Source organism: Opisthocomus hoazin, chromosome 18 (assembly GCF_030867145.1).
Source record: "Opisthocomus hoazin isolate bOpiHoa1 chromosome 18, bOpiHoa1.hap1, whole genome shotgun sequence".
NCBI lineage: Eukaryota > Metazoa > Chordata > Aves > Opisthocomiformes > Opisthocomidae > Opisthocomus > Opisthocomus hoazin.
Genome location: NC_134431.1, coordinates 14,427,041 through 14,560,560, shown reverse-complemented (window position 1 = coordinate 14,560,560; position 133,520 = coordinate 14,427,041). Strand labels below are relative to the sequence as shown.

At 38.7% G+C, this 133,520-nt stretch overlaps 3 protein-coding genes and 1 long non-coding RNA gene across 9 annotated transcripts in view; 2 read left to right on the top strand and 2 right to left on the bottom strand.

Annotated features, from left to right (window-relative positions):
- LOC142363553 (uncharacterized) overlaps positions 1–4,584 on the top strand; it is an 8,203-nt gene extending 3,619 nt beyond the window's left edge. Inside the window, exons 2-4 of the long non-coding RNA XR_012765806.1 lie at positions 1,599–1,642; positions 2,930–2,997; positions 4,514–4,584. This is a non-coding gene — a long non-coding RNA (uncharacterized LOC142363553). The remainder of the gene's footprint in view (positions 1–1,598; positions 1,643–2,929; positions 2,998–4,513) is intronic.
- Positions 4,585–57,640: 53,056 nt separating this feature from the next.
- Positions 57,641–72,800, bottom strand: EDN3 (endothelin 3). 2 transcript variants are annotated; one of them, XM_075438891.1, is made up of 5 exons: positions 72,437–72,800; positions 71,783–72,023; positions 59,263–59,427; positions 58,634–58,738; positions 57,641–57,773 (listed from the first exon to the last, which is right to left on the bottom strand). In XM_075438891.1, exons 1-4 carry the CDS (start codon positions 72,486–72,488, stop codon positions 58,666–58,668), a joined length of 531 nt encoding a protein of 176 aa, XP_075295006.1. In that variant the 5' UTR covers positions 72,489–72,800; the 3' UTR covers positions 57,641–57,773; positions 58,634–58,665. The 2 variants fall into 2 exon arrangements, with proteins under 2 accessions (XP_075295006.1, XP_075295007.1); XM_075438892.1 differs by lacking the exon at positions 57,641–57,773 and adding an exon at positions 57,781–58,343.
- Positions 72,801–75,878: 3,078 nt separating this feature from the next.
- LOC142363521 (androgen-induced gene 1 protein-like) lies at positions 75,879–131,953 on the top strand. Its single transcript, XM_075438476.1, has 5 exons — positions 75,879–75,886; positions 78,432–78,538; positions 129,066–129,148; positions 130,661–130,768; positions 131,849–131,953. The coding sequence occupies exons 1-5, from the start codon at positions 75,879–75,881 to the stop codon at positions 131,858–131,860; spliced, it is 318 nt and encodes a 105-aa protein (XP_075294591.1). The 3' UTR covers positions 131,861–131,953.
- On the bottom strand, positions 100,680–120,524 carry ZNF831 (zinc finger protein 831). Of its 5 annotated transcripts, none has more exons than XM_075438875.1 (8): positions 120,317–120,524; positions 119,088–119,177; positions 115,909–116,145; positions 107,334–111,603; positions 106,330–106,472; positions 104,523–104,692; positions 103,684–103,835; positions 100,680–102,426 (listed from the first exon to the last, which is right to left on the bottom strand). In XM_075438875.1, the coding sequence occupies exons 4-8, from the start codon at positions 111,597–111,599 to the stop codon at positions 101,572–101,574; spliced, it is 5,586 nt and encodes a 1,861-aa protein (XP_075294990.1). In that variant the 5' UTR covers positions 111,600–111,603; positions 115,909–116,145; positions 119,088–119,177; positions 120,317–120,524; the 3' UTR covers positions 100,680–101,571. The 5 variants fall into 5 exon arrangements, with proteins under 5 accessions (XP_075294990.1, XP_075294991.1, XP_075294993.1 ...); XM_075438876.1 differs by having other exon boundaries at positions 115,909–116,059; XM_075438878.1 differs by lacking the exon at positions 119,088–119,177 and having other exon boundaries at positions 115,909–116,059.
- Positions 131,954–133,520: the final 1,567 nt, after the last annotated feature.

The window sequence follows — 133,520 nt, the reverse complement described above, 5'->3', positions numbered from 1 at the left end:
TTAGAAATTAAAAATACCTTGTTTCCAGTTTGCTCAAATAAAAGGCCCTTATATTTTTTCCCCATAAATTGCTGTGCTAATTAACTCGTGAAGGTAATTTAAGAAAAAAAAATTTTGATAGCAATTTTAAAAATATTTTTTCACTTACATAGTTTCTTCAAATGAACGCAGAATCTTCAATAATTTTGTGAACCTAACTTTATTTCATTCTATTCTATGTAATTTGTGAGTGTGCACCCTGCATGAGAAAAAATGGTTTTGATGAAAAATTTCACCCCAAAAGTGGTTCCACTTCAGCTTTTATGAGAAAGCTATTTTAGTAATCAGGAAGCACTGAAGCGATCCTGATGCTGCTCTTGCCCTTTTCCTTCTGCAGGTGAAGGTGGTGTTGATGTCCGTAGCCAGTTCAGGGAATTCAGCTGAAAGCAGGGGGTTTTGCAGGGTTGTTTTTCTGGTGTAGCTCCCTATACTATCTTGCTGTATTACGAGTAAGACTCATATTCCATACAAGAGAAATGGCTAGACTGGAGCTTGCAGGAAAGCGAAGAGTTTTGACTGAAACCAGGTATTCAGTTGAGAAAGCAATTGTCATGGAACTGCACCTTCAGTTTCTCCATTTGAGAGAAAAAACGCATTATTTAAAATCTGAGATTTCTTTTATGAAGCATATTTGTAGACTAAATACTTTTTGCACATTCTAACCCAAGCATAGACACTATTTACAAATAAGAGTGTACAGATGTAAACTATGACCTAAGCATTTGGGGTTCTAATTCAGTATGAAAGCTGAATATTAAAGGCTTTTTATGTAATTTGGTGCCTAGTTCTCCAACTGCTAAAATGCCAGGCTGACTTACAAAACTCTATATGCAAAACGTCATGGTGCAGACAATTAGTACAGCCACATACATCCAACTAGCTAGCTCTTTCTGTGTCTTTATTGGTGTTTGCTTTATTTATGTTCTCCATGAGCCTTTGTTGCTGCCATTTGGTTGAATTGCTAGAGAAAATTTTAATGAAAGATACTAGAAGTCATCCCCATTTATATCAAGGGGAAGGAATGGCTAGAATTCATTGCCCTGTGGTGTCGCTAGCCTTGAACGCAGCATAGCTCTACAGCCTTTAGGTCTGAGTGTTAATGCATAGTAGGACTAGTCATGTGCCTGATCCATGGAGATGAAGATGTCTTTTGAGCACAAATTCTATGCCTGGCACTTTCAAATTTTACTGCTGCATTAAAATAGCCTTCTGCACTGAGTACACATTTTGCATATATGTAAATGTAAGATAAAATGTAAAGTAAAATAACTTGATAATGTTTGGATACCACTGAAATTTATGGGCTGCAGAGTCCCTCCAGAAGACGTTACCTTTTCCTCCCTGGGTGAAATAATGCATTTAAGCTTCTAGCTAGTCATTTTTAATCCTTTCAGAGTCCGTGTAGTAAGGGAAGAAAATATTTTCAGTGATGTAAAGCTGTTAACCAGCTCGGATTTCATGTTACTCCTGACCACCGATTGCTTGGGAAAAGGGGCATGCGTAACATGTCTTAGCTTGCTGGCCTTCTCAGCTTTCTCCCTCTTCCCTCCATTTTCCAGGGAGAAGAGGGTTATGTTCCTGAGGAGACCAGTGGAAGAGCCTGGTCAGTATTCTGCACAATCTTAACTGGTTATTTTTCACAAAAGAGAGAGACCACAAAGCAGAAAATCAGTCAGTGGAAACTTCTAAGACAGTGCTAAAAGCACAAACCTTCCTTGATTGCCTGGCTTGCTTTTAAAGAAATGTAAATTTTCACTGGTATAGACTGATGTGGCTTACCCAGGGATCTTACAGGAAACCTAGTTCCTGAAGTTTCTTTTCTCTTCCAGTTTTTTCATCCACATCCTACATATGAAGTAGATTAAGTAATATCCTTTGCGAGCATTATGGACAAACAGTGACTGTGTTGTTTGTGCTCATTCTATTGTAGTACCAAGAAAACAACTTCAGCTGTGCAGGCAAAAGGGAATTTTGCAATCCAAAACCTGAGGGTGAGGCTTGCTTGGGTAGCATGAGTAAATTGTGCTGCTGAAAGAAAATGAAACAAAAAAAAAAGGGGGCTACTTCTGTTTCTTCCTCCCTCTCATCCCCAGTCCCTGCCACCCAGTAGGATGTGCTCCCTTCCTCAGGGGCAAAAGGTGACATGCAGGTTCTGCAAGAATCTAGTACAGGTGAAGTGGGACACAGCCCCTTCCAAAGCCTTTTTTCCTCGTGGCAGGGGGATCATATGTACATTGTAAATGGTGAGAAACTGGCAAGCCTATGGCAGCAAAACAAGTTGGCAGGGAGAGGTTTTGCTTGAGCCTGCCATGGCAAGGCTGCTTCTAATTCTCAAGGCAGGTAGGGGAAGAACAAGCAATTTCTTAGTAATGCAGTCTTACAGCAGTGATTCCATGTCAAGCTGGAAACTGTTCTCACAATGTAGAGGGTTTGGGGTGATTTTTGTGAAAACAGAAGTATGAGTGTCATCATTTCATCTAAACACTTCACCAAATGCTAAAAATTTTGAAATCTTAAATTTTAGGTAGGGTTGGGAGTCTTTGTCAGTGTGATTTTAAATGAGGATCCCCCTGATTTTTAGCTCCACTGTGTGACCAGCTGTATCTCTCCCTGTAATCAGCTCTCTGATTTGGTTCAAGTGGCACTTGCATCCAGCAATTAAGCCTTCATGCCATGCCCCTGGGCAAATGATATACCTGTAAAGAAAAAACAGGAGGAGGAAATGGAAAGAGTGTCCTGCAAAGTGAACTTGAAAATATGTTGAAAAGGAACTCTAGGAAGAGCTAGTGAAAAGCAACAGACAAACATGCAGAGCCAGAAAGTGTGATGCATAGCGTAGGGCTCTTGCGTGGCTGCCCTGCTGCGTGCCATCAAGTGTTCTTTCTTACAGCTAAGCTTCAGGGTGAGTTTGTGTGAGGGCCAGCTAAGCTGCACACAAAGCCTGGAAAAGAATTTGAGGTATGATAATTTTTTTTAATGTGTTTTGTCTTCATTATGGTTGATGTTTTTGCTCTTGTCTTTTGATTATGTGCATGATTAAGCGTCTAAATGCTTGATGACTTTGTGGGGGTTTTCTTCCATTTTAAGTTTATTTTATGTTTGTTTGGGTTTGGTTTCTCTTTGGACCAAGTGAAAATTAATAATTATATGTTGTAAATAACTTAGTTAAGATATAAAACGAACAAAGGAGGGGGTTTCATTTTGTTTCTATGTATCCAGCTTATTTAAGAAACCTTATTCTCATAAATTCTCAGCACTTTCTTGTAATCTAGAAGTTTTAATATGGTAAAGTTGACTGCCCAGAAACAAACCTACCTGTGCAGAAGCACAATCTGGCGGAATGAGTCTTTTCCAGTCATTGTTAGAGGGTGTATCTTTGTAGAAGTGTGAAACTGCGGTAATTTCTGTTAAATTTGAAGAGAGACATGGGATGAACTGTGTAGTTTGATTGCTTGCTTTGATCTAGCCTTGTTATATATGTTCCTGTCTTCATTGCAGTGACTGAAAGAGCAAAGACAGCAGAAATCATGGCTAGATCAGATTGTTTTACTAGGGCAGCTAATAATTAAATCTGCTGTGTCTTCTTAAAGTGAGTGCTTGCAACTAACCCCTGTTGTTGGGTTAGAATTACTTAAACCAATCTGTTCCGTTCTTGACTCTTCATGTATTTACTGTCACAAAAGTAGAGGTCATTCTGTCTAGCTGGACTTTCTTCTGTGTAAGATGAAAGGCTATTTAAAATTTGTATTATTATGTTTCCACTTTTCAATGGATATTTTTGATTTTTCCTACTAAATATTAAAGAGCAGGAATGACATACTTTGTTTTAATAAAATCTTAAGGTTTTTTTTAATATATATACTTGGCACCTTTGACAAGAACTCTCATGGAAGTGGCTATTTTGAAACTTCTTACTGTTTCCCTGGGAGACTGAAAAGAATCTCATGTGCATGGCTCATGCATGCCAAGATTGCTTGCTGTCTGTAAGCACGCCATGAAGTGAACCTGCTCCCTGATCTTACAAAAGGGGCAGTACCTGGGCTCAAGATGATGATTCAGTAGTACTAGAGAACAGGTTAAATACTAGAGTTTTAGGACTAAAATAAGGAAAATCTGAGAGTTTAACCTTGGAATTGGAGGGTGAATCTTCTGCATTTCACAAATAGTTGTGCTTTTTTGTACCTAGAGAAGTGGATAAGCCCATGACAGCATCAGATTGTAGAATTCATGCTTCAGCTGTGTTTGCATGTATTGTCTTGAAAAATGCAGGCTTTTCTCCTGTAAAGACTGTGCAGTTGAGTAACTACTGACCATTAGTCTTTCTTACTGTATTTTTCAGACTGGGAGTCTTAAAAGAATAAATTTGTCACTCTTACGTGGTCTTTCTATTTATAAGTATTTCAAAATATGGTCCGTTGGTGTCTAAAGTTAAGCTGTTTCTCTTTTTTTTTTTTTTCTTTCCCCAACTGTATAGTGCCTTGAACTATTTGTTGTGAGAGGGACTGCAACATGAAATACAGAATCTGAACGTTCACTTGATGGCAGTGAAAACTGAATTTACTTCAACTGCATTAAACAAGTTGCCCATATTCTACTTAGCTGCTTGTTGACTAGGAAAGTTTTATGAAATCCAGGACTTTTTATCTGAAGGCTTTTATATGAAGGTGACCCAATAACGCAATGTGATTTAGAGTGGAATAGCTCACCAAGGCCTTGGTTTATTTTGTTGAAGGGGCTGTTCTTATTAAATGGCAAAAGCAAAACAGAAAAAATATGTATTATATCTCAATATTTCAGAATAATGATGCATGGCGCTAGGTTTCTGAGACCATCTTCAGGCAACTAAATGAGTGGTCTGGTTTTCAAATGTTTTGAACACTGTAGACACCATACAGAAATGTGATTGTTTAAAAATAATTTCTGGGAATAATTTTTAAGTTTATACAGAGTCTTAGAATGAGTTAGTTTGGAAGGGACCTCTGGAGGCCCCAAACCCCTGCTCCAAGCTGTTTAGAAGTTAGATTCAACTTCAGATTTAGCTTAGGTATCTCGGGGCCTTGTCCTGTCACATAGTCTTATCAAAACTGTTTTTATTTTTTACATATCTTGATACTTACATGAGCTTCCCGAGTACTTGTTTTGTAGGCAGCTGCATATAGCAATTGTTGAGATCAGAAAAGGATTTTTAAAATTACCGTCATGGTCTGGAAATTGGATATTACCCAGGTTTACCATTGGTTTAAGGAATGTTACAAGCTGTTTGTCGTAGGCTGACTCTAGAAGTTGTTTATCTTTTCAGAATATAAAACAAGTGCTATTAATTGTTTTGCAAATGAGAATAGTATCTTATGGAGCTTCATGTCCACATGTTTTTTTTTTTTTTTAATTTTGTGCTGATTATTTTTTTCATATCTTGGCTTTCCTGCTTTCTGCACGCTAGTATATTGATGCTAGTATAGTGTCAGCATTTTAAGCCAATTGTGTCTATAGAATTTCACTTTTTTTGTTTCCTTCCGTTTTGCAGTTAAGAGATTTGGATTAGAAAGACTGTCAACCTGACAGCAAAGGAAAGGATTTCACTCAGAAATGTTCAGAGAAATCCTGAAACAGTAACACAATTTCTTATTGGTTTCTGTTGTGGACGGTTTCACTGTTTGGGGGCAGGGAGGAGGAGGAGAGCACTTTTTTGGTATGCTGTCAGAGAATTAAATTGCCGCCTGTGCTGTTTGTAGGCATCAGAAGTAATTATTAGGGTTGAAAGAAATATGCTGATTTAAGTGTTTGAAAATGTCTCAAATATGATGGAGATATAAGCCAACAAGAGAATATTGTTCTAGTCAGCATAGCCATGGCATTTCAGTTTATTTCACAAACTCTTTATATTATTGTCTGAGGAAAGCTTCTGTTCAGAATTTTTAAATATGATTTTACCATAAAATAAAACTGGCAATTTAGATTGATTTTTTTTTTTTTAATTGCTATTGGCAAGGTTATTAACTTGGTTACAACCATTATTTTAAGTGTAAATATTTTTAGAAAAAATGATTATCAACGGTCTTCCTTCCCTTGGTGTCTGTAACTGGTTGATTCTATCCTCTGACACACATGTAATTTTTCCTTCTCTGTATTTTTCCTTGAGTTATGTCTTCTGGCTTGTTCCATAAGAGTTCCTTACTTGACTGGTGGTCTAGTTGTTCACAGTTCTCATCTGTCTGTATCTGTTCTTCCTAACACAAAATTCTAACTGATTTTTTTTTTTTTTTTTTTTTTTTTTTTTGAAGTGGGGTGGCAGCATTCCTTTTTAATGTCTGTTCTCCCTGTCCCAACACAGCTTGCCTCTGGCTGGAGTTCTTACTTGTCTCCAAGTTTATTACTAAACCACTTTGGAAGCGAATGGAAAATCTGTTTTACGAAGGTTTTAAGTCTTTTAAACTGATTTTGTTCCAAAGTGAGTCTACTCCTTCCAAATTTAAATTCTTTTCTTGAAAGAAAATTTTTTTGGGTTTCACTCTTTTAGGGAACAAAACTACAAATATAAATCAGTGTCAACATTAATGGTGAAGTTCTTAATTGTTTTTGAATGAAACAAGATTTTTTTTTTTTGCGTCGTAGTGGAATTAGTAGTAAGATTATTTTTTCTCCAGTTGGAAAAGAGGTGAGAAAAGTCAGTAACATTTTTGTCTAATACTTTAAATTTAGCAAAATTACAGCAAGTACTAAAAAATTAATCCACATGGGTTATTTAACCTTGGTCCATTTATGCAACCCGTTTTTATTATCCAGTTATATACTTGCTATGTTATTCTACTTCCTTCCAACCCAGTCTAAGCCTACTTTATTGTATCTTTTTTTATACAATTTTTCGTATGTGTTCCAGTATACCTAAAATTTCTAGCCTTTTTCTATTTGGTTAAGAAACACTCCTCTTTTTTTCTGGCTATGAAAGCCTTGTAGGTTGGATCTTAACCCTGAATGAAAATATTCCAGATACTTCCTCCCAGGTATGCCTGTCACTGGTTCGTCTGCTTTATCTTAGAAATAAATGCCTTGGAGGATAAAAAAAAGTGTCAAAATTATTCTTGAATTGTGAAACTACAGTAATATGTATTGGTTAATGATCTGCTTCCGAATGTGTTATGTGAATCTGCCCTTTGCCTTTCAATCTTGGAATATTAAACTCACTTTTCTTTGGGGCAGTTGATGCACATTCTTCTTATTTAAATGCCCATATGTATCAGTGCACTGACAAGTATTTCTTTTTCATAATGTCAGTACTTCGTTCTTCCAAAAGAATGTTCCCTCTTCACCTTTAAGTAGAGATAGAGATCTCTTTATTTACAGTAACTCTCTGTTGAGTGGTCTTAATTACTCTTTGAAATTATTCCCATGAATCACCGAGGTGCAGATTTTTGCAAAGACTATCCCAGCAGACTCTGCACAGAGAGCAGAAGTGTTCAGACTGTTTGCGCTTTCTTATTCCTTCCACTGAGCAAACACGAAGCTTGGGGGAGAGGGACTGTTAGATGCACAAGTTCTTGGGTTTTCTTCCCTATAGTAACTATACAGGGATTCCTGTAATTCGGTGTGATGTTGGAGTGAAGCATACTTCCATTATCTTCTCTACATGAATAAGAAGGAGGTAGAGACTGAGCTGCTGAAAACAGAGCACAGGAATCCTGACCCTGCTGGAGCCAATACCAAAAGTTCCTCCTGATTTCAGTATGGCAAGGATTTCGCCATGTCTTAAGGGAACACCTTGCAGGTTACATACTGGTACATGTTCTGCAAAGTTCGTGCTTTGTAGCTGAGCCTGGATGTGCTGCCTGTCCCTAATTAATCTAGGAAATATGAGCAGCTGATCTTAAAAGTTTGTCTTGAATGTGTACACTATATACACATAATAAATCTCTTGTAATATTTAAACATTTAGGTATTTGCCAGGAGTAGTACTGTCTGAAATTATTTGAAGAATATATTCTCCTCTTAGGACCGTGGACTTTCTTTTCTTTCTTTTTTATAGTTCTTTTTTGACAAAATGGAAACTATTGCACATACTCTTCCATGAAGTAAACATTCATCTCTTATCATTTCATTATCAGCTCTCAAGGAGAGTGACGTAAGATTACAATCACACTAACCAGCGTGTGAGATAAAGAAAAATAGCTGTTGCTTATCTTTTAGAAGAGAGAAATTACTTTTTTTTGTCTTTGTGAGACATGAAGGGCATTTTTGAAGGAATTTTTGCTGTTGATAAATAGCAATAGTTCTGCCCTTTTGTCCTGAGTAGCAGAAGGAGACAGTGAAAATGGAGTATGGTTCTAGTAATAATGGAACTTCTTTTTAGCCCAAGAGGTAAGGAGAGCTTCGAGTTACATGCATGGATTTTTCAGAAACATAGAGAATTTTTTAGGCAAATCTTTCTTCTTCCTTATCTTCATTACTATATATATTCCAGAGAAAGCCTAGGAAAATGTGAAGTGTGTAGGTGGAAAGCAGTTAAAGTTGTATTTAATGTCTGGACGAAATTATATAATTTACCATTTTACTTCAGTGTCATCATTTTATCATAGAATGGTTTGGGTTGGAAGGGACTTTAAAGATCATCTGGTTCCAACCCCCCTGCCATGAGCAGGGACATCTTCCACCAGACCAGGTTGCTCAGAGCTCCATCCAACCTGGCCTTGAACACTGCCAGGGAGGGGGCAGCCACAGCTTCTCTGAGTAACCCGTGCCAGGGCCTCACCACCCTCATGGTGAAGAATTTCTTCCTAATATCTAATCTAAACCTGCCCTCTTTCAGTTTAGAGCCGTTCCCCCTTGTCCTATCACTACACACCCTGGTGAAAAGCCCCTCTCCATCCTTCCTGCAGGCCCCTCCAGGCACTGGCAGCTGCTCTCAGGTCACCCTGGAGCCTTCTCTTCTCCAGGCTGAACAGCCCCAACTCCCTCAGCCTGTCCTCATAGGTGTTCCTTGTAGGAACATTTTAGGTGTTGTTCCTTTGAGGGTGGACTGTAAATATTAGGGAATTCACTTTCACAGGAATGAAAAGAAATGCAATGGTTTTCAGATAAGGATATGCACTAGGTATTGTAAAGGCAGTCCAAGAACACAATGGAAATCTCATATTTAGGAAGTGTCTTGCTGAGTTGGTGGTGAGTCCTGTGGTTTCAGTCACTTGTTCCTTCAGTTACTGTCCAACAAATACTGCTTGATGTATGTTGACGCACTTTACTCTTGTAACCTTGATATGTGGGGAAGAAATACCTTTCTTGTTGAACTGCTCACAAACAATTTTAATGTTATTTATAATTTATTTAAACTTGTCCTCCTAATTATTCCCTTTGGTAGTGACAGTAACTTTTAGTATCCTCTATGTAGTATAAACTCATTGAAATAAGATATAATACACATATAGCAGTAACAGAGCTATGTCACTTCCTTAGTATTCACTTGTTTGTATTCTACATTAAATTGTGAGAGTTCAGGAAATTTTTATCCCTTACCAAAGTAAATGTGCAGTACGTATTGTTCAGTTCATGCTCTGGACTGGGAGTCGGGAGATTCAGGTCCTGTTCTGGAGTGTACCACTGCACTTGTGTGAATTTGGTTAAATCTTTTGCATCCCTCAATTTTTGCACGATTTGGCTGTACCATTTGCTGCTTGAGCCATGGCTCAGAAGCACAGCTAATTCATTACTTAGCTGGTGCTACTTGCTGAGGAGTGGTGAGTAGAGGAGCTGACACTGATGCAGTGGAAATTCATCTGAAACTCCCAAAATGGTGAAATTTCAAAGCTGCCCATCAGTACTGCTGCACCCCAGTGAGACACAAGTTCTTCGGAAACCAAGCACTGGTATTGGTACTGATCGTAGCAAACCACTATTTAACAAGTGGCTTTGTGAAGTATGTGTATAGACTTGCTTCAGTTTTCAAGGAGGAGATTAACTTCCATCTATTTGGAAAAACGCTAAAGAATGTATTGTACCATGTTAGTATGGTTTCCAAGTCAGGTACAGCCAGCCAAGGTATGTGCAGGTTGTTAGCTGTGGTAATGTTTTCATTTGATCTCAAAAGACCAAGACTTGTCCTCCATCCAGTCCTGCCAACTGAATCCAGACCTTTCAGTAGGAGATAAAGGCCAGAACGCCAGATGTCTGATGGTTCTATACATGGCTGAAGCTCAGCTTAGCAAATTTCAGCCCAAGAGAGGGTGGAAAACATGGAAAAGAACTGATGCTATTTGTTTTGCTAGCTTAGTGATAGTGTGAAAAATATCTAAACTCTTTGGTTAAAAAAAAAAAAGACATTATAAAGACAGTAACAGCATTATTTTTTCCACTCTCAAATGTGTGTTATTTTCTGTAGTACAGAAAGCAATTAATATTTCATAACAGCATGAAATTCTATCATGCGGGTGTCATCAAATGCAATAATTAAACCTCAGCAAAGTAATTTAAACATGCTGTTACTGGTGCAGATAGTTAGTGCTGCGAATGATGGGGAAGACAGTCTGAGCTGGGAGCCCGTAGGCAACTGGGGATAAAAGGCCAATGTCAGCAACACCTTCACTAGCTGAGAAAAGTCTTTGTGCCAACATGCTGCTGCTTGTGCTTTAATAACTAGTCATAGCCGTGTACTTTTCCTTTTGACAACCAAGTGTGTACAAAGGTGATAAAAATGTGAAGTGTGACCAACATACTTCAGCCACAATTTGGGAGGTTTCTTCCTCATGTTTTAAGAGGCTGTTTATACAATACTAGCTAGACCACATGAGTTAGAGCAGTAGTATGGACCCCTTGTGCAAGAATGTTGGCTTTAGAAGAAATAGTTTGACATGCATTCCTCTCTTGTAGTGCATGTCCAAAAACAGTGATTCTAGAAAGCCAGGCAACCAACTCAAAAGATTAAAAGCCCAAAGAGGACAGAACCCAGTTCTGTCAGAATGTGTCTTATCTTAGAATCAGTGGCAACAGAAATCTGTATGAAGAGGATATGTGTGAATGCTGTGGTATGATTGTGGACTTTTGATACAGGAGACAGGCAAAGGTAATGTTTAGACACTTGAAGATTCAAATCGAACTGGATATCGGGGACTGACCTCCAGAATTTCTCAACCATCAGTCCTAGGTATGAAGGACTGAACTCTACTCTTTAAAGACTAACTTAATTTTATTTTATTGTACACAGTCTTCCAGAATGACCTTTTAAGTAAAGTATTCAAATATTATTAGTTTGGTTAGAGAATGGGAAAATAAAACCAAAGAAACACCCCCAAAACAAAAAATCTAAAAATTAAATGGCTGCTAGGTAGAGGATGATAAACTGAAAAATGATTGCTTCTAAATTGGCAAGGGAATTCATATGTTATTCGAGGTATTTGTATCTTCTGTCACGATATGAGTTAAGATTAGGAGAGAAGATGAGAGCGCCCTTAGGACGGACTGGAATATGGAGAGCAAGGCAGCTGGGAATTTCAGAGGATTTCTGTTCCAGATGGAAGGTGGTGTCTCTAAATTGCAAGTGAACCCTCACTGATGGGTGAGGTAGCAAACATCTGGCAGAGCATAGCACTCTAAATGTGCAAAATGAGGAAACAGGTTCAAGGTGACCACTGGGAAACTCCCTGAAGCCTCTGCAGAATTGCTGTTTCCTTTTGTGAGTAGGTCCCCTCTGTTTTGTGACACTAGGAGACAATACTTTTTGCACATAAGTAATATTTGGATTTAGATTTGTAGTGTCTGAATATATCCATGCGGTTTGTTTGGAAAATACCTGAGCCAATCGAGTTCTCACTGGAAATCTAGTTTAGTGAGAGCTGGTGTGAAACTGCAAAATCGTTTCTGTGAAAGAGCTGGAAACAAAGCTGCTTGTGATACAGCAAAATTGTGAATATGATATTCTGAGTAGGTGGCTTGGAAATTTTTAAATCAAATGAATGGGGTTTTATTTGAAAAATACTGGCTTGGTGAAGAAAAAAGTAAGTATTTCAACACACTTCCACTAACAATCAGTCATGTATCTGTCAGAAATTTGCCGTGTTATCTTGCAGGGTGCTAAAAATCCTGTGTTTTCAGTATCTGTGGCGGCTTCTACCAAATACTGTAAATATTCCATTATTCTGTTTTCAAAGCTGGAATGGAAATGCAAATAACCCCATCGTAAGTGAAAGCTCACGGGACTGCTGGTTTGATAGGCCTGACACTTCTGGGTTGGAGTGGGGATGTTGGGATTTTATGCTCCCTGATAGAGCTTGTCCTAACTTTAAGAGAACTTTGTAGAGTGTCCTTATCTTTTCTGGAGCAGCTGAGGCTATTCTCAGAATTGAGACCGGCACACGTAGTTGCTTGGAGTTAGGGCAATTGGCTGTCTGTTTTTATTTTGAAGAAAAAACTATTTAAAATGTTTGGATTTTTTTGAAACTATACTTCTCGTGTTGGATTTTTTTTGACTTGAAAATGTGGGGGAGGGTGTCCTGTTCTCAGAGAGAGAGTGTGCTGCTGATTCAGATTTCCTTCATAACGGAAGTTACAAATCTAACCAACGTTCCTGGCTACTGAGATAGTATTGTGTGTCTAAAGCTATTGTGATATCCTGAAGGCACCAAACAAGCAATGCCACCTTCTAGTGCTTCTTACTCCCAAGACAAAACATAAGGACAGGTGCAAAAAAAAAATATTGGTAAATATCACAGAATATCACAGAATATCCTAGTAGAACTTGCTTTGGTTTATGTTATAGTAGTAACCTAGTACGCTGTTTGTTGTGATTACTAATGCTTCACAAGAACAGTGTGTGCTCTTACCTATTTTATTAATCATGTTGTTTTTCCAGCTGCTGCTTTTGACGTGTTTAAAATGTCTTTTCAGTCATCTGCAACACTGCTCCTTTTTGGAAAGTAACAGAACACTACGAGCTTTTGATTAAATTTAGTTGTGTTATATGCGTAGCTGACAGGCTAATATCTCATCCTATGATACTTAAACATCTCTTCCTCCCATCAGTTTCTCATAAATCCTATACTTATTTTCTATATCCACAGGAGTCCTTTTGAACTTTGCATTTGTTATTTTAAAACGTAAGTGCATGTTTTATTTGGGACAATGATATCTTGGTAAATAATTTTGATTTAATTGATTTCATGCAACAGTAACGGGATCTAAATAAGCAAACAGGCAAGTTTTCTGGGTTCAAGTCCAATAGAACTGAAATACAGGAGGACAAACTTTAGATCATGAAATTGAGCAACTGTTTTCCACTTACATTGTTGTATACAACTGAATTACAGGTGGTTGATTCAATGACCTCTGGAAAAATCACAGTACAAAAGTTTTTTGGCTTGTGAATTGTTATGCAAATATAATTATGTAGGTGTAATGTGTGTGGGTTTTTTTTTTTCCTAGTTCTCTAAATAAACATTAGTCTGTGTTATACTTTGTACTAGGTTGCTGGCTTATGTTTGGTTGGTTCACTCTTTTTTCCATACAATAATGTGTAATGCAGTATTTACTGAGGTTTTGTGTGCTATGGCGTCTTCCCACAGTCCAAGCTGCATTTGTGGTAGTTGTTAAGGATAAAATATAATTGTACAATAAACTAATTGTGATTTGGTACAGAAGTGCTGCTAGGAAAAAAAGTGCAGACATCTACTGACCCCTCCAATCTCTCTTCTTTTAAGACTAAGACAGGAGGAAATAAAAAAGCCAAATTGTCCTCATGCCAGTTGCAGTACAAGTTGACACAATATTTAGACAGCTTGTTCCTAAGCAAATACATATGCTAGACAAGCAGATGAACATTTTGATGGATCTGATAATGAATAAAAATTAAGACTGCAAATTGCTGAAGGCAGCCAGACAACTGTCCTGCCAGATAAGCTGCAGCACAATTGGAGATGGTCGATTGAAATTGGCTGCATCTTCTTCCCCAGCACACCTTTCAACACTTCAGGCTGGCTGGGGCTGCTTCCCTGTTCCCTGTAAATCAAAGTCTTCTGTGTGTGTTTCTTGCTGTTCTCACTCATGGGAGAGGAATTCTTCCTGATTCTGACTTAATATTTCTTTACCTTTTAGAGTTTATACAGTTGTCTTAGAAACTGTAAGTGAAGGAAGGCAAATGCACTAATTGTAGTTATCTAATTATATCTAGTATGAAAGCAAGCTACTAGGTGTGGCAGCTGAAGGCCCGATTTGTACAATTTAACTGAACACATTTGAATTTGAACACATGTAAGTATTTTGGTTTTGTGTAAATGCGTTGATGGCAGAACTACTTCTCATTTGCCTCAGTCTGCTTTCCTGAAGCAGAATTGCACAATCCCTCTGGAATGCCAAATAGCGTGCTGGGCTATGGATGCAGGTGGCAGGATCCTTCTGGGTTTGTTTCTTGTATTTTTTCAATGTAGCCTCTTGGAAGTCTTTTGATTACTTTATCACTGAAGTTTTCAATTTTATTTTTTTTTTCCATGAAAGCATTTCTTGTTTTAATTGAAAATCTGTAACATTTCAGTAGTAGAAACTTTGGCAACTAGAAATTTTCAGACTTTTTACCCAGAATCGCAGAATGGTAGGGGTTGGAAGGGACCTCTGTGGATCATCTAGTCCAACACCCTCAAAGTAATTTTTTTTTTTTTCCTTTGGGTGAAATATCAGTGTTCAAAAAGAATACTTTTTCCTGTGTAATGGCATTTTCTTTAATACATGCTTAACTAGAACATGACACAGAAATCTCTCTGCTTTTTAGTCAGAGGGATTATGGGGGAGGAAAAGTTACAAAATCTGTCGGTTACATGTATATCTGTTGCCGTAGCAGTATATTTACTGCATTACAAGTTTTAGGAGTTCCTTACTATAAGCATGGAATAGGCTTTGTTATGCCATTTGCTTCCATTAAATGCTTAATCCCAGGGTGTTTTGTTCATATGATTTTCTACTTTTTCAGGAACCTTTATGAAGTATTCAGAAGCCTGTTCAGTATTAGTATAATTAATAAAATGGTCTTTGCTCGCCACAGATTTCTCATGGTCAGTCCAGCCAGAACACTTAAGTTTCTTCCACAACTGCTACTTCTTTTCCTTTAGACACTTGAGCAAAACTCACCACATTTGTTTTCTGCTCAGCATCACATACTTCTTTCCTTGAAGACACTAACTTTTCTTCTGTTCAGGGATACTAGTGGTTATTGCAGTTTTCAGAATAATGCACAACTTGCCAGCCTACAATAGTCACATTCCTGTTAGTTTTTTAAAGATGCTTACTAATATAAATGTTACACGTTTCTTGTAAATTAAATTAGTTCTGCTACTTCTTCAAACAGAATGAGTTACAACTCTGGTAACTAAATGGTTTTGATTTTTGAAGTTTTCTTGCCTTTTTTTTAATGCTTATTTTCTGCTCCAGGTGTGTAACCTTCCAACCTGTGTCGCCACTCAGTTGTTCAGTTTTTCTTTTCCCAACAACAACGTTGCTAATGTTTAGTGACATTTGTGTTAATAGGTACAATACAGCTTGTGGCTTTTGCTGTGATAATCTTCTTGTTTGTTCTCTTGTCTGATGTAAGAGTGCAATTTAGACTACATGAGAGTTTGATGCTGTCTTTGTGCACAAATCTACAATCTAAATGAGATTTTATTTTCTGTTTCCATAGGTTATGAGCTAGAGTCCTTCAAAGACCTCAATGCCCTGTTATACATACATGAAAGCAGTAATTACCACGCCAGGTCTTCCATTGAAATTAGAAAGATCGTCTGTCACTTCTAGAGTTGTTTTTGCAGCTTCAATTTGAAGTGGAAGTGTTACTGTTCAGTGCCTCAATAGTGTGTTCCCCTTTCATCTTCTGCAGTTTGGGTTCTTTTCCTCATATCAGCAGCTTCATTTTATTGTATATTGCTGCAAGATGTTTTCAGAGTGATTGCTGCCATTTTTAATCTCATAGTCCTGTGATTTAAAGAGATACTTTCTGATTATTTTTCCTCCCCAGCTGTGTTTTTTTAAAAGCTAGTTCCTAAACTCATTTAAGTCAGAAAAAATCTTGCTAGCAATTTCAGTATGGACAAGATGTGACCTATGCCACTTAACAGTTTCTTTTTTTCTTTGGACGACTGGTGAAAGTACTTTCATATCTAAGATTTAAGATTTATTTGTGCTTCGGCATAAAGAAGAAAGAGTATCTTCAAGCCATATTTTTTTTCTGTGTAAAAACTTGAGTTTGGCTGTAAATTACATTGGCTACAGAAGTTGTTTTACTTTTTTTCTGCCAGTACATCATCTTCAGGTTTTCATTGTGCCCTTTTATGTTCCTTTCCAACCATCATTGATACTTCACACTCAGAAAGTGGAGAAAATAATGTAACATCATCTATGCATTTGGAAGTACAATAGATAGCTTTACAAGGTAAATTCATATTCTCTTTCTACTCTGAGATAGATCTGATAAAGCTAAAGGGAGTTGTGTTTTTCAGTCCTATAAAGAAGACAACACTAAATCTTAAGATGGGGGATCAAATACTTTATTTTAGCATTTAACTTCAGTCTAATTGGGCATAGAAAGCTGTAATTATGAGGCACAGTAACTGAAGTTCATTAAAAAATGCCTGTTGCTTATGATGTTCATGGTTTGCAGCTCCATAATCAAAACTGTTTCTGCTACTGGATTCTGGTTGTCTGGTACAGCATGAGAACTGTTTGTGGTGTTTTGGAAGCATCTTACATTATAGCTGGTTCTCAAATCTTCAAATATTTAGTCTAATCTTGATTCAGATGTGAAGTTAATTAAGATTGTATTTTCAGTGTCAAAGTGCGAGAAGGGCTGTATTAAACTGAAGAAAATGAACAGAAAGCAAGCATTGCTTTGCTGCTGTGTCTCTACTAGATGTTCCTTTTTCTATGTCTGTTTGTTGGTGGGATACTCCAGAGTAGCTCAGCTGAGCTCAGCTGTTCTTTGTCACTTTGATTACCATAATCAAATAGCTGAACTCCTTGTGTGTTTGAGAAGAAGAAAAGTTTTAATATCCTGTTTAACCTTTCACTGTTTTTAATATTTCCGTGAATGGAAGTTAAGTGAAGGCATCTGGCATGTTTAGGCTCAGTAAATAATGCAACTTCTCTCTGACATATTAATGATACTGAAATCATGACTATTATGTAAAACTTAAACTTCAGACCTGATCTTGGGAACTCAGGTGTGCACGAGAAATGTTTTGCTCCTTTGGAAATAAACTAAAATTCACAAGTGAAGTTTTATCTGTTGAGCCAAAAAATAGAAATAAAAGCAACCCCTGCAGCAGTAGAGGGGTTTTTTTAATTCTACAAACACCAGTTAGCATCAGAGTGGGTCACATCATGCTACACTCAGCATATAAATCCAATAAGATGTGTGTAACAGATCTTATTGTCATTCTTCTAAGGTCCTGAAATCAAAACCTAGTGGCTTGCTTTGTGACTTCAGCAAATTGCATAGAAAATGTGCCACGTTGCACAGGGCAGTGCTGTGCTAGCGTTATGGTAGCTCACTCTAAGCAAGTTAGTTACTGTGCATAATACATTGCTGCTAATGTGTCTACACTAGGTATGGAGCTAGTTTTCCTCACCTAGCTCAAGCATCTCTGAATATATAGCTGTTTAACTGCTCTCAAGGTATAGCTTTCACTGCAATCTACATTTGTGTTCAATCCAGCAGTCTTTCAAAAGTCAAAGTATGCTCACTGCCTTAATGGGCAAATGGACTAAAAGAGAATGGGCATGAAAACAATGAGTCCCCAAGCAAATATCCTGAGCTCAGTTTTTGCTATGACTGACATAGGTGTTTTCTCTGCTGAGACACAAACAGTAATGTATTCTGAAAGCACATGAGGTCAAGAAGATTGGGTTGCATAAATCTGTTCTTGAGCTTGCACTTTCTAGTACAGTGAAGACAGTCTTTGTGTCACAGTCCCTGATCTGCAGAATAGATGCAAAGATAAATCTCTCCCAAGGTGGTGAGAGGCTAAATATTGTGGCAGCCATGAGACATGCTCAGAGAATACAGTTATGAAGACCATAGAGGTGTATCTATGAGAAGAGAGAGATCCTGGGAAGTTAAGGGGGATTGCGTCTACTCATTTGCACCATTAAGTATAGGATGTACATGCCATATATCTAACAAAAAGAGATTATGTCCTTTACATGTCTAAAGGAGTTGCTTTCCAGTAATCCTTACTTTTGCTGCTTCCTCTTCAGCACTGGAAGATTTCTGGAGAGTAACCTTAATTTGCTAAACTTTCCAAACTTGATATCAACAGAAATATTCTTCTGGGATATATGGATATATTCTTGACACTTCTCCCTTTTATAAGAGATAGGTGCTTGAGATAGTTTTGATTTTTATTTTTTAATGTTTTTAGATTTTTATTTGAATACATTTTTATTAGAAAAGTGACATGTTGCATTTATAACCTAAGAGTTTATGTACATGAGCTATTAATGGGACAGTCAATGCAAGGTAGATTAAACTTAAGTCATGTACTTACTAGCCACTAGACATTTATTGTACTGTAAGATAGAATGATTACGTTACAGCTTGTACCTTCATTATAACTTCAACATCAGGGTGATATCAAATTTAAAATGATGCTAAAATTAACTCAAAGTTTCTAACCCATAAAAGGTTTTAATGAGGGGGAACAAATACAGTAATAAATCCAGAGTAGTTCTGCTAGGCTTAACGCCCTGGTTCTTTATTTGCACATTCGTAACAAGGCTGAAGCTGTTGGTGTGATGTTTAACCCTGATTGATCTTTGTTATGTCACTTGAATTCTCTTGTGAAAATCTAACTAAAGGAATCCTTGTCACTAGCATCTCCTGAAACAGAGTAGGAAACTACATCAAGCCAGATATGTGTTTTAGTTCTAAGTGTACAGTCCTGTGAACACTTACATTCATTCCTTCTTCTGAGAATAGTACCTTGAACGGCTTGAAAATATTTTGAAAGATTATGTATAGGACCAACCTTGAGGCAGTGCTAGGAGTCCTTGTGATCATTTGATGCCATCAAAACAGTTTTTGATGACAGCTGCGTATTTCTAAACATGAAATGCCACTGTTGGTACGTTGACTTGGGCTGCAAAAGAGGAAGCGAGGAAGCTCCCTCATGCCAGCTGCATTCTCCCATCTCCTTTGTGAGGTGATTTTTTTTTCCATATGCACTGAGAAATGAAGCAGCTAACCAGCTTCAGAAAGGAAGTTTGTCTATGTTGAATCTTACTCCATTGTTTCCATTACCATCAGTCTAATATAAGAATTTCTAAGTAAGCCCATTTTTTTCACTGGCAAACTGCAATTTGGTTTCCTTTGGGGAGACAAAGATGAATGGTAGAAGTGAATCAGTAGAGGTAGAGGTGAGATATAGGATTAAAACCAATAATCCAAGGGGGAATATGTTGCTAGAATTATATGGGGCTTAATGCTGTGAGTCAGTCATAAAATACGAGTTGGCTATTGCCCTCCCTCTAGAACTGAGGACAAAGATCAAAGGAAGACTCCCTGCATCTACACAAAAAAGCCCAGAGGGGATGCGGAGTACTACCAAGGTGAATCCTCTAGGGAGTAATGAAATTGGAATTGCTTTAGCTACAGTTTAAAGGTTAATGTTCCTGTGATGAATGATATGACAGCATATAAATTACATTCTGCTCAGTTCTCAGTGTTGGGCTTTTTATTGTCTAAATTGGCCAACCGGATTTTTTTGGTTTTAATTTGTTTAGTGACATGATGAAACGCAGAACTGTCTGGATCTCTATGTTGTCAATGCCTAGGCCATGTTATAGTGTGTTTAAAAAGAAAAAAAAGCCAACAAAAAAAAACAAACAAAAACCAAACAACAATAACAAACTAAAACACAAATTACTAAACAGTGTAACAAAAAGCAGGAAAATACATCTTCCATAAATTTGCAGGGGTAAGGTTTAGTTTACTGGGCTATGCACAGGGTGAAGTGTATTAAAGGGAGAACAGTTGAAGGTAGTAAGCTTACTTTCTAACACTCGGAATTTATTTATTAAAGTTGCATTCTAAGGAGATCTGGAAGGCCTTCTTATCAGTCAGTGATCTTAATTTCTCTAGGAGATCTCCAGTTCTGTGTGGTAGATCTTCTGCCCGTAGAATTAATTTTCTTTGTTCTGTTGACACTTCTCCAATTTGCAGTCCAAATCACAGTAGGGTGAACATGAGCAGCTAATTGCTCTGGAAACAGTGGAATTGCTAGAGTCTCTTATTGTAGAGTTTTACTCTGTTCATTTCCATATGAACTGTATTAATGGTATTTCCTAGCTCTCTGGCTTCTTATTATCAAGCGCTTTTCACTTCAGTGACTGAAACCCCCCATGTTTTCTTTGCTTGCCCACAAAGTATCTCCACTCTATGCACAACTCCCTCTTGACTTCCCAAACTAGGAGATGGGCAATAAGCACTTACTGCTTTGGTTCACTCTGCACTGGCTGTATTCTAACTGACCTACAGATACTTAAATCTTCCCCTTCACACAAAGACAGCACTAATTTCTGGCACCTACAACCAGAAACTAGTTTCTACAAATCTTTAGAAACAATTAAATTAAAAAAAAAAAATCTCTACTGCTTTATTAATTTTAGTTAGAGTTGGCCAGAAAAATCAAAGGTTGTTTGTGGGTGATATATATGAACAGCATCATTAGGTACACCTTCTTTTTCCTTTTTTATTTTTACATTGGAAGTATAAAGATGTAAAGATACCTTACAAAACACAGTTTCCTCTTTAAGACTTAAAATGTATTTGCTTTAAAATGATGGGATTTTAGAATAATAAATATTAAGAGTTTTGTCTTAAAAGCGTGTATTTTCTTCCTGCACTTCAAATGCTAGAAATTTCAGTCCCATTTGTTAGTACTGCAATGTTAAAACCAAAATAATAAGAATTTTTAAAAAATCTTGCCCAACTGAGCCTGTTGAAGAGTAGCCTCAAGTTTATTTCAGTCTTTTATGTTTAGACTTTACAACAGTGGCTGCAATGAGTTCCATTTAATAAAGAATCTTAGCAGTGTTGTGGGTTTTTTGACTTAATATGATGTTTTGTCGTTTGCCGTCCCCGTACTCCATCCTCTAGCTCTGACATTGCCTGCTATATTCTCTAGTATTCTGTCGTTTATCCCTTTCTCCACTCATATAATGGAATATCCCCAATTTGTTTGGCCTGCCAGGAGGCTTATGCTAACTGACAAGGCATCTGGAAGATGCCAGTGCCTTTGTGAAATACATTTCACTGTTACTTTACATTCTGTTCATTGTTTCCATATTTGAAGTAAGAAAGGAGTCCCAGCAATAAACTGACAGAAATACTTGCTTGTAGCATAAGTAACTCTCTCAAAGCATGGGGCGTTTAGCTGTGTTTCTATATCCTGCAGAACAGTAATCTGCAGAGCTAAGATAAAAGATTTTTATAGGTGTTTGTGCTGGTTTTGGCTGGGGTAGAGTTAATTTTCTTCACAGTAGCTAGTGTGGGGCTATGTTTTGGATTTGTGCTGAAAACAGTGTTGCTAATACAGGGATGTTTTAGTTATTGCTGAGCAGTGCTTATACAGAGTCAAAGCCTCTTCTGCTTCTTGCCCTACCCCAGCAGCAAGTGGGCTGGGGGTGCCCAAGGAGTTGGGAGGGGACACAGCCACGACACCTGACCCCAAGTGACAAAAGGGATATTCCATGCCATGTGGCATCGTGCTCAGCAGTAAAAGCTGGAGGAACGGGGGGGACACACATTTGGAGTGATGGCATTCATCTTCCCAAGTAACCATTATGCATGATGGAGCCTTGCTTTCCTGGAGATGGTTGACAATCTGCCTGCTGAAGCAAAACAGTGAATAAATTCCATATCTTGCTTTGCTTGTATGTGTGGCTTTACCTATTAAAGTGACTTTTTCTCAACCCACGACCCTTCTGATTCTCTTCTGCATCCCACTGCAGGGGGGGGAGGGGGAGGGAAATGAGCAAGCAGCTGTCTGGTGCTTGATTGCCAGCTGGGGTTAAACCACGACAGTGGTTTTTTTTTGCTTTAGTCTTTTGATAAATGACAGACGATACAGAAGGTTTCCAATGTGTATGTGCTACATCGTACTGTTAAATTTTCATGTTACTTCGATGTCCCAGAATGAAGAAACATTTGTATTAGCAGTGAGTTTTGGCATAGTAACCATCTAAATCTTACTAATTTCCTGTGTTGCATACCAGTAATAGCTCTTTGAGTTCTGATTACCTAACCGCAGCTACTTACTTCATCCAGAGAAAACACTGTTAGTTTAGGAACCGAAGTGTAAGAAAAATAAACCTGGTAAACTAATGAGTTTTCTGTAGATCAGTCTCAGCAAGTCATTGACCTGATGAATGTAAACATTTTACATGGACCGATGAGAAAGTGCTTGGTTTTTAGACAAAGTAAGAATTTATGTAGAAAACGGCAACACATTAGCATGTTAATAAAAAAAGAATTTCCTCTAAATTTGCTAGCAGAAAGTGAACTTGAGCAATTTTTAATTATGAGGAAACCTAACACACTGATGGCTTCTTCTTTCATGTAGCACTTTACTCATAGATTGTGCCCTTTTGCCCTGAAAATTCATAGGCAAGGCTAAAGGACAGAGATAAATGCTCTGCAGGTTTTCTATATGTAATTTCAATCAAATTGTTCTATAGTTAGGGCAAAAGAAAAGTGGAGAGTGAATCCACAATACAGTTTGCATTCCTGGTGTATAAAATAGCTTTCTTGTCCTGGTTATAAGAAATGGAATATGCTATTCTCTCCATGCCCAGTTTATAAAATAGCTTGCACGTGGCCATGAACCTCTGTGTTTGTCCATCCTTGCAGAACCTGTTGTGCTAAAACAATGTTCTTGTCTGTATATGGAACTGCAAGAACAGCCTCCTCCTCTAAAAAGACATTAAGCCAGCGCTTTTAAACAGGAAGGGTTAAGAGGACAGTAGTTCATGTCCCTTTGAACTGTAAGTGGGGTGCATTTGCTCCCTGTTTTTTGAGAGGGGAGTTCCCAGTCAGCATTTCACCCAGGTGAGGTTTACCTTTGGTCCTGGTGTAACACTACAGAAGGTAACTCACTGAACTCCATCAGTTCTAGGGAGTTAGGCAGCCAAACTGACAAGCAAGTTCTTGACTGAATGTCATTATAGTTCTGTGTATTGAGTGGGTTCTGTTCTAGTTTGACTTCTTTAATCTTCAGAAGTTTTTCCTTTGTAAATTTTAGGCTGTCGATAGGGTTTACTGGGACGTTCTACCAGAAGGAGCCAGAATGAAGGCTCAGAAGAAAGGTGCTCTATCATTTCTTGTTTTTGAAATGGTTGAATTTGCTGTGTTCTGAAAGAATTTCAGTGATTATTTACCTATGAAGAAGTATGCTTGGTCATTCTAAGTTCACATACGGTGAAGGGCTGTATGTTTTAATTGGCTCTTATTAGTTCTCTGAAAAGTAAAAGCAGCAATGTTATCATTGCATTTCAAGGATCTCTTGTATGTATTTTTTTATTTAGATCTAATCCCTGTTGAGAAATCACAGAACCCTAAAAACATTTAGGCTGGAAGTGATTTGTGGAGGTTATCCAGGCCTTGAGCTTCGTGCTCAAAGTAGGGCCATTTTGTAAGTTAAATCAGGTTACTCAGGACTGTGTTTTGAAAATCTCCAAGGATGGAGATTCCAGTCTCTGAGAAACTTGGTCCAGTGCTTAATCAGTTTCATTCTGTATTTTTTTCTTTATATCAAATCAAATTTTCCCTTACTGCAACCTGTGATCGTTGTGTCTTGTCATTTCACCATGCACCTCTAAAAAGGGTTTAGCTCCAGCTTCTCTGTATCCCACAGGCTTTAGGCAGTGAAGACTGCAGGTTTTTCCTTAGCCTGCTGTTTACCAGGCTGACTAAAGCCACTTCCATCAGCATCTGTATATCGTGTGTCAGTCCCCTGACTCTGCTAGACTGTCTGGTTTGCTCTCTCTGCCTTGTAATGAGTGTACTGAGACTGGACGCAATATTCCAGATCCAGAGGCAGCCTCACGTGTGCCAGGCAGAGGGGAACAATCATTTCCCTTGACTTGCTGGCTATGGGCTTATTGATGCGGTTAGCCTTTGCCACTGCAAGGGCTCGCTGCTGACTCCTGTTCAGCTTGTCTTGCACCAGCATACAAAAGTCCTTCTCTGCAGCACTGCTTAGCCCACCAGTTTCCAGCCTGTTCTTAACTTGTTCTCCTAGTTGAGGCCTTGTTCCAAAAACCCGCTCAGTTGCTTCTCAACACTATTGCCTTTTACTTAAATCAGTGCTATAGTAGTGCTAGTCAACCCTTTGAAAAAGGCTGCTCGGAAAAGATATTGCCTGGGCGTTAATTAGGGCCAAATATCCAGTAAGCGTATATTGTCATCGGTGGCAAAGCAGCTAAATCAGCTTATGTCATACGCAGATTTAGTGTGTTTTGTTCCCTGCTCAGCTAGTGGATTTGGCCTTATATTATGGCCTGTCTCAGTACTTCCATACTTTCTGGGCATAGCTTTTTAGTTTCAAGTCTCAAAGTCATCCATAAAGAGTTATGCCTTTTCTCAAACAGGGGCAAAGAGGCTGTTTCTGATTTGATGGGGGATTTTTTTAGTGCAAAGGGCATGTGAATTAGTATGAGTTTTCTTATTTTTGTGTGCTATACTATGAATATAAAAGCACTAGTAATAATAGTAAAATAAAAGCCAATGTTATTAATATCCTATTAGCTTTAACAAATGAAAACGTAATCTTTTTACTAACAGATGGAGTCCATACTCCGTGCATGAAGTATTTCAAAAGTAGTTTGACATTTGAACAGCGAATGGATCAAGTGGGTCACTTCAGTAAATACACGAAATAAATGAATGCTTCAAGAATAATAATCTTTTCAGTGCTAAATAGCTTTTCAGTCCGATACACAACTAATGTATCTTCAATCCATCTGTAGTGGATTAATAAATAAAAGTACCCGCTGGTTAGGAGATATCTGCCCTATGTAGGTCTTAAAGCATTTTATTACATTGTCATGTCAGCATCCCTGTTTTTGCTGCAATAACTGTGGTCCACCAGTGTGAAGTAATTTTCCCAACCTGGTGCAGCAGGCCGGTGGCAGAACAGTTTATGGCCACAGATCTGGACAATGCAGAGTTTGAGCCTCTGCAGTATAATTAAATAATCATTCTGAAATGTATAGTACTGAGTGGTATTATAATAAAGTTGATGCTAACTAGATAAACTTGCTAAGTGTTAATTGTATTCACTCTTCATCTATTTAGAAATGAACATAAACAAATGCATCTGAAGTAATTAACATCCTAATGTAACGACTATCAAAATACCATGAAAAAATATTGGTTTTAAATATAAGCCAGCAGAATTTTTATAGGAGCTGAAAAGACTATTAAACCCTCTCTCTGTGTTTTTCACTATTTAAAAAAAAAAACCCACCCACAAAACAAACCCCCTTACATTTCTCCACTTACTCCCAAAATGCAGCTTCAGTTCTCTGTCTGGTAAGTTCAGTCTTCAGCAAAAATCCTTTGCTGCTTTTGGACTGAGCTTATTTGTATTTGTTTTATACATGTTTATCCTCGGAGTGAGTCCATCAGATGAGAATTCCAGACTTTGTGGAAAAAAAATGCAAAGGAAACATTTCATAATTGAGAAAGCAAAGCCAGGAAGAGAAGGCGCTGCTCGCATGCAATTTAAGCACCGTAGTACACAGGCATTTAAAGCCCTCATGAACTTTAATGTATTTATCATCTTCAGTGTTAAGCCCTCCATTCTGAGATCGTAAAGATGCATTTAACTGAAATGAATACCTTGAGTTATTTGGGAGACTTTACCAATACGGACTTACTGCCTAAAACAAGAAATGAATTTGTGTATTCGTTAGTGTGAAATCCGTTCACTAGAATAATTTTGGTGAACTTCATGTACATTTTATGCAGTTGTCACTGGTAAATCCTTTAGAGATAACACAACAATGAGAGTGAGTGAATAGACTTTATTTTTTTATGTACATTACTATATACTTATGGGTGCCAAGAATGTTGCATTGCTCAATGCCTATACCACTCAGCACATAAGCCATTCAGTTACTACGTTTAGCAAAGCAGCAATCTAGAAAAAAGGGGATGGTATTAAATTTCGGCTTAGCTTTTAAGGAGATGAAACAATTGAAATAATACAAATTAATAATATCTCCAGATGCATCTTGTTTGCATTTTGAATGATTCTGAAAAGTCTATAGCCACTTTTTTGTTGAAACTGTGAGTAGCAGCTCTGCTTTTGAAGCTTGTAGACATATGCAGTGTTAACAATTCAGTTCTTTTTTCAGTCTTCTCCAGTCTTTCAGTCTTTCTTTTCAGTCTTTCTGTCTTTTTGTAGACAAACTCTGTGTCCGATGACCAGGGCACACAGAACGATTTAGACCTAGGATGTTGTTCATTTTTTCAGTGCTACTTGTGTAATTAGGAGTTCAAAGAAAATAAACTATTTAGGAATGTTGTTAGCAACAATGTAACAAGGAAGAAAGCACCTAATTTGTGAACTAAGAATAAGCTGTTGGGGGATGAAGAGGCTAGCTGAGTTTCTGGACTTTCTTCCCTATTCTTCTAGTCCCTGGAGCAGAGTTAAGGTGAGTCTAGAGCTGTTTGGTAAAGCTCAAACGTTTGTAGGTTTTACTTACTTGATTTTCTTTGTATTTTCTATTTGCTGTTGCAATGGCTGAGTTATTGTTCCTCCTGATCAGGTCTTAGTGTCTGTAGGAGTTTGTTTCTGTTGTGGGTGCCAGCAGAGCTGGGGTCGGAGTAGAGGTGGGCAGCAGCCGTTGGTTTGGCAGGAGGGGAAGAGGCCGGTAGGGTGGGGATGCCCACACCCATCTGAGTCCGGTGGGTTCTAACAGTGTCCTATGCCCATCACAAGCAGCTTCAGAATTAGCGACAGCGACCTTTGTGCATTACAGTGATTTGTGGAATGGTAAATAATTCAGAAGGACGGGGTAGTTACACAAGTCTGTTAGGTTCCCTAATAAACGTGTCTAAGACTGGGTTATAAAGGCCACGCAGAGAATGAAGGACTGCATTCAGAGAAACGTTGTGGAGAAAAAAGACTGAAAACTGCGTGATTAGATGTTTCAAGTACCTTTTGGTCTTAAAGACACTGAATAAATGGAAATTCACTACAAACATTCTTGTCTGTAACATTTAGCTTTGCTGCAAGCTTTCAGAAGTCTTTAGTGTGTGAATACACATTTCAGGAACGCTGAAAAATAAGGGTCAGTGGTGGCCTTATGGTGAAAAAGTCAGCAATTACAGTCTGTAAAGCAGAGTAGAAAGCAAGTCTAAGCCAAAGGTCTATCTTTACCTATTATTATTTGCATTAGATTGTTGCAGGCTTAACTGAGAATGCTCAAAGCACTTCTTGGTCAAGTGTGTTTCCAAATTAAGCAAAACCTTAGTAATCAAGGTAATGGCTAGCAGAGTGATTTATTATGAGGTTTTTTCCTTTTTTCCTTTTTTTCTTTTTACAATCTGAAGAATATTTCATATTAAAATTTACTTATAGAGCTGAAAAACTTTCAATATCAAGCAAGGTGTTCTGCTGCTTTTTAAAGTTTGGCATTGAAGATGAAGTGTTGAGGGAGAGCTGAGAATTCAGAAAAGGGGCTTAGAGCTCTGAAGTATAAATGTGTATACATTATACTGTTGTCAGATTTTTGTGTTTCCCATTCATTTTATATTGGCTTAATTTCAGGAGGCTTAGAAACCTCCCTCTTCTCTGTCTGTTCTGCCTGGCTGCAGTAATGAAAAACTAACTAGGGACCAGATGATACAACTGAAAATCTCTTCCTGCGTTTATTAGGAGAACCCAGCAAGAAGGGCCATGCCCTTACTGTTAAAGCAATGCACTGAGTAGCAAGAGGCCTTGGTTTATTTTCCAGTTCAGGCTCCACGCAAGCAGATCACTTCACCTCTCTGTGCCACAGTTATGGCTATGTCAAAATGAATACAACTGTGGAAAAGTATAAAGAAAATGTATGTCTGGGAGAAAATTCTGGTTTCTGCTCCCGCTCCAGATTATTTGACCCTTCAGTATATGTAGGGTCCCACAGGGTGTCATTGTTCCATCCTCTTGGAACTTAGAATTAGGGGATCTTTTCCAGTCAGGTTATTTCTTTTCTGACACGATTCATCATTTTCCTCTCATTTTCATTTCTTAAGCCGAAACAAAGTTGTTGTGCCACTTATGGGAAGAGGCTAGGTAAAATAAGTGTATATACACATAAAAAGAGGTTCTAGTGGAAATCTAGTAAAAATGTAGAGGTAAAAGTAGCTTTGGTAACCACAGCCATCTCTAAGAACAGCCTAAATCACTAATTTTTGAAATGTCTCATTTCCTGTGCAGTGATTCTAGTGGAGGAAATTGAGCTCAAATGTTTTGGTTCTGAGATTTTTTTTCCTCCTTTGGAAATTTTTTAACACATACAACACCTGCACTTTTATTCCCATTGTTGCACAATAAAAAGGGAACAATTACTGATTTCCTGTTTTGCTACTAGTAGTTTTTTGTCCAGAAACATACACTATTAATTATGTATACTGCTGGTAGAGATTCATTTTTCTTGTACGGAAGGCTTAAATTCTTTTCCTTCTCTGGCTGTCAGATTTGTAGGACTTCTTTTAAGTAAAGAACGCAGTGAATAACCAAGTAATTCATCTTTAGTCTACCCTGGGATTAAACCTCCTTACTGTAGTGATATTTGAGAATTCTTGTTTGGCTTTTTTTTTTTTTTACAGAATTTTTTTTTTTCCCATTTAGCCTTACTTTTGCCTTTACTTCAGATGCTAGGGTCATCTTGTGTTAAGCAGCGGATGGTGCAATCTTAATGTGATTCTGAAGATGTGCGCATGTGATCAAGACGAGGTCAAGCATTCAATGGAAAGTTCTGTATGAGAACGAGAGCAGACCTCAAGTAAAACCTCAGTCTAAATGTACTAGTAGTGATCTATCATCAGCATTATTGGGTGCTTATCTACCTGTAATTAGACAAGAAATTATTTGAGATGGTTACTGTGTGTTTCCAAAACTGCAAGGTACGGCTAAGTAATAACTTTTCTGTTAATCGTTCTATTAATAACGTAGGACTAGACTGAGAAATTTAGGTAGCTTTAGTCAATAGTGACTTCTCTCACGCTGTTTTAAGAACACAACTGCTCTGCATTTCAGAAAATGGATTTTAGAAGCTGAAGATTTTCTGCCGTTAATAGTTGTCAGGAAGACTTGTTTCTAGAATAACGGGTGTAACCTGCGGCTTTCACACTGAACTTCGCGCTAGGTGCTGCCATCCGCGGGAGAGGAACGCGGGCATTCCCCGCAGCGGCGCTGCCCCGCGCAGAGCACGCTCTTCCTGCGCGGCGCGCGCTGCTCCGACCCGTTCCCGCAGCTGCAGGCGGCTTCTGCGGGAACCGCGCGCCCGCCGCTGGCGCCAGCGCTGGGTTTGCTCACCCGGCGGGGTCACCTCCCGCTCCTCTTACGGCTCCGCCGCCGAAATCCCGCCGCGCAGGTCTCGCCGCCGCGTGCCCAGCGCCTCGCCTTGCCGCTAGGTGGCAGTGCTGGGCAGGCTGTAACGGCCGGGCGCGCGGAGCGGCGCTTAACGCGCTCGTGCGGGTTGGTTGCCTTGCTTAAGCGCGGGTCTCTTTCCCGAGCAGGGCTGTGTTGTTGCCACCCCGTTCCTGGCAGCTTCCCCACCGTTTCTGAGGGGCATCTCGCTTTGAGCAGGTCGGGAAAATTACCTCATAGATTGGGGTTGCTCCGGTCCAGGAGAGCTGCCTCGTTCGTGTCACTGAAGAATTTTAAACAATAGTGATGCTAGACAGTAATTTCTCTATATTAAAATAAATATTAAAGCCTCTTAAAAAGAAAATAAGGAATACCATAGGTTGAAGAACTACTGTGTGATAAGGGGAGCATTATCTCTCTGTGCCTTGCCTGCAGGGAGGCTGCAGCGGGGCGGGGGTCGGTCTCTTCCCCCAGGTGACAAGGGGCAGGATGAGGGAAACGGCCTCAGGCTGTGCCAGGGGAGGTTTAGATTGGATATCAGGAAAAAACACTTCACTGAAAGGGTTGTCAAGCGCTGGAACAGGCTGCCCAGGGGAGGGGTTGAGGCACCATCCTTGGAGGTGTTTACAAGATGTGTAGGTGTGGTGCTCGGGGACATGGTTTAGTGGGACTTGGCAGTGTTAGGTTTATGGTTGGACTCGGTGATCTTAAAGGTCTTTTCCAACCTAAATGATTCTAGGATTCTAAGAGAGTCTTCTGTCTACTTTTTGTCATGTGTTCTCATTCAAAATGTCTAAATAGCAGAGACTGTATTTATACACTGATAACACGTGCATTCATATATACTGCCCTTCCCTTTCCTGTTGCGGATCCCAGCAGTGTTCAGTCTTGCCGGCATGGCAGTGCGTTGTTACACAAAGTTCCTTTAGGTAACACTGTTTGAAGACAAAGGGTTACGCAAATCACAGCACCGGAGTACAAATGGCTAACGTTATGCTGTTATTAAATCTCTGTTTCTTTGTATGTGAAGAGTTAGTAACAGCCATGTGAATTGTTGTATTTAACAAAATATAAATCGTGATTTATGAAGTGGAATCAGGTGTGTTGTTAGGACAACACTGAGAGACAGAGTATGAAGAAATTTCTTTCAGTGCTAGTGTTGAAAAAGGGGGAAAAGCAGCAAATCTCTGACAGGAACTTTCAGTTCAAATGCCTACGTGGGGCGGCGGGAGAGGAAGAGCAGTGAGGAATCAGGATTTAAGGAAGCAGTTCAGTTTGCACAATGGTGCTTTTTGATTGTAGAGACTACAAGAAAGGCTAGAGACAGAGCAAGACTCCTTTATCATTTTTCCGACATTTCTGTGGCTGAAATTCAGCCATATACCAGCAGATTAGCAGGAAGCTGTCTGGGACCAATTGTTTCCCTCACAAGCCTCTACTGGAGAATCTGGATCATGAATAAAATTTCAGCTGTGTCTCAGTTCAAACATTAATTTAATTGTCTGTAAATTACATGTTATAACCAATCTATAGATACGTTGATTTCTTTAGAGTTCTTTCTAGGTTTGAAGATCTTAAAATATCATTCAGCCATATGTAATTATCAACATACAATCAGGAATGTATTTGGAAGAATTTGTATCTATCACAGTTTGCCTTTATTACATCTGAATCTCCCTCTTGAAGTGGAAAAACTCTTTGCTCTTCTTTGAACTCCAAAAGCTGTTTCTACAATAGTTATCCTTGAAAGCAGGCTCACTGCATTATCAGGAACTGTATTCTGTGGGGTTATATCTAATTTAATTTAAACCAGTAAATTCTGCAAATTGCTGCTTTTGTCCTCAAATCTCTTTCAGAGAGTAAAAGATGTCATTCTTGTTGACTTGCCTACCTAGGACAGTCTCAGGTTTTACAAGAAACGAGCTGCAAAGTTACATAGAAGTGTCTGAATGGTTTCCAGAGATTCCTCCTGCCCTGTCCATGATTCAGCCTGGTGGGTGGTCTGTCAGCTGCTGGAGTCGATCATGAAGAATTAGACAAAGCAGTGCAAGAGTCCACATTGCATGGTGGCTGCAGAGCTCTTTACTGTGTAGTCATTACACAATGTACAAGCTGCTTATGGTATCTTTTCATTCCTTTCTGGCAGTATAGCCTGTCATGTCTTTGGTTCATGAAGGTCACCTTACATGCTTGCTACAAATGGTGGAACTTCTCCTATGAAAGCTAAACTTAAACTTTACAAACTGTCCTGATTTCAATGTAAATCCTGGTCTAAACCCTTGTGAAGTCACTTCTTGATTTAATTGGGTTTGAGCTAGTTCCTTAATCTTGTGGCAGCTATTAGGGTGCATGCTTTGAAGAAAAAAAAAAGGGGGGGGGGGGGAAATCCAACCACCCAAAAACCACAAAACAACCAAACTCTTGAAAATTTGTCTTTGTATCACTTCAGCACCCCTGGACATTTCCAGGACTTGCCTTCCATAAGTTTTTGCATGCTAAAATACAGAGTTGCTGCAGCATGTTCTCCCAGAAAGCTCTATTTCCATTTTGCATCTCTTTAGAGGTTTCCCTTTTCTTTGCTTGGAATATGTCGACTTTACTCGAAGTTGATGATGATAATAAAACTGAGAGAACTGTTGCTGCAGGTGCATTTATATTTTTAATCACACTTGACTTCTGCCTCTGTGCACCTACTTGGCAAGCAGTAGCTCATTTTCAAGAGACACTGATGGGTTACTACTGAGTTCTTCCCACGGCCACAGAGCAGCAGCTGAACACTGCCTTGTTTCAGAGCACTGGGGGCAATTGCTTGGTGACAGGCAGAGCTTAACGTGTTTTGAACTGCCTAAAGGGATGAGCTGACTCTAAAGAACTGCAAAAATTACAAAACTCAATAAGCAAAGAGGGCCTGGCCCCAAGCCTACATTTCAAAGAGGCTGTGTGACCTATCAGCTAGTGCTAGGGTGCAGCATGGGAATTCCTGTATTATGCAAAGGGACAAAATTAGGAAGGCACTTTCACATCCAGTGAGGATACCCAGAGGGCACACATATATTGCAGAAAGCATATGTAACATTTGTTTGCTCTCTTGGACGCCTGGCAGCCAGGTATTCAGAAAGGTAGGCACTCCTCTAATGAATAATCTATTCTGTGTGTCTTAAAAGTCGTATATTTGGTCAATGCCTATGTCTGTGGCATACACACAGAGTCTGTCCAGAATAACACAGTGAATGTGAGGGGGATGCGAAGTCACTTGCCACTTGCAGGTTGTATTTGCTGGGTGCCACAGAGGTTGTTTTTTAGTACTTCATACAAGGCATCCAGACTTTGTGAAATGGCCACATTAATTCCTTGTAGAAGGCCACCAAGGTGAGAAGAATAATATTTCAGGAAGGAATTGGGCCTGAAGAAAGTAAGCAAGAGGGGCGGTCATTAAAATTAAGAGAAGAAGATTTAAAAATAAATATCAGAATGCTCTGGAAACGCATTTCCCAGAGCAACAAGCTTTGTAAGCCAATTTACACAAGCCCCTGCCCCAAGGTACTGTTTCTGTGATGCATGCCCAGTCTTCTCTAGGTAGATTTCTTACAGCTACGGATTGCCAAAGGTATAACAGCAGGAATATTCCCAGCGCTGGCATAACTTAGAGTATTTACTTTTAAAAAAAATATTCAGGAGTCGGAAATCTCCTGATCTGAGAGGAAGGGAAAAAAGAAAAGAAAAAGAGGGGAAGAAAAAAGTTCCAGTTAATAAACTGCAAGTATTTAATTAATGATGAAACATTTTTCTTGAGTGGGCTTTTTAAAGGGAAAAGTGAAGAAAAATCAGAATCTAAATATGAACAAAGATAGTGCAATTAACAGGCTTGGCCAAAAGAAGGCTGAATTAATGATCTTAAGCATGTAAAAAATCCCTTTTCCAGACCTGCCCCACCACAAAAAAAGAGAAATTTTCTCTAAATGCCAGGTATGAGACCCAAGAATGGAGAAGCAACTGTTAGGACTTGGTTGGAACAACCAAGTTTTTTTTTTTGTTTTTATAATCTCTATCCTCACAAAAGATTGAAGCAAAGATTTAAAAAAAAAAAAAAAAGGAAGGTTTATTTAGGCTAAATACAACTAAACCCAACTAATTTTCTCCCTACTCTCTACCACTAAATCATACTGGAGAATTGTTTGGGCAAGGCACTTTATACAACTTCATAGTCTCAAGACCAAAGAATTTTATGGATTCTCCAATTGTTGGATCATAGTCCAGATGTTAGAGAAAGTTCTGATTAATGTCATGTAGACGTTACTCCATTTCTGATTAAGGTGAGGTGAGTCTGTATCAAGGCTTCTCAGAGATATTTATGAACAAATTGAATTATCTAGCACTGATTTTGACTCTTCACAGTTTTAATCAAATTTCTCTGGTAAATTCTTCTTGAGTCAGTATGCTAAGTATTAGCCTGCATTATGTCCATCATTCATAAATATTTCCACAGCATAAAACAAACCCATTTTGTTTAAATGCAAATAAGTTATGTGTTTTCATTGTGTAACAAATTTTGGTTTAGGTTATGTGTAGTCTTTGAAAGTGACTGTGATGTATTCCAAGCTTTTAATGCTCCTGTCTAGTGTTTCTTTTTATTATTATACTCTTTTGGTTTTGTTTGTCGTCTTCTGAAGTGGAAGAGATTATCTGTACTCTAACGTAAACCTTCACAATATCCCACTATGCAAAGGTTATGGGACTGAGCCCTATTTTTTCCATGGATTAAATAACTTTTGAACAAAAGGCTTCACTATGTTGTTAGATTCTCTTACTTTCTTTGCACTGCTGTTAAGCTGAAATGGGTAACATTACCTTCAGTAGTCAGAGAGAAGGCGGCAGGCTGAGATGTAGCCAAAAATATTGAAATTAAGAAAATAGATGTGTGCAGTTAGCCAAGGAAATTATTTTCGTGTAGCACTGGGACAGCAGCTTTCACAGAGAAACCAGTCCCAAACCTTTGGCAAAATTAGGATTCTGAAAGCAGTTACAGAGCAGTTTCCAACAGCAACGTGACTCCAGATTCCTGTAAGGATGGAAGGTCTGTTTAAATGTGGCAACCTGATAAAAGGACTTTTTGGGTTTGATCTCCCAATAAATTTAGCGATAAACTTCTTGAGTGTTTAGGGCCATCTGTAAAAATAACTTAATTGGGATGGAGTCTATGTTACAGCATTCTTTTTTCTTGCTCTATTATAATTTTCTGACCCTAATTTCCTGCTTCCTTGCTTGGTTTGAATTGGACTGGCTCATGAGAGAAGTCTTCCCTGTAAGGCATAAATTCTGCGTGGGAGAGAAATCTTTGTAGATATTTGTTCTGTGAATTGGAATAATAAACTATTGTAATACTACTGTGGACTTGAAAGCTACCTGGGCCAATGGCAGCAAGTCTGAAACTTTTATTTTGATTTTATTAGTTTTTCAGTTAATCCCATTGTGCAGTTGGAAATAATGTATTAGCTTTGGTTTTTTTCCTTTGGCAAAAATGCAAAACCCTTCTTGTCCACCAAATGCACGTGCATAGTATGAAGTTGTTACTGACATATCTGTACTTCAGTTGAAACTCTGAATGGATGTTTTTGAATAACACACCATAAATGTTTTCCCCAGAGTATTTCATAAATGTATTTAGAAATTATAATGCAGATTATTCTCAGTCTTGAATTGGTAATGTGAAGTGCGTCATGTTCTTCATGTGAAAGACTCAGTGGTACTGAATTCAATATGGCTATTCCTAAATTGAATCCATGCAGGCTATCAGTGATACTGTTGGTTGTGGATGCTAATATTCTGTAACATTTTGTTCTGAGGGTTTGTATTTACTTTTGATTTTTTTTTCTTTTCTTGTCAGGTCAAAGAGATTTACATTTCTAGCACAAGAGCATGTTCTTTCCAAATCCAAAATTTTAATTTTGTATACATTTATGATAAACTTTATGAAATCCTTCACAACATTTTTAAAAAGCTTTTTTCAATTTGCAGCTTTGTTGAGGTTAAGACTAAATAACATGATTTAACCACCTTAAATTGTCTTTGAATGCTGATTTGAATCTCATGTACATAAACTGGTAGTAATTGTGTTGGGCGATATATGTCTGCATTTTTTGACACTCCCATTTAAATAAGCTGCATTTATTGAGTGAACAGATATTGTATATAAAAAAAAAAAGTTTAACTGCAACTGCACTTGTGACAGCAGGTTTTTAAGGCTCCTTTCAAAGGTGCTGCTGGGGGACTTCTAGACACTGCCTTATTTATGATGTTAATGTCGTGGTAACATTGGCTTCAGGGGAGGGACTTTTCAAGGCTTCTAACTGCTTAGCAGCACAGCGAATTTGTGCTCTCAAGTCCCCTAGCTACTTTTGAAAATCACATTGCATGCATGACCTTAACTGTAAGGGTAGATACTTGCCTGGACCATCATCTGAATTAAAGGGACACCTTTAGTGCAGGAGAGGACATAAAATGCAGAAAATTTCTGGAATTAAATTAAAAACATTTACTAAGATCTGCAAATACACATGGGTATCTCCACAGGAAAATCTTTGTGGATCTGGGTGAAGACTGCATATCAAAATAACTAAAAATAGAGAATAAGTTTAGTTTTCAGGTTCTGATCTGAAATCTATTGAAATAAAAGGAATTTTGACTCTGCAGAGTATTATATTTTTTGAGAGCCTTTCTTTTGTTGAATAGTACAAGGAGTCTCAATGAAGTCTGTAAGATCAGTCATTTAGTGCCTCTAGGGATACTTAGTGATTAACAGTGAAAAACATCCTGATAAAGTAAACTAAATAAAATAATAATTGTATCTTGAGTGACTAACAGAGCATATGGTTGGATATAATCTTCTGAAAGGAATTTTCTAAAACATTGAGTGTCCCTGCAAAATTAGTCACAGCCAGTCAAATCATTTCAGTACTGGAAAATATATTTTATTTTGCTTTCATCCACACAAAGCTAGCTTTTCTCATGTGCTCACACTTGTTCGTGATTCTCACTGGACTGATCTGAAATCCAATCATAGATATGAAACAGCAAGACCTTGTGTTTTACATATTCTACAACATCAGGCACTGGAAAAATAACAAAATAATTTTCAACAGACTTGTTAGAATGTTACAGAAATCGCTACTTTTTCATCATTGCACTATATTACATCTAATTTTCTGTAAATGTTTGTGCTTATTGCTTTTTTAATGAATGCATTTCTCAGTTCTGAGTTATGGCTAGTGTTATGGTTTTAGGAGGGGCAGGTATTGTTACAAACACAGATGGTTTTGGTTCATTTCCAAAGTAAAAATGATTAACTAAGTGTTGGCAGCTGCATCTACCATTTTATATATATTTAAATCTGTTTTCTTGTAAGAGTTGTTTGTTCTAGGTGGAAGAGTGGGAAGCATATCTATACCCTGTAACCTCATCAACCTTTCAGAGTTCATGGTGGCAATCAAATCCTGGAAAGAACATTTTGATGAGAACAAAGCTGTTAAGGAATTCTGAGTCCTGTTAGAATGATGACTTGGAATTGATACAATGCCAATACGTGTGAGAGGTCTGTAAAACTCAAAAGTAGTCTTATTGATTTGGTTATATTTCTTCATATCTTTTCCATAAAACTGCTTTTCGTGGACCATAGAGGCAGATCATGGTTTTGTACTGACAGCATGCTGATCACTAGGTGGAAGAGTATTTGGAAGCGTTCTTGTACTTTAGAGACTTTGAATTGCCATACTAGTGGCAAGTCTAGCCCCTGACAGACATTGGTCAATAGTGTGACAATTCCTAAATAAATTGCCTCACTGACCCTGCTCATGGTCTTATTGAAGGTGCCTCATTTAAGCCTCTAGCCACCGCCTCTCTTGGTGTAGAGTTCCATAGCACGCTCATTCCAGTCTGAGGCCTTAGGCTCTAAACCTCTGTTGTTCATTGCAATCTCCTTCACCAGGTCAGGTCAACACCTGCAGTTCCATTCTCTGCAGCATTATAGTACACATCTTGTTTCTGAAAAGCAGTATGTTATTTAAAACGAAACACTTCAGAGAAAGCAATTTTTAAAAGGGCAGTCAGTCTGACATGTCTCCACATTCACCTTTCTCAAGTCAGCGTTCTCCCTCTGTAAATTTCAAGTCCTGTGCTGCATCAGGTGTTTTGAACAAAGGAAGATCACTCCAACTTTCCTGACTGGAAGTGAAATCCTGAAAGACTCAACTCCTCTTTTACTGTTATCACCACACTTTAAATATCTCAAATCTCTTCATTTCCTGAAGGATCTTTTCTTTAACTCTTTAGAAAACAAATACAAATACACCACATGTTGCTGTAACCTTCTTGGAAACTTCTTGTCCCTGAGGGGAGACATGTGGCTTTAAGGTCTCAAATTTAATTTAATTATAAGCACATATCAGGAAGATACTTCTTTGTTCAAGATGCTAATACACTTGTATGTTTTTTTGTTTGTTTGTTTGTTTTTTAAAGATAATTTAATAGCAAGAAATTGGTAGACTTCCATGTCACTAATTTCTTCAGTTGTATGGGTTTCATCACTCTTTATCCCTAATTTCGAATTAATGCCTTCCAATATGCAGAAATCAGCAGACAATATGACCTGCTGATTAGTTCTAAAATTGTGTTGACAGATTGCAATCTCAGAAATACTTTCTGTTTACTTAAAGTTTCTTCTGAACGCTATTACTTCTGCTATCCATTTTTAAAAGCTTGCATTTATTTTTTTTAAGTGATTCTTTGCTTTGTAATAAAGACGTGTTCCAGAGCTGTTCTTAACTGTCCTTTGTTATGCCTTTAAAAATTGACAAGAATGCTGTTGTGAGTTAATATATTTGATGATTCCTCCTGATTAAAAAAAAGGAAGAAACGTCCCTATCTGACATGAAAGTCTGTAATGTTTGCAAGGTTCTGTGTTGTTACGATGTAAAATGCCAGGGAAAAATCCATAAGGACTGTGCCATTGCATGGCAAGATTGGAGACAGTTTCATCAGGAGGAAGGAATAGTTCCCCCACATGTGAAGAGATTCAGCTTCTGAACAGCTGAAGTCCACACTTCTATCTTTGTTGGTATAAAATTCATCTCAAACTTTCAACAGTTGGTTTTGCAGATGTAGTCTTAGATAAATGGTTGCGTGACTACGAAATATAGTGTAGAGATGACTAAATCCAGTTTTGAATCCATCAGCTTGATAATAGCAGTTTTACACACAGTACCATGTAACACTGTGGAAGCTAATTCACTCTTCAGAAAAGTAATTTTATCTGTCTGTGTGTGTATGCAAGGTAAATTGGCCGACATGGATTTGCTGGTGGCTAAACCACTTTCAATACTTGAGCTAGTTAACTTTAATTTTAAGGTTAATTCATTCATCCCTAGGCTGTAGAGCAGACAGCATTGTAAGCAAACTGTAAGTACAGAACTTCAAGAAAACCTGAGATAAAATACTGAATAATTAAATGTCTACTTGCCAAGTAAAGACAGTCTGCCCCACTGCTGTGTGTTGAAAGTGATTGTTACCACACGTCAACCGTCTGGGGCTGGAGTCACTTCTGGATTTTCGTTGTACGTTTGCTTATCTTATTTTAGTTTCTGAAACATTAATTTATTTTATTTCTGTAAAATTACTTGTGATCCTTGGCCTTGCTCATAAATAAGCTGTGGTAGCTCCTTGCTGCACTTGAGCCCTCCATGGGTGCTTAGTAGATGCTGTGATGTTCTCCTAGGAAATTTCTGTGGGCAGAACAAAGAGATGGCATGAGGCTTGCTCAAGTTCTTCCCTTAGTTCCAGCTGTCTCTACTGTGGAATATTCTGTAGAGCCAGAGGTAATGAGAGTTATTCCAGCTGGATGACTGACTCAGGTTCCAGTGCAAGTAATATGTGCTTAATTTTCAATAAAACTTAGCAAGAGAGAAAGAGAGACTGCATGGTACAAGAACAAATTGCCATCACTGTAATTGGAGTTTTTTCTTTAAACCACTTTTGAAGTGCCTCTCACTTAAAGATCTTCACATACAGTTTCTTTTTTTCCTCAAAAGGTACATGATTATGTCTCTAAAATAAGCAACGTTTCAGTGGCTTTAGAGCAAAAAAAGATTTACAAATATCTCCTTCAGCAGATTACATATATCAGCTTTCCAATCTCTTTTCAAGATGAAAGGTGAAACAGTCTGACTTGAAACAAAGACACAAACCCTATCTTGTCTTTGAACTGTTTGCCAAGGAAGTAATGGGCTTATGGGGTTTACCTGTGCAATGCTGAATTTTGCTGAGAACGCAGCTTTTAATGAAGCATACAAAAATATAAGAAACTTAGATATATTTGGGGGAGGGAAAATGATTTTTGTTTGAACAAACTGTAATTCTGAAATGTTTCTAAGTATTCACCTAATAATCTTATTAATATCCTAGAGCTCTTTTCTCCATATATGTGTACCTTTATGTGCTTCAATTTCAATATTATTAATCTTATTAATGCATAGAAAGATTTACTAAAAAAATACATTTGGAAAAGATAAGACCTGTCCCAGAAAACCTGAAAGCATCATATAGAAAAGCATATAGTAGGTGCTCATAATAAGAAAGCCATGTTATTTTTCTGTAGAGCCTTCAGCTGTACAATACACCAATATCTTCCTGTACTGAATACATATAATAAATGGACTGCCATCAAAGGACAAAATGTCAGATTAGATAGACAAATTGGGAGCACAAGTGGATCACAAATATTATGAGAAGCACAAAAGTCAAAGTTCTTACCAAGGAAGCCTCCTAAGCAGTGAAAAATTCTGCTAGGTCTCATACTGAAGGGGAAACATAGGGAAGTGTTTGAAATAGATTACTAATATTGGGACAGGTGTTCACATAGCCAGGATCCATAAAGTGAAGTTACTTACCTAAGAATTATGAAAAAGAGCTTCCTTGTCCATCTTTCTTCCTTCTCTTTTCCTATCTCTGTTCCAAAAGTAGTATTTAAAAACACATAGTACTTAATTTTTAAGAAAACATCTATACAGACTATAGCAAGCTGCACACAGTCACCATACAGAAAGCCCTAAATAGTTACTTTTTGGGTTCTGCTGTGCTTAAACAATCAGCTGACCAAAAAGCATGCCAAAGTGACATGATGCAGCCAGAAACCTAGGTGTGCTCTGCCAAACAAGGCTCTTTTAAAGGGCAAAAATGAGCCTCCACACATGGCTTGTAGGAGACTTAAACCATACTGAAAGCTGCTTTCTCCTGCTCTTCGATGAGGTGCTGTTCTTTATTCTTGCAGATGTTCTGAAAACCCATCATTACAATACATATCAGATACTGACCCGTTATTTCAGGTGTTCCATTAGGCACCCTGGATCTCCATTTCAGTCCCCTACAGTCACACTGGAGTCACCCTGCAGCTGATGTGAACCAGAAGTCTCGACAAAGGCATTTTCAATCATGGCAGTTCTAATTAGTGCTTCAGTTTACAATCAAATGTGCTTACAACAGGTAATTTTAGTACTGTATGGCTCACTGCTAAACCATCTTTCTTTCTTTTTTGTGGAAGACTATTGAGATGTCTCAAAAATTCTAGTATTGTAAATGTTCCTAGACTAAGCTGCTTTGTGATTAACAAACCTACTGTAACTAGCCAAAGTTTGAAATCTTTGTTCCCTTTCCATTTATGAACTCACAGGCTTCGTGCAAGAGGGAAGCACAACAATATGGATTTCTTCAGTTTCCCTAATGCAGTTCAGAAATCTTGTGAATGAAAAACTGTTTGTAATCTCATGGGGTGTGACAAGCATTCTAACATATGGTGGCCACATTAGCTCTTCAGACCCAGCAGCAGCACAGCACGGAGTGAAGCTGTACCAAGATTTCTTCAAGTGTCATCATGATTGTTGTCTTCATCCTCTTACGACTCATCTTTCTTGCTCATTTGCTTATTGCTATCCAGGTTCATGAGAAGAGAAGAAGCCTTGAAATAATATTCAACATGAACAACATTTCTTGTAATTTAAGACCATTCTAGTAGCCAACATGGAAAACAATTACTGCCTTTCTCTTCGCAGTAGCTTAAACATAGCTGAAGACTGTTTCCATGTGTGTCCTCCCCCAGCTGTCTATTCTTTACACTAGATCAGCTTTTCTCTGCCTGCGGAGAGTTTGTGAAATAATTGTGTAGACAATATTTTTTTTTAAACCAGATATACACATTTATATGCATGAAAGCAAAACAGAGAGGAACAGTATTAATTAAACTTAAATTAATTACAGGTTAGTCTAATTTTTATTTGATTGAAAGTGGAGGCTAGTATGGGAGCATTGCACAATAAATCCAAGAAATTCTGCATAAGGATTAGCTGATTATTGGCCTGGAAAATGTGGAAAAGCATGGGCAGAGCAACCTTTTAATTTCACTCTGCTCTCACAAGTGTTTTTGCAAAGATGTTTGACCAACTTCATTATTCTTCTGGGCTCTTCTTTTACTTGCTGAGCATTCTTTTTCAACACAGCACTGCAGAAGAGGAAGGATTACTTCATGCATGTTTCAAGCAATACTATTATCCAAACCTATCAATGCTATTGTTGCTGTTTTGGTGCAAGTGTGATGCTGTCTGTCCCAGGTTCAGTTTGTGACCAGGTACAGTCCCAGACGCTCCCTGGTAGTATGCCAACATGCCCAGTTATTTTCCACTTTATGAGGTGGTAGCAACACAAAGAACTGTAGAAATCCCTTCTATCCTTTCTACAGTGCTTTTCTTGTCCCTAGGGAAAAATCCAGCCCCTTTTGGGGAAGCAGGATTTGTGGTAAAGTGAAGACCAATGGTTTATTTTGACACGTTTTGTTCAAAGCATTTCTAAAGTACTTTTTTGCTTTAATGCATCTTGTTCTGACTTATCTGCATGAATGCAGAGAAGCCCTTGGGCATGTAGGATTTGGCCCTAGTGGGGATCTGGATGAAGGCTAGGTATAGTCAGGAAAGATTGTGTTATTTTTCAATAAGTTTTTAATTAACTCTCAGTGGAAACTTATGTTCTGGGCATCCCTACACATCTGAATTTTACTGCTCCTTCATTTCTGTCCATGCAGCTGAAGGCTATCTGCATGCAGACAGCTGCCAGAGGGCCAAGGAAGTGGTTATTCTCCTGTATTTGCCACTTGTGAGATTGCATTTGGGGGCTTGCGTTAGATCCCAAGCTCAAGAAAGATGCTGGTGAACCCCTGCAGAGGACCAGCTACTGCCCAGGTACCTCAGGTCCTTAAGATACAAGCAGAGCCTGAAAGAGCTGGGTTTGTTTAGCCTGGAGCTGAGTCTGCAGGGGCTGTCTTAGTAACCTCATGGGTGGTTATGCAGAAAACAGACTATGGTTCTTCTTGGAGGCACACAGATGACCAGCAACAGACATAGATGACAGCAGGGAAAATTCTGATGAGATAGAAGGAGAAAATTCTTCCAAGTGAGGGTGTTCAGTCACTGCAGTAGAGCCTGAGAGAAGTCACGGAAGACTGGAGACTTTCAAAATTCAACTGGACAAGGTCCTGAACAACCTGATCTAAACTTGAAATTTTCTCTAACTTTGAAGTTAGCTGTTGAATTGGACCACGTGGTCTTCAGAGGTTTCTTCTAAAATATGTATTATTTTATAATTCTAATGTGAGCAATGCATGATAAAGCATCTTTAGAAAGATTTTCCTTCTGCCAGTCTGGTTGACCATGTGGTCCCACAAATGGCTACATAAGCACAGCTGTAAGGGCAGTAAACTGTGACATGAAAAAAAAAGATCAGGATGGAAAAGCAGAAAAGTCAAAGGAAGCCTCCTACATAGGCTCCAATGCTGGACACATCGAAAATGGAAGTGTGTCACCAGGCACTCCTGGCATTTGTCCTCGACTTTTGCTTTATGCCAAGAGCACCACCACACCATGCACAGTTTGGGGATCACTTTCTTAATGGACACCACGTGGGAACAAGAGATCAGACAAAAATCATCCTGTGCAGCGCTAACTGCTTAAATCTGAATAGCATCTAGGGACTCTGAGATCTACATGGAAAGCCAAGAATGGTATGATAGACCAGTGCCAGGTACCCAGGCCAGGTTAATCAGCATCAAAAGTCTGTCCTAGCTTTGGGGCAAAAAAATTAAAATCTTAATCTTGGCTTCTGATAAATGTTTCCTTGTCATGATTCTATCTATCACATCAGTACCTACATGGAATGGGTTGCCCAGAGAGGTAGTGGAGGCCCCATCCCTGGAAACATTCAAGACCAGGTTGGACAGGGCTCTGAGCAACCTGATCTAGTTAGTGGTGTCCCTGCTCGCTGCGGGGGGGTTGGACTAGATGACCTCTAGGGGTCCCTTCCAACCCAAAACTTTCTATGATTCTATGATTCTATCTTAATTAAAAGTGCAGCAATGTGTAATCCTATAGCTCTATATTTGAAAGACAGACAGAAAAAGTACTGCAGTAATTGCATTTGAGAAGGGAAGAAAGCACATATGGAATGCACATGTGAGTATGTGGGGAGGCTTATTGAGATTCTTGCAGAAATCAAGAAATAACTGAAAAAACTGTTGTAGCTACTAAAAGCTAGCAATTCCCAATATGAGTCTTTAAAAAAAAAAAAAAAGTTTAAGAGTGTCTGTTCAGCGTTCAGGTCATTGTTAGATTTCAGTAAGCTAGGGTTCAATGCAGGACATGTAGAGTCTTCTGGTAAGTAATAATAGGACTCACTAAAAAGCGTACATGGTGACTCAAAATCATAATTTCTAAACTATTAAATTCCAGGTGTCTTTACTGATATGCCCATGAACACAGTCTACAATAAACTGATGCTGGGATGTTGACTGCCTGTGCTTTTGTCTGTTATGGTAACAAATGTTTACATCTGGACAAGAGTCTGCTCTCTGCTGTACCTTATGGAGGAAAGCAGAATTTCTCCAAGTTTGTCCTTGCTTGGGAGAACTTACTTGAGATGAATAAAAAAAGTAGTCACATTGACATCAGATCGTCATGGAGATAAAATGCTAGAAGCGTTGAAAGATGTTACAACTAAATGCAGTGAGGTGAAAGCCATCTTCAGGAGTCCATTTCATGGCTATCTTTTCTCAGCATAGAAGTCTGTTCATTTTACAGTTTGCGCAAGTGCAAGCTCAAAAACAGAGTTTTGATTAGAAGTTTATTTTTAAATAAGTATTAATAGAAAAGGAAGATTCTCAGTGGCTTTTCAATACAGTCCTATTAAAATCTGTGGAGTTCTTTTAACTTCACAAAAAAATAAAAGCAGAATACAATCCCCAGCATCATGCCATGACTTCCTATTTTATGTGAGATTCAATAGTAGACTGAATTGCTGTGATAACAGAAAGCTCTGTTGCAATGTTCCTATGATTGATCAGAAAAGGAAAAAAAAAAGCTGTGAAATATTTTTTCAGCCTTACTATAAAAAATAATTTTTCCTTAACTGAAACAGTTTAGAGTCAGTCTTAAGTGTATGATTAACATTTTTTTCATCTTTTTCCCCATTTTTATCATCCCTCTCTCATCTTTACAGTTAAAGACAGGCCAAAGAGAGAGAGTGGCTCAGAAGAGCAGGTGAAATAGCTGTTTCCTAAGGGGTTTTTTTTGTTTGTTTGTTTGTTTGTTTTTCCAAAAACCCCTACAGAATACCAGCAGTGGCAGGCCTGGGAGCATTACACTTTGGAGTGGAATAGCTACTTCACTGCACTAGAACACTGAAATAAAACTGCTGTGGACTTGGTAGCTCTTGCTATCACCTGCGATTTGGGGGTTTGCTGTCCCTAAAATTAGCACTGCAAAGAGTGATGCTTCCAATGACTAAGCCTTAGCAGAAGCACAGCTGAAAAATGCGACTAAATGCTTACTTATCCCCATATGCTAGCAAAGGTAGATAATTTCTTATTCCTCCCCCAAACCAGAATGGAAGAGAATGAGTGGGTAGAAACAGGAATGACAAAGTCAGAGTATGATAAGTACATATTCTCCTCTGTTACCACTTCTGCTTACAGTCTTTCATCCGCACATAGTGCAGTCATGGGGCTAACACAGGAACTGTCTGCTGGCAGTGAGCCTGAGGTAACTGCTGCTTTTAAGAGAGGTTTTCAAAGGTACAGTTGAAGGTTGGTTGGCTGAAATAGAAGGTAATGTTGCTAGTAAGTTATAGGATCCGAACACATTTTTGCTTTTGGCTTTAGTAATTTTGTTTCCAGCAGTCCATGCTGTGGACTATTTGGTTAGGCCCATCCCTCTGATGTGCGCCTGCGTATCTTTCCTGATAGTCTGTCTTGTTTGTTAGATAGTAAACACCAAAGATTTTCTCAGCATGTGTGTGTCTGTCGGGGACAGTCTGAATGCTCTTGTAAGCATAATTACATACAGACTAGTGTGCCTTTTCACCTTTCACATTTCCATGTTATTAACTAAGCCATTACTTTTTTTTTTACTTAAAACAGGAATAGAAATCCTGGCTTCCTTTCACATTCCTAAAAAAAAAAACAACCACCTTGTGAAAAAAAAAATCATATAAAAACAAATTTTTTATTCTCCTAGCTTCCTAGATAGGGGAAAAGGAGAGAAGTGAAGAATTGGGGCTTTGGTAATCTGTTTTTTGGGAAATGCACAATTTCCAGATCTTGACAGGATGTGGATTTTTTTTTTCCCCTAATATTATTTGGATTCCTATTTTGGCTAGTAATTCCCAAGTCTAGACTGAACTTGAACATAAAATATATAAGGGGTGTAAGCAACTACTCCATTTTAGAAGAATTCTTCCAGAAGAGTCACTTCACTCCTACTGAAGGAGATGTGTATTTGTTTTATCAAGAGTGTTTATAAACAGAGGTCCTCCTTTCCAGTCAAGGTTGCTCAGGAAATTAGTTTCTGTGATGTCTAAATCCTACCATGTTCCATGAAAATGCTGGAAGGTTCTGTGTCTGGCCTTAGAAATTATGTCATTGTTATTGAAGATTTAGGGAACTACTTATGGTAGATATAGATTGAGCGGAACATTATGCCTGCAAATGTTTCTCAGACGTGCAACTAGTGTGGCACTGTACCTACAGCACTTCCATGTGGACTGGGTTTTCAGAGGAGCTCAGAAGAAAGAGCGAACATTAGCAAAACAGTAATCAGTCTTGGACAGAAGCTTTAGAAAGAAAACTTTAACAGTAAACAGAAAGGGAGCTCTATTTCACATTAGTATTGCAAAAGATGTCGAGAAAGATAATCAAGACTTAATTATTCTATCCCACTCAACTCTTGCAGTAGCACAGACTCTTGTGTGGTTAGGAGGGGTGTGAAGTTAAATATAATTTCACATATGAAATCACAAAACTGTTCAGGACAGCTACTTCCCTTTGCCTTTGTCCACTGCTTTTGCAGATCAGTAATTACATGCTATTGTTTGTTCTGAAAATGCACTTCTGAAGAGCAGCATTTTCCCCATGCTTTGGCAGTATTTGTGGAGTATACCCTCTTCTAGCTGCGTTCAAGAGAGGCTATATAAACATAGAAGTATTTGTGAAGTGAGTTTGATTTCTGCAAGGTATTATATGATCAAAAAACAGAAAGATGGATCTGACCCTTACAACACTGGGATAGCCTCACAGATTGAGAGGTGAACAGAGGTTTACGGGGGAAGGATTTTATTTCCAGTTGGTGAATTTAGGAAAGGCATTTCCCATTTTACAGCCTCAGTTTGTTGGTGAAACAGAAATTAAGATACTGACCTCTGTGAATTGCTTGAGAGCTATGGATAAATTATAGCATGTAAGAATGGGATAGTACTTTACTGTTCTCCTAGCCTGTACAGTAGAATCTCTGCAGTTTGCAAGGAAGCTGAGTAGGTTCACTTCTGGCAAAGTTTCAAAAGTAAACAGCCATTGCTGCTTTCCTCTGTGTGTCTCTGTCTGCTAGAAAAGATATTTAACATCAAGTACTGGAATAGTGCCATTGTTTCAAATGGATGTTATGATTAGCACTGAGTATTTTGAGCATAAGTTGTGCTACACAAACTGGTGAGCGAAGCCTGAAGAGTTGGATAGACTATATGATGGTAATTGAAGATAATTGCCCTTAACAGAAAAATGGAATACAGTCATCATCTTTGTTCTGTTTTGACTAATCTCAAATGGGCCAAAAACTGTACATTGACAAATACATTTTAATAAATATTGATCATAATGGTAATTTTAGTATTTAACATCCCCTTCCCACTCTTCAAATTTGCTTTTAAAATTTCAAGAATTACTGCAAAAGTTGGATTTTCAAAAGAAGTCACAAATTTTAAATTAATTTCCTTAGACGAAAAAGATATAGATGTGGAAGGCAACGCAGCTAGTAACTTTTTGGCAGGCCAAAACTTTGTTATAAAAAATCAAAGCTGAAAAGCACTGAGAAGCTGTTATTACCAGACAGCTACAGACAGTGACCTGCCTAGCTCAAGTATTATAGTCTTAACAAAAATTCAGTTAGATTTATCTGCAGTGCTTTTTATTTTTTTTTTTTATTTTTCATGCAAAAAATGTAACGAAATATGTGAAGTGGTATGTAACGATATGTGAAAGTAACTCACCCAAGCATTTGGATAGTTGTGCAGATACTCTTGGATTAGCCTCTAAATCAGTGAAGTCCAGATCAGATCATTCATGACCACAAATCATTCCCATATGAGGACTTCTCCATGAGTATGATTAATAAATCTCGATAATCAAAACCAGGACTGCCACTAGCCTGCAGTGGTGGTGTCAGAAGAAAGGGACAAAGGAGTACAGGAATTAAATTGTATTCGCATGAGTTGTTGTTTCAAATGAAACACTTGGAACAGCAAGGACATCCTGCAACATTTCTACTATTGCTGCCACATAGAGGAATTTTTGTTGTTAGTGAGGCATCTATCACAGGAACTTCATTTAACTGAGGTGGGGGACTTTGCCTGTCTTGCCAGAAGGAAATGCCAGAGTGTAGATGCTTTACCTGTAGGAAGGTGTAGAGTGAGAATGCCAAGACATAGATGGTCAAACAGGGAAAGTGGATGTCATATTTACGTGCAATTACAAGAGTGAAATCTCTGGGTAACTGCTGCTCCAATAGCGTTACAGAAAAAACATCTATCTTGGATTTTTTTTTTTGACAGTGTCTCTCAACCATAAACTTCCTCCTTTATGCTGATTGAGCTGCCATTTTCCATGAAACTGTAACTGAGACAAAAAAAATATTATAGCTTTGAGATGCACTTACAATTTTTAGGGGGGAAGGACTGCATAAAAAGCTATTTAGTTATTAGTTAGGTACTATGCTATGTTGTTATTTTATATATACTTATATTTAATTTGGCACAGTTCTGAAATTCCAAGCACTTTAACTTACTTCCTACAAAAAGCAAACTTTTGCCTTTTAGGTAAATGCTGTGAGTGTTTGAACCTTTCAAACTTTCTGCTGCTTACAACTACTTTTCACAGATGGCTGGATGAGTTAATAATCTTGGATATAATTAAATGCCTAGAAGTTCAGTGTAAGCAGGTTGTCAGGCAAAGGAAAGTTCATTCACAAGTTCATCCTTAATTACCCATCCACCAATGTTTGTAATCATTCAAGGCAGCATGCCTGTTTCTACCAAAATCCTCTGAAGAACCAGGGTTTTTTAGGGAGGTGAAAGGACAGAGTTGCATAGATATGTGAGGAATTAACAGAAAAATTGTGTACAATTAAATTTAAAAGTTTATTTTAAAAAATGCAGATCCATAAGATGTCAGACTTCTTTCGATCTGTTTTCTTAGAAGTAATGGTTTAGTGTTCCTAGGATTTCCTCCCCACCTTAATTGTATGTAAGGCATTTCTTTAGTGATGTTTGGTTTGTCTTTGAACAAGGTCTCTCTTTGCTGGTATAGCAGTGGGCATGATACAGCAGTAGACAGGTAGCAGGATTGGGGTTGTCTGTATAGTTTAGAGAAGGATGTTTTGTATTTGAGAAACTGGAACAATAACTAGTTTGCAATACCATTCATGTGATGCTGGTAACAGAAAACATGAATAAATGATATTAATAATGTATTTCTAATGGGTCTACATCTACAATAGTTGATTATTCAAAAGGACATTTCAAATGCTAACAACATACCAGCTGAGGTTCCTCAGTAAGTTAACTGTTTAATCATGAGGGATTGAGCTAATATGGATGCAGTGTAACATACAAAGCAGCGTGAGGAGGATGGTAAGGATCTTTGAGGTAGAAACAAGATTTTCAGAAGAGCCTTTGGTGGATGCACGCAGACTACTAAATATGCATATTTGATAGAGAAATGATAAACTTCCAGAGGATTTTTTCAAGAAAGTGATGTTGTGATGTTTTGTACAACAAATGATCTTCCTATGGCTTTTAAGTGAAAACCAAGCTTGATAAACATCTTAAGGCTGTTTTCCATAAATGAAATCTGCAAATGGTGGAACCTGCAGTAGGAGAAAACTATTTTGTGTACAAACAGAAGAACACTTGAAAAATAAAGTTGACTATGTTAGGAACTTTCTGGACAGCTAATGTTCCAATCTGTACTGTTAGACAACCTCACTATAAAAGTGCTATTAAAGAGACTGTTTAAAAAAAACCAAAACACCATACCTTATTCAAGCCAGATGAGAAAAAACACACTTATCAAAAATGTTGGCAGTTGTGCAAAAAAAAAGTTGTTGAAAGATTGTACTGAAGAACTTGCTCTTGCTGCAGCAGAGACAACAGATGCTGGAGGCCTCTCTGTTCCAGACACTGTAGCTGTGATGTTCTTTCTTTACTGGCACCTCTTGAAAATTAGGAAAGGGCAGTTTGGAACTTGTATTTCTTCCAATAGACAGTGTTTGTTTTGAAACTGATATTTTTCACATAGTGAGGCAGGCATGGTAGAAGCAGTTTGGAAACAGGCACTGCCTTTTCGGAAAAAAAAATTACAGTGCTGCCTATGTTCAGATAAAGGCTTTGAGAGGTATTTATGAAGATGATGCATGTGACTGGCAAAGCACATTTAGTCAGTTTGCTCTGTGATATTTGGGGGAACACATTTGCAACATCAATGAAATAAAGAATCATTGCAGTAAAATACCTTCCTCCAGAACCCTTTGCTTTGGTGGCATACTTCTGTATCTCAAGACAGAGGGCCCAGTGCCCACATTGCCGTCGTCTCTAGTACACACATGGTGGAACAACTTGCCTGGCGCTATGTTGCATGCTGTCCTTAAGAGTATGTGCAAGATACACAAAGCTGTACCTCAGGGTCTGGAACCGGGCAACTAGTATGTGCATTTTAATATTACTGGTACTAGTAACAGGTATTGCAATATTTAGATATTCCTGAGCATGCTGGCCTAGTGAACGCTATGTACATTAGTTTACTTCCTGGGACTGTTTTTCCTCAGGATTCTTGCATGGAGTGTACATTGCCAGTGAGCTGCCTATCAAATACCTCTTGCCCCTTGCTTAGTTTTCTTTCAGTTTCTACCTAACACTACAGTTCCTCAATTCTGATGATGGTAATAACGTGTCAGCTGTCTGTTAAAAATGTTTCTAACCCTTCTGGTAGAAGGCATGCAGGGGGCCTGGAACCAACCAGCCAAAGCAGTACCAACATTGTTTCAGGACAACCAATATATACCTGGATGCACACGCAGCCACAACAAAAGGAAACAGCTTTCAAACCTTCCATATGCCTTAGTTCTGCTCTGAATTGCCACCAGAACTGAACATTTCGTTTCACCTGTGCATGCTACGCTAGATACAGTATGGTAGTGTTTTGTAGACTTTTTTTTTTTTTTCTTTCTTTCCGGTAGGCAACAGGTGAGCAATTCCTTGAAAATGTTTAAAGAGGTACAGTCTTTCCACCACAAGACATTGACCCTTTACATGTTCTCTAACGTGACCAGAGCACTTGTAAGTAAAACTGTTATTTGGAGCAAAACATGTCTCAGGGCTGGGCTCATAGGGAAGGTTGACAGGGACCTTGCCTTTGGTCTTCCTCTTGTGTTAGTGTATGCAAGAAAAGCGCAAGTAATTTACCCAAGATCCCATAATGAGATAGTAGCAGAATCAGAATTATGATTCAGGGGCTACTGAACTCTAGTGCAGGATTTCCTCTCCTTAAACTTTCTTTTTTCTTCTGTGCTTCTCCAAATACAGAGTTAAATTATCCAATCTCTTTGGAACGGTGCTTAAAGAAAGAATGTTAATTAAAAAAAAAAAAACAACACACACAAAAGAAAACAAAACAAAAGACCTCAGGATCTGGCACAGGTGTTTTGGATGTTTTAATTCAATAAAGGTTTTACATTTAAGAATTCAAATGCTTAGGTTCCATCTGGTTCTTAATTGTAGTGTCTTACAAACACTGACAACATGACCCTTAGCTGACCCTTGGCTATCCAAATTGACACCAGAAGGAGCTGTAAGCTGGCTTCATTGTCCAATTAATGGAATTGTCTCCTGTGATAGATACAGGAAAACAAAGTACAGGTGTGGTAATTGCATCTTAATGGTATCAGAATTGCATAAATACACGCATAGTTCCAGGAATCCTCTAAAAGAGCCTTTGGGCTTTGATTTTTACATCTGCTTCACTCTAGTTATGTAGTTCATCTAATCCACTAGCCATTCAATATATATTTTACATTGCTACAATAATCTGCACATTTATATTATAATGACAAAAGGCTCCAACCCTCTTCATATCTGCATTGAAAGTATTTGCGTAGCTAAGGGCCCATACTAGTAAGCGAAGGCAGCTCACCTCTTGAGCAATTTTAGTGTCTAAATGATCTTGTCCATATATGGTTTTAAAATATTCACAGGAAAAATGGAGTTTGAATGTCAAAGACTTCTAACCAACTTATAGTGAAGGGGCTAGAACTTCAGCTCTTGCAAGTCTACAATTCAGTTTCTGTTGGTAGAGATGTCTGCAGGAAGTTTGAGTCAAGGTATCCATTTACTGATGACCGAACGATAGCACATGGTAAAGATGTTTAGATGACTGAAGAAACATAGAGGTGCAGAAGGAGTTTTTCGGATGGGCTTACGTAGCTACCCCATTTCTGAAAGTGATGTACACAGGTAATGACTAACAACCTGGTCTGTCCTAAAATGGGTAAGGTTCATATTGAAATCAAATGAGCACTAAGCTAGACCTAGATATGGGGCCGGGTGTTCAGTGTGGATGCTGGTGTGACTCTAGGCTAAAACCCACTAAGAGCTCAAGGATTCAGTGAGGTCTTTCCCACGACAGAACAGGAGCTGAGACTTGAACTTCATCCCAAGCCCCTGCTGAAGCTCAGCTGTGCTACTATCTATCAGCATGGGTCGCTCGGCTACAGAGATGCCTTTGGAGTGCAAATCAAGGCATGCCTATCTTCCAAGGCGCTTCTGAAAAATGTTGGAAGTCAAAATACTTTTTAAAATGTGCTTTTAAACAAAGTTTGGCAAGATACTACTGCAAGGTAAACAGAAAGTTCAGTATGCTTTGTTTAACTTGCTTAATGTATTTTAAGTCTCTCAATCCTGACATTTCTTTGTAGCATAAAGCTCTCCAGCTCAGGTTATATCTTTTCCATTGTAGAACTCTAGTAGTGAAAATAGACATTGTTTCCAATCTCATCTGTTTACAATTTTGCTTGATTACTATTCCAATAGATATCAAGCTGTGGATTTAAAGATTTAATGTTCATGTTGCTAGAATTTGCTCCTTTTCAAACAATAACTTTTAGCTACATTACGCAGTCTTACTTACATTGGCCTGCATTTTACTTTCATCAAGATACACAATTTTATCTTCTTATATCACTTTGAATCAAATTGTCATGATTGTCTGCAGCACTCTTTGACATCAGAGTTGTTTTTGCCTAGCTGTTCTTCAAACCAACTCCTAAAAGCAACATCTTGAGTACATGTGAAAGATGCTAGATGCTGCCAATGGGAACATCTTTCAGGCTTGAGTGCTACGTACCTAGAAGTGTTCAGGGTGGAGCTGGTGGTAACACATCCCAGAACTGTGGCCACCATTTCTTTTGGTCGTTATAAGAAGAGTATTGTAGTGCATGTAACACTTGCATTCTTTCCTTGTAGCAAGAGAAATTCTTACACGCTCTTTTTGCTCAGCTGTGTTTTTTGAGAGAGAGGCTTAGATGTCAAACTTGAGGATTTTAAAATCATTAAAAGCATTTCATTCAGTCTCTGCTGGCACATCATACCAGCAGTTTCATGTTTTATTATGCAGAAAAAACAGTTCAGTTCTGCTGTATTTAATAAATAGTTGGAGGACATAGTAAATACCATTTAGCATATTTTTAAAGCAGATGAGGAATGATTTAAGTCATCACGGTTTAGCCAAGAGAAAATTACTTCTGCCTGTATGACAAAATAACCCTAAAATGTATCACCTTCTGCTACTCATTTATCTGGTAGACTTCAGCGTGTTACAAAAAACCCTTCGTTGTGGGTGAGGACAATTCAAGTAATAAATCAAGGGTCTATTTTAATTTGTGTAGATTTCTTTATAAAAATGAAACATCTTTCCTGGTGAAGTCAGCTAAAAATCAGTTTCTTTTCCTCCTACATGCTTATTTTGTCATCCCTATATTGAGATAACAAGAAAAGGATCTACAGAACTTGACTCCCGGTGTTTACAAGCATTTTATAATATATGGGAGAATTAGAAGCAAAAGAATTGTATCCCCAAAAGCTAGCACAGCAAGCAAGGAGCCATTTATCCTAATGTACAGGAAAGGAGACATGAGCTCTGCTGAGGGAATGGTCCCCAGCGCTGTAGTAAGACGCAGGGAGCCCCTCTCACGCTCACAGCTTTGACTGCCCTCTTTGACACTAAGGGCTTTGCCTCTCACAATGCACAGCCGAGGAGTAAGTGGTGGAGACCATTGTCTTCATGGCACTTCACCTTTCTTGAGGATGTGTTTACCTGAATGGCTCTGCGGTAAGGTGAGCCCCCTGCTTCTTGTGCTTCCTTCTGGGAACGCAGGAAACAAAACACCGCTTTCCCCTCTGTCACAGCCCATTGCGTTTGATGGCTACATTCGCATCTCCTCTCTTCCTTCTCTTTGTAGGCTAAAAAACTGAAATTCTTCCAAACCTCCCTTCTACTTTGTTTTCTAGACTTTCGATCACTTATTGTTCTTATTGTTCTTATTGTTCTAACTGAAAACTGAACTTTTGTTAATGGGAACCCGAATGAGAGCTATGCAACTCTGACAGAATTAAAGCAGAGTTATATATAAATGGTTTTACACGGAGTAGAGTAAGAACTGGAACTAATTTGTTCTTACAAAAATAAACAGAAGTGTCCTCAAAATAATATCCTAAACCAAGAATAATTCTGCAGTACACCTAACTATGCTAATGTTACATGTTGAAAGAACATTTATTTCTAACTCCTGCAAATAATCATTTTATGATTTATCACATTTTAAGAGTTGTTTCTTCATTAAAAACATTCCATAGTTGTATAAGAAATTAATTTTATATATAGTTTTTAAAGAAAAGGATTTCAAATTAGCTTAACATCTTCTAGTTACAAATTAATAATAGGTAAACTGAGTCCCTAAGACCTGAGGAATATGAATGGTGACATTTTCTATAAACGTATGAAATTAGGTAAAAACAATCTTGTGGCTGTTAACTATTCCCATACAGAACAATGGTGGTTTGATTACAGAGCAGTTTTCAGGTACATGCTGTGGTTTATAGATTTATTTGGAGATATCTACAGTAAACTTTAGTTTTTCCCACTTCTGAGTTTGATATAACAGTTCTTTCTCATTTTCTTTCTTTTGCTGTATTTGTGACGGGCTGAGTTTTACATTAATTACTAGCGGTACATTGGCACAATGTTTTCAGGCACTGTGCAGAGTCCCAGAACCAAACTACTTGAAAGTGGAATTCATGTATAAAAAAGTTGGATTTTTCTTTCTTGAGGAAAAAGCACAATAACAACCCATAGCACGCTACTCAAGGGCTAAATCTAGCTCCATGGCAAAGAAAGAACGCAATCTTGTATTTTTTTTTTCTGTGAATGTTTAAAATAGTGTCACCAGACAGAGTGAAAACACGTGGGACAGGTGAAGATGTGAATCCATCTTCAAATGCAATATTTAAACTGAATTAATACGGGGGAGACAGCAGAAATCCAAAAACACAGAATGAACTGTATCAGTCGAGGAGGCATTGACACCCTTGTTAGCACTGGGATGTGTCTGCAATTCCAGGAAAAAAACTATATATGTATATAATGACTGAAGCTGAAGTCAGTGAACAGAAAAAGAACTCACAGTCCAAATGACCACTGCCTCCTCATTTGTCAATTATTATCAAAGAATTTTTTATTATGTTTTCATTCTCAATTCTCGAACTGTTCGGAGAACTATCAGTCTCTTGAAGAAGGAAAGTCTTTGTATGACCTGGGCACATGCATTCAGGGGAAAAAAATTCAAATTGGTGGCTATAAATGAACATATGTATTCTTCATAACAAAGCTCGATTATTTTTTTAAAACCCCAAAACTACACAGTATCTTTTAAAAATTATGGGAAAACAGTATGTGAAATGTTTTTATACCATGAATAATCTATTATCTATAAATGTACAAAATCATTTGTACAGCAAGTAAGAAACCGACACAAATGCAATAACTGAAAGATATAATTTTATAATAATTTATTTATGAAATATATCCACATATATAAAATATACCATATATATTTTGGCAAAGACCTCCCTTTCTTGTTTCAAACAAAGTATATTACCACCGTAATATAACAATTTTTACTGTTAATTTCTTTTCATTTTTCTTTTGGTCTCCATCTTTCTTCTGATAAAATATAATTTAATGTCATCAGGTTACAGTTTAACCTATGTGCGCTGGGGAAAGTCTGCATGAAGGTCAGTCAAACCAAAAAAGTATCTGTAATGTCACAAGTAAGGGATTTCTTTCTTTTTAAATAATATAGAAAAGGATTTGGAAAAGGTACTCTTTTTTTTCCCTAGCTTACTGTTGCATCTTCCTGTCAAAAAAAGTCCATCATTTCTGAAGAAATCATTTACATTAAAAAATGTCCAGGGTTGGATACAATCCTTATTGCCAAGTTTCCAGGTTATTCAGTGATGACGTTTCAATGAAGAGATAAAAATGTAATTTATAGTGCTAGCAAAGACAAATGTATATACTGCGAATGATAACGTATGTAGGGGCTTAGAATAGCAAATGGTCTAGTACAGTGAGTTACTCTGATTGTATGAAGTTTCATTTGAAGTTCCACAGTCCTACCCTTTCATCTTCCAGAAGTTCTTTGGGATGAGTAATTGGAGTTCTGTCCATCAGCTACAGTGCATCCTTAGATAATGACTGTACATGTTTTTGAATGGAACTTTGAAGTGCAGGAATAATTTGTGCCTAAATTAGGTAACCTATTGAATACTCAATGTATACTCTTAACTTGCTATAGTTTATAATAATATTTATATTAGCCATTCATATTTATTCTGCATAGATACTGTCATTTAAACTTCTGCCATGAAGTTACAATATGATGATTCAGGCTTGCATACATTAACAACAGAAATACTTTGTATCTGTTTATTCTTAATGAGAACTCACGTATAGGCAATCTCTCTCTAACTCATCACATTCTCCAATTACAGTTGCCTGCATAAAGCTGTGGATGGATTCTTCAGACATACAGCAAGCAGTAAGTGGACCAGTATGTTTCTATTGTACTTTGACATAGTTACAACGCATAGAAAAATGTTTCCTGAAACTTTGTGTTGCTGAAGTTTGGATCTGCCTTGAAGTTTTCTTCAATAGTGATACACTCCCCGCCAGGTTACATGATAAACATCATCCTTTACTGAGACTCTCGCGAGGGGAGCACAGGAGAAAGCTTCTTCATACAGGTTCACATGCCCTCAAAGTGGCATTGTTGAAATGAGAGTGTTGCATACTGCTGAATTCTCCACTGGCATCAGACTGAACCGTCAAGTTTGTCCATCTCAAGCGAGAGTTGGAGTTTTAAGTTTTTGCTTCTGAGCTTCAGCAAATAAGTGTTACAGCTTTAAAAAAAAAACCAAACCAAACTGCTTCATTATTCAGAACTAACTCCCTATTACCTGATAGAACTATGTTTCATCTCCTTGATTAGGTGTACACAGAGTGAATGCTATCCAGTTGTCTGATTAGCTCTGATCAAATAATCCAAGCAATAAATTCAGCTCGGGAACTTCTAATCCAAGTGCTTCGTTTCATAGCTAAAAATTTTGGGTAATGGTGTGACTTTTTTATTTTTTTAATTTTTCTAGTTCTAATGGCTGCTTCATTTTACCCAGAAATACAACTATTTGCTTATCCTGATATCATTTTGCATTTTGTATGTAGTAATAGTATTAAGGGTATATTTGCAACTCGAACTTTTTGAAACTGGCTACTAGATCACAGTAACCTCTTTATATCTGACATCTAAAGTAGATTAATTTTTCCCTCCAGATACTTTTTCCACAAAGTTTTTGTTCTGTTTCTTTACCTTGACAATTTAAGTTTTACTGAAGCACTGCACTGGGACATGTAGCTTGAGCTGCTGCAGTGCTAAATGAGCAAAAAGATGATAGACAGGAACAGCCCTTGCCCTAAAAAGAAAAAAAGAAGAGCTGTTGCCAAAATATGTGTTGGCTTATAGCCAAAGAATCCAACTTTTGAAGGAGTTATATCAGCACAAGGAAGACTGTAGTAGTTCCGTGTAGACTAAAGGTTATTTTAAAAAATAAATTAAAAAAAAAAACAACCTCATGGGCCAAATTCTGCCCTCATCTAGCAAGAAGTGGTAATATTAAATTGAAAGAATTTAGAGTTCTCCAAATACCAAGAAAATTTATGGAAAATTAGTATTTCTTTCCAACATTAAACATCTGTAGCATACCTGACTGTTCAGAATCCTCCAGACTCTCTGTGCTACTGAATAAAAGTGTGTTCCTCTTCCCTGCGTTGATCTTTCTCCTCTGTCTTTTTCATTGATCCATGATTTCTGGGGAAAAGAGATTTTCTAAGTTTGTCACTGTGTTCTCATCCATTACCCTTACAGAGCCGTTCATAAAATGACAAGGTCATACTCTTCATTAGACTGGATAAGACTTAAAACCCTCTAAAATAATGCAGTACTAAGCATGCCCTTAACTGGAGAGGAGATGTGCTGTTTCAAAAACACCACATTATAAAAAGAAACAGCAAAAAGAAAATTCAAAGCAGTACTGTATTGGGTCTGGCCTCTTTCCTTCACCTGTTAAAGCCTCCTGATTGTGACACACAGTTTTCTTGGGTTTGTTCTTCCTGTTCTCTCCCCCATCCCACTTCAGGGGGAAGTGAGCAAGCAGCTGTGTAAGTGCTTGGCTGCTGGCCAGGGTTAACCCACCACAACTGGAAATGAGAATTTTGTTTAAAATCAATGTATTTGTTAATTGGTTTTATTTGATACCTGCAGCTGGATTAATTTATCTCCATGAAATAGTCAAATCACATAGACAGTCTGCAATATTAAGAAAAGATACTCACCTCCTCCTGTCTTGCATTCTTCTGCAAAACTGCATACACTGTTTGTCATGAGCATCCAAACACGAACACCTAAATGAAGACTGGAAAGTACTTTGCATCTGGCCTGTAGACCTTTTGCCTCTAAAACTGCCTCTGTAGTTAGACAGCCCATATGGCACAGTCCTCCTGTTGTGAGAATCACAAATATTGTATATTTTAGGAGCCAATTAAAATGATACTCCGTATCTCTCCTGTTTTAGCAAATAGATCTATTGATGCAAAGCAATAAACAGCAGCACAAAAATCAAACCCTATGCTTATGTAAGAAGTTCTTCCTGTAACAGATCACAACTTCTGCTCAATTAACTCAGACTTTCACGAAGTTATAAAGTAGCAGACAATCACCTCAGCTGGAAGAATTAATTGGCAACTGCAGTGGCTATCTAAAAACAAATGTTGATTACCTGACAGTTGATATAAATACATCCCCAAGTTATTGCTTATTTTACAGCTCATTCCTTTATTGTGTTGTTTACGCCCCACAAATGCACAAAATTTATGTTCAGTGCCATCGCTGGTATGAAGTGACAAAGGAGCAGTGCTGATTTCCACCAGATAAGTAACATCGTGTCACTGCTGTCATCTTCGTGATTTAGAGCCTCATTAGCCATTAATTTTATCATTGAGAAATGAAGAAAACTGTCAGCATGATTCATGTACTGCATTGTTTTTGGAACATGACCCATGGAGTTACAAACGTGAGAAACAGCTAGATAATATTCCTCATATGTAGTACTAGTACTCTTCTGCAAGAGATCATGTTCTGTAATGCAGCACACCAAGAAATACTAAGTAGTTCTCTTTATTTCCCTACAGTCTGGCATGTTTTGTTCTTTAATGGGTTATAGTCAATATTATTATCAGAAAAGGACATGCTTCACCAGTGCCTGCTAACATCCCCAAAAAGTGTTGGATAGTTCAGACCGATGTCATAAAGTATTCTCCTACAAGTTGTTAAAGAGTCCCCATTGACAGCAGGTGTACACCACATGGAACTTCTGAAGATCCACAAAAGTTCCTGTGTACCTGAGGGATGGGCTAAGCAACCCGCAAACCCACAAACGCTAAACAGAAAAAAACAGATCAGGGGAGAGGAAGTAAGACTAGATCTAGAAGGGTTACAGACAGCTTACACAACAAAGCCTGAATAATCAGTCTGGAACTACTAACTTCACATAGTTGTACTTCTTCCATTGCTTTCATAAAAACATCATTAGGCTATTAATTGCAAAGCTGCAAATTTTCCATTTTCCCACACTCATGGTGGGCTGAAAGGTTCAGAAACATTATTTTCCTAATCTCTGCATTAAGTTTTGATGTAACTTCAGTACAGTTGATGCAAATCATTTATTCAGACCTCTGCACTTACAGTACGTATGAGCTTCTAACAGTCCATCTCATCTTTCACGGCCTGAACCAGAGCACGCTTACCATATATAGATTCATCATAAAATCATACTGAAAGATAGAAAATCACAAGCAGTATTTTTGTGTGTCAGAGACTATGAGATGGTTGTCCTCCAGCAGATGCTGGTCTTCCTTGCCTATATGCAGAAACTGTTGCTTATTTTGACGACTTCATTCTATGGCTAAGCCTAGACACTGGGAGAGACCAACAATATGCATATTAGTCTTAAGAGACTTTAGGACTTGATTTGGACCCCCTTCTCAAGCAGTCATCTAAAAAGCTTTTTGTTGTCTCCAGGATTAGGGGTGAGTCCCATCTTATATTTGCAGAGTATTAATAATTCTATACCATCATTTACTTTTGAATAATAAATGACAAATAGCTAATGTATGTAACTTCTGACACAAATAATTGCTGTATGGTCATACTTTTTGATACATGCATGGTGTTTATGAGGTAATGGCTGGTATTTAGAGATAGGAACTGGAGGAAGTTTCTGTATTTTTAAGAGTGGCAAACCCTCTATGAAAACTGTTTGGTAAAATCATGTTATTCAGCTTCCTGCTCAGATCTAGACTGAAATGAAAAGATTAATTTTGCTTGGTCTAGCCAAATGTGAAGCCCCTATTTCATGGCAGATAGCTTGCCAAGGGGCTAAAGAAGCTTTTTGCAGCTTTTGCAGATGTCATCCCACATTGTGCTAACAAGACATAAAATACTGTAGCATGTTATTCTCATTATTTAAAGCAGTTCCTTGTTAAAAAGTCCACTTTTCGAAAATACAATACTGTTTTTTCTTACTCTAACTTTCTAAATCAGAATCTCTGTGGGACTGAGCTGCGGTTTGCCCTGTGCCAGAGGTTCTGCCTCAATAGCCAGAGAGGAAGAGCACGTGTTCTATTTCTTAATTGCCGCAGTTTGCAAATTAATGGGCCAACTAGAATTGTCATCAATTTTATCTTAATACATCAGTGTGTGAACTACAGTGATTGAGGAATGGACCCATTACTACTGTGCTGTCTTTCCAAAAAAGACAGTAAATTCCAGCAAACAGGCAAAGGTGGAGAATATAGTATAATTACAAGTGATACAAACTATGAATCACAGCCCTAAGCAAAGGAGGAGACTGATATTTTAGATACTGCTTCCGACCTTTCTAATGAAGTGCCTTATGTTCTATAAAACTTATAATGCTTATAGGAGTATGCTTCATAGCTTGGAAATGTATTCAAGACCACTACATTGTCAGTGGTCCAGAAATAGTGCCAATGCAATGACATTTTGAAGCGTAAGAATTTTAACTGGAACGCCCAAGCAAAAATTATGTAAGCTAATGTGCGGATTTGCTAATCAGAGATGGAAATAACATAATTCTCCCAATATGCCTGGTAGTGATTTCTAATCCAAAAATTCATACCCAAGCCAGATAAACTTCAACAGCAACCCAGAGTCTTTCCAACAGTATTCAGAAAGAGCTAAAAAATGTAATGTTTTCCTGCCTGTCAGTTACTCTGATGCAACTCATAAATCACAACATTTAAGTGAATGTTTGTGTATCATTATCATTGCAGCAGCTGAAAATGTTAGTATTTCAAGTTAGTTCATGCCTCTTTCTCAGCACTTCAGAAGTGAGAGGAGATGCCGAAGAGATTCCGTGAAACAAGTATCAGTGGCATTTGCCTAGCAGCATGCTTAGTCTTAGATTGTTACATGTGATTAACAAATGCTGCTTCTTTTTTTTAATTTTTTTTTATGGTGCTGCAATGCTTGGGTTCAAAATGAGGTAAACAGAATCACAATTTCTACATGCCGAATGAGAATTATTACCAACATGTAATTGCCGCCAAGCATTTGTGTTGCTAGGAAGTCTCTTTGCTCTCCATTTCAGGTGAGGTATCTGTTTTCTTTAGTGAAAGCTTGCTAACTTCGGTGTATGCAGGGCAGCTTGTGCCTCCACAGTGAAGACAAGGCACAGCTGAACGAGGCAGGGGCAGATGTGCTGGCTTAGCCATCTGCTAGGCTTCTGGGGATCCCTGAACAACCAGTTCCCTTACACTGTGTTCCTTGTGGTTATGATCAGGTCCCTGGCCAAAGTACTGGCTAAGAGCCATTTACAAGCTTTTTGGAAATTTCTATGCAAAATCCACATATTTAAAAAAATTTTTTAACATTTACATTTCACAAGAAGTTTTGAATTTCTGACCTTTAACTCAGTATGCATCATTTCTTCCTTTAGGAGAACAAAATTCTCCTGAAGCAGTGAAATGGATTTACGCATATTTAAGAGCTAATGTGTACTGTGTGTCCTTATGCTTTTCTCCTCTACAAAGTGGAGAAAAAGCAAATCTATGCAATTCTGGATCAGCCTTTCCAAGGTACTACTTTGAACTGGTATCTGTGTGGCAACATACAAACCTGAGATTTCTGTCGAAGTGACCCTCTTTTGTAGGGTTCAGTTACCAGCATGATTACCGCAGCCAGCACGCCGGTGCATAAAAGTCTGCGTGCTCAGTTTTAAAGCACTGTACAAATTACAGAAAGTCTGAGTTTAAGGAAATAGTTTCTTCTTCAGTATAAGCTATTTGTTCTTTATTCTGTATGCAGAAAAAGAAGATTTTAATGCAACTTTCCAGTACCTGGAGTTATTCCAAAGATGAAATTATGATTAGTTAGTGGAAAAGATCTATCTGAAGATAATTCAGTGTATAATACAGAGCAGCACAAAGCTAGTAAAGCACAGTGTGCTCTTGTCACTTGAAACATACATTTCATTTCTGCTGTGGAAGGAACATGCAGCAATCTTTAGGTCAGCCAATATTTCTCCTAGAATTTTAAAAGAAAAACGTACAGGTCTGCAGATTGGACACTCGGATGATGAAATAACCTAGATTATTTCTGTACTTTGTGTCCACAAAACACAATCATAAAAACTCTCCCCCTAAAAGTCAGCTACCTCTTGAAGCAAGTTTTTACCATTAAATTAACAGAGATGGGCATTTGTGTGTTGAAAAAGACAAGTACTGAGTAATAGTGAAACAGCCACTCTAAACCAGTGATATCAGTGAAAATTTCCCACAGAAGAAAACTTGCCCATTGAATGACTACTACCTTCAAATCTAATTGGGAAGAATGATTTACCCAAGTCCTGCTGTCCCTCATTTACACTATAGTGAATGTTCAGAATTCAGGCAGGCAAAGCCAATTGGTTTATTTTAATTTTTATAACGTGTGGCTGAGTTTCTCATGCTATGTTATAATTGACCTATGAGCTGCTATTATTTTCTACTTTCCCAGCCACTTAAACACAGTAGATACCTCCAGGGTACTTGAGAGTTTCAGCCAAAACAAAGGGATGGGGGGTTGCAGCAATCGTCTTAGATGCTGTGATTTCAGTATTCAGCAATATATTTTTTGGCACACAACCAGGCCACCAAGGCTCCCAGCAGTCTCCAGTGTTTTCAGACAATCTTAAAACGTGTAAGATCCCTGTAAGTACCACCGAGAACAAAGAATGTGGAAAGGAAGCAAATTTTAACATCTTTCAAGTGAAACAAAATGTCTCCAGAATGAAAGATGCTTGGGGAAAATAACAGATATTTCTGTGTATACTTTCGTATAATGCTACTGCAGTAACATTGCGTAGCTCTGTAGAAGGAGATCATCGGCTGCTCTGAAAGTTGGCTCTAACTCTTTCTGTAACAGGCATATTTTTTCACAGAGTAGTTCACAATAGGTGTACCTCCCATATTATCCCTTCCTTCTCATCCTCATCATCTAAGAAGTAAAACACCTGCTTCAACGTGCCTGACTTGTTGCTTTTCTGTCGTCCTAACCACATGCTCCATTCACAGAAACTGTACTTTTTCTGAGTAGCTTTTTGCAGTTAAGATTATTTTCAGAGAAAAGAAACTTTTATCCTCTATAGCCACACCTTTATTTTCCACATCTACAGTTTGGTAGTAGTCAGTGTTCCTAGATACCTAGTAGGCTACTGTTATCCAAAAAGATGTACCTGCACTATCTGGACAGATTTTGTTGAACCTTCCTTTTTTTTTTTTTCTCCTCCAGTCTTATTCTTTAAGTAATGCTGGCTTAGTTAAGAGTTAGTTATAGCTAACTTGGGTAATAAGCTAAGGATTGCACACATCTGCTCCATCATCCAGTTTCACTGACCACGTGAGTTCTTGGATCTCCCTCCTGCTGGGACCTCACGGTACCTAAGTACAGTACTTTGAGGGAGCCTGGAGGCTTTTTACCACTAGTCATTCTCCTCCTGTCGCTGTCAAAAACACGTTACACACTTCCCATTTCAAATACAATCAGAAAAATATCTGCATTGTTGAGTGAAAAGCTGGAGTATGTTCCTTGAGGGAAGCAATATGAAGCAAACAGGAGGGGGGGAGTATTTTTCCACTGACACCCCAAATACCCAGACGCCAGGTAGAGCTCACCTGGCCTAATACAGTAAGCTCTTGTTTTACAGAAATAACACTCTGAAAACAACACTGCTCATATTCTTCAGTGCCTCGTACCAATCCTGATCTGCTCCCAGTTTGGTGGCAAGATTCATGATTGTTAGTTTAAATAAATAAATAAAACCCCGTGCAGCATTTTCTGTGAGGCCCAAACTCCCATAATTTCTTTTTCTTCTTCTGACTGGCAGGGAGTATTATTAGTATGTGAGCTGGTTCTAACGCAAATACACTGAGGTAAATCCCAAAAAGCAGAGCAGCTGGAAAATATGGATGAACGGAATCAAATTAAGTGACAAATGGTAGCTTTTTCAGACTAAAATTCAAAGTACTTATTGCTAGCTTCTGAAGCCACCGCACCAGTGCCCACAAAGAACACGCACTCTAAGGCATGTTTCTACCACTCTCCACAGTGTGTATAGTTCAAAATCCACTGCTGGTTTAAAAACAAATAAAACAAAAACCTGGGGGAAAATAAACACTTGGTGTTAGAATATAAGACTGATGAAAGTGACTGTGGTTTCACAGCCTTTGAGACTGTTTATTCTTAGAATTAGACCAACATGAGCAGCAGTAGTGAAATTTCAAGGCACTAGCTACTAGCATGTCTCTTCCCTGACCCCATCTTCTGCAGGGCCACCTCCTGCAGTGACATGGGATTTTAGTCTGCAGAACCAAGCCATTTCAAGTCTTCCCCAGAATACTGCTGTTAAAACATCGATACTGTGAGTACTGTAAATAAGCTTTACTGGAAGCTAAGATCCTCCAATTTTCAGGATTAGAGATATTTACAATCTGTCATTTAAATTTTCACAAAAGTTTGTAACTAAAAAAAAAGGCAAAAAGTTAAAAAGAATTGATGGAGATATGAAGTACAAAGCAGATAATCTTCCTTATTTTTTCCTACCAGTAATTATGACTATAGATTCCATAGTTTTAGTTATTTTAATTGTTACTAGCTTGTTAAGATTTTTCTCTTTACCCTCCAACGTTCAGGCTACATTAGGACATACAGTGCATCTACACAGTCTGGTCTTGGCAGCATCCACACACGTCAGACAAATAGATTTCAGTGAACATGTGGATAGTAAAGTCTGCAAAATGCAGGGCAAACTTCATTCAGAAAACTAAATTCAACAGAAGATTCATCACTCTAGTTTTGGCATTTGGTTCCGATGGTTAACCATGTGCACTGTGTAACTGACAGATCAACTTCCTTATTTGAACTGCCTGGCTTGCAGCCACTGTTTTATCATCATGCCTTTGGCTAGCAGGTATTTTCAGTCTGATCTATTAAGATGATAAGCACATGCTTAATTGTTTTGCTGAACAAGAGATCTTTAGCTGTGTACTTTTATTTCTAGTAATATACAGGACATCGTCTATACTTATCTAATGATGAAGATAATTCTCAAAAAAATGGGGTAATTGTAATACTTTATAAGACCACTTAATATCCATAAGGGTGAAAAGCATTTTAAATTATGTTATGTGGGTTTCCTTTCAACAAAATGCAATCACCAAATGCAGGTAACAAAAAGATGTTATGAAAGAAAAGTTAGCCAGCAGAGCATCCAGTTAGAACAAAAGTATCCAACTGGTTAAGTCATCTTTTTTTGTAAGGACACCCAAGACAACGCTTCCTCTCTATGTATAAGCAAAACTATGAGTGAAGCAATGATAGGATATAAATTGTTTCTATTCTAAGATGCCTTTCTGATGGCGACCAAAGCTAGTAACGAGCAAAGATCATTAACTTACAACTGTTAGAGAGCTGATTCTATGGGGAATCAGCTGCCATTGTCTGTTTAGCTTCTGACAAGTCCTGGACCCCTGACAAACCCATTTGTCATCACTTTCAGGAAAGAAATTAAAATGTATGAAAAGCCTTTCTCATCCCAACAGGTGGTCACATTAGGTCAGGAAAACAGATTTCTGTAGGGGAACTATCTGGCGTCAACCTAGTGCTAAGGAATATCTGACTTGCATATGTTACAGAAACAAATTTATTCTTTATTGAAGTGACAAAACACCACATCCTTCTAGTGTCACCATGTAACCACACACTGTGAAACACTACCATATCCTTTACCAATAAATCCCACAGAGCAAAGCAACAGACTACAAGTCAGTGCGTACCCTTGTCCTTCCACTGAGGAAACAGAACATGTGTAAGTACAGAGGATCAGAGCCGCAAACACAAAGATGTTAGATCAAATTCTTCCTTTCACTTTGTCCATTTAATTCTACTGATTCAGAAATTCATGTAATTGGCCAAGAGAACTCTTAGATCATCATGTAAGCTGGTCTTCATAACATGGTCACAGAATTTCATTCAGTTACTCCTCTTTGGAGCATAATAGCAAATACTGAAATAAGACACCATCTAGGAAAAAAAACAAAAAACATTTGCTTTCATTTAGATGCTTCAAGAAATGATTATTTTTGATGCTTAGTTTGAGTGAGGAAATAACTTTACCATTGTGGATCTATGCTAATTCTCCTTTGAAAGACTGGATTATTGCCATGAATTCTTGTTATACTTTTATTTCAGAACTAAAAACCGCTTGAGTGTCTAATATTGTGTTCTCATGATAGTATCATTTTCTTATACTTGTCACCTTTTAATCTTTTACTAACCATTCTGAGCATCTCTAAAGCTTCACGCAGCAACATTAGTGTCATTAAGTGAACCAAATTCTGCTGTCGGATGCACAAGCTCAGTTCAAATTGAAATACAGGACCCTTTTGAAGAAGTGCAGATCTAAAAGAGGTCTTGCCTGTATTTTCTTCTTTAACCTACAGAATTAAGCATCAAGTTGTGGCTGTATTACATCAGTGGGTACTGTTTAAAAGACAATTCATTCTTTCTTCTTTAAAATGTGTCTGTTGCTATAGATCAAGATAAGCATAATTAATCACTTAACAAAAAAAACACATTGAAACCAATTCCTGAGTAATCAATCTTATCAGAGAGAACAATTTACCAGCTTTTAATTATCTTTGTTATGCATCCTTTGTCTATACCACATAATTGTATTATTCTGTTCTGACTTACCTGACTTTCTTTAGGTCTTTTTCTTTTCCACTTACGGCTCTTACTGTTCCTAGCATAAAAGACTCACTATGTCAAAATAACATTGGTGTGCTTAGTGGCCTGGACTAGCAGCAGTGGTTCTATGGACAAGTATAAAGCAATAAGTATAAAGCAATACTCAAATGTGTGCAGAGACAATTTGTCATTTAATTGGCAAGAACTGCAGAGAGTCAGAGGCTGCATATTCTGCAATTTTGTGCTTTGCTACAGTTGTCACCCTGCTGATCTCAAGTGGTTTCTCAGCAAGGATGGGAACAGACCCTCTATCATCACTCTGCCTCCAGCAGTTTCAATAAAATCTTTAACCACTTTTCCAGAAATGGAGGAGGGGCCATGACCAAGATTTGTTCTGAATATATTACAACAATGTTTAACAGCATCTTCTGTTGGGAAAAGCAGGGGGAAGCAACCAGAGGAGGAAGTAAAGTTTGTCTTTGAAGTAGGGAGGAGAGAGTAACCTAGAAACAAAAAATATCAAGGAATTTGTGACGGGAACAAGAAATGATGAAGTGAAGAACATAAGTCAGGGAAATAAGAAAGTCAAAAAAATAATAAAAAGCAATTGTAGTATTTGATGTAGGAAACAAAACCAAAAAAAGATATAAGTAAATAAGCCAGAAAAAGATCAGAGTCAACAGATGTCAGGAAAACTACTCCAATCTTTAACACTGTCTTTCTGCCTCACGTTCTGTGTCTGGTCCTCAAAGTTGCAACTGAGCCAAATTTTTAGTAAATATAACAACTTTCAACAACACACATAAAACAGCAATGTAAAAGCACCATTTACAAACAGCCAGTCTGTACAGATCCAGTGGTTACTTCCATTTAAAAGAAGCAGCGTGACTTTCTTGGGATATTAAATTGCACGAGCAGGCCCAATTTCTCTCATTTGCATCCAGAAGTACCTTTTGACTTACTGAGACATTGTTAGAGGCAGGACACCAGGCCAGAATTAGTGCCTGTTCATTCAGACGTGTGACATGAAATCTTCATTCTGCTTCTGTTGCGCTGAATATGGTCCAAAATGTCTAATACCACCACATACACCTATTTCAATGACTACCCCTGTCCTCATATATAGAAGCATTCCTAGGAAGAATCCTAGGATTTTTGAAAATTGAGACTGCCCGCTTTCAGCTTGGAGGGAGGGTTGTAGATCTGCCTCGCCTGCGAGCAGAGCTTTTCCTTTCACTGCCCACCTTGCTGGCTCCAACGAGACAAGTCTGGAGAACCAGCCGGAGGAGCAGGGTGGCGAGGCAGCCCCCACCAGACACTTGGCTCTTCCAGCCACAGGGCACTGCTCTCCAGACACCACAGCAGCCAGCTTTGAGAGGACCTCCTTTCTCCAATTCTAATGAGCACTTACAGATCCCAGAAAAATCAGTTCCTACTGGACTAATTCCCCTACTTTCCACCATCATCCACTCCCTATTTGTCAAGCCCAGAGGGCCCCCAGAATCCTGATTAACCTCGTTCCAACAGTGTTATTAGGTTATACAGGTTCATGTCTTTGGAGCACAGTAGCTAAAATGTATCATTCTGTATAATTATTTAATATTCAAATTGACATTGAAATATATTCATTCTATAGCTTGCACAGAAACGTCCAGTCTAATGGCATAAAAATTATGTATGATAAGAATCAGAATCTCCTAAAACGGACATCGAATCGTCACAGGCTAACCTGTACACTGGACAGTGGGGCAGACTTCACGTATCTGAGAGATTTGCTGTTATTTTATGTACAACTAACTCCAGTTAAGAAAGAAAAGACTTACAGCCCCAAGTGTTTAATATCTGGATAAATATATGTACTTCATTGCTAATGCTACAGGTATCATGAAAATGTTCCATATCTCTAGTCTTTATGTTTTGTTCTTTGGTGATGTTTGCACAAAACTTTCAGGTTGAAAAAGCTCTCCACACGACTGAATTAATGCACATGATTAATGCATACTAAATACTTTTCCCACTGGAATGAAAATTATAATTCCTGTAGACTTAAAACAGGATATCCTAAAAAAGAGGGGCGGGGGGGAGGTGTTTAAAATTAGCAGAATTCTATTTATTCAGTGTGCAAAGGAAAAGGAATGTCGTTTCCCCCGTTTTCACGGGTGAGCTCTGACTTAAATATACTGAGTTATAAATATTTGGCTAAAATAATTCTAAGTAATCCTGGGTGGATTAGCGCAGGTATGGCACTCGGAGAACTGAATGACTTGTGTGAACACATGATACTTACAGGTTGGTAGAAGTTCAAAAGACTTGTCATCAGACATGGCCTCTAGCCAGGACACACACGTGAATTTACAAACTAAGTGCCCTAAACCCCATTTGACTTCACCTATTTCACTGCTACTTTCTACTTTTCTATTCCTTTTGTTGTTTTAATCTGATTAAAAGCTTTGCAATTGATTCAAAGGCAGATCCAAGTTAGTACAAATGCTCCCGAACTATAGTCAGTGGAATACTGGATGGTGTGTGCAGAGGTTCACACTCAGGCAGTCCCAAGGTCTTTAATTCTCACAGTTCATCAAAAGAAATCTGGTTTTAGATTCATCTCATCTCCTGACTGATTATTTTTAAATGAACTGATTGCTGTGGCTGCTACAGAACCGAAACCTATTGGCCTACGAAAACCTTTACAAATCCCTAAGCCTGTTTTAGCTGCTCGGAGAGACAGGATACACACCAGGGGCTAGGAACAGGAGGCCGCTGACCTTTGGGACGGAGGCAGAGCGTCGCTCTTCCTGATGATTTCTTTTCATTAAGTACGGTCAGCGGCAGGCCCTGCTGCTCCGCGCGCGTGCTCCAGCCCACTGACCGGCGCGAAACTCGGCACCTCCAGTCCGCGGGAAAGAGCGTGTTCTCAGAAATTGTTATTATGAGTTGAAACGAAAACTTACGTCTGCCATTCCCACAAAGCGTAACTGTAAAAGACGCTCTCTTGTAACATCTCAAATCTGGCGTATTGAGGTTTTCCAAAATCATTAATGTTAAAAGTATTTTTCCACGTGAATTTTTATCAAAACCAGTACAGCGGTGCACACGCGCGTTACTCTCCCTTTCCCAGCCAGTGGTTTATTAGCAACAGCTTTCTCCTACAAAATAACGACTTTTCCCACCCCCCCCTCCGACCGATTAATTTCACGCAGGGCGCGCGCGCACGGCCGTTCCCGCGGGCAGGCCCCGGCCCCTCGCCGCCCCGAGGCCCCTGCACGGCCCCCGCAGCTCCGCTCCGCTGCGGCAGCGGGACCCGGGTACCTGGGGAGCACGGCGGCCTCCTCCTCCCTCCCTCCCCGGCCCCCGCCAGCTCCGCCTTCAGCGGGCCCCGCGGCGCCCCGGCCCGGGCTGTCCCTCGGAGGAGGGGGGGACGGACACCCCGTGCGTTCCCGCCCCGGGGCAGAGGCCAGGCCGCCACACCGCCCTCCCGCCTTCCCCCTGCCCCGCCAGGGTCGCGGCCCCGCCGCCCGGCCCGCCATTTCGCGTCCTGCCGGCACTCACTCGGGGGTGTTGATCCAGATGATGTCGAGGTGGCAGTAGTAGACGCACTCCTTGTCCTTGTAGGTGTAGCAAGTGCAGCGCCGGGCCCGCCGCCGCGCCGACCCGCCGTCCACCCTGGCCCGGCCGCCAGCCGGCAGCGCCGCCGCTTCGCTCTCCTCCCGCTCCTTCTGCCCCAGCGCCGCCGAGCGCGGCTCGCCGCCGGCCGGCAGCGGCACGGAGCGGGGCCGGGGCAGCGCGGACCCTGCACGGCGGGAAGGCAGAGAGCAGCCCTCAGCTCCCCCCGCGCCAGCCCGGAGCCCCCCCCGGTGCCTCACAGTCCCTCCTGGGACGGGACCCCAGCCACCGCCAGCCCCTGGGAAGTTTCTGGGTTGCTCGGAGCACCGTTATACTCCCTGCAGCGCGGTGGGGTGCTCCCGTCGCCCCGCAGGCTCAGGGTGCATCGCTAGGTTTTGTTTTAAAACTAAGCCAAGGTTTTGTTTTAAACCTGCATACGGCCAAATGATGTCTTTGGCGCCTGGTTATTTACCACGCGTCGGGGTGGGCTGTTGCTTACAGCCTTTTGGAAGAAGAATAAAACAAAAAAAAAAAAACAAACACCCACCCCAGCCTTTCTTTGTGTGCAAAGTGGCAAAGAAAGAAAGAAAATCGCGTTACCTGCAGTCGACGTAACTGTAAGTCCAAAGAGGAACAATAAACCCAGCTCCATTAAACCCAGATTGCACGCTTGGGAACTGCAGGCAGAGGTGAACTGCAGGGCCGACGGAACCGCTCCCGGAGGAATCGCTTTAGGTTGGAGGCAGGGAATATCCCGGGGCTGGCGGCACACGCTGCTCCCCGGAGCCGGCTCCCACACGGAGGTGTGACCAGTGCTGCTCCCTCGCAGTTATTTTGCTCCAGTGCAGACTCACTCCTGAAGGGGAGAGTGTTGTCAACAGAAGGGAAGATCCATGGCTTGGCTTTTCCCACACACACCTCCTACCCCACCCCCGAATCTGATCAGAAACCGGAGCTGCTGTTCTCCAGCTGTAGACGCCTCCCTCCCACCCGCGGGCTGCTGCCTGCCCGCCCGCCTGCCTGCCTGTCTCCCACCCGCGGGCTGCTGCCCGCCCGCCTGCCTGCCTGTCTCCCACCCGCGGGCTGCTGCCCGCCCGCCTGCCTGCCTGTCTCCCACCCGCGGGCTGCTGCCTGCCCGCCCGCCTGCCTGCCTGTCTCCCACCCGCGGGCTGCTGCCCGCCCGCCTGCCTGCCTGTCTCCCACCCGCGGGCTGCTGCCTGCCCGCCCGCCTGCCTGCCTGTCTCCCACCCGCGGGCTGCTGCCCGCCCGCCTGCCTGCCTGCCTCCCACCCGCGGGCTGCTGCCCGCCCGCCTGCCTGCCTGTCTCCCACCCGCGGGCTGCTGCCTGTCCTCCTGCCTCCCACCCGCGGGCTGCTGCCTGCCTGCCTGCCTCCCATCCAAGGGCTGCTGCCTGTCCTCCCGCCTCCCACCCGCGGGAGCTGCCTGCCCGCCTGCCCCGGGCGCTCCCCCGCTGCGCAGCCCGGCAGGTGGAAGGCAGGGACCGGGACCGGGACCAAGCAGCGCATCCTCCCCGGTTGCTGCTGAGGCTGGCCTTGGTTCATCATTTGTACGTGATCTCGTCCTGCCGTTCTCTGTGTAATTCCAGGAGGGCAGAGGATTGCTTGTGTGATAAAAACACAAAGTTTTGACTCAAATCTGGGCTATGGGTTTGGGGCTTTTTTTCCAGGACTCTGCCAGTTACTTCCCAGGTGAAATTAAGCCACCATTTTATGAATACTTTCCCCAGTTAATTATGAACACCTCTTTGCAGACAAACCTACCTAGAGTGCAAAATTTAAGGTATAAGTGTGTTTCATGTTGTGTGAAATAACATGATGCTTGTGGCTAGAAAAACACTCCTGCACGTGGCCCCATTTGCTATCATAGTATCAGCTCTTAAGTGATAATAGGTAAGGGCTCAAGGGTTAAGAGAAATGGCCATATCTTTTCTTACAGTGGTATGTGTAGTGTATCCTGTTATAGGAAACGTATGTCATAGACAGCATGTGGAGAAAGTTTACTAAATTTAATTGTGGATATTTTAAATCAAATCACGATGTTTTATGTAAGAATATTCCAGTGCTAACAGAAACAGAACTGTAGTCAAAATTGCTTTTATGTCTCATGCCAGTTTGACATATTCACTAAAATCTGTTTTGTGAGTAGAAAACTAGTTGCAGGGTCACGCAGCTTGTGTTAGCCAAAGGAGGAACACCGTTCTCTGCCGCATCACATTCTTCTCCAGCCCTGCCCCCGATTCCAGCTGTTGGTGTGGACTATTCAGTAACAACACTTACCAAAAAATGTCATTAAGATGTCATGTTTTGTCAGTTTGTCAAACGTTGTGTTTTGTCAGTTTCTAAAGATTGAGAGTTTTGTGGGAGAGCTTTCCTTGGCTGTATTCCCAGCTAGTTACAAAAGCACAATGGTCATCAAAGACAGGGTAATAACTAGAAAGTTCCTTTTTTCTGAAGTTTTGCTGAGACCACAGCTCTCTGTGGAAACTTAAATTGTTTTTGTTTCATGCATCTTGTGCAAATGACAAGACTTTGCAATATAGAATTGAAATGTCAGAAGCATTAATCATGCCCAATCTCCAAAACCCAGTAAGAAAAGATGAGATTTTAGTAAATTTGTAAGGTTTGTTCCCAGTGCTGTGAGTGCAGTTCATGAAGACATAGCTGCAAGTGGTTTGCTCAGCTATTGACAACATTCAGGTACTGAAACAATCTGTGAAAGCACCTGGTTGATTTTAGTTCTGCTAATTTTTAGTTTTATTGCAGTCACTAATGTTCTCATAAATAATACGGTGGGGGAGAAATAGATCCCAGGTAAATTACTGAACTCAGCATTATATTGGAGTTCATGCCTGATCTAGGAAAGTAAGTGCTTACTTACCTTTAAGGATGAGTAACTGCAGCGACCTCGATGTTTATATAGTCTTCTTTGCTGGGTTGTGGGTTTGTGTGTGTTCAAGTCGGGCTCTCCAAGCATCAGCAGAGTTGCAGTTAGGTTTCACAGTTGTGTAGCTGCTGCTATTTTGAAAAATATCATGACAAAACATCTCTGAAGAAAGAGTGGTTTTGAAGTCATTTCCATTTCTTATATAAGTAGAAAAATTATTGCTTGAAATCAGGAAGTTATAGATATTGTACTCTGATACTGTTGGATGCAGGATTGATTCTGGCAAATGCTTATGATTGCATTTTAACTTATCTGAAAAAGGAAAAAAAATAGAAATTTATTGTGCGGTTACTGTTTAACAGAACTATTCAGTGAGTAAGAAGTACTGGTTATGTGTTGCTGGGGTGATAAGTAACACATGAGTCCAAATTCTGATTTATGAATTTCATTTTCTTCATTGCAACAGGTTTTTTTTGTTAATAGTGAAGTAAAATTATCATAGCAACAAAAAGTTTGAAATGAGTAATATATAACTGTATCATATGGGTAGGTTTGTTAGGACAAAAGAAGGTCACGTGTTGTGTTGTGAATTGGTTTAACCACATTTTCCTAAAAAAATATTGTTCTGTTATTCTTAATGATATTTTGAAGGTCTCTTCTCCATGGCTCTACTTTTTCTCCCGTGTGCTGTTTAACCTCTGAAAAGCCAGGGGAGGCCATATCAGCACTGATACCGAGTGCTGTGTAAACAAAAGAAGTAATAAAATATATTCTGAAATTAGCTATCAGGGTTCAGAAATTAAGAAGGGCAAAGTTTTGGTCAAATGACCTCATGTGAGCTTTAAAAGAAGATAAGACATAGACTCTACAGGAAGAAAGAGACTCACATCAAAGGAATTAATACTTCTGGACATTGTGGGCCTGATTCTCATTTACATTGGTTATCAAGTTATTTGTGTCACACATTACTTAATTATTTGAGGCCTTTTTATTTAATAAGTATAGCAGTCCCAAACCAAGAATGCTGGTTAAGCAAATAGCACCAAATGCATTTCAAAAACCCAGGGTCCGTTTTGAGTTGGGGTAGTAATAAATGGAGTCTGGATATCAGTGTCAGTGATATTAACCTGTGATGCAAAATGGTTCTGTAAGTCTAATGAAGGTTTATATTTTCATTTGGTTAAGAAAAAAAGAGTAGCAGCTATTGAGGTAGCTGGCATAGATTGGAAGCCAGGAGATCCAATTCGTATCATTTTACAGCTTCTCCTTTAAAATTGTTTTAACTTCATAGGTTCCTTTTTCTATTTGAATTTCAAGATCTTTAGGGTGGATGGGTACTTTCAAACCTCTCCAGAGCCCTGGACAAAACAGGTGGAGTTAATCCTCTTTATACCTTCGAATCTTCCTACCTCCAACGTAACTCGCTCCTGCCCTGATGCCAGAGCAGCACAGCAGTGCTCCAGGAGCCAGCTATACTCTATCCACAATGGGAATTCCCCCGTGCTAGGACACTTCCTCATTCTTAGGGCCACCCAAGAAGCTTAAGGAAGACAATCAGCAGATCTGCCCTGTTGCCGGGTGTAAATATTGTATATTTGAGAACTTCTAATTGGCTGAAGGGAGAATATATCTTAGAGATGAGGTCAAGGCTGAAGGAGTCCTGGAATGTGGAGCAGCTGAAACAGACGATGTTAAGAAAAGCAAGCTCAGATTCCAGATTTTATATTTGAAAACCCTGGACTGCCATTTCAATTAAGAACATAATCTTGGTTTTGTTTAGTATTTCCCTGCCCCTTGTATCCCTACTTTATAAATACACTCCTGCAATTGTGAAGCAATCAGAGATCCTAGCAGTAATTCCACAGCATTTAACCTTCATCATACAGGTGACTACACGAAATGGTTACGAGCTATAAAGAAGTTCCAGATGTGTTTAAATAAGGTTGGTTACTGAGAGAAACCACTTGAAAAGCTAACCTTCTAGGATGTATTTACACTACCAATAAAGCCGATATTTAAAAGGTACGGTAGGATTTCAGCAGTGGTGGAAAGTTTTTTGGCACTGGTACCTATTCTTACAGCTTCACAGCAGGCCAAGGGGAAAGCTTGATCAATACAGATATGAAACTAAGTAAAGGCAACCAATCTATTTACTACATTTATAAACCATTTGTTTCTGTTTTCTCACTCTCTTGCTTCCTTTCTAGTCACAGTGTTCTTTACTGTTATTGAAAGAAAAGACCATACTAAGCTGCAAACACTGTGTATTCGATAGCACGCTCTGCATCACTCACAAAGCAAGCAACTTAATAGATGGTAGCTGAGGTTTGAAAAAATGTGCTGAAGTCAGTAGGTTCTCAAGCAAACCTTATCTTCTGATTATTATTTGCTACTTCTTGCTTGGGTTCTATAGCCAGAAAGCTGAAGTTAATCTTGTCTCCCCTCCTGTTACAGACAGCCCTATTCAGAGCCCTTTGATGTCAGTGCAAAGAATCCCATTTTTTGTGGCCTTTGAACCAGATGTAGTAAAAGGGCAGCTGAGCATTTTGTAGGGGTTGCAGTTGGGTAACTTGCTTAAAGGAGGAGAGTTCTGTTACCTATTTCTATTTCCCCATTCTTTTTATTATTTTTAATATTTGTATACCAGTAAAAATAACGTAGATGCTTCGTAAACATTGAAGAGGACAAATGCCTCTACTCTGACCATATTACAATTTACTTAACTAAAAGGAAAGTAAAGAAGGAACTGTATGGCTGTTTTTCAGCCTTCATAGCAGTAGAGCGATAGCACACAAATTTAATGATTCCTGCTTGTTTCAGCTATTGTGAAATTTAGGAAGGAGTTTGCATAAGATAACATATCCTGCTGTTGTAATATGCTGGAGACAGGGCTCAGATCTCTGGATAAGAAATTCTGCAAAAATCCTAAGTGTTATTATCACTACACACCACTCTCCCGAGGATCTGAACCTGACCTCGCTTCCTGGATCCAAACAATCTCTATGTGAAAATAACAGGATTTTACAAGAAGAGTATTTTCTATAATTATTATGTGAAACAGTTCCTTTCCTCGACATTTGTTCAGGTTTGGGCATGTTACTGAACAAAGAGAATTCTCTTTCAAAATAAGATCAATCTGAACACTTCTTGTGTTTGTAAAGAATGGACGGAGAGCTGCCAGCAAATAAGGAGCTGGAGGTGGAAAACTGAGGTGGCTGTCTTGCCAAAATTGCTTAGCACATTGGACAATGAAGAAGGCAGAGGCAGCCCACTTGGGAGGGACAGCTTGCTGCTGGAGGTGCACTGGCAGGAGGAAGCAAACACGAGTACCAGAGCAAATCAGTTTGGGCAGGAGCCAGTCTGGACGATGATGAGAAGAGAGAGGGAGTGGTGTGCACGTATAAGGATTTGGGTTCTGGCCTGGTTTTTCTTCCTTGGCGGCCTGGTAGGAGACTTGTGGTCACTTGTTTGTAGTGTGAATGATTGGGGAAGTCTGTAGTCCTGGGAGGGAAGGGAGGTGTAAAGATAAGCTGGAGGAAGGTAGCTAGAGACTTGGTATGTTGTGAAGACTATGGCTGGCCCTCAGACTGTCATATAAAAAGTGAAATTCATGTGTTTGTCTGACAGCACTTCCTTGAGAGCTCCCCTTCTTGGAGTGCGCTGAGCTGAAGCCTGCCTGGATGCCTTTGAAGAGGCCATTTTTTGCATTTGTTGGAAAGCCAAGGGACCAGAAACCCTCAATTGACTGTCTTGTCTGGAGCAGAACATTCAGGGTGGGATACACTGGACTGCTGGAGAGGTGAGTGTCTGCCATTGCCAATGCTGTGCTCCTGGGAGCTGGATGGAGCAACAACATGAGGTGTACTGGGGCACTGCAGTGAGGCTGTTTTGTACGGCTCCTTTGTCCGGAGACGTAGCAGGTCTTGTGTTGCAGACCATGTGGTTTGTAGCCCTTCTGGCTGTGAAGGGAGCTTTACATCATCTGCTGGGTTTTAACTGAGAGCATGATTTTGCAGAAATGGTTGGCCTGTTTGGGTGGTGGCTATTGCTGTTTGCCTAGTTAAACAGTTTAGGGGCTTTTTTCTTAGTGTGGCTTTGTGATGGGACATGCAGGTTATTGTGGAAGTTTACAAACCCTGTGCTGGACCACTGATACACAGGAACATCTTTTTACAAATCTGTAGGGGAGATAGGTGTCCTCTAACAGCCAATGTTGTTACATAATAAGGGCAGTCTGGAGCAAAGCTTAATAAAATATGCAGAAGCAAAAAATGTGCATATTGATAACAAAAACCTAATTTATTTTATATGATGTGCCCAGGTGGACAAGACTGTTCATGTGCATGCAGCAGTCAGTAGTACACTGTGTGCCAATAATGTATTCACCTATAGGAAACCCAAACAGGCTGGTCATAACTACCTTTATTCTGTGGCAAATCTCCTCCTTTGTACTTAACAAAGTTAATAAGAGATTAATGTTTCTGGTGCTGCCTTGTAGGATAGTATAAATAAAAGTTCTGCTGCTGTTACCAGTTACTAATGAAGTTAGTGTCTCCTTATTACAACTTCTTGGTAAATCTCATTTTAAAGACAAGTACAGGTCTGACCATTTCTTTTTTCTGGAGGACCCACAGCTGAGACTCATCAGTCTAGCAACAACCTTGACACCATGTTTGAATATATAACCTTTCCTCTCCCCAAGTAACTTATCTCTCCCTAAGAAAAGACTTCCAGAGAGAAATAAACAAGTGTCTGCCTGTATGAACTAGTAAAGGGAAAATAAAATGAAAAATGAGCCTGTATTATTTAAACAGTGTGACATGACAAACTGCAAGTGCTGCGCACACCTAGCCCTCCAAGAGCAGCTTTCTTTGTTGATAAGCTTTTATTGAACCTGAACCTTTAGTTACTGAACCTAGCTTTGTGAATATATTACATTTTGCAATGGCATGATGTTATAATCCTGCAGACTTTCTTCAGACCGTTTGTTGGGATGAAATCACGCAAATGTCTGAACACAAAGACAAGGCCAAGCTGGGCATCAATGTTGTGAGTGACCCGACTCTCAGTCCTCTGGGAGGATTCAAGTTTGGTGCAGAGGCAGAGTGGGTTAAATCATTCTGGTACCTAGAAAGACTGTGTGTATGGGGATCAGGGGTCTGCAGCGTGAAATCTGGGGTAACAACTGCAGAGCATCTGTGCAGGTTGTGTGGCCTAGGGCTGATGCAGGTTGACCTAAATGAGGTTAAGGAAGCTCATGCATTGCCAAAGTGTATGCACTATGCTCTAACTTTTTCTGCAGTGCGTATAGGGTGCACAGCTATTTTTGTGCAGTCTAAAAATCCATTTAGGTGTGCATTACGGGCCTGCCACATCTGATGGCAAAGAGGTAATTGCCAGTCAGATCCAGATTACCAGGTCATTTTCAGTTTGAGATGCTGCTGATAAATAACAGATGGCACAGATATCCAAGGCAGTCATAGTTATGAAATTCATGTCTGTGGCTATGTTGTGTTTAGTCTGATTTGTTGTAAGAACAGGAGTTGGCAGCATCCTTCTTGATGGTTCAAAAGGAAGAGCTCTTTCCAGAAGAGGCAGAAGTCTGCAAAATAAACATACAGAGTTGCAAGATGAACATAAGCCTACTGTAATGTGGGAGTTCTTAATCTATTTAGCTGTTCTCATTGTCATCGTTGTACTTACTCTGGAGGGTCTCGACCTCACATTCAGTTTAATAACACAAGCCTGGGAATAACAGCAATGCAGTATTTTAGACATGGCAGGAGTTCTGTACATTTTGTACATTTAAGTACATATATTATCTTCTCTGTGGTTGAAACAGCAGGACAGGAAGAGAGGTAGAGTAAGTGCACCATATAATCTATGTGTAAGTTTTGAATGCAGCTTTTCCCTTTCTCACATTTCCCACAACCACATTTCACCCTACCTTGTCAGGGTTGGTAAAACAAATGCCAGTGAGTCAAATTATAAGAAAAGAGCAGGTGCCAAAAGAACGTTCTTCCCTAGATGCTAGGGCAAAATACTGGGGCATTCACCAAGATAGGACAGGGAAGGTGGCAGTGTTTTGTGGGAAAACAGTAAAAATAATGGGCAAAATCAGTAGGCGAAGGAAGGGGAAAAGAGAAAGTCAATTAACTCACTTCTCACAGAAGTAGATTTTCTATATAAAGACAACGAAAGGAAAAAGGAGGAATAAACAAAAAGTAAAAAAAATACAACAGGAGGCTTAACAGGGAAAGTAAAGAAAAGGAATAAAGAAACAGGGTAGAGGAAGAAAATGAGATGCTAATCTCTTTCCATGAGTCAAGTATATCCCTCTAACAGTTAGCATAGCTAGGATTGTGCTTGTTTTTTGCCTCAGAGTGCTTCTTTAAAGCAAATAGCTAACCAGGCACCAGGCTGTTTAGATTAGTTGATTGTCATTTGAGCTTCCTAGGTATTATGCTATTTCCCTGGTGAAAATTGTTCAGCTGCAAACATTTTCAAGCCATGGTTGTGTTGTTCAGGGCATGGAGAAAAGAGACAATCTGAGATAATTTCTTCTTACAGTGTTACTTTTCATATATTTTGGAAGATACATTGTGGTAAACATTGAAAAGAATATTGAGGCAAACTAGAAAGAAAGGCAAGTTCAGAAAGCTGTTTCACTGACTGAAGGACTTGATGAGAGAGGGAATGAAGGAGGACTGGAATTTGTACAACTCTGTTAACAGTCTGGCTGCATTCCTTTGTCAGTATTTTTATTGACTTTCACTTCCAAAGAAACGATGCTTCAAGCTGTTCTCTGAAGTCTGGATATACCTTGCTGAACTAATGAGACAGAATGCATCACAGCTGTTCACAAGGGTTGCACGTGTACACACGTTTGTACTAGGAGAACAAAAGAGTTTTCTCACTGAAGTGCAAGCGTTTCCGTGCCTTTTGAGTTTTGAATAACACTGTGTCACACGTTAGAAGGGCCATAATGAAATTTATTGTCCCTGGCTTTGAAATAATTTATTGTTGTTTTGACATTTTTCTCTTTTCCTCTTTTGTCTTTTCTCAGAGTATGAATAGAGGACTAGGAGTCAGACTTCTACTTTTGATATTTGGAATTTTGCAAGCAAAGATTTACCTAATGTCTATACCAGTTAAAGTTAGACTGGTAATGACTATCTGTTGTAATAATATATAGCTGAAGAGGATGCAGGACTCACATTAATTTTGTGATGAATCAGAATCTAGGGGCAAGGATTTTATATGTCTGTCATTGTCATAATAGTGATGGGCGGAAATTGTCTTTCTATAAGGTAGCTGCAAAAAGGATGATGAGAATTATTATAGGCTCCAGTTAAATAGCATAAAATATGAATTGAGTAATGACTGTCAGTTTTTCACTGAATAGTTTTTCACTGAATAGTTTTTCACTGAATCTAATAGGTGTCTGATCAGATAGAGATTCATTCAGATAGCTTTATTCACTTCTAGTTACTTGGTGAAAAGATGCATGAGTTATTAATAATTTATAACTATCACTTTAATGTATTTGCTTCAAATAATTTATATTTGGGGTTCTGAAAATGGACTGGGACCTTAAAATTTGCAGAATATAATAAAAATGCTAAAAAGGGATGGCATAGAGAATAAGGAGATGTGAGCAAGTGAAGATACACTGCTGGAAGTTACACTGCTGGAAACTGGCCACCCAAGAAGATCTGGCAGAGAAAGTAAAGTATTAATAGCATTATTAATCTACTGAGTTTTACTGCCAGTGAAATAAGTAGAGAAAGCAAGATCAAGGAGGAGAAGTTATGAGGCAGCCACACGAATAATGTAACGAATTTACAATTGCCAGAGGTATGATGTTTGCAGTTCCTGTTACCAAACTGTGAGTATACACGGGGACAGCAGCTATGCCAAATGTCCAGATATTGCAGTTTGCAGTGGGATAAAGGGCATAATGCTGTTTAAACTCAGTATGCTTCCTATATGTAGTAAATCCCCCGTGATTATTTATTACAATCACAAGCCATTTATCATGGGTTTGAGGGGGAGGGGTTTGAATGCTGAGTTGTTTGAATGCATTTCTTCTACTCTTTCTCTGCAGAGTTCCAGTACCATGGCACTGTGCCGTTGTTACTTCTTGTGTATTTTTCCAAAAATTAAAAGTTGTTTTCCTGATATTCTGGATAGACTTTTTTTCCGACAAACAGTTCCTGTAATTTCAGAAAGTCTTAACCCATTGAGACTGCCATTCATTAAAAGTTTGGGTCACAGTTCAAATTGTTTCTAAAAAAATGTTTCTTTCCAATCCAGCACCACTCAAGGCAATGCCACGCCAGGCATTGGAAATCTCCGTTGTATTCACATCAATGTTTTGGCAGAAATGTGTTAAGCTTTAATTATGGGATATGTTTTATTTCTAATGCATAAAGAAAGTTCTGCCCTAAGTCTGTGGTTTTCTATTAAGGTTCAGATTTAATTGCCAGTTTTTAGTGAATGCTTTTCTTTTATTCACTATTTGATTTTGTTGCTCTTGCCTTCTGACATTCACCACAACTTCACAGCTACAGAATGGCCAGGATAAAATTTTGAATATATGCTTTCCATCATTAAAGAACAGACTGTAAGAGCATTTGGCTACACAGGCTTCCCTGAAAATGACAGGAAGCTATTTTATTTTTCATTTTATTTTAATGTTTGGTTTGTGGGATCAACTTAGAGGGCCAAAACAGGAGAAGGATGTGATGGCTAGACACACTGCATGTGCGTAAGAAGCAGTTCCTACCTCCTCCATTCTGATTGTTCCTGGTCAAGACAGTAGGTTTGCACAGCTGGAAAACTGAAGGCAGTGATAGATCAGATGATTTAGAAAAGATTGACTAAAAAAGGAAAATACTGTGAAACACTTTTTTCCTGACATCAGATGGAATAAATAACTGACAGTAACGTTTTTTATACAGAACATGTTCAATATGAGCAGTCTCTAGCAGTGCCTCCATTACACAAAGTGTGATGAAGCCGCATGCAATTAAATTCAGAAACGGATCTGTCCAGTAGAAAATATGGTCTTTCCAGGATAGGGCCTAGGCTGTTCCCTATTACGTGGTCTAGGAGAGGAGGAAGAAAAAAACTAACACATTGGTGATTTCAGATCCTGCTATAGATAGATACATTAGGGCTCCTATAGAAAAATAAATTGGTAAAGAAAGGATGCTGATTCCAGACAAAAGGCCCAAGTAAATACAATATCTGGGACAATAACTTCAACAGAGAAGACTGTAATAAAAAAATCATATCTGTGGGGAAAAAAACCATATATTTTTAAATAAACAGATAAGACCTATCAACAAAGTCACATGAACCTAGAATTTCCTAGAAATATGAAAAGCAGAATAGGAAAACATTGTTTAGAAAAAGAGAATAAAAACAGATCAGCAGGAAAATTGAAATCTTATACGTTAAGTTGTCAGAGAACCATCATTCACTTTTGATTCACCAGAAGCAGAGGAGGACACAGTGCTTTTCTCTGTTGCTTCATCTTCTTTCCTTTTAGTAAAAATCTGTTGTTTAGTTTGAAAATTCACATCTGTTTTATCCAAACTGCATGAGTATTTTAAACTTCAGCTATAAATGCCTTTAAGACATCATTTACTGCTCACAGTACAGTTTATAATTGGGATCACGTACTCCCTTCTTGAATCAGGAACTGAAGCCAGGATTCCCTATCTCAATGATCTCAGAAATCAGTGGCAAACTGAGTCTCATGATCTGTGAGCTGGGCTCTGCCAAGGGTGATGGGCTGGTGGTCGCTACCAGTTACTCCATCGGCTCAGAAGAAAGAGGAATGTGCTGTTAATCCAAAGGTACCAGCCTCTAGAGGGATGGGGGGCTTTGGCATAACAGATTTTTTTTTCTTCTAACTTCTCTGTTTGTGATTTGTTTGTTTTCAAAATCATTACTTCCCTTTCCCCAAACTAAGTTAAACCCAAGCAAGTATCCTGTTTAAAAGTAAATAAATAAACAAAAAATCTAGCTATGTAATCAAATCTCAAGTGTGTTGCTTATGCAAGTGATCTGAACTAAGTCAGGATGAAAAATGCAGAGTTCTGGTATTTTATCCTCGTAAGATCCAGGTTTTGTTTTAAAAGTATCTTTTTTTTTATTTATTTGATTTGGACACCTCTGAAAAACAGTTGCTTTACAGATATAGTGCCTTTTGAGGTTTATCTTCTAGCATTCCTCCAATACTGCAGTCTCCTTCTGTCTTTGGGTTGTGTATTGAGCTATTTGCTTTTTTCTCTTTCTTTCTGTTTCTCAGGATTGCTCATTATGTCTTGGGTCTATAAAGTATGTCCAGGTTGCTTTCCTGTTCAGAAACTGAAGACACAGTGATACAGGAAGCTGAACCAAACCTTTTGGGTTTAATTTTCATAGAAATTTTCTGTTATGATTTCGGAAGTCACCATCTCTTTCTGGTAGTATCTTACAAGCTGGGCAAGTGGTATTCTTCAGGCCTCTCTGTTTAGGTTATAAGCTGTTTGAGGCAAATTCTCCTTGTCCTTTGTGTGAATACTGCCTGCGTTTTGACTCCGAGTACAACTGAAGTACAAAATATGTAGTGGCAAGTCCCTCTAGTAAACTCCAGCTTTGATTCATAACTACCACTGAAGATATGCTGATTACTCCCCATCTTAAAGAACTATGTCTTAGGTAAGCCATGCAGTTGAAAAAAGCTGCATCTTGCATAAGCTCTAGAATTCTGCTTCAGTGATAGTTTGAAAGCTGACTGTTTTGTCTGAGTTAAAATTCAGTGGTCTTACAGAATAAAGGCTCTGTATTTGGGGCATTTGAAATGTGTGGTTGATTTTATTTTTCTCTTAATGTTTGTATGCTGGCTGTATTTACATTTTATGCCCAGATGGTTTTCTTTAATGTCTTAGTATAACTTACACGTAACATCTTGCGCCAGTGTTATTTTCTTGATTTATGGCTCTGTGTTTGAACAGTTTGAAAACTTTGTTAGAACACCTAATGGGGAAACTGCTGTTTTAACACTGTGCATGGCTGTTCTCTGTCAACAGAAAACTGGAAACTTGCGGTTTGTGTGTGAATTGTCGGACAGCGTTACAGTCATGTCATGCTGGGAGTTTTTTTGTTTTATCCTTTAAAGAAGCCTAAAACATTTACCCCCGATTGAAGGAGCATGCTTTCTTAGCACTGGAATAGCTCTGGAATGAAGGATTAAGTAATTTATTTATATTTTTCAGAAGGGATTATAGTCTTCCTATGTAATAAAATGCCATAGAAGATGCTAAGGCCTGTGTGACTAAGATAAAGATGAATGTTATGAGCTTATACATGTGACGTGAACTATTTGCAGAAGGAACATCCAGTGTCAGGTAGAACTAGAAATGCTCACTGAGTAGATAAAAAGCCTGCAAATACTACTGGCTATAACCATTCTGTACACTGCAATATCTGAAAGAAAAGATTGTACAGTAAAGAAATACATATAGAAAATTATTAATTACTCTGCAACCTGGCGCGCAAGTGAGATGTCCTGCGTTGTAGCAGATAGTTTTGTTCTATGAGTAAAAGTACCTGCTTTGCAATGGCAGCCTAAAAAATAGGATGTATCAAAATCTGTAATGTGTTAAATTGAACTAGCAATTGAGGGTATTCTCAAAACAAAATAACACAGGCTTCCTTCCTTTTGCATCTGGGGAGGGCCTGAGTGCTTTTGAGATTACTTAAAAGATGAAGTATAATTGTGAATGAAATTATGCAGCTGGCACAAAGAATTGATTTCTTATCAGTTTTGACTAGGCCAGTTATAAAGTGGTTTAGCTGCAATGACTAACAAGTGTTTCTGTACCACTGTTGAACAAAATGGGCTATTAATATTCACAAACAATGGCGTTTACATTTTTCTCTTGAAATGTGGTGTTGGCAGAGTTCCATTTCATCCCCGTTTAGGGGAAAGAAGAGTAGAAAAGCATCTCATTTTTGTGTAATGTGAATGTAATAGAAATTAGGCAGAGTACATCAAATTGTTTATTGTAAATCTGCCACCTAAAGTGGTGAAGCCTAAGTGACTTTGATAAAGTGAAGATATTAGCTAGTTACACCTTGCCAACACATTGAGATCTTTTCAGGGAGGCAGCACTTCTGGGCAGCCTCAGAGAGATGAGATCTATTAAAGTAATTGTTGGTTACACGGAAAGGTACCTGCTTCCTGTCTGCAAATCTTTCCATGTAAGTTTAGTTGCATCTTACACCCCCTTCAGAGGAAAATATTATGCTAAATTCACTATGTTGATAAAACGTTAATTAGAAAGTTTGATAACAGCAGTTTTCACTAAATTGTGATTTGCAAGTAACCAACTTTGTAAGCCTGCACTCTACATTCAGACTCACATTCGTCTCCAACATACCAGAACTTATCAACTCTACCACCAGCCTGAAGCATGATCAGATCTGCAGCTTTGAGTGGAAGAACAAGTCGTATTTTCACTGACTCCAACATTTATGTTTGCCAGGGTCATACAATCCTGCAGACTATGATTGGTAAAGCACAAATTTTTCCGTATTAGTCTTGTGACTTGATTGATTGAGTGGAAGATTTATATTCTTTTAGTCTGATAAAGGACTATTAGGATTTCATTGCTTTTAGAACTTTATATTTCTGCTTTTTTTGCAGAATAGCTAGGGTTCTCCCACAAAAAAAAAAAAAAAAAAAAAAAAAAGGCTTGTAGGCTTAGGAACCCTTGAAGTAATTTACTGCTTTCTGTGGGGGTTTTTGGAGTTGAGTGTGTTTAACGCAGACTTGTGGTCTCTTTTAAGTTGTGCTATTCTGTGAAACCTTTGTCTCCCAAATGACATTAATTCTCCCTGCACTGCATAATTTTGATTTCTCACTTGGTGGAGGAAGGGAAAGTACCTGTGAATAGATTTCAGTTCTGTAAGGCTCCTCTTAGGTGCTGCATGCAAATGGCTACTAATATATGCCCCTTGGTTCTCTGGGAGACAGGAGCAGGTCTTGTCTTGTTGGTCTGATAGCACTGTGGTGCTCCGAGTCTCCTCCTGTGTAGTGCCACCGAGAGGGAGGCTTCCCAGAGTGACACTTTCCCCTGTGTCTGGGCAATGGTCTTCCTAATTCATGTTCACGGCTTTCCTTTATTTGCTACTGATCTCGCTCCCATGCCCGTTTTTCAGGCTGTTATCTCAGTTGGTTTCAGCACCTGCTCATCAGCTACTCCCCCGAGCCTCTGCCATCTTTCATAGCAAGGGAAGGAACCAGAGGTCGCTTTGATGCTCTCTGCCCTAAAAATGTAGCTCTTCAGCATTAACTCCCTAAACTATATCCATAGCCGAATAAGAAGTTTATCTATCTGAACTTTGCTCTGCAGCTACATCCAGTCTCCCTTCAGCACCTGACTGCTATTGCGTTCTTCTGCTTCATTTCTTGTCCTGAATTCCCGTACTCTGGAATGACACTGTCTCTCTTTGGTTGCTTGAATAACGGAGTTGTCTTCTGGCAGAGAGCTATTTCTATCCTCCCTCTAGTGTTTTTCTCACAATGACCCACAGACTCGCCATTTCCGTCCTCACCCATTTGAATTTGGAAATAACCAACAAATGAATTAAAACTCTGCCTGACTGGTTCTCCTTGCTGCTTTTCTTCAGTTCTCAGATGTTAACTTGGCAGGTGAAGGTGGACTTCGTTTATTAGAGGTTTTGGCAGTAGACTGGAAATGTACTCAGGCCTGAAATGTTGCACTGAGACTAGACTTTGAGGATATGTTGGAAGCAGCACAGCTATTCATTAAATGCTTTGAAATTCCCTTCTTTTTTCAGCTGTAGAAGTTCCAGGGCTTCTCAACAGGGCTTATTGGCTTAGGTGCAGCTTCCCATAAGCATGACTAGACTCTGAACTGGTTTACTTCAAGCCAACTTGGTATGTCTCTTCTGATCTTCCATGTTTCCAGTACTGACACATGTTAAGAGAGTTTGGGCAGAGCCAGCTTAGTTCTTCCTGAACCTAAAAGCATGCAGCAGTGTCCACCAACCTGTAAGCAGAGAGAACCAGCATGTAAATACATTTAGTAGATGTGGTGGTGATGGATTAATGGTTGGACTTGATGATCTTAGAGGTCTTTTCCAACCTTAATGATTCTATTCTATTCTAAAGGGAGCCCAGGGAAGTGAGAACAATGGAACAAAGAGGAAAGACATGTGGTAGTGAGAAATCGGCACGTTGCTGAGAAACTCTCCCAGAAGAGGCAGTACTTTCTGTGAACAGACTAGTTGAGAAAAACATGCTAAGTTTTATGTTTGTTTTTAGTAATAGATATTTTGGCTGTCTCCAATAAGACTACTGTAATAAAGTATCAGATTGCAGATTCTAGAATAGAAGAATGCATATAGTGAGACAAAAGAAGAGCAAGCTATAAACGTGTTCTGCCACTGGTGTACATATATTAAAAAGACTACTTTTTTTTAAGCAAAAAAGGCACTAGTTAAATAACTATTGCACATAACTGCCTTTTTTGGCTTGCTTTTCAGAAGATGTTTGAAACAAGATGTGTAGCTTGCTGCTGTGTTATCATTTACATAGATTATGGGAAATAACTGAAAGATCCATTCATGGATAATTTAAACATATTTTTTTTTTCAACAAAAATTATCTGACACACTTGAAAAGAGGGAATTCAACATGCAAGTTCACTGCTGGTTGGAATGCTAGCCCTGAGTCTTCCCAGAAGAATGCAGAATGAATTTAACTTTTCAGGGGGCAAAGATATTTAAAGCAATATAAGCTATGTAAAGAGCTTAGGGATAGTCAACTAAATAGTTTTCTGTTGACTCAAGCACTCTTTTTCTTATTGTCACGCAGCATGGGATCAAGGGTGCTGGAAATATGCATTGTGAGGAAGCGCGAAGAAATGGCTCTCTCTCTTTGTATATCTTAGTGGCTTTTTTAGACTTGGCCTTACTGCAACATAGTTACTGTTGCTACAGTCCAAACTGGAATCTTTCCATCAGAAATGCTATTTTGAGTACTGACTTCTAAATGTTTCATATCTCGTTGTTTTGAAATTTGTCACATCTAGAGCTTGGGAGGCAAATTAAATCCCATTTAATTTTAGATGGATTCTTTGCTATGCTAAAGACCAGATTTATTTTTGTTACTTTTTTGGCTTAAGATTTCTGTTGATATCTGCACCCAGAAATATTGTAGTGTTGCAGAGGTGGGTAGCACATTCGTCTGAATGGCTCAAGTAAATTGGCATGGGATGTGTGTTTTGTGTGTAGACTAAGACATGTATTTTTAAAAAATGTATGGTATTAGCTTAACTTTGTTTCAGCTGAGCTGAATTAAAAGTACCATGAACACAGTGCTTCTGGAATTCCTATTCATGCAATGCAGATGCTCATATATAGATAGCATGAAGTTAACTTGCTACCTATTTTCTTTGTTCCACTTAAACAATAGTAGATCTACATCCTTCAGTTTTGTTTTCATAAGATGAGTAAAGCACATCTCTTGCTTGGCATGTGAACTTCAGCCATATCCTGAAGAAATTCCTGGGCATGCTAAGAGGGTCATGAATGGAAATAGTCAGCATGGATTCATTGCCTTCTCCGATGAAATTACTACATCTGTGAATAAGGGGATTGCAGCAGATATTGTCTGCCTTAACTTTAGCAAGACTTGTGACATGGTCTCCCACAGCATCCTTGTGTCCAGTTTGGGATGTTAGTGTAGACAAGTGAAATACTAGGTGGACGCAAAAAATGGCTGGACTATTGGGCTCAGAGGGTACTGGTTAATAGTTGGTACCATACCTGGAATCCAGTTATCAGTGGAGTTCCTGAGAGTCTGTTCTTGGGCCTATCTGTGTAATATCCTATCTTTATTGACGACCTGGAGGAGGAAATGGAATGCAGCTTCATTAAATTTGCATGACACCAAATTGGAGGGAGCAGTCATTAAACAATGTTGCTGTTTAGAATGACCTGGCTAGCCTGGATGAATAGACTAACTAGAACCTCATGAAATTCAGCAAGGACAAATGCAAAGTGCTGCACCTGGGGTGGACTAATCTCATTCAATGGATGACTGGCTGGATGGCAGCTCTTCTGAACAGGATCAGGAGTTCTGGTGGGCTAAACACGAGCCAGCAGTATCCTGGGCTGTGTCAACAGGACCATAACTAGTAGATTGAGGGAAGTGATTATTCCCCTTTACTCAGCACTCATTAGACCTCATCCTGGTTACTGTGTCCAGTTTTAGGCTCCGTAGTACAAGAAAGATGGTGAACTTGAGCAAGTTTAGTGCAGGGCCACCAAGATTATCTGGAGCCTAGAGCACGTGATCAGTGAGCTGAGGCTGAGACAATGTTCACCTTGGAGAACAGAAGATGTCTTTGCGTTTTAATACCTGCATGCCATTAGCTCTGAGGCAGTTACCAACTAGATGGAACCAGGCTATCTACTGAGCTGCGTGTTGGGCGAATGAGACGCAATAGTCGTAAGTTGAAATAGGAGATACCAGCTGCATATGAAAGGGGAAGAATCATTCTGAGGATAATAATGCATTGAAACAAGTTTCTCAGAGGTTCTTGAGTCTCCGTTCATAGAGGTTTTCAAAATCAGACTGAACAAAGGCCTTGAGCGCCTTGCAACCTAAATGATTCTATGAAATAATATCTAAGCAAATAAAAGTAATTCAGTCCACTTGTCTCCTCATGGAAGCTTTTATTCTGCCTACAGAAACTACGACCAGAATAAGGATCTTGAATGTTGGTCCACTCAGAAATGTAGTGAGACATTTGTATTTGCTTTAGGAGTTTTATCACAGTACCGCAGGTTTAATTTAGTCACTCTGCCTAAAAGCTGTTATCCCTGCACAGAGATTACAGTTGTAAGACTGGAGGAGGGAATCTTAAGGGCAAGATCTGGAAGTTGCAAGAGGAAGAATACAGTTGAGAACATAGTTGCACATCTGAGCTGCGACTGACTGTTTTCAGAGATTTGGCAGATACTTTTAATCATGAACAATAGGTTGAAGTGATTGCTGCCAGGGTACTTTTTACAATAAGGCTTAATTTCCAGTTGTTAACCCTGAACACAATAGTAATATGGATGTCTGCAAACATTTTTCTACCTTCTGTATTTCTATCTGGATTCTCACTTTCAGGATTTTGATGCTTTTGGGGCATAAATGCACGTGCTCTGAATCTCTTCGCGTAGTGATTAGTAAATTAAAATACTGGCAAGCATTGTTGTTGCTTCCAAAAGCAAAATACCAGAAAATACATGTATTTTCAGATCTATCTTGGAAACTCTCTCTTGATCATATTATCCAGGAGGCAAGTATAAGTGCTAAAATTGCTCTTCTTCTGACCCCATTTTTTTTGCAGTATCATTGTAATTAAACCAAGAAAGGGGATTCTTTTTTGGTTTTTTGTTCTGGGTTGTTTTTAGGAGTTGTTCTTACACAGTGTGTTCTTGATGAATACAAAATGGAACATCTGGTAGACTTAGCACATAAAGGCTATGCGATTATATTTTAGTAACTGATCCAGCCTGGATAAATTTTCATAATGCATTAGTCACTATTATGTGAATTAAGGTGGAGAAAAGCAATGGATGTGGACATTGTGTCTGATTCTGTGAATGACGGGGATATCTAAGAGAAGAACTGCTTGATCGCATTCTCTAGTGACATCCTGTGTATAATTATTTTGTACAGTGAGTGGTTGTGTTCTAGCTTCACATTAAATATGCCAGAGGAGGTATTTAGTAGATGTAATTGCAGTGGAACATTCTCTGGCTGTATTTTCCTTCTTCTCAGTTTAAATCTTACTACATGGCCTATTGTTTCCCTAAAATATTTTACCAATTCATTTCCTTCCTAAAGGAAATTCTTCCTCTGAGCATTTCTTAGCAAATTCTTCACATCGTGTGTTTCAGTCAAGCTTTGCTCCTGGTTATATTGGTACATCATCACTGAATTTAATTGGACTGCATTGGTGTAACTGAGAGCAGAAGATTTGTTCATTTAATCTTTCTGCATAAGTAATCTGTTTCCCCTATCATTTTTTTTTCTCTACTTGGAATTTATTCAATTTGTCAACATCTTCAGGGTAAGGAGGTTCTCCCAGTTCTAACAGCACCTGAATTCTTTTTGAAGCACAGAACATGTTTCCGCAGGCATGTTATTAATTATGGATATTTCCTTAATTCCACTGCTCTGACTATTGTCCAACAGTTCACATCTGCCTGTCCACATCTGGTACAAATAAAAAAAAAATTTGTGTTGTTCATATCAAACATATAATAATGACCATTTTGCTTTTGTTCTTATTTTTAAATCAAAGTTAGTAAGTACTTTTTATATAATCTCTTAAGCTTTATGATATTGCACAGGATGAGACATCTGTTTTGTGTTTTACTTAGCTATATTTACTTTCTTGCTTCTGGACAAGTAATGGTTTGACATCTGAGACCTTTGTATCATTCCCCTGTTGAATATTTGCTCAGTTTGGAGCTAGCATCACCCATAACTAGAATCAACAGAGTTATGCAAAACTTCTTCATAAGAGGGATGAGTTGGCATAAAAACCACTCATGAGCTGCAGAGGCTGTGATGATGTGTTTTATGCCTGTATTGCCTTCCATTTGAGGAGCTCAATGCAAATGATTCTCTGTAAGCAATGGGAACATTAAGAAGCATTGTAGAGTTAATGGTCAGTTTTAAAAAGTGTAATTTTCCCTGTTCCTCCTTCCAGCCAACATACGTAAACGTGTCTGTGCACATAACTATCTAAATTGCTAGTTGTGCCAATCTCATAATAGTATTTGTGCATACAGGTTTTGAGATTCGAGTGAACTATTGTAGCCCTGGCTTAGCTTCCCAGTAAAGTATTCCTCTTCTCAGACTGTGGTTTCCTAGCATAGGTAGGAACAACCCTGGCTCCCTTTCCCCTGTTTAGTTGCTAACCTAGGTTGCTGCCAAAGCATGCTACAGAAATAAATTTTGCTCTTTTCTTTTTGCGTTAACCATTTTGATGGAGAGGGGGAAGTTTCTGTAATGACTTCTTTTTACAGAGGAGAGAGGACAACAGCAGCTCATTTGAATGACCCAGCTGTGTATATGGGACAAAATGTTTTATTTGGGAATGTACAATGAAATGAGAAGGATGTTTTCAAGAAAAATCTGAATATGATATGTATAATAAAGAATGATAAATCATAGAAAGATCTTTAGATATAAACACTGACCATAGCTCTATCAGTATGAAAAGAGGGGGGAGGGCTGTTGATGTGACCTTAATTTTGCCCTATGAATACTTCTGTAATGTCTAAGAGTTTGGGCTTTGCAGAGGTTAAGTGTAATTCAGAAAGATACCTTGAAGCCTGACTCCATAAAGGCTGCACTGTCTACGTTCGCCAGGCATGACTGATTTCCTCAGCAGTACTACTGAACCTATGTAGCATTCAAAGACATCTGGAAAACAAGACCACAGCAGGTTATGAAACACAGCTCCCACGGCTTCTATCCAATTGCTCATTTTGTTCATGGCATAAGAATCTTTGAAAAGAATCAGAGTCTAATATCTCTGAACTAGCTCAGTTTGAAACAGGTCCAGTTGTTGCTGGATTAAGTACATACTCCTAATACTAAATCCCCTGTGGTACTTAGAATTGCTTGTTTTGTCAATGAGTGAAACAAAAACATGCTACAAATGCATATACACAAAGCGTGATACTTAAAAAACTGGATTATGGATTAATTAATTTACTGTATTAGAATCACCTTGTTTTGGTCTGGTTTCTAAACACTAACAGTCATTAGGTACTGATAATGAGACTTCTATAGTGGGTTTTTTAAAGCAAAAATGGTCTATACACACCTGGCACAAGAATCCTTTTAGACTACTTTGCAAAGCACCCCCAAATATGTTCAAGTGAGTCCATCCCTTGTTGAACTGGCTCTTGTAGTTCTTCTGAACTCAAGCATTGCATAAAAACAGAACATATTTAGGCAGTTGTCATGAGTAGTCAATAGGTACATTAACTGGACTTTAACGGTAAGAAAGACAACCACTTTTTTATATTTAAGTACTTTTTATATTTAAACTTAAGAGAATGGCTGATAAACAAACTGTGGAAACATTACGGTTCCCTGGAAGACACAGCTTTTAAGTTATGCTTCTATGTGAAATTTGTCTGGTTCCAACTGGACACCATAAATATGCTATTAATATCTCACAGTATTTTAAAGTCTAAAAAAAGGAATATTGACCTTTCCATTCATGTGACTTTTGTGGAATGCTGATGGTAAATGAAAAATACAGGCCAGGAGTCTTAATCTGAAGATGTAATTCCACACAAGTCCTTAAGGTAAAATGAATGGTTTAACAAAGCTACTTAACTACATGAAAATGATTGTAATACAAACACTCATGAGAGGGATCAAATTTGGTTGTGTAGGTAAAACATAGGCAACATACAAAACCAGATATACATAGTGAGTAATGCAAAACAAATGTGGTTAGGTACCACTCTCTGTGTGTATCAGTAGTGCATATACAACCACATAAGTACTGAGTATTTTAGGTATTATGTTTTGGGGAAGCTATTGACAAACAAGAATTTATGAATATAAAATAGGGCTGGAAAGAAAGTCTGTTCCAGCCCTGAATAATATCATATCTATAATAAGAAATGCTTGCCTTGTTACTGAAGTTCCCAGGTGATGAAGAATCCTTAATGTCCCTGGCTTATTTGTTACATGCGTAGTTGTTCCTTAAATAGGAGGCTTTTCTTAATATCTAGTTTATATGCTGCAAATTAAGCCCATCATTTCATATCCTCCCAGAATGGATGGGGAAGACAGATGACTGTGATAGTCTTCCCACATTCTTCTACTGAATTTTTTTGTGCATATTCCCTTAATTTTCTCTTCTGATAACTGGCCAGCTCTTGTTATCTTTTCTCATAAATGATGTATTCACAGTACCTCTTTATATTTGTTGGTGATCTCTGGGCTTGCTCTGGTTGGTTCGCATCCCTCTCATCCACCCTTGTGTATGAGTTGGGGTTTGCCAGGCAGATCGAAGAAGTATTAATGATTAGTAAGATCTAATATAAAAGTTTGAAACAATAAGAAATAGTTTGTTCACATCTAAAGGGGGAAAATCTGAAACATCCACAGTCTATTTGAGTAGATATAGGTGTCAAATATAGATCTTTTCATTGATCAGCATTCCTTATTAATTTGCTTCCTTCGATAGAAGGAGGAAAAAGTTGATGAGATGCATTCACATGCAAAGGAATTTTGCTTAGAGCACAGCAGTGATACATCAGAACTGCTGCTGACTTTGAAGGATAAAGAAACACAGATTTTTCTCTGTGCCTGGTGCCCTCATGTGGCTTTGATGTTCAGTTTCTTGCGAATTAATTAAATACATCACTGCATGGCTGACACTTTTGCTGCATAAAAAGTAGAGAATAATTTGCCTATATAGCCTTGTATGTTCTTCTGTGAATACAGCATCTTCTGGAAAGCCAAAATATGCTGTTTGCCATATGGTCAGTTGGATTAGGATACGCACACTCCTTGAGTTCCCTAACTTAAACCATGAACATTTCTCACAGTCTTCACACATTGATGTATGTGATTCAGACCTTGCTCCTCCAAGGTTGTTGTGGCTAAAAAGATTTGTGCTCGAGTCACTACCTTCTTTAGTGACACTGTTAAAAATGCCGCCATAGATCTATTGGTGATTTTAAACAACTACGATTTTTTGGTTTTCAACTCTAATGTTAGGTCGAATTTTTATACGGTATAATGAGCTAAAATATCAAGGATTACTTCTGTCAGGAAATAGAGTTTAAAATGTTTTTTCTCAGCTAACTTAAAATTGTCCCATTTTTCTTCCAGCTACAGCTGCAGTATGACAAAGAAATGTCTAAATTTAATGCTGTAAAACATACACAGGATAAATGTTTCTTTGCACAGCACTTCTGAGTCTGTCATTAGAATACTTCTAAATCACTGATCTAGAAACTCCACTTTAAAGCTCATCATTTAGCCACAAACATCATGCAAAAAATTTTATATAGCATATTCATTGCTTGTCCATAAATTATAGTAATAAAACTCTTGCACAAGCAAGAGGTGAGTATAGTTGCTGTGGAGGCTGCTGGTGTGGTTTGGTGCAATGGCTTTCTTGTACTGTGCTTTCTAAAGGTGCTTGTCAAAGCTTTTCTTTACAGCTGGATCAGAAAGATTTAATAGGTATGGAAATTTTCCATTAGCTCTATAAGACTATACATTTTTAAGAGACTTTGCAGAAATTTGAAGCTTTTGAAATTTTACTTTGTCAAATTTTTGGATGGACTGGCACAGAACTGAAAATTCTGATTAAAAAGTGAAAAAAATATTTTCATGTCATCCATACTACTATTAAGATATATAGGGGGGTTGAAAATGAAGATGGAAAGAGATCTGAAGCTAAAGCAGCTGAAAGCAGGAATATGCTTTTTTGTCCGTAAGATTATCTAGTGAAGACATTCCTGCAAGTGCCTGTGGGACAGCAGACGCAGAGCCTTTAATAAAGTGTGCCCGGCAGTATTGCTGGGAGCACGATGACCTGTGTATCTCTGGAAGCTTTGCGTTTCTTTTGCTCCTGCTTTTTCTACAGATTCAGAGCCCAGCTGTAACTGTGAGTAATTCCATCAGAAAAAAGTTCCAAAACGTTGACTAGTTCAATATTGTGGCAATATTCTTTGTCACTTTTCTCTTTAGGCAAAGAAAGCTGTTCAAAAAACATGTAGATGTGGCACTTCGGGATATGGTTTAGCCGGCATGGTGGTGCTGGGTTGATGGTTGGACTTGATGATCTTAGAGGTCTTTTCCAACCTAATATTCTATGATTCTATGATAAGAAAGCTTGTCACCCAGCCAGGGCCAGAGCATGTGACTCATTTCAGGCAGTAGTTTAAATCGCGCTGAAGGATGTAGTGGCTGACTGCGGGATTTCAAAGATTTGCTGATGCTTTTCTGAAATGGGACCCTCTACACTAAGAACGTTTAGGCCTTTATTTTGAGGTGAAGGGAATGATATTAAATACGCTTACAACTGTAAGCATAGACATCTATGTATATTATGCTATATAGTTAGATATGTGTGTATAATTTTATATATACATATAATTGTAATGTAAGTTGATCTAGAAATATACCAGAGGGTGCTGTAGCTATTGTTTTCTTTTCATTAATTTCAGAGCGTCAAATCGTTCTTTCTGTTACCACCTGTTAGCTCAGCTGGCTACAAGGCAGTTACAGCATGGACTGGAAAAGACTGTCATTCCTCTATCTTATTAATATCTCTTAATTTAGTGATTTTTCGTCTCTTGGTATATCCCATTGCTCTTTAGCCAGTTCTTTTTATGCAAAGCATCTGCTGGCCGTTGGTTTCTTTGAAGCAGACATCCACATCGCCAGCTTCATACATATTCATATCAGACTACTGCTTGTTCTAGGTAAGAGGTGCAATATGCAAGTGGTCTTCAGCTTTCTTCACCACAATACAATAATAGCAAAAATCTGGTTGGGAACTTGTTTGGAGGATTGTTTTCTCTGCCAGGACATGCTGCTTTGATGCTGTGCCTTTACCTGGAACAGCACTACAAGGAATCTCTTTTCTTGAGTTAATCTCTTTATATATTTACATCACTCTGACTCCTCCACATTGAAATTGATTCCTTACTAAGAATACTTAACATTTTTGAGCAGAAAGTGATTGTAAATATGCTGGTTTCTTCATAAAAAACAGAGCATCTTCCTTTGCTCTTTAGTTTGAGTTAGAACAGAAAAGTTAGCTGAGCTGAATCTCAGGTATGGATTGCAACTTGTCAATCATGTACTGAATCTGTTTTTATTTTAGCCTAACAGAAATGTTATTTATGAGATGTTTAAATAATGGGAGCCTGTTAGTACGGTGCAGTTTTCCAGCCTAGAAATTGAAAGCAACTGAATTTATTCCATCTGAACAAGAGTTTTTGTATTGTCAAAGTTTAAGGATAGTATGCTTACCATTCCTGTCTTTTTGGCTGGTGAACATATGTTTTTGCCTGTTTATACGCACTAGTGTTATCTGAAGCTTTTTGGATTATTTCAAGAACCTTTCACTCAGTAAAATAAAAAAAGACAGGTATCACACCCAGAATTTATTATTCATATTCTAATTTACAGACAACAACCCTTGGTTTTCTGAAGTTATTCAAAGAGATTGGGTTTTTTCCTTCTAAATCACATGTGTATTTCTTGGTATTTAGCAAGGTAGTTCCATGATTTTGTCTATTCTGAGGTTTTCTGCAGTCTTTGGGATGGGATCTCCTCCCCTTCCCTCTTCTCTTTTGTGTTCCTCTTTTCTCCCAAATTGGAGTTATATTAGTGTACTTCTTGGACTCACACTATTTAATTTCCTTGCACCTGGGATTCACCCAAATGACTCTCCAGTTTATCTTGGAGCACAAATACTGAACAGAGCAAGAAAGATTTCAAGGCAGTCTTTTCTTTGATCTTTCTTGTCCTTGTAATACCAAAGCTAGTGAAACTTGTCATATTAGTGATGGTATCAACATTTTTCTTGCTAATAATCTCACTCAGAAGTTTCCTGAGTAACATTTTAGTTCTTCTGAGAAGGTTTGAAGCAGATTAAGAAATTTAGCATAATTACTACTAAAAATCATTACATATTAATATGCCTGAACTATAACACTAGTGCACGTACTAAGATCTTCATGTTTCATTTTTATTAAGATAAAATATTAACAGTATAAAATCTAATATAAAACCAATCTACACCTATATCATTCTTTTCAGCTGTATCACTCTAAACAAAGTGGTATTTTTTGTGCTGTATCTCAGTCAACAAAATATGCAATCTGCAGTGCCTTGTGATCCACCACTGTTGATGCCATTCACTCTTCCAACTCTTTAAGTCCATGCTTGCTGAGCTCTAAATACCAAGCTTCCCAAGCTGAGGAGGCTGTTGCTTCACCTCGTCCTCTCATTGTGTGCTATGTGGAGATAAAACGGAGCTTTACAGAAGTCTACTGCGAAGTGTAACAGAAGAGCAGACTGGTTCACTCTATGTCTCAGCTGCAAATTAGGATCACAACCCAACAGTTTAGTAGTAGTACTATTGTTATAAAGTCCCAGCACTTGGTAAATGAGAAGTAGGAGAATAAAAATGCATACTTTCTTAAACTAATATTCCTAGATTTTATTCTTCAAGTTTTGACACCAATTATTGGTGTAGTTGGTGTAATATTGTAACATTTTTAGAAAGGGAAAAATACCTTTCATGGTTTATCCTCTATTCTGAAAGACTGTTTTTCCCCCCGAGTTGTTTTTTTTTACACGTTAGAATTAGGAATTGGGTAATATTTTTATCATTATTTTTGTTTTCTGTACCAATAATAAATTTATAAACACAATTTGAAGCTAAAGGTAAAGCTCTGTATGGATGACCTCAAGTCTTGTTATGTTTGTAAGACATCGGAAAACACTGGAATCGCATGGGACTTGGCACTTGTTTTATCTCTGGTAGCTGTTTTGGCATCTTTTTGCACATATACATTTATTTTTCTTATGTAGTATACTAGATTTCTTTGTGAGTATGATTTATATAAGCTTACCTGTGCATGATTAAAGCACAAGCAACTCCAAATGTCCCATGGAAGTTAATCCTATGTATGATTTGCAATATAAGAACGGTAGAAGTTTAAGTATAGATTTTGACTATAATGTAGAAGTGGAATGTTCTTAATGTTTATCAGTTTAATCAAGCAAGTGAGCACGCTTGGTCAAATTAAAATATCTGATAATTTATTCACATAGAAACCAGTAACTTTTAGTATTCGTAGCACAAAACTTTTTGTTAAAAAAGGAAAACAAGCTATGCCGTATAGCTTCTTTACTCTCAATAAAATAGCATAATTGCAGTTCAACTGAAGATTACAATAAAAATGAAACATTCCAGATTATATTGGTTGGAGCACAATGTGATGAATAAAATGAGAAAATCCTTGTCAGAAATTTTACCACAAGGAAATATCAATAGCTAACACCCATATTCTCCAACTAGAAATCAAGAATATTTGAGAAGGTCTTAGCAGAAAAGGCACAAAACACAAAGCAAAGCACGCTTGTGTCATTTGTCACAAAGAAGCATTGACATTTGTGCAGCATGGAAAAAGATCAGCATTTTTCCAGACTCTTCCAATATCACGTATACTCTGGGAACAGATCTTCCCCTTAATGCCAGTGTGTCACTCCCAGTACAGATGGAAGTGACTACAAGAAAAGAGCAGTATATAGAAGTGAATACATCCATACCCTTCCAAGAAATCTTAGCTCATATATTGAGGAAGCTGCTGCTATAGTACTGTTAGTAGTAAATAAATACACTGCAGCCTTTTAATAATACAACTGCTGGCAGCTAGCACTTGTGGGAATTACGTAAGACTGGTAAGAATGTTAACAATGCTGGAAACCCCTCATAAACACAGGTTTGCCACTTGCATTTAAATGTGTGATGCCAGCTCCTGCTTTGCTTCAAATAAGCTTTTTTAAAAAAGTTTGAGTCCTTGAAATAAAGGACTATCTTCAGAAAACAATGCTGCCTATTGCACAGAGGAATGGCTTTTCTGATTTTAAGGTGCTTCAGAAATACAGATCAAACAGCCGTCGTATTTCCTTCCGTAACAGGCCATCATACAATCATCTTGTTAGCAGCCTATTTCCTATATTTCTATAACAAGCCTATCTTCATCATCACTGCTAGTGTCGTCATACTCAACTCTGGTTTGCTTCCTCATCATCTCTAAACCTCTCTTTTTGTACGTCTTGCAAGGTGTTGCAGAGTATGTGTTGAACTCGGGGGACCTGGGAGTGTCTGGGGGCTTTTTAATGGTAGTAGCAGCTGTTTCGCGTCGCCTTCCATAGCTACTTGACTGCAGGTGGGTTCCATTCCTGTCTGCGCTTCCATGATGGTCAAGGATTTTTTGAGAAAAGTTTGCCTGCTCTGTGGATTCTCTGCTGGGTACCTTAGCCCTTGTGGCTGGCTCAGGAAGAGACTCTGCTTTTGATCCGAATAAACGTGAACATTCAGGCTGGGAACTGGGAGCTGAGTTTTCTGTTGGAGATGGATATGTGTTTTCTTCAACTGGAGGTTTCTCTCTTCCTGAGGCCTGGGTCACTGGGTCTAACATACCAAATCTTTGACTCGCTGACTCTGCATTTAGTATGTTTTCCTGGCTTGCTTCTAGATGTACAGAAAGAGGATCAGTAGTCTCTGAGTTTGTGCTGTCAAGTTGGTCACCCGTGCCTGTATTTGTAAAATCAAAAGGGCAAGACCAACAAGAAGATGCCGTTGAGTCACTCTGAATGTTTGGCTGTGACTCCCCTGGCACCGATGGCTGAAGCATCAGGGGTTGTGTCACTAAACAGCAGATTTCCACATCGCTGCTGACTTGCTGCATGGCTGTATTAACTGTGGATGAAAAGGAATGAGCTGTCATAGATATTTCCAGAGGGGCTGTAATGTTCTGAAACGAGAAGTTTGTTCCTGTGTGTTCCCTGATTTGACCAGAAATGTCCTGTAGAAATTCAGAGGAAAAAAGAAATTTACATTTAAAATTTTCAATCCAGAGCAATTCCACCCTTTATAAAAGTAGTGATAACTAAGTTGGCTATATCAGTAGAAAACATTTACCTCTGCTATAACTCATATCAACTGAGTAATTAAGCATCATGTCAACCTTTATTTATGTATTTATACCACTGTGATATTTTTTCATTACTACAGACCAAGCTACTCATCCCTCTTTTGATGAGAATTTTTTTTTTCTCCCAGTGTGTGTAGGTTGTGTAGCAAAGGCTTCATTTTTTCCTCAGGTTTGTTTTTTTTCTTCCTTCAGTAGGTGACAGATCATGCTAATAATTTATGGATGATAGGGGTTAGGGGTTTCAAGCTACATCCTCACATACTGTCTAGGATGATTTTGTTTTCATTAAGAGATTTTAATATACATACTGCAAGGATGTTTGTGCCATGTAGGGGGAAAAGTTTGCAATGAGTCTGTAAGAAATATTACAATGTCCAGGGCAGGAAGATATATGTAGGAAATAAAATTACTTAGTAAAAAAAACATTTTAAGGGGTAGGTTCCTAAATATGATACTGCTTATGCTATGTGAAGAACCAGTGCTTATGCCACACAACATCAGTCTGGCTCAGTAGCTTTTGTCTTTAAGTGTGGCCAGCAGAAGTCTAGGGAAAAGTGCAAGAATTGGGATAAGCACAGAACGCTCCCAGCAGCAGTGCTGACACTGCACGCAACGGCCTTTGCAGCACGTGCAGGTGCATCCAAGGCCCCTCCTAGCTAATGCAGCTATTGGTGGCATTGAAACCACAGCAGCACTGGCTTCCACAAAGGGCTAAAGAAATTCAGCTGTGCCACTGCGTACACGTTCTTCCCACCGCTCCGTGGCCATTACTACCCTCGCCACTTTTCTAGTTTCAAGCTTGCTGTCTCTGTCTCAGGAGACACTCTGCTACATCTGCTGGCACCTCCGACATCGGTGCTAACGGATCCTCTGACAGCAAGCACGAGAAATACCCTTTTCAAATGATGCAAGTTTAATTGTTCTTTTTAAAAAGCTAATTCTAACATTAGTAAGTTCTCATTATATTTTAACCCCAAAAATGCTTTTAACACATTTTTAAACAAAATCTGTGATACAAAATACTCTCAACTTGAACTTAAGATGGCTGAATATAATTCAAGCTTTGATTACCAATATCTTTTTGTCTTTTAATAAACAGTCATATATGAACTAAGGTACAATACCTACTTTTTTATCCATTGTGTCTTTTTGTTTAACATGGTTTAGATTTTCAGTATGGGAAAATATTCCTGAGTTATTCTTTCCTTCTTTTTTCCTTCTGCGAAGTGGCTTGTCTGAGGTGGAACACAATGTATCTTTTTGCGGGTGTAGGTAATTTTCTATAGAAAAGAGGTTGAAGAAATTTTTACTCTGATTTTTATTCCCCCACATGCTAGAACTTACTAAATTTTTCATCATATCACAATAGTAAAAACTTCTGTGTTTTTACTGTTTTCTGTAAATTTTTATTTTAAGCTTGATACATTTTTTCATTTACTGTATATGTGTTTGGGTTTTTATTGGCCATTACTGTCCTGCAAAATAGCAGCTATTCATATCTGCTATGAACAAAGACTAGGTATTGTCCCTGCTTCCAAGATGGTTGTGGCATAAACATCATTTGCATTAATACCACTAATTAAATGGGGGCGTGGTCACTGAAACATAGAAAGCAAGTCAACACACCAAACATATTTCACACTGCAAACACACAATCTTGTTTCAGAAACTGTTAAAGCTCCATCTTAAAACTGTTTAGGCTTCTAGTGGAAGGTTATTTTGAGTTATTTCTTTTTAAAATGCCCTCCTAATTCTCAGGTTCACATATGTAAATATGTGTATGAAAATCATTGTGTGTTCAGTTCTGAAAATGTGTGAACTGTTTGTATTTTTGCTCACAGAACAGACTGAAGGATGAAAGTGTTTTTGCAGTTCCGTGTGGAACAGCTGCATATCAGATATACTGCTAAGGTTCATTCTCTTAAAAAATAAAATTCAGTACATTAAAAAACATTCAAAATACTTACCTTGTACCTTTGATTGAGGAGAATGGCACTTCTTATACTTATTAAATTTACAGGGTTGTGATGAATAGCCCTTTTTCAAAGCATCCGGTGTTCTATTTGGAAAATAGTGTCGCTTGCTTAGTCGGTTAATTTTCACCTGAGCATATCCATGTATGGGCCTCCCTCTGTACCTGCATCACCAACGGCGTTGAAACGGTAAACAAATACATGTGAGTTAAAGCAGCCAGAGCAGAATACCACATCATCAGGTAAATTTAAGTCTAACAGCAATTTACTACTGTAAAGGAGATGTTCATTTATGTTGACTCAATAACGATTTTAGGCAACAGACCCACAACTATTTTATTAAACTTTTCCTCAGTTGGCTTCAGTAAATCCTTGGTTTTCTAAGAGAAAAGGATTCAGGAATAACAGATCCTTTTTCCTGTATCTGAAGTTTTAAAGTAACATGCTTCATAAGGACTGGTATTGCACAGGAATCGCCTGAGACTGCATACTTGTTGGCTTTTTCACTTTTCATTTCACTTCTTATGTGCTACCTATTTATCATCACTAATGAACAACATAAGTATTTCAGTTATTTAGAAAACTCATGCTGAATAATCTTACTCTGCTTGGTTTTCTAGTCTAGCTGGATCTTTCAGTAACTCTTAACAATTGAGACTAAAGAACATTGGAAGGTCGCATTCCTGTATCAATAGAATCAGTCACTATACACAGAGTAATAAGTAAATCTAAAAGAATATACTTCTTCAGGTGTTCAGTGTATTAGAAAAATATTTTACATGTCATGATTAACAGTTTGGGCAGTTAGCTAATAATGTGTATGACCTGAGCTTTCAGGACCCTGTACTTAATTGAGTCCCTGTACTTATTTGGTATAGGCAAATAAATAAATTCAGTGACCAGCATGAGGGGAAAAAAAAAATAGTCCTAGAAGAATGTCACTAGACTGGATAACATAGACCTGTGTCTTCTATTTTTGTTCTTATGATCCTTCAAAATTGCAGGGCTATTCGCCAAACTAGACACGGTGATTAAGTTACTGACGCTGATTTCTCCACAAGGGAGTCGCTCGGTCTGATTCTGGACATGAAATAAAATAAGAGGGATGTATGCAGACAATATGTGTCTCTTATTGAAGCAATTCATCAGACGTTTTGCTACCCCACACTCTTGAAAGATTAGAGGCTAAATCTTCCGCTGATACAGGCTCCCATTAAATACAGCAAAACGGTGCTGATTGATACAATGTGCCTTTGACACTTTTATACTCAAATTCATCCTGCTTTTTATTTAAACCAAATGATCCTTTAAACTTCAGATGGTTTTGTTAGTTTGTGTTAGAACTTGATATTTTTCTTCTGCATTCTCCTGTGAATACAAGCTCAGGATATGGATCTTCTGAGGACAAAAGAGTCTCCCACACTGCTTTTAGCTGTAACAGGATTAAAAACTGAAGTATTTTGATTCCCTTCAAACAAAAGTAAATGCTGGCAATTTTAACGGATAAGAATCATTTCTAAAGCATAGTGAGAGTAAACTGACCAGTCATCATTTTTCTTTGGCATATTTCTGGTTTGCTTAGACAGTCTGTTCCTGGTAGCACCCAACACACTGATATTTTTTATGGATTATTTTTGCAGAACTGCTGAAAGGTGGGAATAGCTCTTTCCCAGAGATTTGTTTTCCCCAGTTTTGACAAGGTTGAATTTGGGGGATCACTTTTTATTTCCTGCGGACTTTTTAGACTCATTTTAGCAAAATTATGTCTATATCTAGGGAAGCTGAAAACCATATGCCTTACCATTTTGGGGTGACTTTAATCTTTTTCTGTTTGTGATTCCTCTGGAGTTTATTTGTTGAGAGTTTTTCCTTTTTGCAAACTACTGTCTTCTTCTTTTGCTCTGAAATATTTTTGAAAGCACCACCAGGAGCTGCTGAGCTTAACTGTTGGGAGTATTGGAAAAAAACGAAGTACATAAAAATTGTTAATTATATTAACTTAGAGATTGGAAATCTATGCTCTTTTTAATTAGCACTGAATAGCATAGTAGTTAAATAGCACAACTCTGAATTTTTTCTAGAATTTGTGTGTTAGTTTTTGCTAATCACTTTGTCCATCTACTTTTATAAAATACAATTAAAACAACTCACTGCTTTTGTGCATCTACATAGAATTAGTGTATGTTCTTTCATATTCTTCTTCCTGTATAAAAACAAGCTTAGTCTTACAGAGCTGTGCTAGGATCTCTGTGGATAGACTAGTTATCTTCACTTACCTAAAAAAGAAAAGCTCTCAAGCCTTAAACACTTTACAGGGTAGAAATGCAGTTTGGTTTTGTTGACATTTCAGTGTATCTGAATGATGAGAGATCTAGTACATAGTCTCTTTGACTCCAAGTATCTCCAAGTGTAATAATATCTTCACATTAAGGGTCTACTTAAATCATACTCTAATTCAAATATGCATTTAAAATGAAAACAGTGAAATACATATGCTGTTACAGAAGAACATAAAATATACTCATAAGGTGAAAAATCAAGAAATAGAAATACACTCTTCTCACTAGACAGCACTCCTACTGAAATTCCCAAGTGAAAGAAAATATTCACACAAAAGTATGTGTTTTTAATGCATCAAATGAATATGTAACTTATAAAAATATAAATTGTAAATTCTGTATTGGCAAGTGCCTGTAAATGTACATAAATATACTTTTGATAATTCTTTTATTTTTCTAGTAAGAATGGAGGGGGTGTCAGCCAATTACACCCTCTTGAGAAAGGAAATAGGATTGTTAATATTACCTCCTGCATCTGTTGTCCTTTAGAAAAGGATGAAACCAATGTTTTTAAACTCCTGTTTGTTAAGCCATATGCCACAGTCCTGCTAATATTTTTCATTTTGAAAATAGAAATATCGTATTTTGACAGTGTGCATTCATTGCTAGATTCCTTGTCGCAGGTGTGCATGGAGGAATAAGCAGAGTCTGCATTCCCCTTCTGCTCAGCAGGGAGAGGAAGGCTTCTTGTTAAACAACACCAGGTCAATCGAGGTTCAGCATTTAGTGATGGGAAGGTGCTCTTCGTGCTTGACACTGTTAAACTTCCAGAGCAGCAAGTCAGATTATTGTGGGGTAGCACTGGAAATTCTTTGCAGTTGGTGGTGAGAGCGTGGCAATAAAAAGTGCCCAAAGAATGGCAAAAGTAACTGGGGTTTTCTGTTGAGCTCTGAGCATGCTGCATATCCTGCAGTGTTGGTGAAGTGTCTTTAAGAACGCATGGACTTCCACCTCTGTCCCATCCCATGACCACTGGCTCTGCAGCCTTGCTGGAAGCTGACGTGGTTATCAAAGAGTCACTTCCTGAGCAAAGATGATGTAAAACTTTCCTCTCTTCTTTGATGTCAGCTGATATGAAAAAACCACTTGCATACATAGAAGTAAAGCATATTTTCTTCTTTGGGGTCTGAGTAGAGGAAGTTGTTATGCTCATCCACTTCTCTTCTGTTTGCCTTTGATAATTTAATTTATTTTTGTTCTGTTTGTTTTTCCAAGCATCTCTTACACTATCCTGCTGCCTGATGTTTTGGTTATAAAAAGTGCTATCTGCTATGGTTAAGATATTTGTTGTTTCTGAATTGACTGGTGAACAAAATACTGGAGTTTTCCAGTTTGCATGTACGTTCCATCGTAGCTCTCCTTTGCTGGCCTTCTGTCTCACTTCAAGTTTTAAAGGAGACCAGCACAGATCATTAGAATGAGAGCTGAGTGACCCGCAGTGGGAAGAGCAGGGAGGGCTGGGTAAGGTGTCTGTCACAGATGTGCAAGGTGTGATCTTCTCTTCTGATCTAAGCAAAAGTGACAAATCTGAGGCTCTCTTGTCTTGCGGCAATTTAAGGATATATTTTGGAGAAAAGGCATTTTGTTGTGGGACCGGAGTTAAACAACCAGATTGCAGATGATGAATTTTAGAAGACACATCAACAGCATTGTCAGTGAAAAGTGGTACTTTTGCTCCTGTTTTCACAGGATGTGTTTTGACATCTTTATCTGTTGCACTGTGCAAGGCAAAAGAATTGCAATCACTTCCCCTTAATTCAGGCCCTAAAAATCCCACAAATGAAGCTTTTGAGATACCTGCTGAATGTGAAGGAAGGTTAACATCACTATAATTAAGAGCTTTTGTGGGGAATTTGATTGTTTTCATATACTCCACGTTCTCAGTACCTCCAATGGATTCATTAATTCCTGTGCTTGATTTTTGCTCCTCTGTTTTACTGGAAAATTTCACTGGTGCTGCGGAGAGACACTGAGTGCTAGTGCAACAGACACTCTCTGCTTCGTTTACTGCATTGTTGTCACTACTGGGACTAGGGCAGGGCTTTGGGATAATGTTTTGTGTCTTCTCCACTTCGAATTTCAGCTTTTTTCTTTCTGATGGCAAATTCTGGGATTTCCCTGCGGCTTCTCTGTTGCTGTTGCAATGGACCCCTGGGGGCGTCAGGACATGCTGGACAGTTTCCTTATTCCTGCTGTGGTTTCCATAATTGTCTGGAGTGCTTTTACAAGCTGATTCAAATGTACTGGATTCTTTCCCAAGGCTTGGTTTTTCCCGTTTGCTACTCTGTACTGGCAAGCACTCATCATTCCTTCTGTCAGCGTTCAGCTGACACGGAGTATTTTGAAGCCTGAGCTCACAAGCGCTTGGCACTGATAATGTGCTGTTGCCATCTGTGTATTTATCTGTGTCACTGCCACTGAGGTCTTGGGAAGTTTTGCTCGTTACGGTGTGTGCACTAGCATTTACTGAATGTGATGTCTCCATTACGTAGGTCGCACTGCCTGCAGTTTCCTCAGAGGACACGTTCTGTAGAATATGATTACTGTTAGTACAGGTTTCTGATTTACCAGTGTTTAAACCTGTTGTCACAAGGGAGGAAAGACTGTCACTTACAGAGCTCCTGCCATCTCTTTCCTCAGTAATTTCAGTACTGCTGACTGATTCCTTTGAATCGGGAGTGAAGCTTGTTATACCCGTTATCTTATTCCCTCTTTGTTTAATTTTCTTGGCATTTTGAGTGTTTTTCATTTTTTGGTAGATTTTCTTAAACGTTTCGTCTCCATACATTTGCCATTTTTCTTGAGAGAACATCTTTAACTTCTTTTGATTGTGTTTCTTATTTTTAGCACTGATTACTTCTCCAGCCCCAAGCTTTTTACTTCCTTGCAGCTCCTCGGGCGGGGGAGGGTGATCAACCACGTTACTTAGTGGCAAATCATCCACTGCCGTTTGTCTGACTAAAGCTCGGGGATGGCTGTTGGGAAAATCCAATGAATTTGCAGCAAGATTGTTGCTAGGCAGCAAACTAACAGTGCCTGTATTTACAGACTGCTTAGTAAGAGAAAGTGGTTTTGAGCAACCTGCTTTGTCATGGACCATTCTTGTGCCCTCCACAAACGGCAAAGAGTTGCTTCGTGTAACAGGCACGGTATCTATCGTTGTGGAGAACTGGGTGGGGACTGAATGAAAAAACATTGGCTTGCATTTTTCTAGGGGTGCGAAGGTAGATTTTGCTGAGCAAAGGGAAATATTCTTTTTCCTATTTACATCACAAGTTCTGATGTCAAAATGGAAAGAGTCCTTGTACGTGTAAGGCATTGGCAGATCAATGCTTCCCTGTTTAGAAAGGACAGTTTTTCTGGGCCTAACATTGTCTAACTGGGTATCATCCACCACACTTTTGTTATGAGAAATTAGTTTTGAAATGTGTTCTTCCAGCCTTTTTTTCTCTAGCATCAAGGCTGTAGCTTTCTCAGCTGCATCTAGCTTTGCACTGCTTCCGGAGGTGCACCTGAAGCTGCTGAAGGCAGTTTCATTTTCCAGCTCGGTGCTGTGTTCACAGAGACTGTGCAGCGGGCTGGATGATGCCATCTGTTGTTCTGTGCTGTCGGAGCGTGACAGATACCCTGAGTCAGTGCTCTCACACTTCTTCAGCTTGCAGTCAAAGGGCTTGTAATCCCACTGTTTCTCCGAAGAGGTTGCTTGCTGCCTTTGCAACTGAATATGCTTATTGGCAGTTGGAGTTCTCTGCTCCTGTATCTTCTTCCTCTGGTACTGACCATTTGGCAAAGCTCCTGGAGATGATAAACTTTGAGGTTCTCTTTCAGGAGCCCCCTGATTAGCCTTTGAACTAAAGGACTGATTTGTTGTTTCTTGATTTTCTGAAACAAGTGATGAATTGCTTGTTGCTGGCAGTGAAAGGTCATTAAGAAGTTTCATAGCGTCTGTTCCAGCACTGGTCTCTGAACTCATTTCTTTCGTCTGTATCCCACTGCCTGCACAGGCGCTGCCTTGGGGTGAGGGGGTGCTCTCTGCTGATTTCTCATTCTGCTCCAATATGCCACTGCTGTCAGAGTCTGAGGGCAGTCTGGTGTTGTTGACATGTGTTTGAGTTCTTCTGTGTTTGTACAAATTGCTTTGAGTTTTAAATGCAATCCCACAAGTGGTGCATGGAAAGGGCCTCTCTCCTGTGTGAGAGCGGATATGTTTCTCAAGGACACTTGGCTTCAAGCAATCTCGTCCACAGTGTTTGCAGATGTATTTCCCAGCATTTTTTGATTTTCCTGGGCTTCCCATAGATGCATTTACACAAGAATTTGGTGATGATAAAATTGGTAAAGTGCTCACTATGTTCAATGTTAGAGTTTGCCCAAGTTGTTTCTGAAAAACTGACCGAGGCTGATCAGTGCCTTCTGAAGAAACAAGTGGGTTCAGGATCAGAGGTATGTTACTGCTGTCCAGATTTACACAGCTCCTGCCCGTCACCAGCTGACTGCTTGGCTGAAAGCATCCTGCCTGGACGGGCTGGTACAGAGGAATGGTCAGGGCTTTCAGATACACGGGCTGGGACAGTGCTTGCTCGTGCTGAGGAATCGCACTGCCTTGGCTGCCATCGGAAGAGCGCTGCGCAGGCTGGAGAGAAGAGGTTGGAACCCATCGATCTGCTAGTGCGGCTGTAAAACCAGGCTGCTTCTGTGCCTCCATTTCAAAGGTTATCTGCCATACGCTCATGTATCTGTAAGGGAGGGGAAACAAAACAGGTAGGAATCTTCAGATAGCAAAATAAAATAAACATTTTCAACTGCTGGACTGGGGAAGTCAGCAATTAATAATATCACAAATTTTATATACAGGCATTATTCAGACAATAATTACTTAATTTTCCAATTAAATTTATTCATCTTTCATTTCTTAGCTAGGAATGAAAGTTCAGTACGGTGTAGAGAACATTGAACATTGCACTTTAAACCTACAGTAAGTACCCAAAGTATTAGAAATTTATGTGACTATCAGATTCGCAAATGGAGGCTCTCAGCACCCCAGAATAATGTAATTTTAATTTTCTGGAACCATATTCCTATTACATATTTGTACCCTGTTTTTTAATTTAAGAATTTACATTAATAAATGTAACTATAGAAACACAGACCAATGAAGGTTAGAAGGGACTTCAGGAGGGCTCTAGTCCAAACACCTGCTCACAGCAGAGCTAGCACTGAGGTCAGATGAGGTTGCTCAGGGTGTTTTCCAGTCTGGTTTTGAAAACGTTTGAGGTGAAAACTGCACAGCTTCTTTGGGCAACTTGTTCCAAACAAAGGACGTGAAACACGGCTGCATATTCTATGTGTTTACCCAGTTTAAGGGAGCTGAGGCTAAACACATTGCAACAAGTGATGCAAAATGAAAATATGTGATCAAAATGAAACTGATGTCCTGTTTTACAAGTGAGATTTACATAAATATGTACGAAGTAGAAAAGAAGGTATCATAGGAAAATAGTGGGAAAAATTAAAGCTGTCTTTTGTGTAGCCCAACTTAATTTTGTCTACTTAAAGGCTACATTATGGTATACTGCTTATTTTTAGATGCTTTCAATGCCAGATGAAAACATTTTGTAGACACAGTTTTTTGGAAAAAGTGAACCTATTCTTATGAAATCTGTCCAAATGTATTCTGGGTTGGTGCTGGTCCAGACCACTTCTTATTTTAACAAAGAATTGTCTTGTCTTTTTTCTTTCTTAGAAACAAACTAGGAAACTATCAAAATAAGTTAGTTGAAAATTGTTTTTGGAAGAGCTGATAGAGATATCAGCATAACCTCTTGTAATTATAGTTTGGGTGAAAATTAGCAGGTAATCCGTGAATGTTTATTCAACTTCTCATTCAGCTATACTTGTAGCTCTGTATCCACTGGCTGTTATGAATAATAGGCTGTTCTTGTGCAAACAGTCATAAAATCCCCATTTGAAACAACATAATCAGTGGCTTAATGTGAAATCTGCAATTTGTTGCCTTATTGCATAATCTGTAGTGGTGTTTCTGTACCTTCCTTGGATCAGTTTAATAGGTAATCACTACTGGGAAACAGTAAAAAGAATTGCTCAAAAATGTTGTTTGAAATTTGGACTGGTTCCATATGACACACACACTATGTTACTGTTATTCAAAGTAAAATCTCTGTTGCATGTAGTTACTGACAATTTTGCAAATAATTCACATAAAGGAGAAATGGCAAGCTCAATGTAATTGGTTTTGAGTGTACCTTAATTACAGTTAGAACAGTTAATAAAGCTGCTAAATTGATATAAAGTTGGATGGAGATCCAAGAGTTCTGTTACTTCACAACTGGAAATGATAGTGTCTCACTAATGTCACATGAAAAAATGGCAAAATAACTTTCTGTTAATGATCAAATGGAACAGGTTATGGTCAATGAGTTATGTGCTCCGTAATAGATGTAATTAGCATCTTAATAAATAGACTAGGAATTCAGGTAGTTTTCATAGTAAATGTATGCACCATTGAAACTGAAAGATAAAGCAACCCTCTTGGTTATCAGTCTTCTGCAAAGGAAAAGGTTTTGCATGGTGGGATATTGCCTTTAATCCCAGTGATTATTTCAGCCCTATGTGTAGCTCACAATGCAACGGTAAATACTTGTCTCCTTGGAGCAGCAGAAAACAAATATACCAAGACCCAGTACCAGAGTAATCTCTGCGCTCCTCACTCTGCACCACTTCTGGAAGTTCTGCTGCTGCCTGGCAACTTTTGTTTCACAGCCAAGGCTTATTCCAGTTTCTTTCTGATCTGCTTCACTTTTTACAAGAATTGGGAAAGTGGAGGAAAAAACAGCACTGCAGTCCCTGGGATGTGTGCTCTGACTTTCCTTCTGGTCACCAGCAAGGCCATGAGCTTCTCTGGGTGCATTAAGTGTGTTACAAACCAGCTGAGGAGCCACCGAAGGAACTGGGAAGCTTGCTGCCAACTGCAGTGGGCTCAGGGTTAGACCCCTTATGGGGAAGGTATCAGTGACTGATGGGACTCTTTCTCTTCACCCAAAGATTTTAGTGCAATAAAAATCCCAGAACACAGCCTGCAAAATGAACTGATCTGCGCACAGAAATTTGTTAGATTTTGCCTTTTCTCCTTTCTCATGAATTATATAAATCAAACTCAGTTAGCAAGCATGGACTTTTCTTGTCCACTTTAGAGATTTCTACATGGAACAATCACTTAAGTGGCTTTGTAGTACAGGTATTGACTGTATTGATAGAAGAAAGTTAAAAGAATATGGCTTGTTAAAGGAATTAAGTTACCTATATTCTGCAGTGTGGTTAACACTACAGGATAAAAGTGAATTTCTCTAATTTGCAAAGTGAGGTTATGGACATTTCAAGTCCATTTAAGATGGTGTTAAGCTATACAGTCACCTTTATTATAAATAAATTGTAAACACTTTTTAAACACAGCATACGATAAAATCTCCTTCCCCTGGAGAGAAGTGTGGAAATGCAGAATTTACATTTCCACCCCGATAAGCCTGCTTCTGTGTCACAAACGATGTTCTGTCTCTGAATATCCTCACGCACATGCATAGCTGATGGGCCCTTCAAGGCCAGCCTATAACCTAGTAGGACTTGAGGTGGACCAGATGTTTTTAATATGAATCCTGTAGTTCCAAAGTACCAGACTCTCTGTGCAATTTTGCTTATTCTAAGTTTCTGGGGCCCAAAACACAGTCTAATTCTGAGCATCATTTCAGTGCCCGGTAATGTTCTACAAAGAAAATACTAAATTATTACAGAAAATTTAAAGGCAAGTTTTAACTAATACTAAACAATTAAACTAAATGGTGATACATAATCTCATTACTTTTCATAGCTTAGTAATACATTTCTACCAGCTGTGGTCGTTTGCTGCTTTTCACAGCAAACAAAAGATACTTTCTTCCTAAGTGAAACTTTTGTGGCTGGTGTTCTACTGTGGCAAACACAATCATACTTTTCACATCTGTCATTTATATACAAAAAAGCCACTGTATTTCCTTGTACATTGACAAAAATACCTTATCTCAAACTAATTCTACCCCAAGGCTAATTCTGGGTCATCCTTGCCTGAAGTAGAAAAACTTCCTTTGCTAGTTATCCACCACGCTCTGTTACTGAGCATCTACCTGATTTTCTGAGCCCAGCCTGTAACTTGTGTAACAACTTGATCCTAATTAGATAAGGAAAAATTTCCAATAAGCAAAACTAAAAGCAAGACTTGGCCTGTCCAAAATTTTCTAAATTAGTTTCTTAAACTATTGAAACTGGTCCGTAAAATTCCCTTTAAATACAGTTATTTGGTTCCTAGTTTGAAATATACCTCCAGGGACACACCACAGATAGGTCTGTGGGACACTGAAAATTCAACAAGTGGAGTAGTTTCAGACAACAAATCAGCATAGCAGAAACTGTTGTATTCTGTATATAAGAATAAAGTATTTTAATAAGGGATGGTGGTAGCATAAAAACTCCTTTTAAATCCAATGTGTTCCTATTTTCTATATAATTTTTTCCTTAATTCCAAATATATTTTATAAAATTTGCTTCATTTTATCAGCACTTCTATAATAATCTCGGATTATACTACCAAAATATTTTTGTCTTCTGCATGGCACACATAAATGCACTGTCAACTGCCCATCATTACTAATAAAACCATTAAATAAACAGGTAACTACTTGTTTCCTGCAAACAAGTATTCCTTACATATAATCTTTTGACATACCATTGAGAGGAGCATCATAGTCTTTAAGCAGATGCAGTGCTCAGTCCCCTGGCTTGGTCTACAGGTATAATCTGTAGACAGGATAGTTTATTTCTGTAAGCACACAGAAGCAGCTTTTCAACATCCTGAACACACACAATATACTACATTATACTAGAAGTCTGTGCTCTTTTTTAAAGCTTTTGGTGATCCCTACCTTAAATATAATACCAGAGAGCATATAGCAGTGGAATCCTCTTTAGTCTGTAAATAATTTTAGCTTACATACCTTTTATTGAGGCAGGCATTTCAGCAAAAGAAGTCTCATTTCTGTCAATACTTGATGCAAGCAGAGAGCAACAAGGACAAAGACTTGAAATGGATTAGAAGTAGGAAGTTGATTTTTTCTTTTTTTTTTACGTTGGTGTCACAGTAACAACCTTCAGCAAACAGGAAGAGATGAAACAGGAGAAAATGAAGTAGCATTTCAATCTCTTCGTATGCTTTGTATTATTCACATAGGAACCTATAAACAGAATCAGCTCGCTTAGAAATGTAGGCATTTTGTATGCTGCATTCAGTTGTATCATTCAGTGAAACACACTGGCACAATGGTAGAATTTTTTCTTTAGATCCCCAGAGGTAATTTGCTTATAACTTTACAGTAAAGATCTCTCTTAAAATGTGTGGGGAAAGACAAGAATATTGGAGAGCAGACACTTGCTCCATGTGAGATGCTGAACGCATCCAGCGTGGGCATTATCCACCAGCTGCTCCTAATGGTGCCCTGCGGCAGGGCAGACAGCGGTAACCAGGAGGGAAAAGACCTCAAGAATGTTAAAAGTGTTTAGGTCATGCTCAGCAAACCTCCCTAAAATTTGTGAATAGCTGCAGGGAAAACAGGATAGGGGACAGTCAAGAGAAGTGAAAAGATCACGTTAAGAGTTTAGATTTCGTTTGTGAGTCAACCTCATGATGAGCCCTGGGATAAAGCAGTCGGCAGAGCCAAGGGGTGCTGTCAGGCCACAGCTGTTCTCTGTGCAAACACCTCTTCAAAACAGGGATGGGGACGGCTGCTTCCTTCGCTGCTGGTAGACTCAGTAAATCCCAAAGTGGAATATGCGTTGCCTATAATGTTACAAAAGCAGCATATCTGGCCTGTAAAAATTCCTTAGGAACACTGTATTTTGGAAGATGTAGCTTTGAATCTGGTTGTGACTTACTGCGATGAGCATCTGCCCGATTCAGATAGCTGCGGCCTGCATCTTGTGAATCGGGTAGTGGAGAAACTGTAATAGTCCAATATCCACTTCGCTGGAAGCGCTTTCTGTTAGTAATCCTGATGATAGACTAATGGTGGAAGTGTCCATGGATTTTCACTCTACACAGCTTTACTGATCTTGGAGAGTTTTGCCTCCTGTTTGGATTGCTTTCAGTTTGTTTCTGGACTCTATTTTAGTGGGCTTCTAGTTTTGGAGGCAGAGAAATATTTCTGTCTTATTTTCCTATCTTTCTTGCCTGTCATTTAGTTATTCAGGGGGCAAAAAAGCTCTTAATGGGGCCTAGTATTGTTGCTTAAAATCCCTCTAGTTTCCATTATACCCTGAAATGCTCCCAGTAATTGGAAATGACACTGCACACGCTTAAAATAAGCGAATCCAGAAAACTACTTGACACTGTGAACTGCTTTACAATGACTCATGCTTCTGATCTACAGCCTCATTCTGTCCACGTGGATAAAACTACAGACAGCGACTAGTTTCAGCTCTGCTGGGAGACACTTTCCTAAAGGACTGGATTCTCACATAGAAGTGAGATCTTCTGGAGGATTATTGCATGCTGCAGTCAACAAACTAATGGAGAAAAAAAGATGCACATCTTATAATAGAATACTGGCATGAATCAAATCATACAAACAGATGATTATGGGCATTTTACATAACTGGACAAAATTAGTTTCTCTTCAGTTATCATATATCTGAAGTCCGTTATATTTTATTCCACTTTGAGACTGACTATTATTATTTTAAGTTAAGATTAACTTCCTTAAAAGGGACACCTAGTTTAAACAGTTCTAATTATTCCGGCAGTATGCTGGAACTAGTAACAACTCCAAAACATATATAAGCTTTTAAAATTCATTATTTAGAACACTCAGTAACATATCAAATTCTGAATGCTAAAAACTGCAAACTTCTTATCCTGAGAGGCTTCAAGAAGTAATAACTATATAAAGCAAGCTACAACTGCAACATGTGACTGCATGGATGTCTGCCACTATCACACAGGTTTCAGCGTTCAGCAGAATCTTGTGAAGCTTGATCTAAAATCTCTCAATCGTGAATTAGTGACTCTGGAATCAGACTGACTCCACAGTATCCTACGATTCTTCCCTTTTATAGGGATGAACATATTGCTATAACAGCTAGAAGTAATTTGAGCTGTACACTTAATACAGAGGACCAGTATTACACTGCACAAGTTCTATTTGAAATTAATTGAATTTTGTTTTCTCTTTTTACCCAATCTGTTTCTGGGTGTCACTTCTTAAGATGGAATCTCTATGCAAGATTACTTATATTCATTTGAGTTCAAAACATTAGCCTGCTCAGAGAAACCCAGTTAACTTCAGTTGGCTCAATATATAGCAAAACATCTATTTTTACTACGTATGAAGATAAGCCTACTGTCAGGTACTACACAGCAGGGAGTATGTGGTGCTATATTGCACTTCACCCTCAATTCATGTCTTAATCAGGATTTGAGGAGATAAACCCATATACCATTGGTTCTAGGTTCCAAGAATCTGTGGAAGGGGCTCCCTCCTGGTGTCTGAAACCCTGGATCCTTCTAAGATACCCGCAGGATTTTAGTCAAAGATGTGATCGAGTGAAAGTACCAATAAGCATGCTTCCTGTAATAAGAAACAGACTTCAAAGATTTTATCAACTACATGTTTTAAAGTACTTTACAAACCTAAATGAAAAGGAAGTTATCTTGTAGTATTGTTAATTATTAATGTTTCTTATGAAGACGATGATGCTGAGAACAGCACACAATATCTTATGGTCAGCAGAAGATACAGATACTGGAATTACCATTTCCAGTTGCTAATCTACCCCTGATGGCTAGCACAAGGTGCCGATGTTTATGAAGGACACCCTTGATTGGACAAAACTTCTACTTCAATATTAGCGCAAGAAAGTAATCGTGAGCCATAGGGCCTGAAATAAAATTTGTGCAGGTACTTTAAACACTACTTGTTTGATGGAAAAGTTTATGGGTGTACCCTAATTCTGGCACTTTCTAGACCTCAATTCAAACTAGCAAAATGGAACTGATACATTTCCTGCTTAGTCCAGAAATTACTGTTAAGCTTGTTTTACTTAAAAACTGTTTCTGCCTTTGCTCTTTTCTCAGTTTGACTTCATACCTAGAAACATCTCATAACAGAAGTACTGACTTCACCTTTTCACTTGTTCTTGAGGGATGTGTCTGATCTTATAGGACTGCAGGTTCCACCAGCATTCTGCATGCAAAGTTGAAAGCTTCAGTCCCCTGCAGAATAAGGATGAAAATGTGTAATTCCCTAATCTTCTGAAACCCTCGTAATCTTTCAGTGATAACATTTCTTGCGCAAATTCTGACTTTGGGAAATCTTGCTACTTGGTAAGGAGTCATTGCTCTTGAAGTTTTGCCCTGCTTCATATGTTATAAAAGTACAAAGCAACTAGAAAGCACACTGAACGAACTTTGAAATTCTTGTACCATGTCCTGAGGACAAATATTACTGACACTGTACTTCCATGATTGTGTGATATCAGTGAAATTGTTTTATTTTTTTATTTTTGTAAACACTGTACCAGAATACAGTATTAAAACCTTTTCAGAATAATGTGATCTGTAATACCTTTCCTTCATTCTAGAATAGCACCATCTTGATCATTGTTAAATATACAGCTTTCTATCTTTTTGATTCTCCTTTTCCTGAATATCCATAAATGAACACATTCAAAAGGCTTAAATCAATAAGAACACTGGTAGCTAAAATATATTTTAGTATGTAAGTAAACATTGTATTGGTCCTTTTGATCTCTTCATGCAATTTGTATCAGAGAATATTTCCTATTCTACTTCTTATGCTGCTACTTTTCTCAGCTCCAGTCATAAGAAATGCTTTGTAGTTTATCATTTTATTTTAAATTTACACCACTTCTTTCTGAAAAGAAACATATCTAACACATCTGTTGGTTTTGTAACACTATTGGTGGCTTCACAACACAAAAAAATAGGATTGTTAGTGCTTAAAAAAAATCTAAAAACCTCAAAGGATTTCCATTCTTTTGTCATTTCATCAAATTCGCCCCTGTGCATTTCCCTTGTTAGGAAAGAGTTAACAACCTCCAGCCAGCAGTCTGTGATCAACAGGTTGCCCTAATAGAAAAAATAATAACCCTAATCCATCTTTTGAAGTTTAGGAGATTGGACTAAATGGTGAAAAAAATACTGATTAAAGCCCTCTTAACAACAGAAGTGGGGCCAGTACTAAAATGCTTTGTGTTTTAGGAAAAAAATCTTTCTCATTGCTAAGTGAAAGAACCATCACATTAAAAAAATATGTTTAAAATTTCTGTCGTACCATCTAGAATTTAATTATATCTCTGTCTATATAAAATGATAACAAAACACTTGCTAACCTTTAGGTGGCCAATTCACAGGCAGGTGGAGAGGTTCAGGTCTCTCTGGAATAGCGTTGAAACAAAAGAAGCATCCTGTTTTCTTTTTTCAGTGTCTTTCTCTTCTCTTTTTTTTAAGCATTTGAAAATTGAAGGGTGGGTGGTGGGGTGTGTGCAAAGCGAGGAGGGGGTGAAGTCAGCCCACGCTTGGTGTAGGAAGAGTTTTAATGGCCGATGCTGGTAATATGGTTTGCCTGCTACAGTGTCTGCACTACTGCAGCTCTGTGTGTGGGCGTAAAGAAATGACACGACTGGGTTTCAAACCATTACACTGAAGATTTGCAAACAGTTAAAAAAAAACCCACAACCCCATCAGGCATAAATGAAAAATAATTACTTTTTTTCTTCTATATCTTTCTAAGGTTTGTGTTTTGGTTTTTTTTAACTTAACAGATGTAATCCAGTCAAGTTTCTCCTTCAGCCTCTAAATTAAAAAAGGTAAATTAAGTATTTAGGAAGGGGTTTGATTTTACATAGTGAACATTTTGTTATGATTTTTACTACTGTTTTTTAATTAACCTACAAGAGCTTGTATTCCAAAAGGCATCCACATTTCCCCAGTAAAAGTCTTCAGAGGACATCTATATTTCTGCCTTTGAACATGCTAAATAGGTACCCAGATCTTGGTAGCACCAGCAGCGTGGTGCGATAGACATAGCAGCTGCTCCACAACCGGCCAGGTAGGAAATTGTAGCCCATGACTATTCCTTTGAATATTCCATAAAACACAGCCAAGAAAAAATGGGACATCCTGGCAGCCCATTTTGGTTCAGCAGTCGAGCAAGGCATCAGGTTTACTGATCCAAATCGGACAGAAAACAGGCTTGAATATTTGTTGTAACTACTGGAGATAAAGGAGATCAACAGGAGGGAGGCAAAGGGGCTGTTCTCTGTAACATCATGGGGAATGAGAGGAAAATGCTATTTAAGCTAGAATACAATTGCTGGCACAAGAGCAGGAGAATAGGAATGGTTATGAATACACTGTTGTTGGGGGGGACAGGTGCAAGGATTTTGTCAGGCAAGTGGGAATGCTTCTGAAACATATTTTTGACCACAAAGAGTGAAATGGAGACAAAACAGTTTTAGAAAGGAGCTTGAAGACTTCAAGGAACCTTTATGACTCAGCTACTCCGCGATAGTAAGGGCCCAGTGCTTGTTAAATATGTATCTTCATGTATGTATGAAAGAGGACATTCAGCCTGAAAATCGTGTGCCCAGATGCAAGGCATACGCATTCTGGAGTGTACTGGTTTAGGTGTGTGTTTTTTCAAATATTCAAATGAGCCCCAAATCAAACAGAATTTCTACTGCATTTGATATTCTGCTGACAATAAAAAGCAGGTCAGCTGGATACCTAGGCAGAGGGGGATGGGGAAGAGAGGAGACACTGCACGATGCCCATCTTGCTCTTTAGCGCAGGGTGTCACTGGCAGTTCTTCACCCCATCTCCTGGCCACAGCGTGAGGGCTCCCGGTGTGGAGGATCCAGAGCTGAATGCCACAGAGCTCAGCGTGTGAGTGAAAACAGCAAGACTGGACTTGAGAAATTCTGACTACTGACCCCAGCCTTTAACAAAGCATCTGATAGAGGTAGTTAAACAATGAATCACACTACGGTGAATGAAAAACGATACTCAGTTCTATATCTAGCTGGTAAAACTGTCAAAGAGATATTACTGCGAATACACAGAAGTACAGGCTGACTTGGTATTAAGTGGCATCTGGCTACTAACCACAGCAGAAGCTTAAATTCTTCTTTCATGTATAAACTAACAGCTGAGGTCAGCTCCAGGAAAATTTTGCCAAAAGTGTCTGTGACCTCAGCTGATACAGAAAAGTGCATGTTTAGAGAGAAAAGAAAAATGGCTTCCAGCAGGGTAACATTCATGCAGAGTGAGTGCAATTGTACAACATGATGTAGATTGCAAACTGAAATCACATAAATCAATTCAGTAAAACTGGTAATCTTCCTAGCATTGTAATTTTTTGTGTGTGTGTATAGAAGTAAAACAGACTGGTTTTTACCTTTTTTATTACTTTGTCTTTCTCTAAATTAATCTTTGTGTACTGTTTGCTCAATTAAGACACTTTTTTGCCCAGTTAACCACTGTGTGTTATTAATGAGTAGTATCACCTGAATCTTTTACTATAATTCATATTTTTAAAAAGATACTAATTCAAATTTTCTTGACCCAGTTTGAGAAGCGCAGTAAAAAAATACATAGCCTGAAGCAGTTACTCTGAAAGGTATATGTAGCTCATTTTTGTCTCAGTATGTCATGGACAACTCTGTATAGTGACTCTGTAGTAGTCATATTTCAAAGTCACTGCAGCATTCATCATTTCTGCCATGGTACTGGCCACTTTGCTGCAGACAAAGTAACATCTGTAATGTCTAAATGCACCTAATCCTCCTCTGAGGACTAATCCCCATGAAGAATCATTACATAATATTGCTGTTGGTTATCACAAATAGCAATATTTCTTTTATAGATGTGAACTGTTTGAGTGTACAGAATTCCTGGCTGCCTACACAACGTTCCTTTGACCAAAGGCGTATTTCCACCATAGTACTTAACATGATTTTTTTTCCCCCCCGAAGATCACAGCTCTGTAAATTGACAGAATCTTTTAAAGCAAGTATTAAAAATCCAGAAAAAAATGAATATAAACAAATATTCAAAGCAGGAGGAAGGAATGCCTTCTAGTAAATTGGACAGCCAACTATTATCTTCATATCAATACTGCATAACAACTACTAAGATTCATATGACACTTTTGTATATTTTGTCGAGACAGCAAGAACTGCCACTGTGAAGAGGAGTAACCTCACATATTGGTCAGGCCATACCAAGAAGTCCAAGAGAAAAGAACTTGACGACAAAAATGTGCTTGAACAGCAAAAGGGAGAGACACAGCTTCATTAGAAGCAAACATGGATCTACTTGCCAAAGAAAAGCCAGTACAAGGAAAAAAACTAAAACACAAGGCAAAAGTAATAGATCCCATAGGGAAAAGACTAAAAGTGCTGCGGAGAAAATGCTGAGGCAATCAGAAGAATGAAAAGGTTCAGCTGGTTGTGCATACAACCTAAGTGTTTTACTGAGAAATGTATCACTTCTATAAAGTGCTTGGGTTATTTTCACACCCCAACAGCAGGGCTGTACATGTAGACACTCACCCGAAGGACAAGGGGAGAAAAAAGCTAGCCTTAAATCATCTTCCATTAAAATCCCGTAGACTTTTTTCCAAATTTAGATTTAATGTGTTTTAGGTAAGGTTCTAAATGCTGAATCATCATAAAGGATTGATTTGAGGTTTTATTTGGTTTGTTTTTTTAATATTAATTTAGCATAGACAGGTCTGGTAAAGGACTGTTTTGTGGATTAATGCACAAAGATAGTCTATAACCCAAGAAAAAACTTAGATGTTTGAGAGAAAAAGCAGATGTGTGAGTCTACCTTTGCTTCTAAAGTACCAGGTGATAGGGTGGTAATGGAGAGAGCTCCAAGTACTCCTCCTCACTGAAGTCATGCTTTTGCTGACAGTTAAAAGGTTAAAAAGTGGAGAATGATATGGTGCCTCTTCTACAAAATAGATGTTTTGCAGGAGGACTATCAAGGGTCTTTCCAGGTCTTTTAAACTGGTGGGGTAATGAGCTATAGAATTTTTAGGCATATCACATCATAAATATGAGTAATTACGATTATGATGCACTTAAAAGCACTGAAGCTTTCTGAGGAACAGTTGCTTCAACTCAAAAAGTCAGCAAGGTTAGCTGTTTTTTACACATACACAAACTAGAGTGTAGTCATACAAAATTTCCATCTGTTTCTTATTTGTCATAGACAAACAGATAACGCTAGAGCTTCTGATAGTATTCAGAAATGTTCTAAAAACAACCAGCTACACTAACTTTAATGTACTTTACAGAAAATTGGCCTAGAATTTGACAGAGTCATTGATCATTTGAACGAACTTTCAGATCAATGCCAAAAACACTAGAAGGAAGCACCAATGACTGGAGCTGTAGAAACACAGCGTTCCCATCACCGTGACCCCAGAGCAGTACCAGTCACTGGTGAACCCATGTTCCACACCATTCAGCTAACTCAACTGTATATTTTTATTTTCTTGATCGGCTCCTATGTACTTGTGTTTTTTCTCAACATGTTGTCAAGGAAACGCTACATTCTTGTAGCTTAGTATCCAGTTCTTTATTGCTATAGACAAAACAATTTAGGATTTTGAACTGATTGGTATACTTTCCTTCCCACTATGAAGGGACGCTCTTAATACCATAAGCTGGATAGAGCTGAAAGAAGATCCTTTTTTGAAGATTTAGTTCTTCCAAAATGCCTATGGGAAATTTGCCAATGAACTGTTCTATTTATTAATTTTATTAAATTATTTTACACATCAATATTCTATTATGCTGTATGCTATCCACTGGAAAACAGCCCTGTAATATTACTGGTGTCCTCTGTCACAATTCCTCTCTTTGAGAGGAATTTTCTCAAATTGTCTTTGAACAATGTCAAGTTCCTCTGACAAAAATATTTTTGGATATTTTGAGAGGTGCCAGCTAAATTTCGAGTGATAATAATTAAGTTAAAGTTGCACACTCCTTGTATCCCTTTCTGTGTCATAATATTACCTAATATTTATATAGTTTTTCACTGGGAAAAGAGGTACTCTATATATATATGTACACAGAATTTAGGATGCACTCCAGGCAACAACTGCTCTTCAACACCTGGGTGTGAAACAGTAGTGTCCACTCTGCCCATGGGCAGCTTTCTGTAGAGCACGCTGGTCACCTCCACACTGCAAAGCACTGGGTCAGCCTTGGGGTTGGCACCTACTGTTTACGTCCCACAGCTGTTGTCCAAAAAGTTCTTTCAGCATGCTGTATGCAACCCTCATCTGCTCCATGCATGCCACAACAGCGTTCCAGTTCTCATCACAGGCTTTGACATGCCATTGTAGTTCTTACCCTCATGAAGGTGACCAGTGGAACATACAGAATGCCTCATGCTACTAGATAACTTCAATAGAAAGACAGGCAGGGGTCGTGTGGAAAGAGTGCTTGCAGCTTCCTGGCAGAGTGAAGTATATTACTGCACTGGACTTGGAGTTCAGTTGTGTGTCATGGTAAAAGGTATTTCTGTCAGTCTCTCCTTTGGGTTTCATGGAGCTATGCTTTCATCTGTTGTCAAGGAAACACCAGGGTTTTTTCCCCCTTGCTCATTAATGTCTGCATTTTTGTTTCCATAGCTACAAAGGAACCTTAGTGTTTTAAAATAGCAGTAATTGGATTACCATGACTTTTTGTAATTTATTGACACCACTAATGGCTCCCATTTTCAAAAGCAGACACCAAAACTGTATCAGCAGTTTTTCAGCTATTAACATTTGTTATCTCCTTGTCCTGAAATACTGGGTACATGCTAAGAAAAGTCTTCAGCATCCACTCACTGCACCCAGTCTCAGACTCTATACATGGTAAAGTCATTGCGTTCTTAACAGGAATGGGCAATCTGTTGTTAGATTTAAATGCGGTTTTCTGTCCCTGCTAGTAAGTTACATGCAGAACTGTGGATATTTAGTCTGTTTGTTCTTCTGTTACAAGTTACTAAAGATTCCTTAAATAACCACAGTGAAAGGTGACAGTTAACTTTTAATTGGAAGTTTCCCTGACTGTGCTTTGCTTCTAAAGTACCAGGTGATAGGGTGGTAATGAAGAGAGCTCCAACTACTCTGTACGGAATGAGCGTCTATTTGGCACAAGCTGAATTTTCAAACACCTGTCCCAAAATGCCTTCATCTTGGCAGAAAATATGAGCTGAAATGACTGAAAATAGTCTGCTTTTTAGTTGTGTGAGTTTTAATTTCTGATGGGCACCTGCAAAGGAGTGCAGAGTTTCTACTGTGAATCTGCTAGGCGTTAACCCCAATATCTAGCATATTACTGATCCTTTGAAAATTTGACCCCAGAAGAATAATCTGGGGGGATTTTTTACAGCCAGATAGCTAGCACACTCTGCATACAGTAACATGGAAAAAGCACAAAGAATTGAGAGCACCAGTGTTGCTGAGAACTGGTATTACTTAGCAGGGGCACAACCCCTGTTTACTGAAGACACAACCTGAAACTCGTAGACAGGCTGATCGGTGTGTCTGTCTGTCTGTGTCTGCACACTCCTACCGTGCTGAAATTGTTACCACACCATCTTCTAACACTTCTAATTTATTTGTTACGATTTACTTGCTATTTGAAGTGTCTACAAAGCACCTTCAATGCATAATCTGTACTTTTACCCTTCCTTTCCGGCATCTCCAGTTCCTCCTGCCCTCAGCCTCAGCACGGCTTGTCCCATATCCCCTGAGGAGGAGGCATCCCCCCCACGTCGTGGCTGCCTGGCCAAGCAGCGGGCCGGGCAGAAAGGAACCAAATTCACCGTATGGACTTGTACCAGTGGTGTCACCACTCGGGGGTTCTGCACGCCGTCTGCTGAGTCCCAGTCAGTAGACATATACCAGTCTCACAGTCTAACTTGATTAAAATTAACCAACAGTTTAAAAAGTTGTAAGAGGAGGACAGACAGAATGACTAGATAGCCCCTATTTCTTTAGGAAAACAAGCTAAAGAGTCACCAACCTAAAACCTTTACAATCTGGGTATAAGAAAAAGGTGACAACAAGTGGCTAGACACAGATAAGTATAAGCAAGGAAGTGCCTTTAATCTAAAATATTAGTTCCTAATTTTCATAATGGATTTCTGTGCATCCTGGAGGCTGAGACATTCTATTACCATAGAAACAGTACCCTGTGTCATTGTGGACCTTACAGTAGATGTGTGCTGTTATGGAAACAGTCATCTTAACAGCTGTCCTCATGTTACATATTTCAATTACTGTGTTTGTAAAGATCCATTACTAAATGATCCTTTCAGGATTCATTTTAATAAAAACTATGTCTCTGCAATATTTAGCAATTTAATAAACACTTCAAGGCTGCTCCAAATTAAAAATACAGCATTAGAACAAAATGTATATTAAAATCAATAATTACATATCTTTCCAAATCTCTAGCATTTGCAAAGGTTTGGAGAAAAAGATGGTCTGTCCACCCCAACAATCATTAGTAAAACTACTTCAGGAAAGTGAATTTTTAAGCCATGTATTCTGTGCAAGGACTCCTTTGTGTACACATCATGTAGGCATGCATGCATGGAAATGAAAGAAAAAACATAAGAATGTTCAGTGAGAAAATGTAGCTTAGTTGACTGAAATGGGAACTGTGAATTCTTAAATTTTAATTCAAGATGAACTATTCTTTGGCTTGGAAAAGCCATCTAAGACAGATCTTGAAAAAGATACATGAGAGCTGGAAACTCAACTCCCACTAATTTTTTCCTGGGAACTGAGTCCTTACCTGATCCTAGAGCTTTGAGAAAATCTCCTCAGCATTTTCCTATTTGTAGCATCTGAGATACTACTGCTTACTTATTTCACTAGAGTTCTGGAGGCTATTTATTAACTTTTTAATAAAGCCATTGAAGAATCTATGACACAATTATAAGTTTTATTTGAGTTAGTGGTCATTCAACACTTAACTTGTCAGATGTAAATAGTTTCCTATTTTATTAGGAAATTATATTAATTACACTATTTAGTTACTACAATTTAAGACTGTAAATCCACACTTTTTATCTTTTATGTCTTTATCTTTTTTTTTAATCATCCGTACCAAGAAGGTTATATCCTACCTCTTTATTCCTACACAAAATACTAGTTATTACAGCTTGTAATGGGAACATTTCCTAACACTGAAAATCTGAAAAGATACCAACTACAGATAGCATTTTAACATGTATAAACAAAACACAATGAATTCACTGGTAAAATTCAAGTACCTCCACTGAGCTTCAGGGAAGCAGGAAAACAAAAACCACTCAGCAACGTGTCAGTTTTGAAACGCAGCTGATTTCCCCTCTCAAGGCCAGTGATGCAATGATACCTCAGCAATATTCTTATCACCCTTTAAATGGAGAAATGTTTTTCTTATGTCCTGCTGATGTAGCCTTGAATTTGACTCTTTAGACACTATTTCTTTCCTAAACCAAACTACTAAAGACCATCTCCTTGAATTCAGCTTAAAGAACATTAAAAATTAGTCCATGCAGCCTCCACGCCCAATAAAGATTTTCAAACTGGAACTGGCCCTGCCGAGGGCACAGCTGTGACTGTCTGCAGCCTGAGAGCGCAGCCACAGAAAGGAGGGGCTGGCGGAGCTGGCGCAGCTCATGGGCCAACACCAAACTCGCAGGAAAACTCTCAGTCGGTGGGAAACTTGTTGGCATTCCACTTTCAGGATATGTAACGGGCCAATTAAGATGGCGGCACAGAAAGTGATATTTTTTTTCCTTCAAAATATTTACAGCCTCTCTAATATTAGTAAATAAATGTGCCAAAGCCTGGAAAATGTTTCAGTAGATTGAAGTCAAGTGAAAGGGAATGTCAGTTATTTTCAGGACAAGCAATTGCTAGGTGTGTTCACATTTTTGCCTTGGAAAATCAGTACAGCAAAAATCAAGTACTGAAAAGAATTATCTTTTTCTTAGCATTTTCTTTAACTGCTTAGATTCTTCAAGCTTTGTTTTTTGGGATATATGTTGTAATTTATTTCGTTCTTATATTCACAGCTGCCAAAGAGAAGAGTTCATTATCCAGATTGTTACCTGCAAAAGATTCCATCTCCGCAGCGCTGGTATTCCCCATTGGCCTGGTAAGTTGTCTCTATGAACTGTCAGAGCTCTCAGTGCTCTCTCATATGATTTCTGAAAAGACAGAATAAATTGATGTTCTCAATTTAACTAACAAAGCTGACAGGTATAATCCTATTTTGTTCATCTTCCAAAAACTTTGAGTCTTTTAGTGAGGCTAACAGTTGTTCTGCTCTCCATTTATAGCCATGTTTTTCAGAAAACAGATTCTCTGATATTTATTTTTTAGTATTTCAGTTTTTGGAATGCCTGCCTGTGCTGACTAGATTCTCTAAGAGGCAAGAACAAAATATAGTAATTAAAAAACAGACAACATACAGTAGTCTCAATATAGACTTTAAAAAAAAGACTACAAGCAGATGAGGTAGGAATTACTTTTTGAAGAAAGCTTTTTCCAGGTGAGCACAGAAGAGATTCAACACCTGAGGTTTGCCTAAGTCCTAATTCTGCAGATATTTTTTTTCACATTTTTGATCCTCACAATTATTTGAATAATCAGGTAAATAATTATTGAAGTAAAAAGAATATTCACCATCACTTTTCCAAAGAAGGGTCTTTCTTGAAGGTAGTTGTAATTAACCTTTGTTGAAATCCACACAGATCCCTTGTATGGGTGTTCAGATAGTTTTGAAAGTATTCCTCTAATTTTAAGTATATCAGCAAGGATTAAGATAAATATGACACATTTATAAAAGGACCAAACACTGATTTTGGAGTAACCAAATTAAATAAGTTTTAGTTGCTTCTGATACTGGGTTGTCTCCAAGTTCTGTGTTTAATGAAGCTTTGTGGAGGTTTTTTATTAATACCATAGTTCTACTTAGAACTCGCCTTGCCTGCTGCTTTCATTGCTAATCTATCTGGCAGCGTCAATCCCTGTTTGCGTCCATATGCTCAGGGGAGTGTTCAGCTGTTCCAACAGTATTTGTTTTTTCTGTTCCTATGATACTCATACCACTGTACATTTGGGAGCCCCTTACTTTAAAGATACATAGTATGCATATCTTGATTAAAAAGAAAAGCTGGTGTAGGTCCTATACACCTCATCTTACCTTTTTATAGACCTTGATTTCTAATAATTACTGATTTACAGTATTTTATGTGTTTCAGAGAGCTGCTGTATGCTTGGAAATTGTCACCTGTAGAAAGTGTATATATAAACTATTCTTATTTCTGAGCATGAAAAACACTAACCAAGAAGGTCGGACTCCAGTTTTGCCATCTTATTAATCAGGAACCTGCTGGAAAAACAATGTGTGTCCTATTCATTTCTTGCAGTAGAACTGATACAAATATTACTTACTTGTGCAGGAACTTGCAGTAGTTCTTAAATGACTCAAGTTTAGAGAAAAAAATAAATTGAGGCAGCTAGTAAGAAAGTGCTTTACTGTACACTATGCAAGAACTAGATATGAAAAATTGCATCTTAAATGGTTGTTTTGTGAGAAGCCTAGTCATTGTTAAAACTACTTTTTGCAAATATTTATTCATTTTTAAAATATTTTAAAATTCAGTTTGTGGCTGTTAACCTTTTTGGACTCTACACACATATAACAGAGAGCGTGTATATATATCCTGAAGAGATGGATGGCATTAATCCAAGCTGGCTTAATCATACTATGGTAAGTTTGATGCTTTTTCAGTGCTTTGAATTTAACATTTTTTTAATTTATACATGTTGTTTGTTCCTTTAATTATTGCTTTTGCTGGAACACTGAGTTGCAGACAGCTTAGTATACAGCTTAGTTTCAGCATCACGTTAAGTGTAGGTAGTATGATGACAAAAAAGCTTTTGTCTCCCAAAGTGCTCCCTAACTAATCATCACTAATGAAGCTGCACAAATTAATCACAAAAATGGGAGTGGAGGAAGGCCTAGAAGAGTCCAAGTTTCTGTACCTGGGTTCTGTATCTAAGAACTGTCGTGTGCACTGAACACTTTGCATCCTTGGCACAGAGGCAGGTGTAACCGCATGGAGGCACACAAGTGGATGGTTTCGCAGTTACACCACATGCACAGGTAGAAGTTAAGGCTGTGACGGCATTAACTTGGTATTCTTCGTGAAGTGCAACACTTCCAGTACTGTTCCGTAAATGTATTTGTAACAGCTCGTATGTTCCTGTAATACTTACTAAATTCTTAGACCGTCTTTAAATTGTTGCATAAATTTTACTCGGATTTTCTTAATCTGTATGTACCAGGCTTCTACAAGCCTGTTAAATGTGTTTGGCTTTGGATCAGGACAGTTCTAGAGAATGTAGTGAAGTTCTTTTGCAGAACTTCCAAGACTGTAAGTTTTCTCCAATATTCCTTTCATTTCCCTGCAGTGCTGTAATATTGCACAGTACCTAAAAAACCATGCGTAGCCTGTAGTAAGTGCCAGGCAGGGGTTACAGTACAGCGCAGACTCAGGCATTTTATCTAGCTGGACTCAGACACTCAATTTTGATCACACCATCTCGTTGCCTTCAATTTTGATTTTTCCTAAATGGAAATTTATTATTTTTATATTGATGAAGATTTTATGGAATCTGTTTATTAGTTTAAAGTGTTTATTAGAGAATACTATGAAAGAAAATACTTTTGTCCCAACTGTACATGAAAAGTATTCTGTTGCTTTATATGCATAGGAGATACTTGCATTATGTTTCCATCTTAAACTCCCCTATTGATTAACATTTTTTATTTGTTTCTCTTTTATAGCTTGTCCCTTAGGTTGCATGAAATAAACTCATGAAAAACCCTCAGAAGGCTACTTGGAAAAGATATGTGTTTTCGGTGAAGCTGTGAACAGGAAACTACCACTGGCCTGATAAGGTATCAAAACTTTTAAACTGTTGGAGTGCCTCATCCCCAGAAGCAGAAGGGCCATTTTCTAGGTAAATTTTTGACTGTCAGGCTAGCTTTTTCTCTGTGGATTGCCAGTTCCATCCAAACACCAGCATGGGAATTCCTGCTGTCAAGCCTAGCTGATAAGGTTGGGACTGAGCCTTGAGCTGCTGTTACTATTGAAGATCCAAGCACTGTAGTCCCAGAGATGAGGTCTTGTGCTCTGGATTGCTGAGACTGGATCCTCACCCTCCCAAAAAGTTGGCAAATACAATCCCAGAATCTACCTGTTCTGTGGCCCACAAAACTTTGAAGAAAAAATTATTTAATGGCTTGCCTTCATCATAGCTCTGTGGTCAGCTACTGACAGATGTAAGCTAGATGTGTCTCAAGACTGTTTGATTTATAATTAATCTGATAATTGTGATAGTTAAGATGTCAGCACTGATGACTAAATAGCCACTTTCATGCAGTAGTTTGGGTATGAAGAAATCTCAACTTTTATTTCCAGGTTGTGGTTTCTCTAACCCATGTCAGAAGATAACTGATCAAGTACAAGATTTCTGAAACAAAGAGCTTTATATACATTTTTGATACAGGAGCGAGGTTTGAAGATGATAAATGAATATATAACTCTATGTTTGTGATTTAGCATGCAGTATGGTATGACCACTACCTGTCATTGCTGGTTCTTCCAAAGTTTTACGTTACAAAGTTGCGTTCAACAAATGTTTGATAGCATGGTGTGTTTTTATGAGAAATATTATCATCTTCAGAATTAAACACGGATCATGTGTAGGGAAGAAACATGATTATTTCCAAACAACACAAAATTATCAGCAATTTCAAAGTACTTTAAAATATATAGGTTTGTCTTTAATTGTGCTGTTACTGTGCTTGCTCATGAGTTGTGGGAAATAACATGTGATTATCATCTGCCTACTGGATCACATGCATATTTGTGATGCTTGCAAGAAAAAACATTATCTGGCTGGTAACTGTCATATTATGCGGGGTTTAAGAGGCTGTTTCCCAGACAACAGAACAGTCATATTGCACCCATGAACTGCACGCCATCGTGTATCTGCACTGAAGTCAAACACCGGCTGGCAGCTGCTGCTCGCACTAATGACACGGACAAGATGGAACTGTTTGTATAGCTGTGATCAAACTCCCTGGACTACGAAAGTCAAGGAAATTGCACGCTTTAATAAAAAAAAAAAAAAATTTAAATTCATGGTTCTAATGACTCATACAACACATACCTTGGTACAAATTCTGAGTAAGTTTTTAAACTGTAACCAAATCGTTCACTAGCCAAAAGCCATTTAAGGGCCATGTACTACCTGTTGAAGACCTCTGCTGCGAAACACAACTGCAAGTGCAGCTGTATAACATGGCAGATCATTTCCCTGTGGCAATCTGAGTATGTGAAACCAAAACACCACAGGCAGCAGGTGGAAGACCTAACGTTAAGAGCAGTCAGTACGCTAATGATAAGGCGATGAGAGGGCCAGCTGTGTGTGACTGTACATTTATTTTTTAC

Excerpts from the sequence above, each read along its gene's own strand:
- EDN3 (XM_075438891.1), bottom strand. The coding sequence starts at position 72,488 with ATGGAGCTGGGTTTATTGTTCCTCTTTGGACTTACAGTTACGTCGACT. Across the intron at positions 72,024-72,436 it reads TACAGTTACGTCGACTGCAG|GGTCCGCGCTGCCCCGGCCC; the intron begins GTAACGCGATTT and ends CCCGCCGTGCAG. Across the intron at positions 58,739-59,262 it reads AGAATGCAAGACAGGAGGAG|AAATCATGGATCAATGAAAA; the intron begins GTGAGTATCTTT and ends TCTTTTCCCCAG.
- ZNF831 (XM_075438875.1), bottom strand. The coding sequence starts at position 111,599 with ATGAGCGTATGGCAGATAACCTTTGAAATGGAGGCACAGAAGCAGCCT. Across the intron at positions 104,693-106,329 it reads ATTAAAGTCACCCCAAAATG|GTACAGAGGGAGGCCCATAC; the intron begins GTAAGGCATATG and ends TTGGTGATGCAG. Across the intron at positions 102,427-103,683 it reads AAGACACAATGGATAAAAAA|GACATTTCTGGTCAAATCAG; the intron begins GTAGGTATTGTA and ends GAATTTCTACAG.
- LOC142363521 (XM_075438476.1), top strand. Across the intron at positions 78,539-129,065 it reads TACACTGGACTGCTGGAGAG|CTGCCAAAGAGAAGAGTTCA; the intron begins GTGAGTGTCTGC and ends TTATATTCACAG. Across the intron at positions 129,149-130,660 it reads TGGTATTCCCCATTGGCCTG|TTTGTGGCTGTTAACCTTTT; the intron begins GTAAGTTGTCTC and ends TTTAAAATTCAG.